The sequence below is a fragment of the Falco rusticolus genome, chromosome 10, assembly GCF_015220075.1.
Source record: "Falco rusticolus isolate bFalRus1 chromosome 10, bFalRus1.pri, whole genome shotgun sequence".
Lineage (NCBI taxonomy): Eukaryota > Metazoa > Chordata > Aves > Falconiformes > Falconidae > Falco > Falco rusticolus.
The window spans coordinates 33985722-34124572 of NC_051196.1; the positions used below are offsets into that span (position 1 = coordinate 33985722).

Consider the following 138851-nt stretch of genomic DNA (forward strand, 5'->3'; position numbering starts at 1 on the left):
GGCTGCAAAGAAAGCAGTTAGTGCCAGAAAGATCAGCCCATGGCAGAGGGGAGGGCTACGGCTCGTTTGCAGGCTGGCTCTCTCCTCTTTAGCTTCACGTGGAATGATTTACAGCTGAAACGCCTCCCGGAGAGCCGCTAACCTTTGGATAAGGTTTGGCACCGTTATCCTGCTTGGGTTAATTAGGAGTTAGGGGGAGCCCAGGAGTGACGCGGCTGCCTCCATCCACCCACCCCCCACCCCACCATCACCCCCCACTCTCTCCCCGGCGGAGCGGCGCGCTGCGGGCGGCGATGGGGAGAGCAGCAGAGGTAACTGCCCCGACCCTCCTCTCCACCTCCCCGGGGTGCGCTTTCCTCTCTTTCTCTGCCTCTTTCTTCTATCCTCCGCACCCCCCGTCCCCCTTTCTGTATGCTTTACCCCCGGTTTTAGCCGTCGGTAGAAGTTCAGGGCGTCTTTTTTTTTCCAGCAGCTGCTGCAGAAAGTCTTTTTCTCCCTTCTCTAGAAACGGGGCAGGAGCGAGCGGGGGCAGAGGGTCCCCGGGGGGTGTCTGCAGCCAGGCAGGGTGCTGCCGGGGGCAGCCCCGACCTGCGCCCCACCAGCGCGGGGGGACGCGGCGGGGGCGGGCTCAGCCCCCCGCCGTTAAAACCAGCTGTGGTATTAACCGAGTGGGCACAGAGACACCCCCGGCACCCCCCAGCTCCTCCATCCCTCGGATTCCCTGCTGTCTCTGGACCCCTCAGCATCCCCACGGCATCCCCGCGCATCCCCCGCACCCCCCGGTGTCCTACCCGCCTCGGGGTGCGCCAAGGCTCGGAGGGCAGCTGGGGCTGTGCCGGGGACGTCAGGGCGGGGGTCCCTCCGGCCAGGAGGGTCCGTTGCAGCATGCAGCAGAAGAAAAAAAAGATCCCCTGCCCGCAGAGCACACACGCACCCCCACACACACCCCGAGAAACGGTCCGAGGCCGCGGGCGGGGACGGAGGGTCCCACGGCCCACGCAGGGGACCCCCAGCTTCGGGGCACGGCTCCACGCCGGCCCCCCCAGCCGGCGCTGCTTTTCCAGCTCCCTGTGGGTTTTAGTTGGTTTTTTTTTTGGTTGGTTGGTTTGGGTTTGTGTTGGGTTTCTGGTGGGTTGGGGTTTTTTTTGTTTATTTGTTTGGGTTGGGTTTGGGTGGGGTTTTTTTGTTTTGTTTAAATTTGGCTTGTTTGTAAATTTTTTTCTTATGATTTCTCCCGAGCCCGGCACTTCCCTAACACTCTGGATGCTCAATGAGCCTCCTCCACCCTCGGCGTGATGCCGGTGTCTGGGACCCCCTGCCCCTCCCGGCACCGAGGGGTGCTGGGGAGGTGCGGCGCGGTGCCCCGGCGGAGGGGTCGGGGCAGGGGAGGGGATGTGTCAGGGCGAATTTAAGAAATATTCACGCACCAGACAGCGGTTTGGGTGAATTTTCGTTCCTTCTTCCTTGATGCCCCCTGCAGCCTCCAGAAATAGCTTTCCTTCGCGTCTTCTTTCACAATGAACTTGTCTTAGGCTTAAAAAAAAAAAAAAAGAAAAAAAACCCCAAAACAGAAATCGTTGACTTAACCCCGTCCCCCGAGGTGTCCATCGTTTTCCAGCACCGTGCAGAGGCGGCAGCGGCAGCGGCCCGGCCCCCCGCGCCCCCCGCCCGTTGGTTTGCATTGCCCCGGTGAAGCCCACCGGGCCGGCGCCCCGGGCGCACGGGTCGTGGCGAACCCCAGGCCGGCGGCTGCCCCGCTTGGCTTTCTCGACCCATTTGTGCAGTGACATGTAATAATTCCCCCGCAAAGCCAAGGACAGCCTCGCTCAGCCGCCTGCCTCCCTCGCACGGGAAAGGTTGCTAGAACACCCCCCCCCCCCCCATTTTGGGGGGCTGTCTGCTGCAGCAGCCCCCGCCGCGCCGGGAGCAGCGGCCGAGAGACCCCGTTAGGAGGAAAGCCCTCACCGGGGGTATTTTTTGTTTTGTTTTGTTTTGGGTTGGGGTTTTTTTCGCATTTCAGTCACTTTGCACCCAAATTCCTTTCGGATTCTAACAGGGGGAAAAAAAAAAATGTGTTTAAGGTTTTTTTTCTAGGAGCCGGGGGGTCATTCCCCACCTCTGCTGGGTGTCGCATCCCACCCGCAACCGCAGCCCGAGCGTTCCCTCCCCACTCACTCACAGCGATATTAGGAAATAATTCAGCACTGGCTTCTCCACCCGTCTGTAGTAAAAAAAATATTCTTTTTTTTACCTTCCAAAGCAGCAAACGAAACACAGATTTCCTCGCCACCCCCCTTTCAGGGAAAATATTTTTTTTCTTTTTCTTTTTTTTTTTTTTTTTTTTTTAATAAAACGACGATTCCAACGATTTCAAAGCAGCAGAGCGGACGTGCTCCCACACAGAGCACCCCAAAATCCCAGTGCTCCCCCTGCCACCCCGCATTGTCTGGGCCACAGCACAGGACACAGGGATGTCTTGTTGCCGTTGTTTGCTATGTTGGCTGCTCACCTGGCAAATACTTTTAATAAAGAAAAAAATAAAATCGTAAGGCTCTTTAATTACAAATAAGTTAGAAGCAAAATGAAAATACCGGCTTTTTCTTTTTTAGAAGAAAGCGGAATTGCTACATGAGGTGGTGGGGACCAAGAGGAGAAATCCCAGGCGGGCGCCCCGCTGCAGCGCGGTGGCGGAGCGGCCCCCGGGGCAGAGGCGCTGCCGCCGGCTGCGAGCCCCGGCCGGGAGCGGGGACCCCCCTTCCACGCTGGGTTGGGAGCAAACAGCTGGTGGGGGTCGTTGTCGCCCCGCTAAACCCTTGTTCCTGCGCGGGGGCTGCCGCAGGGTGCGCTGCCCCCACTGCTGTCCCCAGCCCCCGAAGGGGCCGCACGTTTCTGAGGGGAGAAAAAAGCAAAAGGAGGGGTGGGGGGTGCGAGAGGGGAAATTCCGTTAAGAGCCCCTCGACAGCCGTTTGTCCGCCTCTTCGATGGGGCTCTTTTGTTTCGCCCTGGGGAAGGGGCCGGCGGGCGGGGGTCCGCGGCGCGGGTGTGGGGCAGCGCGGGCAGCGCAGGGGCTGCGGAGCAGGGGGGGGGTCCGCGCTGCGGCGCTGCCGGCGGGGCCCGGCGGGCGGGGGTGGGGCGGGGGCGGGGGGGCTGGGCTTGGCCGGGGAGGCTGGTACCTCCCCCAGAAATGCAGCAATTCTCCCCCCTCTCCCTCTTCTCTCCGCGAGGTGGGCGCACTGCGATGGAGACGCGGCGCGCTCTGCCAGGGGCTTGCGCTGCCCGCTTGGTGACAGCCGCCGGCTGGTGACAACCCCCCATCCCCGCCCGGCTCGCCCCCCGATCCCGCCGCGGGGGCCGGCGGAGCGGCGCGGAGCAGCGCGCAGCGGACGGAGCGGGCGGCGGGGCGTGCGGGCCCGCACCTCCCCGCAGCGGTGTCATGCCCCTGGGCCCCCCGGCGCGGAGCCGCTCGCACTGCGCCGGGACGCGGAGGTAGCGGCTCGGAGCAGCCCCCCGCAGCGGCCGCTGCCCCTCGCCGGGCGCCGAGCTCCCGTCCGCCGCCCCGCCGCCCCCCCGCCCCGTCGGGTCTCTCCATCGCCGCGGGTCCCCGAGCAGCGGAGCTCCCCGGGCAGCCACCATGGCCACCCTTCTCCGCAGCAAGCTTTCCAACGTGGCCACCTCGGTGTCCAACAAGTCCCAGGCGAAGATGAGCGGCATGTTCGCGAGGATGGGCTTCCAGGCGGCCACCGACGAGGAGGCGGTGGGGTTCGCCCACTGCGACGACCTGGACATGGAGCACCGGCAGGGGCTGCAGATGGATATCCTCAAGTCCGAGGGCGGCGAGGAGGGCGGCGAGACGCCCCTGGAAGGGGACATCCACTACCAGCGGGACGGCACCGGCCCGCTGCCGCCCTCCGCCTCCAAAGAGGCGGGGGTCTGCTCCGAGCTCTCCGGGCAGGGCAAGCCCAAGATCACGGCCTGGGAGGCGGGCTGGAATGTCACCAACGCCATCCAGGTACGACTGCCGTCGTGTCGGGCACCGGGGAGCGCACCCCGCTCCCCGCCACGCGCCCACCCCGCGCCCGCTGGCCCGGCAGCCCCAGGCTGGCTGCAAACTCGCTTCGGGAAAAAGGGGGAAAAAAAGAAAGAAAAAATAGGGGGAAAAGATAGAGGGCAAAGGGGGGTGGGGGTGGGGTGGGGAAGAGAAAAAGAAAGAATTATACAAAAATGGAAAGGGAAAAAGTCCAGCCCTGGATCTCTGCTTTGCCTCCCTCCCCCAGAGTATGGCATGGAGCTGGGGGGGCCACCAGGCCCCATCCCCATCCCTCTGCACCTTCCCACAGGGCCGGGCCAGCAGGCTGCCCCAGCACATGGGTCAGGGGCGAGGGTGGACCCCGAGGGGACCCCAGGCCGGTGGTGGGCTTGTGCCGGGGTGGGCCTGGTCTGACCCCTGCGGGGGTCCCCTGGCTGTGGGGGTCTCGGTGCACTGAGAGGGGCTGCGGACAGAGAGGTTAGGGGCAAAGCCCGGGTGCTGAGACTGTGCTGGCTTGCTGTGGGTGCTCAGGGTGACATGATGTGGGTGTGCGTGAGTGTGTGGGTGTGATGGGGGGGGGGGGGTGGTACATCAGAGACGAGGGGGGGGGGAGCTGTAATTGTGTGTGACCATGACTGCGTGGTGTGACTGTGTGACCGATTGCGTGGGTGTGATGGTGTGCAAGCGAGACAGCGAGCGTGCATGTGACTGCAACTGTGCGACTGCGTGTGCCCGGGTACCGGCGCCTGCCTGGTCCCCTCTGTGAGACGAGCAACACGGTTTCCATTTTGTCTCTTTCTAGGGGATGTTTGTTCTGGGCCTGCCCTATGCCATCCTTCATGGTGGATACCTAGGACTCTTTTTAATAATTTTCGCTGCAGTGGTTTGCTGCTACACTGGGAAAATCCTTATTGCCTGTCTTTATGAAGAGAATGAGGATGGGGAGATAGTCAGGGTGAGAGACTCCTACGTGGACATAGCGAACGCGTGCTGTGCGCCCCGCTTCCCCACTCTCGGAGGCAGAATTGTGAACGTGGCTCAGATCATTGAATTGGTCATGACCTGCATCCTCTATGTGGTGGTCAGTGGGAACCTGATGTACAACAGCTTCCCCAACCTGCCCGTCTCCCAGAAGTCGTGGTCCATCATTGCCACGGCAGTGCTCCTGCCTTGTGCGTTCTTGAAGAACCTCAAGGCAGTCTCCAAGTTCAGCTTGCTCTGCACATTAGCCCACTTTGTGATCAACATCTTGGTGATCGCCTACTGCCTCTCCAGGGCACGTGACTGGGCCTGGGACAAAGTCAAGTTTTACATTGATGTAAAGAAGTTTCCCATCTCCATTGGCATCATTGTCTTCAGCTACACCTCTCAGATCTTTCTGCCTTCCTTGGAGGGGAACATGCAGAACCCCAAGGAGTTCCATTGCATGATGAACTGGACTCACATAGCAGCTTGCATCCTTAAGGGACTCTTTGCCTTGGTCGCCTATCTGACCTGGGCTGATGACACCAAGGAAGTCATTACAGACAACCTGCCACCCACCATTAGGGCAGTAGTCAACATTTTCCTCGTGGCCAAAGCCTTGCTCTCGTACCCCTTGCCGTTCTTTGCGGCTGTGGAAGTCCTGGAGCGGTCCCTTTTCCAAGATGGAAACAGGGCGTTCTTCCCCAACTGCTACGGGGGTGATGGGCGGCTCAAGTCCTGGGGACTCACCCTCAGATGTGCCCTGGTAGTTTTCACCCTGCTCATGGCTATCTATGTCCCACATTTTGCCCTCCTGATGGGTCTTACTGGGAGCCTCACAGGCGCAGGGCTCTGTTTCCTGCTCCCCAGTCTTTTCCACCTCAAACTCTTGTGGCGGAAGCTCTTATGGCACCATGTCTTCTTTGATGTCGCCATTTTCGTTATAGGTGGTATCTGCAGTGTCTCTGGGTTCATCCACTCTTTAGAAGGCCTCATAGAGGCCTTCAGAACCAATGCTGAAGACTAAGGAGGGGCCAGAGTCAGCTGCAGTAAGAGAATTGCATCAAACATCCGCATAGCCAAATAATTCTGCATCCTTTTAATGGAAAGAGTCATTATTTTCGTTACGTGCATCCAACAAATTCTACGTCATAGAATCTGAAAATTAAAGGAAATAACAAGAGATGAAAGTGTGTGCCCTGCTCTCTTTTTAAATAAGCTAAAATCTAAATATATTTTTTTGTTGTTTAGAATTTTTTGAAGGAATTATCCAGTGCCCCACCTTTATCTCCTCACTCGTTGCCTGAGGCTTGCCCCCCCACAAATGACCTGTTGGGAAACAGTTGCAGTTTTCAATACTCCTTACAGATATGCAATTCAGTGTTTCAGGAGCTGAAACACAGGTGCCGATCCTGTGGGATTGTGTTACTGCGCTCACAGAGGGAAGCAAACCAGCCGTGGGTGCTGGGAGCAAGGACCTTCAGTTTACGCTACGTGAGATGGATGTAGATGAGACCTAGATTGTATGACCAGCCCAACAAGTCCAAGCAGCGGCTGATGACCAGCAATGCCAGTTACCTGCAATGTTTACACCGTAGTCACATAGATGTCAGGACTGCTTAATTCTTCCATCCGAATTCACACCGAGGAACCGTGCTTCCCATCGGTTACAATGTTTTGCCTCTGGCTGAAATCACAGACCCGGAGTCTGCTTCTCGGTGACTTTTGTTTTGTTTTATTTTAACAATTGTTATTTCTAAATTATGGAAAGTTTTAAAAAAAAATAATATATTGTTGGATTTGACGTTGTTCAGGATACAGGAACAAAACTACGACACAATTCATTCTGTGCAATCTACCAGATCCGTGGAGCTGTTTCCAATGTACGTGTGGTGTCATTGTGGTAAATAAGATGAAAAATGTATATCAGAAAAAAAAAATAATCTATCTTTAACATATAATGTGGTACATAAATATATCGAACAATAAAGAGAAAACATAGTCGATGAGGCTGGCCTGGTTTGTGGGGGGGCTTGGAGGAGCAGGGCAGGGGCAGAGGGTTCATCCTGCCTGTGCCCACTTGTGTCAGGGGGTACCGCACATCCTCGGTGGTAACGGAGAGGCAGTGCTGGGTTGTCACCGACGGTGGGATTAAACTGTTTTCAAGAAGTAGGACACGTATTTCAAGAAGGGGCCATCCTACAGCTGGGGAAAGGGGCTGCTTTCACACCCCACCCCACCCCCTCAGTTTTGCTTTACCCCGTAGTGCTCAGACTCTGGGGTTGGATGGAATTTGCAGATGTACCCCGAGATTTTTGCTCTTGTGAAGGAGGGGGAAAAAAACCCCCAGCCTCACAAACAAGCAAATGCAGTGGAGGAGGGAAATAAACGAAATAATGGGCTGGGGGTACCCCCGATTGAACCAAACTCTGCCCTGCCCTGCCTGCTGACCCCCGCTCCGCACCCATTCCCGAAAACACCTCGATTTACAGCGATTTAAAACCCGCAACAGCTAATTCGTTGTCCGCCCGTTGCCGCCGCACAGTGGGGATGAGGATGGACGGGACCCACGGGCAGCATCCCCGCAGCCTGGGCACAGCAGAGGGGGGTCCCCGTAGGGCTCCGTTTACCCCCCAAATGGTGTCAAGCCCCGGGTGGCGGCTGGGGTCCCCCCCGCCCGGTCCGAGCTGTCCCCGACGGCAGCGGGCAGCTCCGCAATGCGGTACCGGGGTGCGGGCGGTGGCACAAGCCGGGGAACGGGGCTGCGGGCAGGACGGGGTGATGTTCCTTCCCGGGAAAACCAGCGTTTCGGGCCGTTTCGCGGGCAGCCTCCGAAAGGCAAGCGCAGGGCAGCTGGGGGGGTTATTCCGCGTGGGGACAGGGATGTGTGGCACCGTGGGGGTGTGTGGGGGCCTCGCGGTGGGGCGCCTGGCCCCCGGAGTAGCCACGTTTCCCTCCTTGCTGGCCCCCTTTCCTGGGGGTGTCCAGCTGTGTCCCATCACCATTCTCAACCTCATCCCCATCCTCATCTTTCTCATCCGCTCCTCACCCTCCGCCCCATCCCGACGCAGCTGATCCGTGATTACCCGTCCCCGGGGCTTCCCCTGCCCTCCCCGGGGGTTTCCCCCTGCCCGCCCCCGGGGCTCCCCCTGCCCTCCCCAGAGGTCCCACTGCCCGCCGCGGGGGTCTCCCCCTGCTTGCCCCCGGGGCTCCCCCCTGCTCAGAGCCCGGGGCACCCCCTGCCCTCCCCGGGGCTCCCCCTGCCCGCCCCCGGGGGTCTCCCCCTGCCCACCCCCGGGGCTCTCCCCCTGCCCACCCCCGGGGCTCCCTCTGCCCGCCCTCGGAGGTCTCCCCGGTCTCCCCCTGCCCCACTCCCGGGGCTCCCCCCTGCTCGCCCCGGCTCTCCCCCCTGCTCACAGCCCAGGGCTCCCCCTGCCCGCCCCGGGGGTCTCCCCCAGCCCGCCCCGGGGCTCCCCCCGCCCGCAGCCCGGCGGCGCAGCGCCCTCGCCCGACGGCGCGGCCCGGCGGGGTGCGGGCACCGAGCCCGGCCGGAGGGTCTGGGCGAGCCGCTCCCCCTTCACAGGCGCCGGCTGGTGCGGCTCCTGCCGGGAACGTTCCGCTCCAACTGCGGTTTCTCCCTGGGGTGCTGACAGGGGACGGGCATGGGAGAACCAGCCCATCTTCTGGTCGGAACCATCAGCAGCAGGGCTGAGCTAACCCCTCGGATCTTGGATGTGGAGAGCTGAGGAGCTCTGGCAGGTTAACATGCTCCTCTGCACATCTGTCGTTGGCATCGGCTGTGTGCGTGGTGGTTTTGGGGTGCTTGTCTCCCCGTGTTCCCCTGGGACCGCAGGGAGCGGAGGGATGCAGCCAGGACAGCTGCCATGCTGCAGCGGCTGCACAGCTTACTCGCCTCTCCTTGCGGGCAGTGGCCCGTGCGGGGCTGCTGGGCGCTCACACACTAACCTGTCCTGTGTCTTTGTGTTTTTCAGAGGTCAAAGGTTCTCCGCTTCAGGGTACATGAGGATGGAAACCATTCTATGAAGCTTTAACTTTATAGAGGTTTTCAATCTAATTCAGCGCTTTCCCCCCCCCCCCCTTGGAAACAGAAATGGCTCCGTCTTGGAGTGTATTTGGGGTTGTAAGATGAGTTGTGCCTTTTTTGTGACGGTGGGGAAATTCAGGGCAGCTGAGGGCTCCTTGCTCCTATCCCTCAGGGAGCAGAACAGTGGAGCACGAGCAGAAAGTCCCCCAGCCCCTGCAAGGGCAGCTCAACCCCTAGGTCCTGCCCAGGCACAGCCCCCCCAGGCCCCTGCGCCCCAGGGAGCAGATACCGCCCGGCTGGAGGGACTCTGCGAGGCATTTCTGCCTCCCGCGTGATGCCTGGCAGAGGCTGCGTGGGTCCCAGGGATGACAGGGCATCTCAGCGTCTGGCTCACTGTAGTTTTCAGCTGCGGTAAAGCCAGCAATTATCCAGAGAGCCCCGGCAGGCTTTGTCTCGCTGTCAGTTCTGCTCAAGCACTTTCCTCCGTGTTTCTGCTGGGTGTCGACGCACGCTCGTGGCTGACGTGCGACGAGCTTGCGAAATGAGCCTGCTCAGCAGGCCAGAGCGATAAGCTGAGGCTTTGTCCTCTAAACTTGTCCATGGCTGCAATGAGTGAGGCTGTGGGTGCAACCCTCGTGACTTGGGCTTGAAATACAGGCAGCCCCCTCCAACCTGCCGCAGCAGACATTCTGATGCTGTGCTGATGTGAGTGAAAGTGTATGTGAACGCAGTGTTGTGGGAGATGTGCAGCCTTTAACGTAGGGGATGCAGTGGAGTGAGCAAAAGAAACCCCAAAATAGCAGCAGGTTTAACTTGGACAAAGCAGGAATCTGAAAAGCCAGCATGATGGCAAAGTCTGATCTCTGTTCCAAATGCCTTTTGTCTGCAGCTTCGTAGCTTCTGGTCATGTGCTGCAGCAATCCTCTAAACCTTCTGATTCTGAAAATGAGACAAACAAAGGCCCTCTCTGCGCTAGCAGGGAATCTATTTATTTCTCCCTCTGTGTCTTTATGGTTCCTGAAGTACAATAGGGACCTCTATTTGCATTTGTTCCCTGAGACATGAGCGTGATATCAAACCTCTGTTACCCTCACACATCTGCACGGCCATGCCACCTGGTGGGACTGTGGGTGGGAGCTGGAGCAAGGTGAGGGCTGAGCCTGCTCCTCTCTGCGCGCTGCCACTGGTGCTGGAGCTCACTGCGGGGCAGGTATGGCTCTGCCGTCTCCCCACACACACGGAGCTGGAGACCTTGGCTGCAGTGGCAGCTGGCTGTCGTGGCCTCACGAACCTTGGATGCTCCAAACCACATATTCCAGACTGTTTCAGAAAACGCTTATTTTGATGGGGGCACCAGTGTTCTCCATCATCTGATTTTATACATCTTTGTACCCATCTGTGTATTCAAATCCTGCCTCAGCTCACACTTTTGCTTTCTTAATGGCCTCCTTGTGCAGTGGTCCTTTTTCTTTCTCTGCTTTGGGATTCACAGGCCTAGCTGGAACAGGCATGTGCCAATGGCAAGAGGTCAGTAGCTTGACAAACACTCAAGGAATGGTGCTGCCATTCAGGTTTTCTCAGAGCTGTGGGATCTATCAGCCAACTACATCATGGTCAACTCCCACGAGAGGGGCAGGTGCAAAAGGGCTTCTGAGGGTAAAAGGAATCTTCCTGCACAATCAGAAAATACCTCCCATGCATGAAGTTTGTATTTCAGGTGAGGAGCTTGAGGGTCCACCAGTGACTCCACCAACACACCCATCAAAGCCTTATCTGGGCACCCACACAGGGATGTGGTGATCAGTGGTGCTGGGCACCTAGGGATAGGAACAGGGAGCAAATAGGGGATGGCATGAATGGAGGGCAGTCGATTTTGGCTCCCAGAGGGCTGCTCTGGCCTCAGTTTTGATGTGCCCATGGGGTTCAGTCCTTGCCGGCTGCTCAGGTGCTTGTTGTACGTACATGTGGCCCAGGATGGAGCCAGGGGAGGGTCACACAGGAGGCAGAAGTGGGGTTGTAGGACTGTCACGCCTGCACAGTTCAAACATGTAAAAGTCCCTGGATCTGTTGCCCCGGACACAGTGCTGCCAGGGGACAAGGCTCCACATCGCCCAGCTCCTTCCTTGCTGGCAAGCTCCGCAGATTGGTGGTGGATGGGCAATGGGTTGTGTCCACATCCAGGAGGTCTTGCTGGCGTTTGGGAGGTGACCCATGCCTCACTACCTCTGCTAGGACCCAGCATGTGACCTGGCACAGCCTCCAGCGAACAAAGCACTTTGTTCTGACCCTTTGCACTTCCCTGCCGGTGAGCTGCCCTCTAATCCCCCCAAGGAGGGATTTTCCTCTCCCACCCCAGCTCCCTGTGCCTTGGTCCCCTCGGGAGCGCTGGCAGGGTAATCATTTACTTCCTGCCACAAGCTCCTCCTTCGGACTTTTCCTTCGACCTTCAGACAGAATCGTCAAAATAAAAACAACTGGAGGGACAGTGGTACATGCTGCTTCCCGCAGCTGGAGTGGGGCAGTGCCCGCCGGCTCTGCTGCCGGAGCCCAGGAGCCCAGCTCCCCACGCCTCGCGCTGTGCAGGTAATGCCGATTTGCTTTCTCTGGGATGATCACAACCTTCCCTTCTCTTAATGAGGTCCTGAACCCCTTTGGGAAAAGCAGGGGGTTTTGTGAAGGACTCGTCCCTTGCTGCCAGGGACCCGGCTGGCCCGTAGGAGAGCTGCTCCCCAGGCATCTGGCTCAGGGTCAGCAGCGAGAAGTGGAGGGGATTTGAGTTCCAGCAGTGGGTTTGTTTCCCACCTGTGGAGGAATCCAGAGAGGAGACGAACAGTTCCTTGCTCCCTCTGGAAATGCTGTACTAGGTGGAAAGGTTTCTTGCATTAACTGTGCCTTCCCCAGGAAACTTCCATCACAAGGAACTTCCATCACCCTGCTGTGTCCGCAGCCCCTCACCTCCCTGGGTTAGGTCCCATTAGGAGCAGCCACAAGTGTTTCTGACCTTGGGTAATTTCAGGAGCTGGCAGATCAGCAGAGGCAACTGGTGACCAGCCATGTGTGTGTCCATGTCCCTGAGCTACCTGCACAGGGAAAGGAGGCTTGGACTGCACTGGCCTTTTGCAGCCAGCACCAGAAGGGTGAGGTTTGCACCAGAAATTTCAGGTCATTTTGGCTGTGGTCTTCTGGGCTGTGTCTCTGCAGCCAGGCTGGCCTGGCAAAGCTCAGGGGTGCTAGCATCCCTCTAACGGGGCATCCCTGACCTCCTCGCTGGCAGGACAGGGAGGGTTGTTCCTGCTCAGTGCCAGAGCAGGGGAGCAGAGACGGGCTCAGCAGATTTCAGTGCAGAGCTGCCGCTCTTGCACAGGGGCTCACTGGTCCTGACAATGCCTGGAGCAGTGCTTGGCCCAATTTGGACTGGGCTGCCCACTGCATCCAGTACATATAGCTGTGCTGGAGAGACTATCCCCAGCTGCGCCAGCCCCAGTTGCTTCCCATGCATGTAGATAAAAAGGGGTAAAAACATATATCCCATACGGTGGAGCTGGAGTCGGCGGCTCTCAGGGATGGGATGGGGGTGGAGCAGGGCAGAGGGGAGACAAGCTTTCCTAACGAACCCAGCACTGTGCCAGCAGTGAGGGGCCTGGTTTCGGGCAGTGCAGCTCTCCAAGCCGTCTCCAAGCTGTTAAGCCCTGCTCAATCCGGCTGGGAAACTGCCTCTCTGCCCTTGTCCCTGCCAGGCTGGTCACACTTGGGGCTTGAGCCGTGGGTGGTGGCCCTGAGTGTGCACCCTATGTCAGACTGACTTGCACTGCAGGAGAAAAGAGGTGCTCATCCCCAAAAACAGCTGGTTTCTTTTAAGAAAGGCTCTAAAACATAGGCTGTAATGTATCCTGAAGTCCTGCTGGGGAGGAGAGGAAGCAGGAAAATTGCACCTTCCCCAAGGACAAGGCTGGCCAGCCAGGAGAGGAAGGGTTGCTTAGAGTCAGACTGCTTCCAGCTTTGTGCTATTTATTCAGAGACTGTGCCTACACTTAAAAAGCACTTGGAAGCAAAAAAGTCCCAGCCAACTAATTTAATGGCAATAGGAAGACCAGTCATTTATTCCTCTGCAGATATAGAGGCTTTACAAGAGACCAGTAGCATTCTGTCATGTTCGTATTTGTAGATATGGAGGCACAGAACGCTCGAGATTTGCTCAAACCCACTTTAGCTGTGCTTTGGAATAAAAACTTGCCCCCAAGTGGCCTCCTCTTGGCTTTTTTGACCAAAACTTCCCAGCACCCATGTGGGACTCCTTGGCAAAATCAAAGGCAATGCCTGAGGCAGAGCCCTGGCTTTTTAAAGCTAAAAGAAAAATGTAGAGAGAAAAAAATAATTTAAACAAACCCAGTGGTCACCAGTGGTCTATTTAGTCTTTCATGAATCCTCTTAAGATGAAGAAATAGGCTTTTATCCTATCCTATCCTATCCTATCCTATCCTATCCTATCCTATCCTATTCCTTACCCAGCAGAGATAACTGAATAGTCAAACATTTTAGGTCACCTTTCACTGCAGGTTGATGGAAACTTGCTTTGTGCTCTCTAGAGAAATATTTGTTTTAATCTTATCTGGACCCTTCCTTGCAATTACAATTGCTCAGGACTGTGTGTTTCCACTGCAGCAATACTTTTATGATTACGGTTACAGATATTGCCAGATGGGGAGATTAAAATAGTACACCTTTCCCTATAAAATAGCATATATGCATTGCATATAAAACATTTTAATAGGGAGAGACAGGGGTACTCTCTGCATGTAGAGACAACGGGCTGGACCTGTGCAAATGTGGCTTTCCCGGGGTGAGTGGCACTGGCCAGGGCTGGCTCTGCTGGCAGGGACCAGGCTCAGCTGGACCACACAGCCCTCGACCCCCTACAGGGCTTGTGCGAGTGAAGGCAGCTTTCCTCCCCCGGGAGGGAAAGGAAAATGCTTCCAAGCACTGCCAATGTCTGGAGGCTCTGAGCTGTGCGAGTGCAGCTGAAAAAAATCACCTTTTCTGGCCAGGGCTTGCTCCTACCATGAGCTGACCAAGTCCATCCCAGTCAGGAGATGTGCACAGAAGGGGTTAAATTGGCCAACAGCTGCCCATCACCTCTGCCCCCAGGTCTAGCCAGAGGTTTGCCTGGCACAGAAGTGCTCTCTGGAGGGCAGGGAAACACTGCCCCAGCACGGAAGACCAGCAACGCTGGCAGAACACAACCCTGACACCAGCAGGACTCCAGCCTCACTAAAATTTTAAATTGTGTTTAGGAGTGTGCGGGTGCTGGGCAGGGGAATGGGCCAAGGGTGTAAGAGGTGCATGGCCACACCTGCAGTGGCCACAGGGATGTGTGCCTATCTAATGTACGTGCCCTGCAAGGGCTCCCACATCCAGCAGCCCCTCCAACATGGCACTAACGTGTCCTGTCGTGGGGCAGGGGCAGTGCTGGGCAAGGGGCAGGAGCTGCTGCTGGCCATGACTGTGGGTGCACAGGGGCAGGGCAAGGGGAAACCCTCACCCCTGGCACAAGGGGAGGGCAGCCTGGGTGGGCAGCACGCTGCAGCCTGACCCTGCTCACATCTACCTGTCCCACTCATGTCCTCCATCACGGGGACAACCGCTGGCCCAGGACACCTCTCCAGGGAGATGCATGGGGGTCGCCAGGGCAAAGCCCTCGGCAGCTTCCCCAGGCACCCGCTGGCATCTGCTGTTGAACCCCCAAGTGAGGATCTGCACTATGCTGGGGACTTACTGGGGGTCTATGTGTCCCTGTGCTTCCAGGGAATGTCTCCTCCTGTGCCAGGGAGCCACTAGTGCCAGGGCAGTCACCCTGGGTACAGGGACAACGAATAGGGTCTCAGGTGCTCAAAAGCATCAAAACCCAAATCCTTTCCTGAGAGCAGAAATCTGTGAATTTTACAGTTGTAGGGTAAATTTCTTCTGCTGTACAGAAGTCAAACAGCCAACCAGTGCCACTCAGCTCTCTTCCAGTGTCCCCCCACCTGCCAGTCCCAACCCTCTTTAGAGGCGTGTCCCAAAGCAAAGCCAGGGACACTAGCATGGTGGCAGAGCACCCTAATGATCCCCGCCAGACTGAGCACTGGGTAGGTGCCACAAAGGGAGCCAGCCCCACATCCCAGAGCCATGCCTGGCTGGCAGGCAGCCAGCGCTGCGCCTGAGGGCTTGATTCTAGCCTGATTCCTGTGCCCTTCACCTTTGCAGCTGGAGAAACATCTGCACGCTCTGCTTCCCGAGGATGCCTGCTGCCCATCGCTGAGCTCTCGCCCCAGCCCTAAGGAGAAGGGACTACTTCGTCTGGCTTTTATGTACATGGCCTGGATGGAGCCCTCCTCTACCGCCCTTGGGAAGACGAAGGGTAATGCTCCCACCGACTGGCACTGTGTCATTAACCCCCTGGGGATGGCGAGGGCACGGAGGAAGCTTCCCCACAGAGGGAGGTCTCCCACCGGCTGGGCAGCTGGCAGAGGGCAGAGCCCCACTGCACACCTTCCAGGTGGGGTCCAGCCTGGCTCATGCCACAGCCAGGGCTCGCCCTTCCCAGCAAGGGCTGCACAGAGCCCGGCTCCCGTGGGACCCACAGAGGACCCAGGAGGTGGCTGTGTGCAGGGGTGATGGCAGCTTCACGCTGCACGCCTGGCCCTGAGTTACACCTGGCGCGTGCACAGCCCTGGAGTGTCAGCAGCCCTTACAGATGGAGGGGGCATGATGGGCAAAACCAACCCAACCTTCACTTTGTCCGTCGGTATCTATTGTTGTTCCTGGCTGCACTCCAGATTAGATATTTTATGCATTCTAGCTGGTAAAAACTTTTCCCTCCAGGATCCTTCTGCTTCCTCTCCTTTGAATAGAAAATGGGTTTTTAATTAAAGATGCCTTTATATGGAAAATAAAATCAAGCAGATTTTGTTGATAATACCAAGTTTTTTATTGAAAGGAACAAAAGCAGGAGATATTGATTTGAAAATGTAAATTAGCTGCTGAAAGTATTTTGAAACTTGACCATTACAATGCAAGTAGAGGCAAAACTGGAGAAAATCAAAACATAATAGGAGATATTTTTAAAAGCTGATGATGCCAATAGCTTGAGGATTTTGGCTGAGCAAAAAAATTCAGGCTTTGACCTGAGACAGAACAGTACTTCAAGCAACATGCTGCTTCCCCTCTCATCACACATGGCAATGAGCACATCAGGTGTTTCAGATCATTTCTCTGGGTGGCTGTAGTCTGGGGTTAGGGACCTGTCCCACAGCGATCAGCCCCTCTGCTCCCCCTGGGGAAGGCTGCCCAGACCTCTGCCTTTACTGCCTTGCACTTACTCCTTAGCTTGCACCGTAAGATGGCTTTTCTCCTGTTGCAGCTGCACACAGGGAGATTTTATAGGAAATTATAGTGGAAGCAAAAAGCGATTGCTTTATTTTCAGTGAAGAGAGAGCCCTTCTCCAATGTTTCCCTTTTCTCAGAGCTTAGCTTTGTTCTCTCAAATCATTGCATGCTTGCAATGCCAGGTTTTCCTGTCCATGTACGTTTATGTTTGCATTTAATACTGCTGCAAAGCACCAGTCTGGCTACCCTGGGCTGCAGTCTTCCTGGGTTAGTGGAGGACATGGGAAGGAGCAACTTCTTCTGGGTTTGACCTGAACCAAATGACAGCCATGACCTTCCTCCCCACCACAGGACAGGAGACAAATTTTCAGCTTACTAATGTGTAAAAAGTTGTTCTGAACACCTGAGATGCCTGCCAGGGTATAATTTGCTCCAACCCACCACCCAGACCGCTCCCTCCTCATCCAAAACTACCACCCCTACCTAAATTCTCACTCCTTGGGTATATCTAGCAGGTGTCTCTTCATTTTTTGCAGCTGATCAGCTTTTCCTGCTCTCTTTAAAGGGCTGTAAGTGAGCCAGCAGTGGGATGGTTACCTTGGGAGGGTGGGGGTGTTTGTGTTCACAGGCTAAATGAAGTGCTGCAGGAAGCAAAGCTATTCCCCTCTGAGATTTAGGAAAGTGCCTGGGGCTTCTGCTCTGCCAGGACAGCCAGAGGCAGAGGGGGCTGGTGTGGGGATGGGGACCGAGGGGTCTCTGTGCTCGCTGGCTGTGGGCTGCTTCCCATGCATCAGGACGCAGCCTCTGCTTGTAGAGGTGCTCCCAGGTGTGTTTAATGCTTTGTTCTCTATTTTCATGGGGTTATTTTTTGCAAAAAATGCTGCAAGCTTTTAGCCACCTGCTGTTTTCTTTCAGCCTTGCATGTAGTTTTTCCCCCAAAATCCAAAGGGTTGTTTGTAATGTGGGTTCCAGCTTGCTCAGAGCCAGGGCTGCTTGGCTGGGGCTCCTGCCTTGCTATGCAGTCTCTCTGGGGTGTAGGGAAAAGGGTCTGCAAGAGAAAATTGGGCAAAGCAGAAGCTCTGCAGAGGGTAGCTAAGAAAGCTTCCCCAAGTGAAGAAGTCTTTTAAAGTCGTTCCTAACCTCTTCCTGGATTAGCTGCATGCTATAATGTCTCAATGGGAATGAAAGTGGAGTTCAGTGCTGGCCTGGAGCTCTCTCTTGCATCTGTAGCAGAGGAAAGCTTGAGTTCCGTGGGTTTTTATTGGATTTTTTTTCCTCCTTTATTGAGGAAAAGCATGTGTTTGCAGGAATACTCCTTCCTGCCCCTCCCTATGCTCCTTCTCTGAGCTGAAACTGGGGCATCTCCCCCTTACACCCTGTGCAGCCCCTGCGAGGGACAAAAGCTGTGGGCTGCCTTAGGTGCCCCTCTCTCAACCTTGCCCCTCCAAACCCTGTGCTGCCTCCAAAACATCACCTGCTATCCCAGTGACAGCCTGCCAGGCCTCCTTGCCTCCGCATGCTGGCAACTAGCCCTTCCTAGAGCAGGAGAGGACGAGGCACTTGCTCGGAGGGGTTTGCAATCTAGGTTAGGTAGGGAATGATGCTGAGAGCGGTGACATCAGGGAAGAGGGTGGGAGGCAGCTTGCAGATGACGAGTCTATGAGGTTGCCTTTCCGTGCAAGGTATGCGTTGCATTAGTAATGTGTTTGTAGCAAATAACGCTGGGCTAGCATGGGAATGTGGGTCACCGCTGGCAGAACTGTTGAAGGAAGAAGGAGCTGCTTGTGCTGTGCTGGGAAGAAAATGTATGTTACCGAGGGATGTTTGGTGGGGGGAGATTTAGCTGTATGAACTGCTCCAACTTGTAAGTAGTAGCTTTGTGTTGGCCAAGTGGGTGCGTGCTGCCTGAGGGATGCCTCTGGCCTGCGCGTTGGGGGTGAAATGGTCTTTGGGGAGGGGGGCAGTGGTGGTGGTGATACGGTGCAGTGTGTTGTGTTCTGAGTGTGTGATAGTCACATCGTATCAGGAAACTCCTAGACTTGCTTGCTGATGCTCTCTGTGGCCCTGGCCAAGCCTAGAGCGTTCCTGCTGCCCCAGCAGGCACAAGGAGGGATGCAGCCGGGCATGTATAACCAAGGATTCCAGCGTATTTTCGTGACCTATTTCTGATTCTGTTGTTCAGCATGTGTGCACTCAGAAATCTTTGTGCTTTAGGGGGAGTAGGGTTTGTTAGTGATAAGGAAAAGCCAGTTTGACTGATCAGGAGATTTAAACCAAAAACTAACCTGGCTTTGAAGGTGGACTGAGGCTGGGCAAGGTGGCTCTGAGCCTGAATAGAAAAGGATACAGGATGAGGACGTATGTATTCTACAAATGTGTGTGGTACTTCAGTGCGATGAGAGAGACTCTTGCCTCAGAGCAAATACATTAAATGCAATAGCTTTGTTGGAAAGCACTGCCCTTGGTCAGCAGGGACTTGTTGCGTAGCTTCACTTCCAGCAAAGAAGCACTGGAGCAGAACGGGGCTGGTGGGGGGAAGCCTGAACAGGCTGTGGCCCTGGAAGAGGCGGCTGCCTAACTGCAGGCTGTGGAGACCTTGCTAAAGCAGCCTTGTCCAAGCCCCTCAGAGCAAGTCAGGGACTTGTCCTGCATCCTGCGCTGCCAGCAAATGCCTCCAGGCCAGGTGGAGGTGTGTCTGTGGCTGGCCTGTGTGCTCCAAGGTGCCCAAGCTGTGACATGTCCACCTGTGCCCGAGTTGTTATACCCCCTCCCCGAGTCTGAGATCAGAACAGTGTATGCTGCCACTGACAGACCGTGGGGCCAAACCCAAGCTTGTGGGGGTTCAGGTTTGTAGGGAACAGGCTGTGTCACCTGTTTGGAGCAGGAGCGAGGTGGTAACTGTGTGGGCTTGGTTGGGTTGCTGTGGTAAGGGGTGGGAGCCCTGGCTCCTCTATCTGCTGCTGCCATTTGCAGCCTGGGGCCTGTTACACATACCTGTGAGCTCTCACCATCCCCTGTGCCAACCTCCTCCCTTGCCCTGAGCCGTGAGTGTCGCCTGTGCCAAGGCAGCAGGGCTGACATCCCTCTGCTGTGACCGTGGTACCTGGCCAGCCTGTCTAGCAGCCTGTGGGACAGGTGCAGCCCCAAGGCAGGTGTTGGATGACCTTCAGTAGACCTCAGTGAGCCAGGGAGAGCCAGACTGTCAGGGAAATAAGGACTATGCCCAGTGGGAGGGGATGGGGATTGATCCGTCTGGGTGCTGCCTGCGTGCTGTCCCTGCCGGTGGGTGCCTGCTGGGACAGGCTCTGTACCTGCTGCAGAGCAAAGTATCGGACAAGGTCAGGGTCTCGGACCAGCCTGATGTTGTAAGCTCTCTCACTGAGTGGTTTGTGGGTTTCGCTTTAAATTTCTGTTTTTCCTTTCTTATCTGTTCGGAGACTCTGAAACCACAGCCTGTTTTTTCGGGTCCTCATCAGATACGCACCCAGATCCCAGGATCACTGGTGGAGCCTGGTTCAGTGGCTCTCCTGAGCGTGCAGGTCCCTCCACCTGGCAGATCTGAAGACCCATGCAGGAAGGGTTCTCTAAATGGGCTTGTGTTTACCTCAAAACTTGTTGTTGTCCTACAAACTCCTTGCCTGGGCTCTGGCAGTTGGTGCTGCCAATTCCTTGGTCTGTAGAAGAGCTATTCCAGGATGACAACTTGCTTGTGTCTACAAAGGCCCCCTTTTTTTTTTTTTAGGGGAAGCAGTGGAAAGTGTATGTTTTTGTGACTGTTTTAATTCTTTATTTCCCTCCAGTAGTAAAACTAGGGCAGAGCCAGGGAGTAAAACTGAGTCTTCAAATATTTTTGTTATTTACTCCTAAGCAAAACAAGGAACTCCTCCATAGACGTTGCCTTCCCAGGGTTTTCTTTTGCTCGGCCTGTGCGCTAGGGAGCAGGCTCAGGACTTTGCCTCTTTGTGAAGGGAGAGGTGGTGATGATGATGGGTGGTGGCAACTGCCTGCACAGCTGAGCATGAGGGATGCTCTGTGGTGGGAATCCCAGCTTCTGGCACTGGCTGTGTCCTTGGGCAAGTCACTTACTTGCTGCGATGTGTGTGTGCTGGCTTACCTCCTGCAGGGCCCTGAAAGGTTTCATTCATGTCCCTAATTACTCAGAGTCCTGAATGAAAGGGGCAGTGGATGTGCCAAGTGTGTGACGTATTCCAGTACAACATCGTCCTTATGAGCACACTCCTTGTCCCTCCTGGGGACCAAGGGGTGGCTCAGGGAGGCTTGACGGGGTTGCTTTAGCCTGAGTCCCCTCTGCCGTGGGAGAGAGTGTCTGTTTTGTGGCACTCATCCCCATCCTGTGAGCTATTGAGGGCTCCTGGCAGGGCTGGGAGGGGAGCTGTCCTGGTTCCTATAATTTCCTGGTTATTTTGGTACGTGGGTGGAAGTGGGAGGAGGGCAGCTGTGGAGAGAAGAGCAAGGTCAGTGAAGAACAAACGTGCCTCTGTGCACTTGAAATCATGCTGCCAGCTAATCGGCTTCGGTGCTCCAACTTTCCTTGCAGAACTCATCAAGCACGGCCGTGAGAGGATAGGACAAACCTTCAAGGCGTCCGGCTCCAGGCTCTGCTCGTAGTGAGTATGAAAACCTCCCAGTGGGATGAGAGCCCTTTAAAAGCTCAGCCTGATAACCCCCGTGCTGGCCCGGCGGTGAATGGAGCTGGCTGGCACCGGCCAGATGTGGGCAGTCCCCAGGGAGAGCTGCCAGCACCCGCTGCCTCCCAGCATCTCCTGCCATGGGCGGCTCCGGGATGGCCGGGGGTCTGTGCCTGACAGTGTGTGGGGGCGGAGAGAGGGAGCACCCGCAGGTGAGATGTGTGGGAGGCCAGTGGGAACTTCGGGCCCCCTTTTTGGAAGGGGCACAGCAGAGGGTGGCTGGGGGGATGAGAGCCTTCGGAGCCTCCCTGTGGTGTGTGAGAGCTTGGTGGGGCTGAGGGGGGAATGGAAGAAGCTCTCTGGGACTGGGAAGAAGGGAACAGAGCTGCCTCCCCCCACTCCACCTTCTGTCATCTTTTTAATCCCAACTTTTGCAAGGAGAGTGGGGGAGCCTTTAAAACCAAAGGGAGGAATCCCTGGGGTGGCAGGACCCATCCCTCCCCAGTGATGCCCAAGCAGGGTGGATCTGAACCAACAAGTGTTGATGTTCAAGTCCAGCACCTCCAGCCCCAGCAGCAGCTGTGCTGCCTGGATGAGAGCCCTGTGTGTTAATGCCTCTGCCCACAGAGTACGGGCCAGCCCCTTTCCTCTGCAACATCAACAGCCCCAAACTGCCCTGATCTGCCCTGGCCTGGGGGAATGGCCTCTGTCTGCTGCCAGCCTGGAAGGCATGTGGTGGTCAGACCCAGCTGGACTCCCCGGGCTCCCTGTGGGGACACTTGCTGGGCTGCAGCATCCCTATGCAATGGGCTGGGGGCTGCATCTGCCTGGAGAGGGGGCTGGCCATAGCCAGGAGGGCTGCAATCTTGTCTGGCCCTGATGCTGTGCTGCTGCTGGGGCTGTACTGGTCTTCACATGTTGGTGCCCTGCCTAGTTTCTGCTATTGCAAATCAAGGGCTAACTGTACCATTTAATCTGCTTGTGCTTCTTTGAATCACTTGTGCACCCATGAACGTTTTCCCCCTCCATCTGTCAGTATGCACCTGCTGTCCCCTGCCTCCCCCAGAGCATGTGCACCCCCACCCCTTGGGAGTAGCAGTGCTACCAAGGGGGTAGCTGGGGAATTCAGCTGAGGCTTGCCGTGATGGAGGAGAGCACACACTGGGGTCTGCACTGGTCCCTGCTGAGTTATGGTGTGAAGCTGTTTCTCTCTTGGATTTTGTTTTCAATACTGGCTTACTCTTCTTTTCCCAAGTGCTGAACAAGTTGCTCTTCTAATGGATCGTTCCCGGAGCCCAGACAAAAGCACCCAGGTGAGACCATGGCTCTGAGCCAGCAAGTTCTTACCTTTGGGATGGAGAGGGGCTGGTGCCTGTAGGAGAAAAAGCAAGGAGGAGATCCTGTGTTAGCCTGCTGGGAGTCTTACTGCTGCCTTGTCCCTGTGGGTGATGCTGGGAGAAGAAAAAGGAGAGCAGAGAGGCCCAACATAGCCTTTTGGAAGAGGCATAATGCTCCCGGAGTCTGGGGAGGGGAAGATAATCTTCAAGGTTGCTTCCAACCCAAACTATTCCACCATCAGTTAAAAGTTTGCCAAAGCATCCATTGTGTCTCTTGCTCATGGGTGCTTACCAATGGCTCTGTGCAAGTGATGCTGTATTGAGGAAAGGAAAGCACAACCTGCAGCGTGGTCCTTGTGACTAACATTGTTATCTTCCCTAGCCTCCAGCCACAACTGACAACATCAACCTTGGACCTTCTGCAAACCCAAAGTAAGCTCCCTGCAAAAGCCAGGTAGGGTGTGGAGCACGCATTGAAGGGATCTGGTAGGGGAATGCAGTTGGTCCCTGTGTCTCACATGGGTGGTGTCTGTGAAAGTCCCAACAATTACATTACTTGTCCTTTAATACAATGTGTATCACCGGTGCATAGTTTTCAAGACATTCAGCTAGAGCTGATCCCTGTTGTGGTAGCAATCCTCTCCTGTCCATGCCTGCAGCGCTGTGTCACAGCTCTCTTGAAAGGTAGTAAGGGAAGATCTTCCTCATCCCTGCTGGCTCCCTGACTGTCTTTCTCTGGAAATGGGGATAAACTGTTCCCTGCAAAGGTGCTGCTTGGTCCTGACAGGTGCTTTCACTTGCCACAGTGTTCAGCGGGTGGGTTGCTGAGGGACTGCTCCTCCTCTGCTGGGCGCACTGACATGTGCAGTGCGAATCCCGAGCTGGCTGGGAGCGAGGGTCACCCGTCCAGTGCCCTCTAATCGCTTTCACAAACACTTGTGTTTCCAAGAAGGAACTCAGCTTTGATGGCAGCATTGCTGTTGTGTGTGTTTCTCCCAGAAACATTAACTTGTTCCATTCTTGCTCAACAGTGCCAAGCCAACAGACTTTGACTTCCTGAAGGTTATTGGCAAAGGAAGCTTTGGAAAAGTAAGTGGGCTTGTACAGGTGGGCTGTAGCTCTTCAGAGGCAGCTTGGAAAGAGAAAGCATGCCTAGCTGCGTCCTTTGCTTGCACCTTTCCTGGGGAGTTTGGCCTCAGTGGGGCTGAGACCAGATGAAGCCTGAGATAGGGTTTTCATCATCTGTCCTTTGAGCTGTCCTGCAGTCTCTCTAAGGACAGAAGTGTAAGGTGTTTTATGTTCAGGGTGGGGATGGTAAGGAGAAGTACTTGATTCAAAATAAGTTTCAGGCTTGTTCAGCTGGCAAAAGATCTTGAGATAAATCTGTATCTTGTGAAATAGCAAGGATTCACTTTAAATGGGACTGTCCCCAAATGCTCCAAAACTATTTTCTATTGGGTGTGTAAGGGATGGATGTGGAGATGCTGTGTGCTTCTTTCCAGCAATGAGAAAGTTCTGGGAAGTAAGAGGGCTGGAGCTTGGTCTTTAAAACTTTGTACCTGACCCTGTGTAGCTGTACACTCTGTATAATCACTCACAAGAGTGTTGAGCTTCTGTGAGGAAACGCCAACCATGAGCAGAAGGTGAGACTGAAACCCATGACCAGGGCCTTCTGTTGCAGGTTCTCCTGGCCAAACGCAAGTGTGATGGGACTTTTTATGCAGTGAAAGTCTTGCATAAGAAAACTATCCTGAAGAAAAAGGAGGTATGTCTGCTCTCCTTGGCTACTTCTGTGAATAGTGGTCAGCGTGTATAAGGTATCCTGGTAATACAATCAAGGTATCTTGTGGCTGGTATTCATGTAGACATCTCACATGTTAAACATGGATTTCTCTTGCCATGGGAACATGGAGAAGAAATGAGATGAATCTGGTCAGAGAGGAGAGTGTTTCCCTTTCAGGGGCTGGAGATAACCCTCTTGGGCTCCCAGCTGCCACCCATTTTGAAAACAGCAGTGAGCCCCTACAGGAGGCTGGACTGGACCCTTGCCAGAAATGTTAACACCTTGCCTGCTTTTTGATAGCAAAACCACATCATGGCAGAACGCAACGTGCTCCTGAAAAATGTCAAGCACCCTTTCCTTGTGGGACTCCATTACTCCTTTCAGACCTCAGAGAAGCTTTACTTTGTGCTTGACTATGTAAATGGAGGGGAGGTGAGTGCACACTTACAGGCTTTATTTCAATCCTCTGTTTGGTCCTTCCCACACATGCTGCTTTTATTGCCAAAAATTGTTTCTTGTCAGAAGATAATGATGTTGAAGTATAATGCTGTTTTGACTGCTGGGAAAGACCAGCCAGGAGTGGCTGGCATGCTATCTCACCTGTAAATTGAATGAAGATCTTGCTGGCTGACCAGAGTCAGATGATTCCCAAGGCAAGGATGCTGAGAAAAGTGTGTGTTAGGGGAATCTTAAAATCCTATGGAGAATATGGGAAATACAGATGTTGGTGAGTCTTAGGGAAAACCCACTAGTGAGGCAGCTCTGGGTCCTAGTCCAGTGCTTGGGTGAGGTCATTGCAGTTTGCTAAACAACTTTCTGTCCTGTAGATGCTCACTTTTTTCAGCTGTCTTTTCCTGTGCTCTCTGAAACTGGCTGGGAGATACTGTTAACATGAATGTCTTGCCTAAAGAGATTTTATATTGGGGATCTTAGTGGGTTCAGATCTCTGCATGCCACTTGTCATGGCCATACTACCACTATAATCAGCTTGTGGGATGTAGCAATCCTAATTTTATAATAGTTCTAATAAACTTCTTTTTAGGATTTTTTTTTAACTAGATCAGCAGATAACAGTGTTCTGGGGAATGAATTCTTAAGTGAGATTGTGATGTAAGAGGAGGACAAATGAAGCAACTTCTACAAATGTGTTTAGATTGCTCAAGGTAACGTGGTTAGGGCTTATTTGGTGCTGTTCATGTGTCACTTGCTGCAAATTGGTTTGTGCTTGAGTAGCTGGCCTTCAGGCTTGCTCCAGATATCCTTCAGTTTTTTAGAGAAGAAATGATCAACCTTCTCATCTGCCTGTAGCTCTTCTTCCACTTGCAAAGGGAGCGCTGTTTCCGTGAACCCCGGGCCAGATTCTATGCTGCAGAAGTTGCTAGTGCAATTGGGTACCTGCATTCTTTAAACATCATTTACAGGTAAGGTACATCTGCTGGGGAGAGCAGGGGCATGTAGCCTGCCCAGCCAGGCTGTGTGCAGTGCTGGGGAGGGAAAGGGCTTCACCAGGGCCCTGCAAAATGTAGGACTGGAGTAGCTGAAGAACATCCTAGTCCAGACAAGACAATGTGCTGCTGGCACTTTATCCTGCAAGAGGGATACGGTCTGCACGGGACCTGATGGGCAGTAAATACTTCCAGCCTGATAGTGGGAAGGACAGAGAATGGTTAAGTGCAAATACCAAAAATAAATCTAGCTCAATAGGTAAGAAATTTTCTCAGTAACAATTTATGCATAGAAATGCAGGCTAACACCTGATCTGTATGAGCAGCCTTTCTGTGTTTGCATGTGTGTATATTGATACCCCACAGTGATGGGAACCTGCACTTTGGGAAAGTCTTGGTGAACTGGATTGGGAAGCTTTGTTAGCTCCTGTTCTTAGCTGCTGGTGTTTCCGATCTGGCTTTTCTAAATATCTGGCCAAACCTGCTCAAACAGCACTCTTTGTCTTGCAGGGACTTAAAACCTGAGAACATTCTCCTGGATTGCCAGGTATATTCACAACTCCTGCTGTCTTCTTTCTGCCTTTAAAAGCATCAAGACCACAAACAGAGGGCTATGGTCCTGCAAGCTGGGCTATAGCTCATTTCCTTGCATAGATTTTGTATGTATGCACCACTGCATTTCCATGCAGGTACTGCAAGAGGGAGTGAGCTGTTCCTCTGCAGAACTGCATGCTTGAAGCCCTCTCACCTCATTCCCAAAAGCTGGGACCTGACTTGTGGTCGGGGATCGGGGGTGCTAAAAGCAAGTCACTGCTGGTACTCTGATAGTGACTGCTGTATCAACTGGCTCTGGGACAATGCAGTGGCAAAGCACAGCAGTGCTGAATCTCTTAATTGCTATGCAGTTGTAGACAAATTAAAAAAAATCTAGACTCTTTCTCTATAGCTCCTGTACTTGTACTATAGGATGCCTAGAAGGTGAGGGAGGGGAAACAGATGAGCAGTGGGGAACTAAACACTATATGAGATGCAATGTGAAGGGAAATGCTGTCTCCTCTAGGAGCGGGCCAAGCTGAAATTTCTCCCTCTTCTTTAGGGACACATAGTATTGACAGACTTTGGACTCTGCAAAGAAGGAATGGAGCAAGAGGAGACAACTTCTACTTTTTGTGGCACTCCAGAGGTACGGCATGTGCTGGGGTTTCACTGTGATCTGGGGACTGAAAGCCTTCAGAAACTTGCAGCCCTGGATCTCAGACTTACATGGGTGCTCAGCATCTCAAAATACAGGCTTTGTGAATTAGACCGTCTCGGGCTCTTTGAGGCTGTCAGCCTAAAGCTGGAGTTCAGATAAGGCCTACCCTACCTAGGAGAGAGAATTTTACCTGTAGCAACTGATTAGTACTCTAAATTTGTTGTGCTATGAGGGGCAGGGATCCCTGTGCTTGGAAATGGCCAGTCTTGTGAAGCTGGGACTGTTCCAGGTGACTATGGAGACAACCTTGACCCTGGCAGCCCATGAGCAGGCTGTTTACCTGCTCTGATACCTTGGAGCTGCAGAACAGGGAGCCTGCTGGTACTGACATACATGGGACCTTGCTGGGCTCTTCTGTGTACTTGTTTTGCAGCTCCTGTGTAGCACGCTGTGTGGAGGAGAGCACCAGGCTCTCCTTTGGAATGTGAGCACTGCTCAGAGGGGAGGAAATGCCTTCTTTCCAATGCACCTCAGCTGGGTGTTGCTAAAACCCATCTCCAATCTGCTGCCTTGGAGGCTTTCTTCTTGCTTCTTACTGAGCTGGGGATCTTGGTAGCACTGTGGCCTTAGTAATGCAGCTGTTCTGCTGCCCTTCCTCGGACAGCTTGGAGAAGGGTCTGTATATTCCTCTTGGTATTCAAGCACAGTAGAAGTGTGCAGGAATTCCCTGGGGGTAGCCCTTTGCTTTCAGTGGGGACCTACTTATGCAACAGTACAGCATGAACCAAGCAGGAATGTTTGAGCTTTGTTTTGTGGGTTTTGGTGAGTGTCTGTTTTTTGTGTTTTTTTTGTTTCCCCTGCCCTAGACAAGGGAGCCTGACAGCACACAGAGACAATCCTGTGGGAGACCAGGCTTGATGTGCTGCTTGTTCTGCAGGCTGCTTGAGTTCTTGTGTGTTGCTCCTTAGTGGTGGTTATTGGTAGTTTTGCTGCTTTGAACAGACTTAGTGGGATGAAAAACTGCAGCTTTCTTAAAACCACAGAAGCCTTTTAGAGGTGTAACGTGTCAATGCAGGACAGGTGTGCTGGTTGAGTTGTTGTGGGTGGCAGATCCTTGTACAAGTCCTCTGTAAGAGGAGAAACTTCTGTAGCCCAGAAAAACATGTTGGGGGTTTCAGTAGGTGTCTTTCAAACCCATAGCTCTGAAGCAAGTGGAAAGTCTATAAAAGAACAGTCAAAATGCATCTGTGTGCTTCCTAATGCGTTTGCTCAGCTTGAACTACAGCCAGCTTTGCATACTTATGAGGGCAGAGCCCTTCCTTTTGTAATTTGACTCAATTATTTGCTTCTGGCTCTTCCCAGTACCTGGCTCCTGAGGTGCTAAAGAAGCAGCCATATGACAGGACAGTAGACTGGTGGTGCCTAGGAGCTGTCCTCTATGAAATGCTGTTTGGACTGGTAAGTTTGGAAGCAGTCTGGTTTGCTTTACATGGTGGAGAATTTTCAAAAGTTGTGGTGTGAGGTTGGTTGGGTGTTCACGTGGTACCTGACAGACCACTGAATCCTGAATCGGATGACCTGGTTGAGTCATACCATCGCCCTTTTGAACACAGCAATATAGCAGGTCTCCCTCATCTGCTCACTGCAGGACTCGTTTTGACCTGTGATGTGAGGTTCCTTATGGTAGCTCATGTCTTACTTGGCTGTTTCTTCTCTCTTTCAAAATAGCCTCCTTTTTACAGCCGGGATGTCTCTCAGATGTATGACAACATTCTGCACAAGCCACTCCAGATCCAAGGAAGCAAGACTGTGGCAGCTTGTGACATCCTCCAGGGACTCCTCCACAAGGACCAGAAGAGGAGGCTGGGGGCCAAGACAGACTTTGTAGGTGGCCCCCCTTACAATCAGGAGGGAGGAGGGATAGGAAACTTTTCTGTTCAGGGCCTTTCTTTCATGATAACAGCATGCCCTGTGAAAAAGCTTTGCATGCAATTTGATGTCTCTCCAATCTCCTAAAAGAGGCATATAGAGTTGACCTGAATTTCCAAAGGGAAAGGTGTGGTGACAAGTTAGGACAGCAATGCGTGATGGTTTCATGTCCCTTCAAGGGATTACTGGACTGTGACCCTCATGTATTAAAGATTTGCTACATGGCCCCTATATGAACATGCAGTAGCTCTAAGTCTTGCTCCAAACACCTAATGGTATGAAACCAGCTGGCAGGTGCTGGAAAAGGAGGGTTGGCAGAAGACTGACTCTTTCTCCCCCTGCTTTCTATGCAGCTTGAGATAAAGAACCATGTATTCTTCAGCCCAATAAACTGGGATGACTTGTACCACAAGAGGATTACTCCTCCATTCAACCCCAATGTGGTAAGTGGGTATTTCTGTTGGTATCTGGTTTACAGCGTTACAAAAGGAATGCTCTCCAGATGTCTTGTGTGGGCACTGGGCATTGCTGCAGTGCAGGTTAGGAACTGCAAACGCAGCGGTGAGAACTCTGTTGGAAGAGCAGCTGTGTTAGAATACCTGAACATAAGCAGTTGGTTGGGGTCTGCTCACTCCACGTGACCATGCGTATGCTCTTTGGCTTAGGCTGGTCCAGCTGATCTGCGACACTTTGATCCAGAGTTCACCCAAGAAGCGATCTCCGCCTCCATCACCCACACGCCTGACCTAGCAGCCAGCAGCTCCAGTGCCTCAGATGCATTTTTAGGATTTTCTTATGCACCAGCTGAAGAGGGCATCTAGGTTTTATAAAGGCTTTCAGAAGCCAGATTTTAACTAAACGGTTTTATGTTTGTTTTTCTTTTTTTTTTTTTTTTTTTTGGAAAGGATTGGTAATGTCCTTTTGCTCATGGTTTAATGAAATTGGGACTAATATACTAACTGGCTGGAATGGAACAAAGCTCTTAACTTGCTGTTTGGTGGATGTCCCTCTAAAGGACTGTTCCACTGGCAGGGAAAGTGGGACACCAATTATGATTTCCACACCACCCCCACCACTATCCCCAGCGCCCCCGAGTGTCTTGTGCTACTTGGCAGAATTCTATTCACTCTGTGGTTGTATTTATGGTTGAGGTATGTACCATCATTCACATTAACAGCCATGTCCCTGTAACTGGCCACTTTTTTTTTTTTTTTTGGTGGAGCTAACTACCCAGCTACGTCCAACTGCTTTGCCTTCCCACTAGAGAGGGAAACTCTTCACACTTCCAAGAGCAATAGCTTTTGTCCTTGAAGTGGACGGTGCCATTTAAGCTACTCATCCTGGGCTGAGAAACTATCTGGTTGTTGCTCCAAGGGCAGCTGCAGGGCTGTAAATCCCAAGCTGTGCTTGTGAGCGGATCATCTCTCTGGTCCAGGATTGGGATGCTGCTGAAGCAACAAGGAAGCTGTTACGGAAGAGCCACTGTGTGGGAGAAAAATCCTGGATAAAATGGGTGGGGAAGAGGTTGAATTGTTGGAAAATACCTTATGGCTAAACCTTGCTTGGGCTGGGGGATCCTTTCACAGCATGTGTGTGACTTGCCTGAGGCACGCCAACAGTAACGTGAGGAGCATGATGTGGAGCACGGGGCAGCAGGCAGCGGTGATGCGCAGGGCAGTGCCAGCAGGACCCGCGGCAGGGCAGGCCGGGCAGCACCGGCCCCTCGCAGTGTGAGTGTGAGGAGAGCAGCAGCGGCGCTCCACGCCCCAGCACCTGCCTGAAAATGCGTCACTGATGTACAAGTTATTTATTCTGCCTTAATTTAAATGCTGATGTATTCGTTGTATGTCACTGCCCCCTTTTTTGTCTTTTTAAAGCTGTTTTGTTGCTGCAAGGAGGAGAAAGGGGGCTAACTGCAACACGGGGATAAAGAAGGGGCTTTCTAGAAGTTGTGGTGCTCACGCTGTTGGGAAGCTTGCGCTGGAACAATGTTGGTTTGTGGTTGTTTTTTTTTATCAGACTTTTCTCTTGTACATGCTGAATCTGCTATGGTTTATATTAAAGTGCATACACCGATGTGCTTCCCTCTCTGCCCTCTGTCTAAGGGTGCGGGCGCGTGAGGAAAGCCGGGAGGTGGGTGGTGGCTTCATACGGAAAGTCACTAAAAGTTTAATTAAAACCAATACATTCCCCGCTCTAGGCCAAGGGAGGGCTGTCAGGCGGGCCCAAGGCGCAGCAGCCTGGGCCCTGAGGGGCGGTGGGGCGGGTCCCAGGCCGAGGGCCGGCCTTGCCCAGGAAGCCGAGGGGGCGGCTCCGCGGGCCGTGGCGTCCAGGCCCCGTTCCCCCACCAACCCGCCGCAGTGGTACCGTCCCGACCCCCTTCCCTCCCGGGGAATGGAGCAAACCACCGCAGCGACACCGGGGGCGGCGGCCTCCGCGCATGCGCCGCGTTGCTAGGCGGAGCGGGCCCGAGTAACGGCCGCCTCTCCGCGCTGCCCGCCCGCGCGGCGGGGACCCCCGGCCCGGGCCCGCAGCTTCGTGTCCTTCGGGGTCCCCGGCGGTAGCCCCGGGTGACCCTATGGAGAGGGGCCTGCGGAATGCCATAGTCTTCAATGCGTCCAAAGGGGAGACTTTCACTGTCGCCAGCGGCTACAAATCCCTGCGCAAAAGGCTCCGCGGTAACTGGAAGATACAGAGGTGGGGGCGGCCTTCGGGGCGGCGCTGGGCAGCGTTTTTGTGGAGCGCTGGCGTGGAGAGGAGCCGCGTTTCTGTGGCCTGAGGGGCCAGCAGGGCCAGGGCAGTGCCCATCCCCCTGTGCTCGCACTGGTGCGGCCGCACCACCAGCCCTGTGTGCAGGATCGGGCCCCTCGCTCCAGGGGGGGGCGGGGGGGGCCTGAGCGTGTCCAGGGACGGGCGGGGGCTGGGGCACAAGGCTGATGGGGGCGGCTGGGGGGGCTCAGGGGGGAGCTGATCGCTCCCTACAACCACCTGAAAGGGGCTGTGGGCAGGGGGGTCGGTCTCTGCTCCCAGGTAACAAGCGACAGGACCAGAGGAAACAGCCTCCAGTCGCTCCAGGGGAGGCTTAGACTGGATCCGAGGAAAAACTTCTTCACCAAAAGGGTGGCCAAGCACTGGCACAGGCTGCCCAGGGAGGTGGTGGAGCCCCCATCCCCCCAGCAGTGCCTGGGGACATGGGTCAGCGGTGGGCTTGGCAGTGCTGGGGTAACGGTTGGACTCAATGATCGTAAAGGTCTTTTCCAACCTAAAATGTTCTATGAATCCTTTATAGGCAGGGTCGAAGGCACACTTAGTTTTCTTGGAGCTAGTGGAGAAGAGTCTTCCCTCAGTCTGCCCTGGCTGTGTGGATCCACCTCATCTCCGAGGGGGAGGTTGGCCACCCCTGAACGGAGAGGCTAGGCTACTGCACCCTCACCCCGTGCAGCCCCCGGGATGGGGGTCGTGGCACCTGCATCTGTAGAGATGGCCTGAAATTGGTGTGTGGTCCACACTGAATAACTCAGTAGTCTTTGGGAACGTATATCTTAAGCTAAGATCTCTTTTGCATTGATTGCCCTCTGTGGATTAGCTGTAATTTCACTGTTGGATGCTATGCACCATTGTCTTCGGAGCTTCTAACCGTCTTATCAGTGGAAGAGATAAAGCATAAGTTACAAGGATGAAACTTCTTATACAGGTTTTTGAATCTTAACATGATTCAGAGCTTGGGATAAAAAGAAAACAGCCCTTGTGCATATGATGTTGCCTGTCTGTCCACTACAAAATGTGCCCAGAGAAAAAATAAGAAAAGACTGAGAGGAAGCTCATCAGCTGCAAGTTTAATAGCAGCTATGACAGTTTATAGCACTCCTGCATCTGCCATAGTACCTTGTTAGAGGGGCTACTATTTAGTGGGTTTAAATTTGTAAGGATTATTTTTGCTCAAGTTGGCAGCTTCAAACCCAGATAAAAGGATGCAATGCGATCCTTCTAATGTTGTGGTTCAGCACTATATCCAAGAATAACATATATCATTATTAATCTGTTTGTAGCTTAAAAGATGAGATCACATCTGAGAAACTTTTTGGGGTAAAATTGTGGATTACAGCAGGGCCAAGAGAAAAGTTCAGTGCTGCTGAGGTAAGAAGTCAGTAATTGTTTGCAGATTTGTTATGTTTTAAGATTTGCTTAATGTGAAATAGAAAAGAACAACATAGATGACTTTGCAATAGTACTGCTTTAAATGAAGTTACACAAATTGAAATCTGAATGCTTTTGTCATAGGATCAAGTTAATTGTAAGCAGTCAATCATTTACCTTCCTTCATCTCGGTATATCTTCTTGCAGTCTTGTGTGTAGCTTCCTTTACATGTATTTTTTTTTAATTTTTGTTATCTTCTAGTTTTTGGTTCTGAAGAAATTCCTGGAGGATGGTGGAGCCATTCTGGTGATGCTAAGAGAAGGCGGAGAGTCCCGATACGGAACAAATATTAATTTTTTGTTAGAAGAATATGGGATCATTTTCAATAATGGTAATGAGGCTCACTGGTACCTTTTATTCATCCATTTTCAGCAAAATCTAAAAAGCAGTTTCAGCCTTTGTAAATACAAGCCAAGCAGATCCCTCTCACCGAGTACCTTTTGGTCTAAGAGATTTTTTTTTCTTGAAATCTACGTGTACATAATGTGATACTGGAGCACACTAAGGGCTTTCCATGGGCAGGGTGCCTTGATAACAGCTTAGCTATCTCCATTACTTTGCTGTAGTTGTTAGTTTTGATGGTATTTACTAACAAAAATTAATTCTAGTGACATTTCTTGGTTAAAAAGCCTTTCATTTAAAACAATTTTCTATGCGTTTTAATGGATTGAATCACTTCATACTCACCCTGAATAAACAGTGGCACTTTTCTTTAGCAGACCAATAAAATGCCATTCATTAGGTTTTGTACTACAAATGTGAAAGAAACACAACAAACCATTTGTGTCTCAGTGTCCATAAAATATTTTTAGGGTCTTTGGTGGCATTTCTAGACTATGCCTTTTTTTGCATCAACAGTGTCTGATTCATCATGTGTTTGGAAGATGTATAAAGAAAATTAGAATTTGTAAAACTTGATACGTATTCTCTTAACTGGATCATCCTTTTGCCTATTCCACTTTGCAGAAGACATGGAGATGTGCTTATTTTTCGTATTTTTATTTGAACTTGCAAATATATTCCTCTTCTAAATCTGTATGTCCAAAAGGAAATGGTAGCAAAGGCTGATTTGAATTCTTTTGGGAGCCACATGCTGGCTTTGTGGTGTTAGAAGCAAGTACCCAAGGAATCCAAGAGCTAAACTCATTTTTCTTTGATACATCTAGCACACTGCTCAGCTAAGATGTAAATTTCTTTTTTTTTTTTGTTCTGTCTTCAAGATGCTGTAGTACGAAATGTGTATTACAAGTACCACCACCCAAAAGAAGCACTGATCTCTGATGGAGTTTTGAATAGGTAAATATTTGGGGTATATAAGTCTTTACAGTAAACTCGTTATAATCTATGTTGTTTTCGGTAAGTTTTGCTTTTCAACATCTTGTAGGGGAATCAGTGAAGCTGTAAGAAAAACAGTGCTTGAGACAACAGATGAAGATGGAAGTGAACATGACTCACAGTAAGTGTTTTCCTTTGAGGAAGCTGATGTGAAAATATTTAGAATAACTCAGAATTAGCAGGTTTGTAATCTAGCAGGAGTGTTTTGTGCTTGTGTTGAGGTTTTCTAATGTATTTCTTGTGTCAGTTTCTTGCCCCTCAAGGTTATATCTGGAAAGGAGAATCTCTTTAGTAGTACTTGATAACCGATGAAGGGGCAGGAGGTACAGTTCTGAAGAGAATTACTACTCTCCTGACCAGATCTCTTTTGCCCCTAGTCTGTGGATTTGAATTTTATGAAACTGTAAATATGAATAATCGCTAGATAGCGAGTGGTCTGGCTGCAGGCATGATCAGCCCTACATCTTTTAACAAGTCTTAATTCAAGATAAGATTATACAAATTATTGCAATTTTTAGTTTTCCATCCCTCTGTGCTGCAGAGGAGTGAAAAGGCATTGGGAAGAATACAGCTTTTCTGTAAATAAATATAAATGTTTGAATTCCTCCTTGCAGCTACTTTGTAGGCTAATAAATGACCACGTGGTTGATTACAAGGAAAAATGTTAAGAATATCTTACATAGTTTTGTTCCAGAATATATATTCATCTGGGAATTAAACATCCCTACCCTTCTCTCAGGTACAGCAACATGCAAACAGTAATTTTGAGTGTTCTTTGTTCTGTATTTAAGAGAAATTGTCAACCTGGAAAGACTGGTAGAAAGAGACCAAAATGTTTTAATGATCTGAATGTGCAAAAGCATGCCTCTTGGCACCACCACCAGTGCACAAATACAGTTCACAGTTTAGGCAGACAGACTGAGTTTTATAAATATGTCCAGCACACCTGATACATGCAGGTACTTAGGGAGTTTCTGTATTTCCTGCAGAACTCTCACTTTCGTGTATCCTTTTGGTGCCACCCTGAATGTGATGAAACCAGCAGTGGCTATTCTGTCAACAGGATCTGTCTGCTTCCCGCTCAACAGGCCTGTTCTTGCTTTCTATCAGCATGAGGTATGATTCTGCATGTAAAAAACCATGTGTTCTCTTCCTACCCCACACCAAAAAAAAAAAGAAAAGAAGGTGAAGAAATGGAAAATAAGAGCAGAGGATGCTATCCAGTTATCCTGTTGTGGGTGAAGCATGTGGAATTCAGGTTAAAACCTCATAAAACATGGGGTATGAAACATCAGAGGTTTGTTAAACTGGAGCTGTTTGATGTATCTTCGAAACAGCAGTATTCATGGTTACATTACGCTAGGAGTTTCACAGTTGGTGCAGGGAACGTTAGAGGCTTTCTGGTTCTGTTGAGAACTTACTGTTTCTTATGTCAGTCCTTGTGGAAGGATTAAGGAGTACTTTTAGAGAAGAATTCCAAAGATGGTTCATGAATGCATTTTCATGCATGTCTAATGTAGCTAAATCAAAATATAATAACCTACACGTTTTGCATTTCATCTTACAACTAATGGAATTACCGAACTCTTCTCTCATTAGCTGACATGGATATGTGCTATTGTGACATGTGTGCATGTCGCTGGCTTCTAGGCTTGTGTTCTGAACATTGAAGAATAGGTCCCAGAAAGTTAATAATGCATTCATTTAATTTAATTGATTTTTTACTTGATTGAAAAAGTGTTCTGCAAAAATAACCTAAGTGCAGCTATTGTTGATATTCTCTGGTGGGTTTTTTTCTTTGATTGCCAGCCAATTGTCTGTCTACTCTTATGAAATGCAGATCAGTATTTTTGATAAATCTATGAGCCTTGAAAGCATATACGCTTGAATGCTGCTATGCTCTTGTGAGCTTACCAAATGTGAAACTGCTTTTGTCACTATGTATTCCATAGTTTGCTGTTTCTTTAAATCACTTTGTAATTAGATGGCATTAACAATTGCCTCTCAAACTGTAATTTGGAAGGATATTTTGCTTTATTCTTTGTTGATAGAGTCAAGGTGGAAAGATGGCAGCGCTGGGATCTTCCCATATGTTCAGTGATCAGTATCTAGATAAAGAAGAAAACGGTAAGATCATGGTAAGTTTTGTTTGTTTGCTTTTTAAAAAAACAAAACCCACAAAACACCTTAGTGGATCTTCACAGCACTTAGTAAGCAATGCGAACTTTGAGCATACATCTTAGAGCAAGACAGCTATGAAGCAGGCTCAGTATGGAGATTCTAACCCATTAATAACATCCTGAGGAATTTGTTACAGCACAGCTAGCAAGAAGGAGTTTTAAAGATATGGTTTATTATTTATGATAGGACTCTGAAAAACTTCTACTTTTGTTCACCACTTTGTTGTTATTAACATTTAAATATTAAGTATAGCGGGTTTTTTGTTTATTAATTTTTCTTAGTTTCTTCAGCGCTTGGTTATGGCTATGATTAATAATAAACCTTTGCATATATAGCTCCTGGTACCTGGAGACTGTAATGCACTTTCAAGGCAGGGTATGTAACATTATGTGTAAGAAAGCGAGTTCCCTGCTGAGGTGTTTCTGAAAGTATGTACCTCATACAAAGATGCTCGTTGCCATGATTCATTGCTTCCATATGTAAATACAAATCAAGTTGGCATTTTCTTCATAGATATTCTTTGATTTATTACCCATTTTCCCCTTTTTTTTCATGGTATGCTACTGAATAGATTTAATATGAATGTTTAAGCATAATATAAGATTACTTGGACCCTCCTGAAGTTAATTAAGTTTTGCCCTTCTCCAGGATGTGCTTTTTCAGTGGCTCACAACATCGGATATCCATTTAAACCAGATGGATATGGAGGACCCTGAGGTAAGAGAGATCCATCACAAAGAGGAAAATAATAGCATGATCTAGCAGCACCAGTTTTTGCAAACTGTGTATTTAGCACAAAATGGTTAACAGCTAGATGGGTGCTGTTTATTTTTTCAGGGTCTCAGATTGAGTAGATAGATGGATTAGGCATGAAAAGTAATGGTATTGTAGCTCTCAGACTTAGATTGCTATTCATTATCAGATTTAATTTGTCAAAGTCTCTTTCCCCTTTGCTGATGTTTATGAGATCATTTGCTGCTCCAGTGTAATAACTTTGCCCTTCACTGAGCCCTCAGACAAGGGGAATGTGCATGAAGACAGATGTTTTGTATATGAGTAGGGATCAACCTGTGTATCAATTTTAGTTTTTTTAACTAGTGTATGCAAACGCTATTTCTATTTGGAAATATCATATGTGATAAAACTATATACTCTGTGTGCATAAAAAGAGCAACAGTCTTGCACAGTTGACTAGTAAGCAGTCTCTTAGAATTTTAAAGAATTAACAGAAATCCGGATACAACGTTCATTTGGCAAGTAGCTTTACAGCTAAGAGAATAGTTTGCAGTTTACTAATCTAATAAGCTGTACTGCAAAGGGTCATACCTGTTAAAGAGTGGCATAATTATTTCTAGATGAGATTTTAGGTGAGATTTAAACCAAAAAGAGCCTATGTAAATGGGTTGGTCTTTTTAAACCATAGGTGTGCATAGCTCTGTGTGTGTCTATTCAGATTTCAGACTATACCATGCTACCAGATACAGCTGCACTGTCTGAGCAACTGCGAGTCTGCCTGCAAGAAGGAGATGAGAACCCAAGAGACTTCACAAAGCTGTTTGATACATCCCTCTATCAGCTGGATACAACTGCCCTCCCTTCAGTTATCAAGTCAGCAGCTGTGATTTTTTTATTATTATTATTATTCATATATTCCATTCCATATTCTGCATTTTCTCTTTGTGCTTAACTGTGTCTACTTAAGAGCAGAAGGAATTGTCTGTAGGCAGCATTCTGAATACGGACCTACCGGAAGATTGATTTGTACAGTGTGACAGTGACATTTTCTCCTCTTCTTGTCTTAGCTGTAGTTTCTGGCATTGTTTTTTTCCTTTTTCATGACTACTGCTGATTCAGGGAACTGATACATTTAGTAGAACTCTCTGCAGTGATGTTGGGTACTTCCTGGAGTGATAACTGAGAGCCTGGTGGTGGTTCCACATTTGAATTGCTTGGCCTTTGCTGAAGGTGCATTTCATTCATCTTTGCATTTCCCAATAATTGTGTCTTGAGATTTATCTGCTGCTCAGTTTTACCAGTTTTGTATCACTAGCAGCTTTGTCCCTAACTCATTTGTTACCCACATCATGTATGGACATGTTGAATAGTGGCAGGCTTAACACAGATTCCATAAAACTCCCCTCTGTTGCAGACACTGTCTCTTCTTACTCTACATTTCTTGTTATTTTCACTAGATGTGAATTCATAGTGAGATCTCCCTTCTGATCCCATAATAATTTTTTTAAATACCTCGTGCTTATGGACTTGCTGAAAAACCTTTCTGAAATCCCAAGTTTGCTCTTTTTGAACTCGATCACTTTTTCTTCATGCATGTTCATCCCTTTAAAAGTTGCTTGAAGAATTAAGTGTGATTTCTTTCTTTTTTATCATATATACCCAACTATTGTTATATTCTTCTCTGTCATAATTTAACTAATTTGCTTGCTGTAGAAATCAGTTATTACTGATAATGTAGTTCTCTAGGGTCCTTCTAAAATTAGACATCCCTTTTTTTTTTTAATGCTATGCCTGTGCATAATGTTGACCCTGGTGTCTTCATAAAAAGTCATCTCTATAGCTTGCAAGTAGAAATGGATGTTATATCATTTCTTCTCTCGTACTTTGCTGTCTTCTGTGCTGCAGAGCTTATGAACAGCTGAATGTGAAACATGAACCCCTCCAACTCATTCAGCCTCAATTTGAGACTCCACTACCTGTTCTCCAGCCAGCCGTGAGTGATCCCCTTGCTAATACAGCACATGGAGAACCCTTTTGTTTCATGTAAAACCTGTGTGTCATTTCCATAGTTCTTTAAAACAAAAAATCTCCACCAAAACCAACCAACCAAAACAAAATAACAAAAAGAGAAAAGTGAGAAATGCTGTAGTAATAATTGATCACTTGGGAGTTGAATACATTGCAGCAACTGTCTTTTAGGAAAGAGCACTTATTTACACTTCTGAATTTTATCAACAGAGCTTGAGAATGTATTATCTGGCACCATAGGAACGCTGTGTGTATGGAATCCTTCAGCTGAGTGGCTGCTCCCAGCCCTGTGAGGTGCTGGTTCAGCCTTTGCTGTGGAAACAGAATGTGGTATTTCAGAAAGCAGTGGGGGTGTAAGTAACATCCTGACTGCTGCCAGGGGAGGAGCCAGTCTGTCCCACCCCTCTTACATCTCCCACAGCCTCTGGGGAGGCAGAAGGTAGAATATTGGTCTTTTACCACAAGGGCTGGCCAAAATTTTACCAGCAGAGATTTGGGCTGGCAGCAACAACATGAGCTATGGTGGTGTCAAACTTACTTTGCAAAGCAAGTATCTTTGAGTATCTTTGAGTTTTGCCATTGTGGCTCCATCCTTCTTTACCTTGGCCACTGAGGAAACGTTACTGGGATGCTTATTAGCTGCAGGGGTGCAACTGAAAGTACTTTTTCATGTGCTGCTTTTTTAAAAACACAAGTCCAACTTGTGACATAAATGATGCCTGCATGAAAAAGAAAATACTTTTACTAGATTTGATGTGAATATGTTTCCAAGGTGAGCTGTTACAGTGAGCTTAATACCTCAGCTATCTCAACCATCACCTGGATCTCACGGAGCAAAACTGAAAACAAACTGTAAATGCAGTATGTCTAGTTGTGATGCTAGGTGATAGTTTTGGCATACTTGTGACTAAACTCTTTTGGAATATTCAGTTATTTTTACAAAATCTAAGTGGAATTTTTAAAAAGGTATACCTTTGTACTGTGGGCTGTGGAGTTGCATTTGACTTTATAAAAGGTTTCTTTAAGTCCGATCTAAGTCCAAAGCTATCATCTTAAAGATCTGTAAAGTGTAAGAAAAATACGTGGTGATAAACCATGCTAATTCTTCTCTTCAAGGTTTTTCCACCTGCTTTCAGAGAATTGCCTCCTCCCCCTCTGGAGCTGTTTGACTTGGATGAAACTTTTTCCTCTGAGAAAGCTCGTCTTGCAGAGATCACAAATAAATGTAAGTGGAGCAGACTGATTGTTCACACATTTATATATAAAGTCCCAGTTTTTGGAGGAAAATTTTATTATATTTAGTGTTAAAAAATGGACTTCATTTATGAAAATCCACTGCTGTCGCCCTAGGCCAAGAAACTGGAAGGCCTTGGAAACTGATAACATGACATTATGTACCGTGAAATTTTGTTTTGTTTGTTAACGTGACATTTTATTATGTTTTTACCTGTTGTTTCCTATATCGTGCATAAGTTGCTTTATGCACTCTTGATTGATTTCGCATCTTTTTGTGCTTTGAAGTTAAGTTGTTAAGATTATTCTAAACACACTTCAAGTCTAAACAAGATGAGAAAGTACAAGCTGCAGGAATATGTCATGGTTAGTCCACTGAACTTAGTTACAGGAGTCCCAGAATGCCAACAACAAATGGAGATTAAAGTTTTTGCCCAGCTGATATGGATATGTGTGATGTTCAACTGCCTTCTTCCCTGGGATGCTTGTTTAGGTACTGATGATGACCTGGAGTTTTACGTACGAAAATGCGGCGATATCCTAGGAGTAACAAGTAAACTCCCAAAGGAGAAGCAAGATGCCAAACATATCCTGGAGCACATCTTCTTCCAAGTGGTTGAATTTAAGAAACTGAATCAGGTATTTGTAATAAGAGAATTACAGGTGATTAGTTTGGTTTTATCAGCACTGAGGCTGATGTGTCTTTGTAGCAGCGACAGTTGTCACAGACAAGAGGTACAGTGATAAGTTAAGACATTTGTTGTACATTAAGTTAGACCAGTGAAGTGTGATCCAGACCACCTATGACTGTTAATCTCTATAGAATGTGTAGTGCTCCATTTACTGTCTCATTATTTTAATTGGGGGGACTAATGTGTGCAAGTGTGGTTTTGGTAATTTCAGCTAAACAGAGTTCATTAATGGTGCACTGAGTAAAAGCAGCGTGCCCTCTTGAATGTTCACAGTGCTCACTGGTGCTACAATGTAGATGTGAAACCAGCATTGTTACCCGCAAGCAGTACTGTGCTGTAATAATTCTTCATAGTAAATTTGATATTTCAGAATCTGTTTGGAGCATTTTGGCAGATGAATTGATTCTGCTAATGAGTATTGTCTGTTTCTGAAATAGTGTAGTTAAGACAAAAATTGGACATTTTTACCCTATTGCTAAAATCCTTTTTTTTTTTTTTTTTTTCCCTTTCCCCGCCCCCTCCTCCCCTTGCCTAAGGAACATGATACTGACACAAGTGAAGTTGGATTCCAGAATGGTAACTGAGACCTGGCTATTCTCAGTTCGAGACAGATGTTTTAATAAAAACATACTTTTCCATTTTTTTCAACCTCTGTGTTCAGTATATTGATTGGGACTGTCTCAGTAGTTCACTGAATGTTTGGATCATTTACATGTCATTTTGGATAATTAATGCCTTTTGAGGAAGCGCTTGTATTTTGCAAGCACTTTCCAATAATTTCCTATTTTTCTACTTTTTTATTGAAACTGTAATTCTTTTTATATATGGAAAAAAAACTTGTACTAAGAAAATGTGGTTTGGGTCCTTCTTTCTGGCTCTAGTATTTATTTTCTTGTAGTAAAGCTTATTGTGGGTTCTCCTGGTGCATACATAGTCCTTAATTGCACTGTGGGAAAGATTGTTACTTTGGTTTGTGAACTGTGGAAAATAAAATACAGCTATAAATGCAGGAGCTGCTGAAAATACGCTAGTCTGTCACCCCGAGGCAGCCTCCTTTGGTCTCTCTGCCAAAGTGAACCAAGCAGAGGTGGGTTTGTTACTGTAGAAGGAAAACATTTCTTCCAAGGGAGTGGAAGAATTGAAATTAAGCAATAATGGCATTGTTGCAGAAAGCTGCCTCATGTAAGACTGGAAATACATAATTTTGAAAAGAAGGGACAGCATTTGGACGAAAAAGACTTTAAGCTTTAATGGATCATTATTAAGAAAATGTGATACTGTGCAGAAACTCAGGAATAGTTTTACTTACAGTTATTTGATATCTAGCCCATTCCCAGCGATAGTGAGCCAGGTGTTGCACAAGAATGGAAATCCAAGTGAATTTCATTGACCGTGAAATGTTGAAGCTCAATACACAGCAAAACCAAGGATATGAGTGGTGAGAAGAGATTTGTCGATACCATGAACACCACGTGTCTTATTTGCAAGGACATTTTTTATATCAACACTGATATTGCACTTTAAATACGTTTTTTGGATATCAGTCTGACATTCACAACTGTTAAAACAAATTCTTCCTCCACTCAAGGCTTCTATGCAGCCTTTATGACGCCTATGCTCTGTCCTGCTCTGCCATGTTTTTTAACACCAAATCTGCTTTTTGCAAAAGATCTGATTTACTTTCTTCCCACAAAAAATGTTTTCATTTTAATGTTGCTTCATGTTTCGCCTGTCAGCTTGGCACAGGTTTTTCTAACGGAGGTGCCCCAAAGTGCCTGTGAAGTTACTGACCAGTTGAGATGTGCTAAAATCATGCTAGCAGAAATGGTTGTATCTCTTCTTGCACTGCAGACGTTCTTTTTTCACAGCAGCATGTTTGAAATTTTTCATTTCTTCCTCTTTCATTTATTTTTATTTAAGGATGTGGTTGTGTTTGTCACACAGAGTACTTTGTATGTTCCAGCTACAGGTTTACACAATAAGCTTAATCTTTCCTCTGCAGTATCAATACCGAGCAGTCAACCAGCACAGACGCGGCTGAACCAAACAACCCCGTGGTCCTCTTGCTAGTTACAGATCTGGTTTGTACTGTTTTGTGGTGTTTATACTTAAAACTGTAAACACTTTCTGTTTCCAGGCCCTTTTTCTGAGTTTTGTCACCTGTTGCTGATGTTGTAACATGCTTTAGAAAAAAAGTCATCTGAGCAGCCCAAGAGTACAAGCAGCTCCCTGTTTGAGGTGCCTCTCTGACAACTGAAGAACATTTTTTGCTGAATGGATGGGTTTTTTTGCCCAGCTCTGGTGTGAAACACACATGGAGGCTCGTATCTTTCAAGGCTGTCCCCTCACCCTCTGGAAGTATTTAAACTGTTGTTTTGTAAACAGAAGTGCTTGTTTTGGTTGTGGGAATATGATACACATATAGTTTATGGCTGATTGACAGAATTTTGAAGCAGTATGAGTGGTTGAGGGCTTTCAAGAAGTGAGGCTAGCCCACCGCAAGGTTAGGCACGCAGCTACCGTGGAGTTTATATATTCATGAAATTACTGCTGTGCTTCACAAAAGTTGGTTCCAGGCAACCCTTGCTGCTTTCTTTTATTGTCTCTATTCTCACGCAACATGACTGCTCACCCCTTAATCTGTCCCTAAAAGGCGAGGAGTGTGCGTTGCTTTGTCAGCGATGCTCTGGAAGGTGGTTTTGGCCGGCAATTCTCCCTGATTTTGCGAGGGCTGTAGGCGGTGATGGGAGAGGAGGAAGAGCGAGTGCCGGTGGGAGGTGGGACGCTCTCACGGAGCCGTGCCGGGGGGGCGGCGGCTGGGGGGCTCGTCCCTCTCCCCCGGCGCGGGGGCCAGGCTGCGGCCGTGGCGGCCCTGCGCGCCCAGCTCGCGGCGGGGCAGGCCCGGTGAGGGCGCGGAGCCGCCCCGCCGCCCCGGCTGTGTTTCTCCCTGCGTGCCAGAAGAGGGATCCCCAGCCCCGGCCGCCGCCTCCCTGCCCGCGCTCCCCGTGGGCAGCGGCGGGCCCCGACAGCCTCCACCGCCATGGCCCGGCGGCGAGGGCCGGGGCCGCGCTCCGCCGCCACTCCTCCACCGGCGCCTCCCCGGGCCCCTCTGCCAGGTAACGGGGGCGGGTGGGGCCGCGCACCCGGGAGCGGGGCCGGGCCGGCGGCTGCCGCGGGGCTCCCCGCCCGGCCATCTTGCGGCGGCGGCTCGCCCCTCCTCAGCCGGCCGCGGCGGGTGGAGCGGGGCGGCGGGGCGCCGTGGGCCGCCGGGGGCTCTCTCCGCGGGCGGGGAAGGCGCCGGCCGCCCGCGGCGGGGTGTTGCCGGCAGCTGCGGCCTCGGCCCGGGCCCCGCGCCCGCGGAGCCGAGCCGCAGGCCGGGCAGGGCGCAGCCGAGCCTGCACATGGAGCGCCACGCGTACCTTTATTGCGTTACTACAAAAATACGGTGCTGGGGGAAGGGGCGGCCATCGCCAGCCTGGGCTGCCCCGCAGCAGTTGGCAGGGTCAGGGTGGGAGGCTGAGCCTTTCGGCGGGTGATGCCAGCGGCCCCGGGCAGGGCAGGGGGCCCCAGCAGCGGTGCCGCAGCATGGCTGGCAGCCCCGCCGCGCCGAGCCAGGCCTCACGGAGCCTGGTGCAGACACCCAGGGGTGGGCTCAGGGTCACCCGGCTGGGTGTCCAGGGTGGCAGGCCTGTGCAGCAGCGCAGGGTGCTGCTTCAAGGCACCAGGCCAAGCCAGAGGAGCTACTACAGAGGTCTCCAGGGCTGGCATGTCCTGTAACCGTAACTCCTCGGTGCTTGCATCAAGGGACAGGCTGGTATCCAGCGGGGCTTTTATTGCTGAGATCTCCCATCCGGGTGCTGGTATCTTCCCAAGGGTTGAGAGGTCACCAGCAAGGTCGGTGCTCTTGGAGAGCAGGCTCTCCAGCTCTTTGGGGTGCTCCTTCTTGCATGGTGTGGAGGTGTTACGTGACACCATATCCATCAGGCAGCCGGCTCTGCTGGGGTGCTCACAGGGCAAACCAGACAGGTCAAAGGCAGCCAGGTCACGGTGGTTCTTGCAGAAGCAGACAAGACTGGAGTCAGAGATGCCCTGGGTCAGGTTGTGCAGGTTGGTCTTCACACAGCTATTCGGAGATTCTGACTGCTTGACAGCACACAGAGAGCTGCTTTTTGTTGCGTTCTCCAAGTCCATGAGAAGCTCCCAGGTGTCTGAGTCCACATAGTAAGTGTGGACAGGAGAAGAATGGGAATGGCTGGAGGCCCCAGCTATAAATCCCTTTTCTAGGATATCCTTTATGATTGGGATGCTGGTACTGTCCCTCTTGGTAGACATGGTGCAGAATTCCACCACTGTCAGGCCTATGGAAACCAGAACACCCCTGTCAGAATAAACATGTTTCTGTTTATTACTGTTCACTAGCAAATTGTGCACCTAAAGTAGCAAGACTGCTCTCTGCAAAATCCTGGCTTAGTCTTACTTGGGAGAATGAAGAGCTGAGCAGGATCTAGGACAAGTAGGTGAGCATCCAGCCTGTCATTATCTTCTAGAGCACCACTGTACCACAGGCAGTTCATTGCTTGGAGGTCATCATGGAGTCTCTCTATAGCTGTATTTATTCAGCCTCAGCCTGTATACCACTACTCTTAACTTTGTATGGGGTATAGAGAGTCTCAGTAAACCTTTCCAGCAGTTAGTGGTACTAAGATAGTGCTTGTTTTCCCTAGAGATGAGACACTTTATCTTCATTCCTCAAGTCAGAGGACTATTAACCCCAGTTAGAGTTGAGTTCCTTTGAGGATAAACCTGATCTGGTTAGGATAGGAGAGACTGAGAAACAGCTCTCATCTTATGTTTAGTTCCACACATGGTAACCTCCACCTGCAGACCTGTGGTGTCCTGCAGCCCTCACAGGGCGCCAGAGAAGGTCCCTGGGGACAGGCCCCCCAGCAGGTTGCATATGACACACCGTGGCCTTCTCCTCCATGGGCAGGAGCTTCCTTCGTGCTCCCCTTCTAGCTGGGAGGGAAGCTCTCACCACTAGCTCAGTCAGCAGCTGCCTTCCAGCCACCCCCACAGGGAAAGGAGAACTGCTGTGACCTAAAACCATTTTTAGAGCAAATACATTACAAGTAGAGAAAAAAAAAAACCTCCTGAATTTACTGCAATAGAGGACTATATGGTCAGTTTAAAACAAAAGTCTTCTTTAAGAGACTAAATTACCTTTTCCTTAAACACAATTTAAGCATATTGGTATGTGAGAAATATGAAGTACATGTTAAGAGAATAGACTAAGAAACATTCTTTACCTTTAGCTTCTATAGAAACTCTCTTTAGAAGTCCCACTGGTTTTTTTTTTTTGCCAGTGATGCTTGTAGCAGTTTTATAGTTCTGGTAATTCATTAACAAGCTAATTTCCTATTTAAGCTAGTTTGGGAGGGGGAGGGGCTTTTGTTTGCTTCTTTTTAAGCACGGGGCAGTGATTGTGGGCTGTGGCTAGCTGCTGAAGGCCAGGGGGGGTTCTGTGGGGGCTTGGCTGTTAGGACCCTGTCAGCAGGTAGCCTGGAGAGCACAGGGGTCTTTGCAGGGGCTGTGCTCCCCTAATGCAGGAGGAAGGGGACGCGTGGAGCCTTCCTGCCTGGAGCCCCTCAGGTGGGGTCCCCACAAGGTAGCATCTTGCTTAAGTTTTTGTCTTGCCTGCTCTAAAACAGGCCAGGAACATCTGTGGGCATAGGTGGAACACAGATGTGTGGGCACCAGCAGGTGCGCGTGCTTTGTGTGCACAGGCAGCATGCACCGTGAAAACAGCAGCACTGCAGGATGGTGTGTGCAGAGTCCCAGTGTGTCTGGGACTGGCTGTCACCGGGGTAGATGCTCCTGCTGCTTTTTCGGACCCGCTTTCCGTGCGCGTTGTGACAGTGCTGCTGCCCGGACGCAGGGAAGAGCTGAGCTTTTCCATGGCAGCCACCTCTGGTGGGAAGCGTGGGAGCTGCGCGCAGCCCCGGGACCCCGGAGTGCACCCCTGGCGTGAGGTGCTGCTAAAGCAACGCGGGGAAGGTGCTTCATTTTAATTTGCTTTTTTTTGCCCATTTGGATGGGAGGCAGCTGCTGGGGGTCCTGTGGCTTGTGACCATTGCTGTGCCTTGCAGGAGCAAGCCCGCTTTCTAGAGCTAAGCCAAGCTGTGCGCCCCAGACCCGCCCGGAGCCGCGTTCCCGGGGGGCTGCAGCGTGAGGGGGACCCGGGGTGGGACCCTCCTGCCCTGCGCCCAGGGCTGCCCGCTGCGGCTCACTTTGGGGGTCTCGGTGTGGAGGGGGGGGGGCCGATGGGAGCTTGGGGCAAAGGTGGGGTTCGGTGGGGCGGGGGCTCGGGGCGGAGGGGGGCTCGGTGTGGGGGGAGGGGGTGGGGGCCGGGGCCGCCCCCGGGGACGGGGCGGGCGGGCGCCCTCCCGCGCGCGCCTCTTTGTGCAGGCGGGAGGCGGCAGCGCGCATGCGCGGCCCGGCCCCGCGCGGGAGGGGGGCGCCGTTGGCGCGAGATAGGAAAGTGCCGCCGCTGCCGCCCGGGCCGGGCCCGCCATGACGCGCCGCAGCCGCGGGTGAGTGCGGCCCCCCCCGCCGGGGCTGCGTGTGCCGGCCCCGCGCCTTCCCGGCGGGCTGCTGGGGGGGGGGGGTGGCGGCTCCGGGCTCCGCTTCGCCCCTCGCCACCCCCCGGATGGCCCGTTCCCGCTCTCCGGCTGCGCTGCGGGCAGGGCCGCGGCCCCGGGCTGCGCGGGCCCCGCGCCGAGGGCTCCTCTTGCTCCCACCCGGGAGCCGGGCCAGGGGCTGGCTCTGCCTGCTCGGGGCAGGGGGGTGACAGGGCGGGCCGGGGGGGTGATGGCAGAGCCCTTCGGCTGCTCCTCGCATCCCTTTTTTGTGCTCCAGCAATCCGGGAGGCTGGTGCGCTGTAAGGAGGGGAAATGGTTCCAGTCCGTAGGTGCAAAGTGCTCCCAGAGGGGCAGAAGGGAGCAGCAGTCGAGACGCTCCTTCCCCTCCTCTGGGTAACATCAAAATTGCTGGCACGGGCCATGAGCCCGAAGCTGAGGGACCACTCAGACCTGGGGACCAGTCAGACCTGGGGTGGCTGAGTTAACGTCTGTGAGGTGTTGGGGCTTGGTGCTGGAAGAGAGGAGATCTGGAGCTCTGCTCTGCATGCTTGAAGTTGCTCCCTTTGCTGTGTTTTTGTCAGAGGTGGAAATTATAATCTTAATTTACTCATTTCTAGTGAGGACCAGGATGAGCTGCATTACCAGGATACCGACCTGGATGTGCCAGAGCAGCGGGATGGCAGGTGCAAAGTCAAGTGGACGCAAGAAGAGGTGAGTGAGAGCCCAGCACTGGCTGAGAGCAGATGCTTTGGTGTAGGCATCTGGCACGGCACTAGGGGCTTGGGTACCTTTACCTCAGTCCTCACCTGCTGGCCATGACACCACCTCCTGCTGCCTTGCTATGGAGAAGACCATGTGTCTGGTTTTCCTGATGTGAGCTGGGGCCTTGATGAGGCTGGGAGGTTCAGGGGATTTTGAAGTGGAGCATGGACAGCGACAGCTCCAGCCACTTTAGTTTAAGGATGTGAGCCCTGAGCGAGGCATCTGCTGCCTGCAGTGCTCTTCTGAGCAAAGAGGGGTTCCAGAGGATGGGTGAGGCCTCTAGCTAGCTGAATTGTGCAGTGGAAACATCCTTCCTTTTCTTTATCAAAAGCAGGGAGCTAGGCTGTTGGGATTGTAGCTTGATCATCCTGGTGGAGAGCCTAAAGTTAGTTGGGGTATTCTCTTCTGTCCTCCCAGTTCCTCAGTCATCTTTGTTCTGTGTGAAAACTACAAGATGTCCTGTCTCCCTTGGGATCTGAACACCAAGTAAGGTTGTCTTTGTGCAAGGATGAAAGCCTTGGGCTCATGTTGGGCAGGGAACTGCTTCATGCCTCTGTTTGCCCAGCCAGAGCACGCAGGCAGGGACACCTATAGCAAGCTTTTTGTGAGCTGTAAGAGTAGGCACACCTGGGCTATAGCAGGGTTCAAGAAAGCTGCTGTAGAGCCCTGTAGCACTGAAACACAGCAGACCACCAGGCCAGTGCTGATGCACTTAAACCAGTCACCTCTCTTGGCTGGGCAGAATCAGTGGCTGAGCTGGGAGATGGACTGTCTGGTCGAGGTGTACTGGGGCTGCATAAGCAGGTAGCCTTGGCCACAGGGTTTGAACCAGACTATACTAGAACAGAGCTGAGCTCTTGTTTTGTACTCTCTGTATGAGCTTGTCCTATTACAGAGCCCAGAACCAGGTGTTCTGTTCCAGTGGAGCTCCAGGTACTGGAGCACTGCTGAAGGGCTGTGTGAGCTACTTTCCTCCCCTGAACACAGAATGCCCAAAAAATCTTCTTGATAGTTCAAAGTATCTAGCTTGTTCTCTTGATGCTGTCAACCCAGGGGTGCCTGTGCTGTGTGTTGCCTCAGTGTATGTGAAAGTGGATGTCTTTGTTCTTTGCAGGATGAGCAGCTGAAGATGTTAGTAAGGCATTACGGGCAGAATGACTGGAAGTTCCTGGCCAGTCACTTTCCTGTAAGTGACCCCTTGCCCACTTGGGAATCATAGTGTTTGCATGTTGCTTCTTGTGCTCATTGCGCTGGTTCTCTGTGTTTGTGCAGCACCTTGCACAGTGGGAATCTGTTCTGTGACTGCAGCTTCAGGCTGTAAAATGGTGCTCCTTCAGGGCAGGGAGACATCCTTCTTGTATAGAGGACTTTCAAGGGTGAGTCTGTTGGAGCTGGGGTGAGAAATGGAGGTTCCTGTCCTGTGCTTGGTACCCTCGTCATAGTATGTGTTGTCCGTGTGCTTCTGCAGGTTTTCCGTGGGCCAGCCTTTGTGTGTGGGGACTGCCCTTGCTATAGGGGCTTTTGGAGGCTCTGGTCTAACACGTGGCTATTCTCATTCCTTCTTCCTAGAACCGCAGCGATCAGCAGTGTCAGTACCGGTGGCTGAGAGTGTTGAATCCAGACTTGGTTAAGGGCCCTTGGACCAAAGAGGAGGACCAAAAAGTAAGTTGGGGCTGAGAGTCTGAGTCTTGGACTGTGACTGTCTGTAGAGAGCATGGAAGTGTCAGACCCTTGGGTCTGTTGTCAGCTGTGGGTAATTCTTTCCAGTGGTAGACGGCCACGAGAGTGGCACTCTGACCTGTCCTGAGCAGCCTGATGCAGCCGTGGTTGTGAAGTGCAGCAGCAGGTCTAGGCCTCTTCAGCTGAACAGCTTCTCCCTTTCACACAGTACTGCTACAGAAGGCTGCCAAGGGAGAGAGCAGAAAAGGGAATTAATTCATCTGCCTGCTGGCAGATCTCTACATGACCTGGCTGTGTTTGACCTAAGAGAAAATAAACCTGTCATTTCCTGTGCCACAATAGACAGACTGAAGTGGATGTCTGAGGTCAGCTAGGTGAATCACGACTTCTGTGAGCCTCTTTCTCTGCTGATTCCAGAGTGAGCTTAGAGGAGCCAGCTCAGACACTCATCTTGACGTGCTTAAAAGCTGGAATTCGTTGCAGCTTTTATCAAGGTTTTCTGCTGCAAAAAGTCCTAGTTCTTCAGAATCTCTGTAACACTTCTGCTCCCCCACTTCTTTCTCTTTTGGTCCCATTACAGGCTGTTAACAGTTGACTTTTTGCCTTCCATCTATGTTATATCAAGCATGTCCTAAAGAAGCTTTTCATTATGCCCTTTTGCTTTCCTACAGCAGAGCAGTTGCTGCCTGCTTTCCCCTTCCCTTTGAATGACCTGATGCTGCCAGCCTACCCATCCTGGCCAGGCTGAGCTCCAGCTTTTTCTTCCTGGCACTGCATGTTGCTTTGCCCAGCAAGTGCTCCAGCTGCTTGGCCTGTGCCTCAGTTTGATGTCTTTGGTCCATTTGGGCTTGGTAGTCAAGTTTCTGCAGCAGGGACATTTGTTAAGGGCCAAGAGCACCGAGCATCACCTATGTACCCACATGTTTCAACTGGCCAGGGTAGAAATGCTCTTTGAGAACCCTTTAGCCTCCTCTCTTAAGATTTTGGAGCACTGGACATTGTGTGCAGTGGATTGTTCTTGTCCTGACTGTGGTGTGGACATAACACAGGCTCAGAACAGAAGCATTTGCCTTGAGCCTCAAACAGAAGTGACAAAGCCCTGGGTGAAAGGGAATTGGCAGAGTGGGTGGCTCTTGAGTGAATATGGCTTGTTTCTGCTGTGGTGCTCTCTCTGTGTGTCCTGGTGCTAGCAGGGCATGGAGCTGCAGCCCTGGCTTAGTCTTGGTGTGACACCCTGTTAAAGGGAGGCTGTGCCCAGTGGGCAGACCAGTGCAGAGCTAATGGGGACTGGTCTCATGTGGTTAGGTCCTCGGTAGGAGGGCGGGCAGAGAGAAGCCTTGGAGCATGTGGCACTTGGCCCTTGTTCAGAAATGGGCATGTGTTTCTCAATCTGGACCCGTCTGCCCCTGGTGCACCTGCCAGTCTCCACCCCATCTTCTGTGAGCACCCATCAGCATTCACAGGTGTCACGTGGCAAAATGTCTGTGTGGAAACAGCCTCTTTCAGAAATTCAGCTTGCTCTTGCAAGTGTTGGTACGCCTGATTGTCAGTGCTGGATCCCTCCAGCTTTTTCTCCTAATGAGCCTTTTTCTATCTGCCCTTACCTGGTCCCAAGACGGGTGAAGAGCAAAGCCTGAAGATAACTGTATTGACCTTCCCCTTCTTTATTCCATTTCCTTATTTCACTCCTGCTCTCTTCAAAGGTAATTGAACTGGTTAAAAAATACGGCACCAAACAATGGACCCTGATAGCCAAGCACCTGAAAGGGCGGTTAGGGAAGCAGTGCCGGGAACGCTGGCATAACCATCTGAACCCTGAGGTGAAGAAGTCGTCGTGGACAGAGGAGGAGGATCGCATCATTTTTGAGGCCCACAAGGTCCTGGGGAATCGTTGGGCAGAGATTGCCAAGCTGCTGCCTGGGAGGTAGGACCTCTTTGCTCACTGGTGCCTTCACTTCTGGGTGGCCCATGGAAATCCATGTGTTGTGCTCACAGGATGGGACTGGAGGCTGTGTAGGAGCTGTTAGCTGTGCTTTGGAGCTGCTGTAAATGGTCATTTCTGTTTCTTTCTGCTTTCTCTGCAGGACTGACAATGCCGTGAAGAATCACTGGAACTCCACCATCAAGCGGAAGGTGGACACAGGAGGCTTCCTTAATGAAACTAAGGAGTCCAAGTCACTGTACTTGCTTGTGGAGGTGGATGACAAGGAGAGCCAAAGTCAGACTAGAGCTGAGAGCCAGGTACTGCATCGGCACATTTGCAGCAGGTAGTTGGGTCAGTCCCCTGTTCTGCTACTGCGTATCAGAGCTGTTCATCCACCCTTCTGCTGCCTCTCATGCTGCCTTTGCCACAGCCTGGTGTCTACATAGCCAGTCTGTGCCTCCCCCCAGCCTTCTGAGGCTGACTCTTGAGAGATCTCTCCCTCCAGGAGCTAGAGGTTTAATGTGAGCTCCAGTGCGCTATCCAGGTGGGGGGCAGCAGTCTGCTTGTGGTGTTATCTTGCCAGTCCCAGCATCAGGTCTGTCTTGGAAACTGAAGGGTTTTTTTGCTCTTGTGCTGTTGCTGGTGGGAGGAGGAGGCTGCTCCAGACCGTGTGGGGGGGCATGGTGAAGAGGTATTGCGTTCCTTTCATCTAAAAAAGGAAGCAGGGCAAGTACAGCCTATTATTTTTTTCATGAAGAAAGCATGTAGTTGTCAAAGGCAAGCTCTTGGAAAGTGGGGAATGCAGAATTAGTGCTACCTGCTCAGCCCTTGTTCAACTTTCTCCTGGGATATTAAGTGAAATCTCCAGTTAAGCATTCCTGTGCTTGTTATGTTGCATGGATTTCTTTCTGTTCAGATGGTGTCTGGGACAGAGCAGTGAGGGAGAACAGGGATGTGAAACAAACTGAATGGCAGGTAGGAGAGCAGGCAGAGCTGAATGTGTCCAGGGACTCTTGCTCTTTGTCTCCAGGACTTGACATTGTTCCCTGGGTTTCTACTAATGGCTGGACTTTCTTTGTTGTATGCACAAAGAATGTCCTGCCGAACTGGCCAGTTGATATCTCTGAAATAAAAGAAGAGGATGTCAGTGACGAGGAGGTTACGGGTGTACAGGAGCTACCCTCAGAGCTGCCAGCTGCTGAACTGGCAGAGCATAACGCTGAGGGTACTCCGGATGTTGCGGTGCCTGAGGATGCCTCGCTCGTTACATCACCATACAAATGGGTCGTCGAAGCTGCCAACTATTTGTACCTGACATCTGGGCCAGCCTTCAATGAAGCTCTGGACATGATTGAATCCGTAAGTAAAAAACCCTTGATCCTCCAGGTAATGTAGGGAGACTGACCCCCACCCTTTTCCCTTGAGTGAACTTACTGTGTCCCCTTGCTCATCACCATGGGTATCCTGAGGAAGGCTGGGTCTGTCGCTGACTTGTGGCTTCCCACAGTCTCTTCCAGGGCTGGATTAGGCCTTTACAGCTCTGCCAGTATTACTCTGGGCTTGCAGATTCCCCGAGGTGGTTGTCCTTGTGCATAGGCTCTGCGGGTGTGGGAGGTTGTAGATGCTGGCAAACCTGATCTCACACCTTCCTTTATCAGCCACCCTGGCCCCGGCTCTCTCCTTTTTGTAACTATTGAGGCCCATGCTCATGAGCTTTCCTTTCCCTCCTGTTACAGGGTGGGATAGGATAGGACAGACCGGGAATAGGCCAGGCCCACTTGTAGTATGCAGGACAGACCCCTTCACACTGGGATAAATACTGCTATTTGCTTTCAGTGGCGGTAGCTTCACTGGAACTAGTAATTTTGGGCCAGTCAAGTAGCACTGACATCCCCAGGGTGATGGAGGCACACCAGGGTAGGAGGCTGACTAGAATCGACAGAACCATTTGCTACCAGTAGAGGGAAATGTCTTGGCAACCCCTAGCCTGACTCAGAAGCTTATGAGCGGATTATCTGTGAATGATCCACTTTGTATGTGTATAGGAGAACAGAGAGTCTGTGCCCAAGGCTCAACGGCCCATCCACGGGTCCTTAGCGGCCTGCTTGTATGGTGCTTTGTGTATTGGTGGGGTTGAGCTGTGAAGCAGCTGATCTCTGAACTGGTCTAGTTATGTTTAATCTGCTTTCAGCAGTGTGTGGTACAGCAGAGCCCTGTGTCCGGCTGTATCGATGTGCCCAAGACTGGTTTGGTGTTGGGTGACATTTGCTTCATTCAGTCCCCAGACCTACGCCCAGCTGCTTGTTTTGTCCCTGCTGTGTGGGGTGCAGCTGTTTGTGCAGCTGTGCTGTGAGCTGAACTGGGAAACCACCCTTGCGTAAATAGAAAAATCTGCCCTATGTGCAGGCAGCAGCTTTCAGCTGGTTAGGTTCCCTGGTCTGGTTCTCCACTGTGCTGGCAGCAGAGGAGAGGAGGGTTTGAGCTGTTCTTTAGCCAGGCTCCTTGCAGAAGCAGGTGCAATCACACCCCAACTTACTTCACCTCCCAGTTCATATCTGCATCTGCACCAGTTGGCTACTCAACTTTCCTTCCTGAGCTGCTTCTGATGGTTTCCCTTGTGTGCAGGACCCAGATGGGTGGTGTGATCTGACCCAGTTTGACCTGCCTGAGGAACCTTCTGCCGGCAGCAGCAGCAGCAGCAACAGCCCGGTGAGGCAAACCCCCAGCAAGGCAACACAATCCCTGCCCAACGTGACGGAGTACCGCCTGGATGGCCACACCATCTCTGACCTAAGCAAGAGCAGCAAAGGAGAGCTCATCCCCATCTCTCCGCACGCAGAGGTCAGCTTTGGCACGCCACCCTCAGTGCTGAAAAGGCAGAAGAAGAGGAAGATCTCCCTTTCCCCTGTCACAGAGAATGCCACGAGCACCAGCCTTTCCTTCCTTGACTCCTGCAACAGCATGACGCCCAAGAGCACTCCTGTCAAGACACTGCCCTTCTCTCCATCTCAGGTATGGAGCAGTGACAGAGCCCAGTCTGTGCACCTCTGCTTGGGCTGGGTTGTGAGCTAATAAGCATGTTAGTGCTCTGTCTACTTGCCTTAATGCTATGTAATCCCATGAGCTCTGCCAGCTTTGTGGTTTTCCTCCCTTGAATGAGGTGGTGCCAGTGTTCAAGGTGTGTGTCTTTGCTAACAAGGTGCAGAGCTGGGTTCTGGCCCTGCTGTTCTGCAGTGCTGCCCTTCCTGTGTCTGCCTGTGGGAGTGCTTGTAGTGTCAGGGGAGCCCAGCTATGCTATGTGATGGGGTGGGCACTTGCCCACTATGAGGAAGGAGCACCACTGTGCAGATCTACTTGCCTGTGTGCTGCAGGATTGCTGGAGAGCATAATGCTTCTGTCACCGAGGAAATGCTGACCCAGCTGTGGGTAGCAGAGTGGCAATAGTGAAAAGGGGCTTTCCCTGTTTGTTTCCAGTGAAGTTGAGCAGGCAGGCTTGGCAGCACACGCCTTCTGCGGATCTCTGAGGTGCTTGTGCTTAGGAAAATTGTCCTGAACTTGTCTTTGTTGCAAAAGGGATTTGGGATCTTTCAAGCCTTGTGACTCCTGAAGTGTTCACACACATGTGCACAAATGATCTCTAGCGTACATCATCTGGGAGCGCTGTGGTGGTCAAACCTGCTGGTGTCTCGTATATTGCTGTGGAGCTCTGTCTGTAAAACAGAGTAAAGACTGCTATGTTGCTGTGCTTTCCATCACAGTTCCACAGCTGCTCTGTTCAGACCCTGCCTACCCATGCCTTCCAGGCTTTTATTTCTGCTGTTTCTGCAGCCTGGGGTGGCCCATGGGAGTGCGCCACAGGACAGTCTGACACTCAGGTTCAGGCAGACCTCAAATACAAGGCCAGCAAGAACTGGGAAATCAGAGCAGGACCTGAAATGTGCAGCTCTGCAGATTGTAAAATGCTGGAAGGCCTGGAGTAAATTTGCAAAGGCAAAAGGGATGTCCTGCCTCTCGTGTTGAGCTTCGACCATTAGTGAATATAACACAGATGGGCTTTTCTTTCCTGATAGGTTTTTGGGTACAAACTTTGTTCCTTATGGGAGTAAAGTTGTCACTAGCTGTTGTGAGGAAAAATCCTAGCAGAGATGGGACGGTTTGTTGTTTTCTCACAGTTCAGGCTGAAGACAGCTCAATACAAAATCTGCTAACTTGTATGCTGCTGTGTTACATGGACTTCCCTCACATTTGCCATTGTGAGTTTGGAATAAACCTTTGGGCTAGGATTATCTCTCCTTTACCATTTTGCTTGGCCCTATCTGGACCAGTGCAAGGAGAGACTTCTCTGTCCCACTCTGTAGCTGCCTGTAGTCATATTAGCTTATCCCTATGGGAAGTGAATAATGTTTATAGGTATGAGGCACCTTCTGGCAACTTTCACATGTGTGTCCATGTACAGGACTGCATGATTCTGTAAGTCATCCTGGTTTATACTGGGACAGATCCCTCTGGTGCTGCTTGGTATGGGAGGATTGTCTCTACCTCAGGTTTTCTCCTCATATTTAGGAAAAAGCAGTGACTTACGACACTGTGCTGAGATGCTTGAGACTGAAGTGTCTTTTCTTTCTTTGCTGTGCAGTTCTTAAACTTTTGGACCAAACAGGATACACTAGAACTGGAGAACCCGTCTCTGACCTCCACGCCTGTGTGCAGTCAGAAGGTGATTGTCACCACTCCTCTGCACAGGGACAAAACCCCTCTGCTCCAGAAGAGCTCGGCGTAAGTCTTTTCTTCCTTCTCCCCTGAGCAGTGTCCTTTTCTGCACAGGAGTCCGGTCCATTTCAGTCATACCTCCCCCAGTACCAGTACTGGCACTAGTGAGAGGCAGGGCAGGCTGGGGCTTTCCTTAAATCAGTTTCCTTCCAAAGACAGCTCCTCCATGAGCTGCAGGGAACAAGTGTCCAGGCTGACTGGGGCTGCAGCCAAGTGACCACTATTGTGCTCACCTGCTGGGTGGGCTTTGCCTTCTGTGCACATCTTTGTCTGGGAAACATTGCTGTGCTGTGAGCCCTGTGCCAGCAGGGCAGGGATTTGACTTCTTCCACAAGAGCTATTCGGATCCATCCCTTTAGCTCTGCACCCTCTGCTTTGCCTGACCCCAGTGATTACCCAAGGCGCTGTACCAGGCAGGCGAGCGGGGATGCTCTGCACAGGGAGTGTTTTGCTGGCAGACTGAAGCAGCACAGTGTAAGGGGGTGCTGGCTGTGTTAGCAAAACTGCTCTGTTGTCAGCCTAGCCCAGAGCAGCTTCTCTGTCCGGGTGGTGTGAGCTGGCTTGGCTGCTCGAAGTGCATTTGCACCCAGGACTTCTGCTGGTCCAGCTGTGACTGTCACAAGCCCAGGCTGGGCCTGAGCAGATCTGCCAGCAGAAGCATTGCAGAGCTGGCCCCTGCAGAGCTGCATGTGGCCTGCGTCAGGGTGCTGTGCTGCTTTCTGACAAGGGTGCTTGTAGCTGGCAGGGTAGAGCAGCATAGCTGGCACATGGGAAAGGTATCCCCACTAAAGGCTCCTCCGTGCCTGTTTGCCCTGCTTGCACCCCAGGAATAGTCCAGCCAGGAGGTGCTTCTGCTTGCTGCCATGTGAGACTCTGCAGGTGGCTCATGCTATGAGAGGGCTTTGGAAGGACAGGGGTTACGTTGTGTGTGTTACAGCGTGTATGATCCTTGGTCTTTCCTGCTCTCTGCTTCCAGGTTTGTCACACCAGATCAGAAGTATGTGGTGGACAACACACCTCACACTCCCACGCCCTTTAAAAATGCTCTGGAAAAGTATGGACCAATTAGGCCTCTGGTAATTATTGGGCAGGTCTGCCACTTGCCTGTGGCAGAAGCATAATGAATGCAAATGGGACAAGGGGTGGGTTGCAGCAGAGTTGTCAGCCAACTGTTATCTGTACCATAACAAAGTACAGTTTGATAATGCCAGGCTGGGAATGAGGAGGATTGAAGGGGACCTTGTCGTGATGAACATGTCATGATAGGTAGCCACAGGACTTCTAGCTCCTCTGTAAACCAGAGGCTAAAAGTGCCAAAACCTGCCTTTGAATTGGGTTGTAGTGCTTGGCTACTGGTGACCTTGAGGAAGAGCAAGAAATCTACCTAGATCCTGAAGAACTGGGTCTCTTAATGTGCGTGTTGTGGGAATGGTGGCTTCCAGTATCCCAGGCCTTCTGTGCATACCGGTCTCTTGGTGGCACATTTGGGGTTCAGCTGGTAAGATTCTCTTAGGCCTGGAGATCCTGTAAATCTGTCAGGCTAGCAGAAATCTTGTCTTATCTTTTGCAGCTGGGAGGTAAATAAGTTGTCTTTGTGTGTGGGCTGCCCTGATGCCATTATCCCTTAAGAGAGAATCTCATGAGCCTGCACAGCATACAGATTCTGACTGTCTTGTGCTCTCTCTACCTTTTCACACCAGCCCCAGACTCCTCACCTGGAAGAAGACCTGAAAGAGGTACTTCGAAGTGAAGCTGGCATCGAACTTATCATAGAGGATGATGTGAAACCTGAGAAACAGAAGAGGAAACAAGGGGTGAGCTATTTTTGCATCTAGTACCTGCTGCTGAGCTACCCTGTGCTGTTAAGGGGTGTTCTGGTTTTGATCACCCTACTGTTGATGCAAAAAAGTTTTTTGGCCTATGGCTGCTGTCTTTTAATCAGCAAGAGGTGCTTGAGGTTAAGGCCTGCTTAAAATACTGCCAGCTGTGTCCTGGCTCATGCTGAATGCAGGACATGCTAGGAGGTGCTGTGTCCCTAACCTACAGGAGAGACCCATGGCACACTTGGAGCATCTATGGCAAGTTGGGCTCCCAGAAGCCTGTGGGCTGGCATGTAAAGTCTGTTGGCTCAGTTCTGTGGTGGCCTTCCTTTCCTACTGAAGGGGGCTTCCTCTTCTAAACTGGTGGCTCTTGGAGCCAGGAGGAGAGCACTAGAAGCTGCTGTGCCTTGTGGTGGGGAAGGCTGTAGCATGCCTTCTTCCTGAGGTGCTGGTGCAATACAGACCTGGGGTGATGTGGTTTGGTGTGCACCCTGGGGTCTTTAAGATGGCACTTCACTGGCTTGATTCATGATGATACTTGTTTTTCTCTGTCCCCCAGTTGCGCAGAAGTCCAATCAAGAAGGTCCGGAAGTCTCTGGCACTGGATATTGTGGATGAAGATACGACACAGAATATGCCTGCCTTCCCCAAGACTGTCTGTTTCAAAAGAGCCCAGGTGAGGGGTACTGTGTGCGGAGCAGGGGTAGAGCTGCCTTCTGCTCTGAAGAAACCCTGTGCAAGCAGCGGTGGGAGCTTTGCCACCTGCAGCTGCCTTTGAACAGGACATGTGAATGTGGTTGAAGGGCTGGATTTGTAGCTGGCCTTTTGGTCAGGCCAAGTATCAGTACTGTTAGGGCAAAACAGCTTGTTTCCTTATGCTTTTCTTTTCCTACTTTACAGCCTGTGAATTTCCTGTCAAGATCCTTGAATCTTTCCTCCTCCAGCAGGAAGAACGACAGCGGTTTACTCAACAGAGCCTTTGTGCAAGTGCAGCCAGAGAAAATGTCCTACAGGAAAATGCCAAGCCATTTCAGACCACCAGCACCAGTAAGTCCTGCAGCCACTGCTCTCCCATTTAGGAGGTTAGCTGGTAGTGCAGTCCTTGTCCCTCCTTGGGAGGAGGAGTGAGGGGATGAAGCTGTGTGCGCTCCTGCATAGGCATACATACACTGTCAGGGCTGTCTTTGTACAAAGGTTTGGAGATGCTGATCCAGCAGTGTCACACTGCAGCTTCTTTCTGTCTCTTGGAAAACCTCCCTTTCTGCTGGGCTGTAATGCTCTCTTTAAAATCTTCGCATTTCAAAAAAATGGTATATTTACAGGCAGAGTGTGTTAGTAGAGGAGGTACCCTTGCTTTGTTAGGCAGTGTGGCCTAGAGGGGGGGATTTGGACCATGATTTTGCAGGCATTTGCTTGGGCTGAGTCATGGGAGCTCTCGTAGCTTGAATGAGGATGGAAATAAATGCTTTCCTCAGTGGGGGGTGAAACTGCAGCTGGTGGGGGTAGCTACTCTTCCCAGGAAGAGCCCAGATGCAGCGTTGTCTTCGCTGAGCAGCCTTGGCTCAGTCTTCATGAAACATTGCAGCAAGGGGGGTTGCATCTGTCCCTGGATTAGAGTTGTCTGTTGTGAAAGCTCTTGCTTCTGACAAATAAGTACTCCTTAGCCAGAGTAATTCCTTCCCCTTCTCAAAATAAACCCTACTTAAGCACTTCCATTTCTCCTCTTGTCCTAGACAGGGTCGTATTGCTCTGAGAGCTAATAGATCCATATAAATAAAGCTTTAGGAGTGAGTTGAAGGTGACAGTAAGACAGCTTGGGTGGTGACAGAGTACAGGTGCGCAATGAAATCCCATTGCCCAAAGACAGCAGAGCTGTCTGTGGTGTTGCTGGGCTCTTGGGATTTATTGTGCTGGACTGCTGTTTCTAGCAGTGACAGTTATTTATTAAGGAGCTCACCTAGCTGTGGGCTGAACCTAAATCAGCCCCAAAGCCGTGCTGTGGCTGCGTGGGACGTTGTTACTGTAAGCAAAAGCTGAAGCTCGAGCTGTGGTTCTTTACAGTGCGTGTAAGTGGGTATTTCCCGCTCAAGACACTACGTATCTCTTGGCTGCATTTCAGAGGATTCACAGGGGTTTTCCTTAAGTGCAAAAACACCTTGTGGGTGCTCTTTCTGTGCATGGTGACTGAACCACACCTGACTTTCAGCTCTTCCTGTGTGCTGTGGGGCCCTGCTGAAACTGAAGGCACCAGGTTGCTGTTAAGGATGGTCTTTGGCCAGTCTAGACGTGGGGTGGAGCAGCTCAGGAATTAAACTGGATGGGAATAAACTCCAGAGCTATTCCTGAATCTCTTTCATCCCTCTAGAGCACAAGGAGCCTTAGTGGATTTGTGCTTTGGGGTTTTTGCCTCGAGCCAAGTAAGGGAAAGCCCTGGGAGGGCATGTGGGTCATCCTGAAATGGGGCACTCACCTGGGATACTGCTGAGTGTAATCCCTCTTTGCTAGAAAAGATTCTCAGCTGTGATGAGTAACTGGTGGTGTGCAAGTTCCTCCTGATTGCAAGATGGGTGCTCCAAAGTCTGAAATTTTATTTCCCTTGGGTCGCAGATAGTTGTTAGTTTTATTTATTTTTGCAGTCTTTTAAAATTGCATGTTGACATTGTGTTTGTCCTCCAGTTAACTGTGTTGTGTGTGTACTTTCTTTTCCCTCTGTAGATGACCAGGGCTTGGAAAGTGGTAGCCTGTGGTGGAACCCGAGACCAACTCTTCATGCAGGAGAAAGCTCGACAGTTTTTGGGCCTGTTGAAACAGAGTCACACATCAAGGACCTTAATCTTATCATGAAGGATTGTTCTGCTTGTTTATTTTATTTTTTTAATTTTTTTATAAGTGCAGGGGAGGGAGAACCACAGGAAAAAATATCCTCTGCCAGGCCTTAGTGTGTGGAAGTGGATTTTTTTTCCCTTTTCTTCCCAGGTAGATCTATATTGTAATAAATTGGGCTAACTGCTGGCTAATGTGTGGAATGCAAGCTTTGGGATCATTATGGAAAGGCAAATGAGGGAGGGGCGGAGAGTTAACAGCAAGACCTCTCTCTGAAAGACCTGAGTTCTGCAAAAGTAGAAGCGTGTAGCCGTGTTCCACCTCAGAGCAGCATGTGCAGCATGCAGTGGAGACTGGCTTTGCAGCCTGCCTGGATTTCATGTTGGCTGCTCTGGTACCTCAGGAATGGCTTTTTTGAAAGTTCCTGCATGTCTTGTGTCTCCAGGTTTTCCCTGGGGGGTGGAGTGGCCCCCCTTCACTCTAGGAGGAGGGATGGTGTTGCACACTCATGGGAAATGTGCTTTGGGGGGTGACCTGTGTCAGCGCTGGCCCCTTGCTCCCTGTGGGGCTGTTCTATACTGCTGTGCCGCAGAAGGGGAGCAGCAGGTGCTCTCCCCAGGACTGTGCTCCCTTTTCAAATAAACAATGGTGCTAACATCACCCTCTCACTCAGACTCTGACTCTGCCCAGGGCCTCAATGCTTGGAGGGAGGCAGTGCCGTGCTGGGGTTGGCGATGCCCCAAAGCACTGGTTTTCATGTGGGATCTCTTCTTTCCTGGAAAGTTGCTGGATTCCTGTTAGCCTCTCAGCATGGGGAGAAGGGACTGTTTCGCTTCAACCCTTAACAGTTTCATCAGCTGTTTAGAAATTATTTTGGCTACTTCATGGGAAAGTGCCAGTGTCTTTGAGCTTAGTGTGGCTGGGATCTCTGCAAAGCTGCAGGAGTGGATGGATGTGGAGAGCAGTGGGCTGGAGAAGAGCACCAGGAGTGTGTGATGTAGCAGAACCTCTTCTGCTCTTCCTTTGGAGGCCAAAGCTGCATCTGTGTAGCTGTTCTGCTGCAGTAACAGTAGTAGGGTGTCCTGTTTTGATGTAGCCAAGGATGAAATGTAGCAATTGTAGCCCTGTGTTAACTCGCAGCAACTGGAAAGGTGCTGAGAAAACTGAAGAGCAACTTGCCAGTTAGACCAGTGCATGAACAGCTCTTTGGTGAGCTGTCTGGGGCTAGGCTGGGCTGTCCTTTGCAAGCCACCAAAGCCACCATGGCAGATCTGCCTCTGGCTGGGGGTGGCTGCACAGCAAAGATGTGGGGAGAGGGTTCTGTTCACTCCCATGCTTCTCAACAGGGTCACTGTCCCCAGTCCCATTGCAGGGTGGAAGAACAGAACAGGGCCGTATAAATCTCATTTCAGGTTGTGACTTAACGTTGGCAATAGAGTCAAAAAAGCCTTACTGACAAATTTGTTAATAAAACCTTGGATCCTGGGAAATGAGGGAGTTTTATGAGTTTTAGAAACCCAGCTCATTTTTCATTTCTACAGGCTCAGGGCCAAAGCAAATCTATGAAATATTTTTTATTTCTCAGTACTGCAATGTTTGCTTTGGAAAGATGGCTGGGCCCGCTTGTCTGAAGGCCTGGCTTTAGCTGCTTCCATTCTGTTGTTATTTTAAGGGAAATTGTCATAAACCCATCCCTCTCCGCTCGGGCTTTAGTGGGCTTGGCTATTCCCGCGCCAGGTGCCTTTAAAACAGCCCAAGCAGAGACCTGCATTTCCTTCCCAGAGCTGGGTGAGCTGGAGCCCAGGGAGGCAGGGTCTGACGGAGGGTAGGTCCGTGCGTGAGCCTGGCACCTGTGTTTGGGGGCTGCCCCGAAGTTAAAGGGTTATGGGGCTGAGAAGCATTAACTGCTGCTCTGATGCTGTAAATCCAGGCAGGGCTGGGTGTCCTGCATGGCACAGTGCTTATTAAGAAAGATTGAGGGGCAGCAAAATACCGAGGAAAATGAGCAAGGCCTAGCATAGTTAATGAGTAAAAAGGCAATTGGCTTTTAATTGGAAAATGTTCCTTCTGGTGTGGATGTTACCAGCTCAGCCCAGTTTGCCTGTCTCAGGGCTCGGGAATAGGCAGTGCTCTGCAGGTGGAGAGAAAAGGCCCTGCTTCCTTCATTTTTCTGTTGATTCGGGTGCTCTGCTTTATTTCCAATAAAAATCTCGTAGAGGTTGGGCTTCAGGCTGGCGGTGGAGCCCCTGGACTAGAAGCCCCAGGAAGGAGTTTTGCTGGAGACCCCTCTCAGTCTGGGGCTCCATGTCCCTGGCTGTTGTCCCTTAGAAGCCTCTGCAGTAACTCAGCCTTCTCAGGCTGCACAACCCTCACGCACAAAGAGAAACCTGGAAATTTAATCTAGCTTTAAATGAAAGAGCAGGATGAAAGAGTCCCAGGAGCCTCTGCCGTGTGGGAGAGGAATGCCTTTCTGTGGCCCAGCTTGCTGGAAAGCTGCAGAAACCCTGGGTTGCTGCTTTATTTTAAACTTTGTATTTGCTTTTGGTATTTTGCATTCCTCAACAGAGCAGATGGCCCTTTGTTTGAACCCAGACACACACACACACACACACAAAAAAAAGATTGATTTATATCAGGGATGGGAGGGAAAGAGCAAAGCTGGAGCTCCTGGGTCATGGTGGTGCCCTGACTGCAAGCAGGATATTGCTTCCAGTTGGGACAGGCCTTGGAAAAGCTGGGGAGAGCAAAAATATTGGGGTAAGGAGGAAAAAAAGAGAGGAACGCTAGGGTTTTTTATTGGCAAGCTTCTTTTAGGATGGGGCTGGGTGACATAAAGCAGTGCTGAGCTCACACAGCTCTATGGCCGGCCAGCAGCGTGGGAGCTGCTGTGTGTCCCTCAAAGGGCTCTGGGCTGCTGGGCTTGTTCCTGCTGGTTGGAGGGATTTCACAGCCTTTTTATCTTGTTTTCACAGCTAAATCTGCTAAAGCGCTGTGCAAACAGCAGGTTGCTCGCAGAGGGCTTTTTGGCATGGCACCCACGGGGAGAGCTGTCCCTGCGTGCAGCCGTGGAGGGATGCGAACAGCAAATCAAGTAGTTTTTCCAATTTTGGGTATTTCCTGTAGTTAAAGGAAAGAAAAGAAAAAGGAAATTGAAGTACCCTTGTACCAGCCCTGGTAAAGTGAGGGCTTTGCCTGCTCCCGCGCCGAGGCTTTCTGCAGCTGCGGCTGGGTTGGCCGGGGTGGCACTGCCAAGTCCCGCAGCTGCGGCAGGAGCTGCTGACCTGGGTGCAACTGCTGGCGTAACACAGACTGGCCCCCTGACCTCGCTAACGTGCGGTACACTGTGCTGTGATGGCATGGAGTGAAATAAATTGCAGTGTGAAACGGTGAATAATTGCTTAGCAGTGCTATGAAGGTTTGAGCTGTAGCGTAACCTGCCACTGCCTGGTGTTGCCACAGAAGCACGGCAAGGCTGCAGCGTGCATGGAGGGTGTCTGGCAGGTTTGCCCTCCGGAGCAGCGGTGTGATCCCGCGTTACAGCAGGGCTGTTGGCTGCACCAGGAGCATTCAGCTCCGCTTAGGAGCTGTCCCCGCTCCCTGGTGTGCAGGCGTGCTGCTCCGTCCCTACTCCCCTGCCTTCCCGCACAGGGCAGCGGGGTCGCATGAGCTGTGCATCCACTGGGGCTGTGGGTGTGCTGTGTTGGGGTAACAAAAAAAAAAAAAAAAAAAAAAATCCCACTGGTGGCTAAATTTGAGTTGGTTACACCTCGAAGTTTGATGAGCTTTATTGCAGCTTGGTGCAGGAGAGGAGGCTGCCTTAGATTCTGTGTTGGACCCTGTGATGGGTGCGAGGGCGTGCTGAGGTCGGAGTGGGTGTCTGGGGCTTCTGTTTTGCCAAAAAGTGCTTTGACCTTGGGGATTACTCAAAGCAGCAAAGTGCTGCCTCTCTTGCCTTTGCTTATAGTATTTATTGAGCAGTTGCTAAGCAATAACCTTGTAAAATTTCCCATGTGCTTCTTTTGACACTCTAACCTGTGTGTTTAGAGGTTTAGGAAATTAAAAGGACAATTTTAGCCTGGTAGATACATGCCAAGGATTAGCTGAGTAGCTCCTGGATTTTGCAAGAGATGGAGACAGCTTGTGTTAAGAGCTGGCTGCAGCTGGACAGGAAACTAATTGTGCTTTAGAAACTTAAAATCCTTCCCTGCTTCTGGAGTGAGGAAACTGCAATTCTTCGTCTCCACCAGTAGAGAAGAATAAAAGACTAAAATATGGTACAAGGTCAGGGAAAACATTTTGCTGTGAAAACCAAGGGGTTCAGAGTGAGGAAATGAATGTTTCCATTTGGAAAATGTTAGAGGTTTCAGGGAGTTAAAACCCCCATTGTGAAGACTCAGCAGAAAGCCTGGGGGAGAAGCGCAGGCTCGTCTCCCCTTGCCACGGGCAGCGTCTGGCTTGTACGTGCAGAGCTGGCAGTGGTCAAAGCCATCACCTGGATCATACGTGACCTAATAGCTTGTGAAAGGCAAAATTAATACTTTATAGGGGTTTTGATTCGTAAATGCATTAGGATTTTCTTTTTCTTTTCAAAATACTAAACAAATAGGAATTGCACTCCTAATTCCCCTGGGGTTTTTTTGTTCAGTTTTGGAAATCTCACCCAAAGCTTCAGCTTTGAGTGAGGTAGCCAGCCCAGGAGAAGGGATGCCTGGCATCACTGTTGTTACGTAATGCTTTGTAAGGTGCAATTTTCTTTTGTCGGCCAGGGGCCCTGAGCTGCTGAAAGCACTGGAGTCTGTGCATTGGGGAAGGGAAAGCCCATTGCCTGGAAGTGCTTTGGGCAAAGACCCAGGGCAGTGTCTCGCTTTGGATGGGCAGATGCTCCAGCACTTCGTGCTGATGTTCACCATCACGCTGTAGGCGAGCAAAGCCGCTCCCTGCCCGCTGCTTTCCACTTCGCTACAGCAGCCAGAGCTCAAGTGCAAAGTCTGGTGCATAAAACTGTGTTTTTACCATCCTGTGTTTGCAAAGCTGTCACAGCGGCGGTGCTGGCGCAAGTGTCTAGGGATGGTGCTGCCAAGTGCCTCCATCCAGGGAGATTGCTGGTCTAAAAACTCCGCTATCAAATTAGAATCTGCAGCCCTGTAAAAATACAGCCCGTTATCTCTAATTGTGCAGCAGGCAACAGGTGCCAAAACTGGTGTCAGATCTGCTCAAAAGGACTAGATAAGGAGGAAAAAAAATTAATAATAATTTTAGATTGAATTCCACAGATGTACTCATCTATTCCCAGGGTTAGTGTAAATCGAGGTTTGAATAAAGCCAAACCAGCCCAGTTAATGTCTAAATCTGCCATTTCTCAGGCCCTGCAGAAGCAGACAAACACAAAATCGATACTTGCTCTAACTGTTGCTAAGTTTTCTTTACAGATTAATTTCTGCCTAACAATCCCCGCAGCTGCGGCTCTGCAGAGACCTCCCTGCCCTGGGGCCGCATCCCGCCCCACGCTCCCCCCGGCTTGGTGATGCTGGGCTGCCGTGGCAGGGGGAAGGTGTGAAAAGCCAGCCTTACCCCAGGGCTGGGGCTGCTGGGCTGCAGCTTGAATCCTTCCTGCAAAACCAGCCCTGCCCGCCGCCGGGGCAGCGCACAGCATCCTTCCCTCCAGGGAAGAAAATGTTTCCCCCTGCCCCGATGCCCGGCATCCTGCGATACGTACCGCGCGGTGGAAACGCAGCCGGATTGATGCCCGGGTTTACACGCCGGACCCGTGTTGAGCCAGATCATTTTATCCCGCATGTAGAGTGCTGCCTGGTCTGAAGGCTTGTTCTCGGCTCCTGCCGCTAAGGGGGAGTGTTGCCCCGCCGCAGCGCGGCCGTGGGACCGGAGGACCAGCCGCTCCGTCCTCCAGGAGCCGGGGGTGGGCAGCAGGGAAGGGCTGGCCACAGCATCACCCAGGGGAGGGCAAGTCCCCTCCTGTTTGACAAGTAGGGAGCTGACCCAAATTTCAGACCTGTCTTGAACAATAAGGGCAAATGTCATCCTACCCTTGCAGCCTGATGGGTTTGATAACGTGGGGTGAGGGAGGCTGGTTGATCACGATGCACTTCAAAGCCCGAGGGGGATGGATGCTGATGAAGAGCTGGGAAGGCACGGTGAGGATGCAGGTGGGTGGATGAACTTTTGGTGGTCTGGTGAAACGACCTTTCCTGCTGCAGGAACGAGAGGATCAAGAAGAGAAAAAAATGCTCCAAAGCCTGCTCTGGAAGTGGTCCCTCCCCACCTGCAGAAGAGCTAAAAATGGGGCTCAGTGGCTCCTTAGGGTAGGGTAGTTCAGGATCTCTGCTTGTAGGCACTGGTCTGATGCTCATGTCATAAGTTACGTGCTCAAGTTGACCTCAAGGTTTTTCCCCTGCCCTGTGGGACACACTGTATATGTATGTGCAGTTCAACCCTTTTTCTCATTAGGACCCCAGTCCCTTTGCCTATGAAATGCATATGATCCTAGTCATCTAGTTTAGGTTTTTTACCTTTCCCTGCAAAGGGTTTTTGGATCTACAGATGCCAAACATGCTTGTTTATGGCTTGCTGAGGTTAGAACTGAGAGTTTTCTTTGAAAATATGCTCTGTTTTCAGTTTCTTATTTCATTTCAAATGTCATCCTTTCTCTCTTATTCTAGGGACACCCAGGGATTTTATTCACAGAATTGGAATGAGCTGCAAAAGGGATAAAGATCATTCATGGGAACCTTGAAAGAATTGTCTGAGCTCTATGAAATGAAGGTTAAAAATAAAACAGGTAGGTGAAGCACAGGCTCCACCATGAACATCTTATAAATACCCGTCCGTGAAACTGAAAGCTCATCCCACCGTGCTGGGCGGCTGCATGGGAAGGAGCTGCCGTATCCATCTCACCAGTGGGTAAATGGGAGCACAGCCTGAGGGCAGGAAAATACAGCAGGTTAGAAAATCTGCCAGCTCTTTGTGAAACATGTTTCTGTTGCTTCCTCCCCGTGTAAACTGGACAGGCGAGCTCTGCCAGGGGTTGTTTCAAAGCTGACATGTAAGCAGTGGCATTGGCAGAAACCTCCAGCTCCTGGGGAAGGTGAAGTGAGGAGGAGGAGGGAGAAAGGGCCATAATCCCATTCTGCCTTCAAGCACAGCCTCCTGGTGCTTCCAGTGTTGGTGTAAAATGAAGGGCTATGATGATTGCTGCTGCTCTGCATGAATAGGAGACCTCATCAACCTTGGTTGGGTTTCTGTGTTGGGTTTTGCCCTGGGGTTGCTGGTGTTCAGGGGTCAGCTGGCTGCATCTGGCTTGCTTTTGGGTCTGAGCACCCAGAGGCTTCTTAACGGTTGTGATTTGGGGAGCAGACCTGGCAGGGCTCTGGCTTGCCTCCCCCTTCATGCCACCTGGGGACCCACTGGCCAAAGACTTGGGTCTGGTTGCTTCCAGCCCTCGTCCTGTGTCTGGGCTGGCATTTATGGCTTGTTTGTGCCATCACAGCAATGATACTCTTACAAAGCACTTTCCTCCAGGCTGGTATGACCAGTACTTTGCAGGTCAAACCCAGCCAGATCCCACCTTTCTCACCCTTCTTCACCCAACCCCCCCTCTGGCACCGGGAGCAGCAGTGACTGCTCAGGAGGGGTCCTCAGCCTTGGTCCTGTCCCTGAGGCCCTATTTAAGAAGCTGCTCCAGCTGTGTTTGCCTTGAGCTTAACCCAAAGAAAGGGTTTTGTGGAAGGTGTGAGGTTGCTTGGCAAGGGCCCGCACCCGTTTTTGCACAAGGATTTTGCCTTGCAGCTTGGCAAAAGAGTCCTATAGCCCAGCACCTCTTGTTGCACAGCAGGGAGCTCCTCCAGCCCCAGAGATCTTGGTTCTTGGAGCTCAGTGGCTGCCCCAGCTGGTCTGCTGAAGGCCTGGGGCTCTCCATGCCCACTCTGCCTCTCCCACGCTGTAAAAGAGTGGCTGAATCATGTTCATTCTGCTGTGGAAACCAGTCTCCCTCTGCCACGCACGCACATCCACTCATCTCTGCAAAAAATGTCAGGACCTGCAGTTCAGCGCAGACATGATGCGTCTGAGTGGGAGGATAGCGGCAGCTCCTGTGCGTTTGCCCTAGATAGGCAGGAGAGGCAGCCGGAGATCAGGACGTTCCCTAAGCACAGGTCTGGGAGCTGGGATAACCCCAGGCAGATCTTCAAAGTGCAGTTGCTGGCTGTAGGTGGGGGAGATGCCCAGTCCCTGTGGCTCCAGTCACGGAGCAGCATCATGCAGGTGACAAGGGGCTGATCTGACCCGAAAAGGCTTTGGTTGGCTTCAGCAGCCCTTCGGCTGCTGTGCTGGGGTGTGGGGCTTGGGGCAGCCACTGCAATGGAGCTGCACGTGGTGCTGGGCAGCAGCTTGGGCTGGTACGAGCCAGGGTGGTGGCACCTCGCTGCGGGAGGTAGAAGACCAGGGATGGTGCTGTGGCCAAGGGTGCTGCACTGTGCTGGGACCTGCTGGGCTTTGCAGGGCCCCGCTTTGGCTGGTGGCAGCAGGATGAGCTCCCTGAAGAGGCTTCATATCTGTGGATGACTTTTGAGCCCCTCTGTCTTGCCCACCCAGCTTGGTCATGTCTGGTTCTTGGCTGTGCAGTGATTTGGTAATGCTGTGGTGTGTCCGGAGAGGAGTCACCAAGGCAATCTCTCTAGGGACTACCTCTGATTTTCTCAAACCCCTGTGAGTGCATCCCACAGAGCCTTTCTGGAGGCCCAGTGAACTCACGAGCAGCTTTGTGTCGGTGCCTTCCTCTGCGTTACCCAGACAGTGTGAGCTATGTTACATGTGGGTACCATACATCCTCTGCCAAAAGCTCTTTTATGTTGACGAACCTTATTTAAGTGTCAGGCCATTATGTACAAGCACAGCAGTTGTGACAACATGCCAGATCGGCTGAGCTTCCCTGTGAGCTGGTTCTGTGCCTGCGGGGCAGATGCCTGCCTTCGGCCCCCCCTCCCTTTTCCTGGCTCACATCAGTCAACCCCGGACCTGCTGAGCATCCCCAGCTTTGCGTGTCTCTGCCACGTGCCTCTGATCGGTCCATTCTTCGGGGCTTTCTGAGACCAGGGCTGTGCTCTGGCCATGGTGTGCTGTGGGAAACCTTCCTTTGCCCAGGTAGATTTATCTGTTACACGTGGCTGGTGGGTCTGAAAGGTGATCAGCTGCACTAATATTATTTACTGCCTCTCAGACGAAGTAGGTCACCAATCCATCTTGGATTCATTTTGTGTGATGCACAGGAAAAGGCAGTGAGATCCTATATCTTCCCCGTCCTCCTCCTCCCCACCTACAGGCGACAGGAGGGAGGGCTGTGAAATCCCAAGGAGAAAGGCCTGATCTGGTGCGATGCTGGCTCTTGGCCTGCCCCAGCAGAGGCTGTGACCTGAGAGAGGGTGGCTTGTGCCAGGGCGGCAGGCTAGCTGGCTCCCCACGTGCTGGTTTTGGTTTGCCTTGAGATGTTGGGCTGCAAATGTCAATGGCCCAGGAGATGCTCTCTGGGTGCTCTGTGCCAATCATCACTGAGAAATTTGCCCTAGTTTTGTGTCAGGCAGGGATTCGTGCACCGTATTTGTGTTAGAAAAAGCATGCTTAAGCATAAAATGTTTGTGTTATTCCTTCTGTTGCTTTTTCTGAGTAAGTGACATCGAGAGGTATCTTTTAAGATGAAGTGAAGGAAGAAGAACTCTTTCTGCTTGATAAAAAGCCGTACTATGTCTGTTGTGGGTGTTTTGGAGTATTCTGTGGCTGTCTGGAGACCTGCTGAGTCTCCTTTTATCAGGAACAAGCCAGGATGTGATACAAAACTTTCACCATCTCTCTCCCTTATTTTACTTAAGACTCTAGTTGAGAGTTTTAGTGGTGCCCATCTATCTGGCTTTGGGCTGGCTGCTTTCTCTTCCTGCCCCTGGGGCCACATCCCTGGAACAAGGGTGGTGCCAGGGCATCAGAATGACTTTGGGAGACGGAGATGACCAGGAGCCAGGTCAGGGTGGGAATCTGGTGAGAACACAGCAGAATAACTCCATAAGGACAAAGAGCTGCAACTCTGCATTAGCCAGCAAAAGCAAGGAAAGCAAAGCTGCTGTTTCTAAAGATAAGTCCTCCTCCTGAAAAAAAAAAAAAAAAAAAAAAAAAAAAAAGCCATTTTGGGTGTTGCTGATAAGGAATCAACTAAATTCCTCCTTTCTCTGTCCCCATCTCTGCAAGAGATCGTTCAGCTATTCAGCTAAGGCTTAGCACATGGGGCTTTTGAAAGCGTCTTGGTGCAAGTGCTTGGAAAATGCTATCATGTAAATCCGTAATAGCTCTGTTAGGAAACACGCCCCAGGCGTTGCACATCAGCTCTTGATGTCGCAGAGGATATGTCTGGTAATGCTTCGTATCACCCAAGCCATAAATAATGTGAATCAAACACAACATTAGCCTGCCTGGGCTCACAGGCAGCCTTAGGCCACGGGCCAAAAAGTGGTCCAGTGTGCCTGGGTGGGCTCCAGCGAGGACTGGGGCTGTGTGACAGAGCCTGGTGTTCCTACAGGCAGGAGACCCTCCCTGAGGAGCTTTACTAGGACATCTGCGGGCTGCTTGTCCTGCTCTCCATCGGCAATTCGCTCTTGGGTGGTGGGAGAGGCAAAGCAAAGTGGAAAGGGATCAGTGCATCTTTTTCTCAGAAAGAAGTAACCCAGTTTCTGGAAGCAAACCTGGGTTAAGCAGTTGAGTGCCATCAGGAGGTGCGAGTAAACCCTGCTTAGCCTGAGCTTTTGCTGGCAGCATCGAGGTTAAAGGGGGAGGTCTGTTAGATCTTCCGCCGATGTCTTCCCCTGTTCTGCTGATAAAATATGGAACTGGGAAATTTTGAAAGAGCGGCTGTGCTTACTGAAATGCTTTTACATCACTTAGTGCTTGCTTCTGCCCACACACACTTCTGAATAATCATAAGTTTCTTCTATAATTATGTTTATTACACACTTGCTGTGGTGACACACTATCCCGCGCTGTGGATGAGACTGTAGCCAAGCTGAAATCCTGCTCCGGGCGAGCAGCTGATTCCCGAGGTGCTGGTGGACCGTGGGAGGGAAATCCTTCGGTAGTCTTTCTGTCAGGCTCCCCCGCCTGAGAAGGCATCACGGCAGGTTGCACAGAAATTAATAACATCATCATCTATCCTGTGTATTTTGGTAACAGCAAGCTAATTAATAATGATGGGTCAACTGTTTTTAGGCTTTTAGGATTAGCACCAGGTTTCGAGGAGGATCACGTGCATGTCTGAGCTGCAATGCGCAGCCGTAGGCAGTAAGTTGCGATAAATGATATATGGCCCACATCTTAAAGTTGTTTTGTTTTTTAAAAGAGGCTACAGACTTAATTCTTTTCCTCTACCTGCCCCAACTTATTAAATCCCTCTTATTTAGGATGAAAAAAAAAAAAAAAAAAAAGACTTTTGTTTCATCGGGTAAATGATAGCTTTTGGGTGAGATGGCCCAGCCCCCTGAAGTTCACATTATTTTATGAATTGCTTCCTTGATGTGTTTCAGGAATGAATTGGCAGCTGAGGTGCTGGTGACACCTCATGTCCCAGCAGATCCACAGAGGGCTGCTGAGGCTCGGAGGTCAGTGGAATCCCATGTGTGAGCTGTGGTACAGGAAACCCATGATGTCCTGTTTTGCAGAGGCAGCTGTGATACCCTCGTGGGCACTGGCCCACCTTGGGCTCTTGCTGCTGTCAAGGTTGTACCTGAAGGCTGTTTTGCAGTGACCTCACTGCAGGGCTGGAGGAAGGGAAGGTTCTCAAAGCCTTGCATTCCCTACAAACTTAGGGTAAGACCATACAGTTCCAAATAATAGTAGCACCCCTCAGTTTGCTTTTCAGCCCAGGGTCCCAGCCCTGTAGCAGCCATGGAGAAGACAGCTGGAGTATCTGCCATGGCAGAGGCCGAGAGAAGGACCTGCAGAGTCAGGCCTGGAGAGCCCCTTGGTCTCAGGTGGCCTCCTTGCAGGCAACTGATGGAGCAGGACTGGCTTTAAATGTGTTGTCCTTTCTGAAGGTGGTTGGATGTGGGGACAAATCATCTGGATGAGTTGGCTGGGAGTCTGCATCTAATTACTGAACCAGGGTGTACATGTCTTCCTCCTGTCTCGTAGCACACAGCAAGATGCTTGCTGTAAGTGCTGGGCTCTGCAGATGGTGTTTGTGTAAGGGTAGAACACCTTGTGGCTGGCACAGCGCCTTCCTAACCTGTCTGATGCTTACACCAGCCTGACCTGGTCTGACGCCAGTGCTAATGCTGCGATGAACAGGAGATTGGATGAGACACCTCCAGCCTGGCTTACCTGATCATTTCCCAACACTGCAAAGTTTTGCCAACCTACGTTGGGCATGGGTAATTGCTCTCATCCTGCTGCCTGAGCTGACACGGCTAATGCAATGCAAGCCACTGCTCCGTTGGTGGGCTGTGGGTGGAGGTCAAGGAGTCTCCTCACATTGCTGCAATTGAAGCCACTTGTCATAACAGAAAGATGGTGACATCCCGCTTCCCTCTGTGTAGCTGTGTCATGAAGCCTTTCCTACCCCCTTCATCTCCTGGTCACTGTCATCACCTTTTCCTTTCCCCCTATCCTTCCCAGCTGCTTCTTTCTTTTCCTGTGAATACTGTTAACCTCAGCAGCATAAGGATAATCCTTCAGACAGGAGCTCAGCCAGCTCGACCTCTCTGAGAAAGCTCCTTCCTGCATCCCCAGCAAAGACTGGCTGCCTGTCTTGTACCACAGCTTACCTGCACCTTCAGGGAAGACCCCAGAGCAGCAGGCGATGCATGGCGAGGGGTGCAGTGAGCACGGGCAGCCTGCCTGCCTGCTGGGAGCGAGCCAGCCACGTTGCATGGTGTGCTGGATACCAATAGGGTAATCAGCACATAAGCTGCTAATTAAAATATAAGTATACTGCTCTGAGAAGGTGCTTGTGCAATGGACCTTGAAATGCACTGTTTGCATAGTTGATGAGAGGCAGTTAATGCTCTACAGCAACTCTGCGTGGCACATGTGGAAGCCCACGGGGCTGCCCTGCTGCTGCTGGCTCCCCGACCTGGTGCTCCTTGTGCAGCCCCGGAGGAAGCCCTGGGCTCCTACCTGGCTTCTTCCCAGCAGCCGCAGCCCTTGTGGCAGAGTAGGGGTAAGGTCTTGGTTCGCATCCTACTGAAACGGTGTCTAAAGGTGCTGGTTGTGGTGCCTGGGGAGGGAGGAGAGGGGTGACTGGCTCGGGGGGCAGTGGCCGGGCTGTGAGCTGGTGGTGGCAGGGGGTGGCCGGGGGGCTCAGCCTCTCATGCTCCTTGGCGATGCCCCTCCTGCGGTACCAAGCTGGCTGTTTGCTTGCCCCCGTCTGCATGCCGGAGGTCTGGGGGGCTTCGATTTAATCACTGTTTGCCAAAGTGCTTTGAGATCGTTGGAGGAAAGATGTAGTCTTCGATGATCTGTGTAATGAGCCAGACCCCAATTCACTCTTCTCTCGTTCTTGTCTGTCCATGAGGTCTGAGCAGATTCAACATTTACTCAGGTGGCAAAGTCAAACATGGTCAGTACACCTGTTAAACAGACTGGCACACAAATTATAAGAGGAATTTTCTATTGTAGTTCACCCTTAATGAGCATGGAAAATTAAACAGAGCAGACAGGAGTTAGGTGGCTCTCTGTTTTACAGAGACTGTTCCCAAGGAAGTTTCTTACCACCTGTGCTGGGCAGGGGGTGCCCTGCAAGCCACAGCAGTTGCTTTGCCTCCAGATGCATAAACATCCAGCATTTTCCACTGATCTTTCTCCCACCGCCCAAGCAGTTGTGCCTGAGCAAAGTGCCACATTCCCCCAAGCTTTGATCCTGCAGCAAAGTCTGAGTGGCAGAAGATGCTGGTGCAGGGCTGAGCGTGGCAGCAGGAGCCCAGGGTGCTGCTGGAGCTCAGTGGGACTTTTGGGCCAGGGCTGGCCTGGAGCTGAGGAAAGCCCCCAGTGCTGGCACAGGGTTTTTTTGTCAGCTGCTTAATGGAGTCGTTATCACGTCAGCTGTAGGAGGTGGAGAAATGCTATGGTATGAGGGAACATGAGGTGTGTGGGAGCCTGGACCCCTGTTCTTCAGCTCTAGCTATGGAGCAACACACCAGCCCTCTGTAATGGGGCAGAAAATCGAGCTCAGGGAAAACCCTGGGGGGAGGCAAACTTGAATTTCTGGAAAACATCATTTTCTCATCCAGGCACTGGCATGGGGTCTCTGCTGGGGCAGGCAGGGATATCTGCTGCAGGGAAAGCAGCATTCCTGATGGGCTGGGCAGGGAGCGAGGCATGCCCAGGGGTCCCCAGCTCAGAGGGGGTCCCTTTGCATCAATTGCCTTTCCTAGCCTGGCTTCCTGCAAAAAGCAGCATGGCATGTGGGAAGAGGCTCTTTGGCTTTGTTTTTATTTGCTGAGGAAGGGATCTTCCAGCTGCTGCATACTTAATGGTTTCCTAGGGCCATTCATTAACCTGACAAGTCGACCAGTGAACCCAGAGCAATGATTCTTGCTCTTGCCAGGACGTCTCTTTTTACCCCAATAAACTTTCCCACCTCTTCTCACTCAGCTGATGAATCTGCCCTGAGATGCAGAGAAGGGTATCTCCAAAACGATGAATCCACGTCAAAAGATTTGTGAGCAGCCAGCCAAACAATTCCAGCCACAGAAAGACATAAGAAAGAACATCATTCCCGAAAGCACTGCATTATTGATTAAGCATTTGTGATCCATAAAACATAGTAACAACGTGGGGCTGGCTGCAGAATGAATTCTACCAAAAAGGTCTTTTTTTTACTGTCTCTGATCCTCAAGGACAAGGGTAAAGTAAGTTTAGTACCAAGCAGGAATTCATTTGTATAATAATGGTTTTTGATGACTCGCAAAGGTTATTTTATGATTAGCCATCTAATTATAAAATGGCCAACAATTTCATCTTATCCAAATCTACATCAGCTAAATTATGAAATGCCCTTGTTTTATGCAAATTCTGGAAATATTGCTTCCCTAACCTCCCAACCCTGCTGTCTGTCAGTAAGGCTTGTATAGAGCATAAATTTTAGGGCAGTGCCAGAGCCTGATGCAACTGCAAATCAAACGTGGCAAATTAATTCCGCAGGAGTAGCCAGCGGGTGGTGAACGACGGCGGAGATGCGAGCACGGGGCAGATGCGGGTGCCTAACCCTGTGGTGTGGCTCGAGCTGGGCTGCCCCATCCAGGGAGGTGCTGGGGCTGGCAGCGGGAGGTAGGAGAAACGCATGCTTCTAGGGAAGGGTTTGTTGGTCATCTGAAAGACTGTAGATGTGAGATGTCCTCACGCTGAGGCTGTGCAGGTGCTGGAGGAGAGCTGCCCCATGTCGGTTCTGCTGCGCGCTCCATCCTTCCTTGCCCTTCGAACCTCCTGGTTCATCTCTGCTTTAATTTCTCTTGGTAAGCTGGGGTCAAGAATATTTTTCTTTGTTTCTTTTGCATTGCGGGTAGGTGGCTCTGAGGAGCATTGCTGAAACGTCCTGCAGCAACGGGCTGTGAAGAAGGGCAAGAATTCCTCCTGTTCTTGTCCCCTCCCAGCACTGCAGGGGAAACTGAGGCGTGGGTCCAGGCGTGTTAGTGGCAGAGATCAGGCTGGGCAGGGGGCAAAACCCATCAAACTTTGTTCCTTGTTCTCCAGCTGTGATCCACAGCTGGCTGAGAGCTCTGGGGACAGCAAACTTTATGGCTTGGTTACATTGTCATTCCTTAGATGTGAGATATACTTAAAAAAAATTCTTGCCCTGCAGACAGTACAACTTTAAGGCACGATCAACACAGGTATTAAAATTGACTGCTGAAGCTTTTGTAACCCCAGAGGTATTTTGGAATTGGATGCCAGCAGCACAAAGGCGATGTGAGGGCACCGTGCCTGTGACCCTTCGATTTGTACCCACCAAGAGCACAGCCCATCCCACCTGTCAGTGTGAAGAAATCACAGTGTGGCCCCGTGGTTTGTTATTTTGAGGGCTTGGACTCTAAGCACATGGAAGGAGAGTGCTTTGAAATATTTGTGTATGATGGAAACTGCATGGATGGGTACGGGGCAACTTGCATGACTTCAGGTCCTGGCAGGTGCGGTGTCCGGCAGCGTGAGCGGTTTGCTGCCCTTAGAGGGGTGGGCACATTAAGACTTGGATGTAGATGGGCATGGGACTGTTCAGAGCTGCTGCAGAAACCCTGTGTGTGTCTATTTATGGCTTCTTTGCTTGGAATTCCGAGATGCTCGTTCCTCGTGCCTGAACTTTTTTGGGGAAAAAAATAGTCCCATTTCACAACTGATGGGGCAAAAGAAATTGTTGCTTCAGCCAATTAGTTACAGTTCTTTAAAATGGAACATCTTTGGCTACTCCTGGGAGAGGGCTTTCCTTCCAAAGAGCGCAACTTACTCATGGCAGTGGGGAAGGCAATACTGAAAGAAAGTAGTCCAAGGCTGGTGATTCTTGCAGAATGGAATGGAAAAAACCCACATGTTTTCCATTCACCAAATCAGGTGTTGGGTGTTTTTGCTGCTTTTTGTATTCCCATTAAAACAAGCCTTTAATGATGGGCTTGTGCCTGTATCCCTGGGACCGGTCGGCTCTGGGTGAGCTCCTGAGGAGGAGCTGGTGAGAGCAGAGGAGGTGCAGTGGGAATTAGGAGCTGCCCTGGGAGACCCTGGAGGGTTTTCAAAGGCTTTGGGATGGTCCCTGTGAGAGCAGCTCATGGCCCTGGCAGGGCTGCTGGCGGAGGCAGGGGTCTGCCACGGCAGGGATGGGGGTCTTAGTGCTGGAGGGAGGGAGAGCAGCAAAGGAGAAGAAATGCCAGAAAAGGGGGAAGGAAAAGAGGATTGTAAAGATTAGGTCCAATTAGATACGTGCACTTAAAACATCAGATCCTATTAAACACTCCTGGTTTAAAACCAGGCCCTATTATGTGGTTGCAGCTTCCAGACAAAGTCCTGTTAAGTGAAGCTGCTTTGAAATCCAGAGCCTCAGACAGAGCCATTATGAAGATCAGGCCCTATTAAATATATTCAGTTTGAAGATTAGGCCTGGTAAAACACAGGCAGTTGAAATCTGGTCTCCAATTATGCAAAGGCAGTTGGGGAACCAGAGCTGGAGGGGAAGAAGGGGAACCTGTGGAGCAGCTCCGTGTATCTGCAGTTCCTCACTGGTGGGACCAAGCCCCTGGCCAGCCATGGGCAGGGTGCTCGTGGCCCTGCCTGCACGTGGCAAGTTACCCCAAATTGATGCTTCAGCGTGAAGGAAGCTAGGGTGGTCTCCAGGCTGGTGGAGACCAGAGGCTGGGGGCTTCAGGAGAGGTTGTGAGGTGATGCTTACTGGTGGGGACAAGTTTGGGGGGTTGGTCTCTTCCCCCAGATAACAAGTAACAGGACAAGAGGAAACAGCCTCAAGTTGCTCCAGAGGAGGTTTAGGTCGGATATGAGGACAAAATTTTTCATTGAAAGGGTGGTCAAGCACTGGAACAGGCTGCCCAGGGAGGTGGTGGGTCACCATCCCTGGAGGTGTTTAAAAAATGTGCAGATGTGGTGCCTGGGGACATGGGTCAGGGGTGGGCTTGGCAGTGCTAGGTTAATGGTGGGACTTGATGATCTCAAGGGTCTTTTCTAACCTGAATAGTTCTATGACTTGGGGAATGTTGCCGACTGGATCAGGGGCTTGAGAAATTGGGGCAATAAAAGGGTACCCTGCATCCCCCTCAGTTTTCTCTGACTTTGAGATGTGTCAGTGGGCTGTAACTACCGAACTCTTTGGACCTGGATAGGACCAAGGGCTGTGCCATGGGTGGGACAGTTGTATACATGGTGGGTAAGTCCTGGATGGCCCCAAGGTGTTTGAGTATCGAACAAGCTGTGGATTACAAGGAAATGTGGGTGCTCACCTGTCTTCTAAGACCCAAAGATCCGTGCATGGCTTGGCTTGGGGTCTGTGGTTTGGGTGTTTGAGACCCCCACTCTGAGCACCAGCCTCCCTTTCTGCTGGCCACGATGGTGCATGGGGCGGACCGGCTGGCCTGGGGCCCAGCAATGTATTTACTGTGGGACTGCCCCGTTCCCCTCTTGATTTCTTGTGTGGGCTCCATGGCTGCTCACCTTATTAATGGGTATGGTTAAGAAATACGTCTCAGTGATGGCTTGGGGGAGACAATGGGGACAGTGGTGGTGTCTGGTCCAAACCCGCTGCCCCAAGGCAGCACTCCCTTCTCTGGGGCCCTGACCCTCTGCATGAATAGCCCAGAGCTGCTGAGCAATGGCTGGAGGAGACTTGCTAATGCTTTTCCCGCAAAATAACATCTACCATCCCTCCTCATCCTGCTTCTCCACATCTTCATTGCAGCACTGTTCCTGCTCTGCTTTCATGGTGTGTGATGCACTAAAGTGTGAAAAGCGAGAAGGGTGTGCTGGGACAGGGTGAATTTTCTTCCTAGTAGCCGGGATGGGCTGCGTTCTGGATTTGTGCTGAAACCCCCCTTGATGACCCAGGGGTGTTTCGCTACCACTCGGCAGCGCTCGCACAGGGCCAAGGGCTTTGCTGCTCCTCGCCCACCCCACAGCCAGCAGGCTGGGGGCACAAGGAGCTGGGAGGGGGCACGGCCGGGACAGCTGACCCCCACTGAGCCCAGGGACATCCCAGACCGTGTGGCATCACGCTCAGCACGTAGACTGGGGGAAGGCGGAGGAAGGGGGGGACGCTCGGAGTGATGCCGTCGGCCCCCCGGCCCCCGTTACGATGGAGCCCGGCTGTCCCGGGGGTGGCTGAGCCCCGGGCTGCGGTGGGAGCGGGGAATGAACGCCTTGCTGTGCCCCGCTTGCCTGTGCGGCTTTTGCTGCAGCTGTTAAACTGCCTTTAGCTCAGCCCGTCAGCTGTCTCACTTCCACCCTTCCCACCCTCTCCCCCATCCCACCCTGCCAGGGGGGAGCTTTAGAGGCTCAGTCGGCAGCTGGGGTTAAACTACAACACAGGGTCATTTTCTACTCAGTCCCCACATCATAAAGGTCAGTGAGGAGCCCCTGAGTTGTTCTTGCAAACATTACTGGCATCATTGCGACTTGTTTCCAGGGGATTTATTTGGTGCTGCTTTTGGTCCTGAGCCTCAGTAGCATCAGAGAGGTTTTAATTAGTGCTGGGTGCTTTTATCTTTGATGGAGCAAAGGGATTTTGCCATTTGGATTTTTAGCATATGAAATATTAACTTAAATATATATATTTAATTTTTGTATTAAATATTATATAGCAGCACAGTATTAATATTAAAACTTTAATACAATGTAAATGTCAGAATGAGTTGTAGTGATAAAACCCAAATGAAATGTATTTACCTCTCTGTTTCACTTAAAATAGCAGAAGATTTTCAACTCAAAACAGATATTTTTTTTCTTTTCTTTTTGACAGAACTGCTGTTTCTTTGTTCTACAAGATACCATTCCATTAGAAATTGGTTTGGTTTTGTTTTGTTTTTTTTTTTAACCAATTCTAATTTGCAGGACTTGAAGACCCAGGCCTTTAATGAGCACTGAGGCTAACATCTGTGGTCGTAGATGAGAGTGCTGTCAACTCTCATATCTTCTCACCCTGATCTTTCCTCTCCTACTTGTTCCTCTCCCTCCCCTGTTTTGCTCCTAGGAAGGAGAGACGTGTACCTGGCCCTGGCTGATGCTCTCTTTGCAGCAGGTGGGTACCCACAAGTGTGAGTGGGTAGATGGCAGCTCCCTGGTGGCTGGGTAATGCTCAGACAGGCTGGAGAAAACAAGCAGCCCCTTTTTCTGTAGCCTTTGCTGGGCTCAGGTGGCATGCACACAGCCCAGGGTGTTGCTCGAAAGCCACGGTGAGGATGAATTTGCTGTGTGCACGCTCGAAGAATTTGCCTGGTGCACATGGTGTGCATGGTGGGGAGGTGGGGACACCAGCCCTGGGCGCGCAGGGAGGCGTGAGAGGATGCTTCAGCCCTTGCAGCGAGACTTTGGAGCAGGGATGGTGCCCTGCCCTGTCTCCTCGTGCTGTCTGGCCCTGCTCGCTTGGCTCCGTGGCAGGAGAGGGAGGAAAGAGCCCCCTTCCAATGCCCAGCTGCCTGCACTGCTCCTGCCACCTCGGCTGAACCTTTAGACCGCGAGGGAAGTGGGGGTAAACTGCAAATGAAATCCTGTGAGGCTGTGGGGGAAGGTGGAGGGGATCAGGGACTGGGGGTCCCCGCTCTGCCAGCTGTGCTGTCATGGTCCGGGCGAGCAGGGTGCTGAGGGGCTGTGGAAATGCCCAAGCTGCTTGGGGTGGGCCCATGGTGCCCAACCTTCCCCCCCCCCCCCGCCCCCATAGCTCTGCTGTATTACTGCGGCAAGCTGCAGTGGAGAGGTGCTTGGGGACCTGTCCTGCTGGCCCTATCCTCATCCTGGCTCTACTTTTGATGTCCCAGGCAGCTGTGGCAGAGGAGCCCTGTCCCATGGGAAAGGCCGCCCAGACAGGCTCCCCCTGCCTGGAGCGTGAGCTGGAGCCGCGGTGGGTGAGCGCCAGGGCTGTGCTGATGGGGCAAGCGCGGAGCGTCTTGGAGCAATACTTATGTACACAGGGCTTCCTTTTTCTCTCATCTTTTTATCTACATCCTTTTTTGAAGAAGCAGCTGATGAGAGCCCACCACTCACATCAAACCTCTATCAAGTGCATTAAAGGAAATGGTTTTGGCTTTACGGCTTGCTTTGAAGGAAGCAGTGGCAAAATGAGCTAGGAAGGCAGGACAGGCACCGCAGCTAGTGCAGCTGCATTTCCAGTGTCAGAAATTTGTTCTCTGGAGTAATTAAGATGCAGGTGTTTGAAAAGTCTGCATGAGGCTGCATCGTTAAGGTGCATTTTGGCTTAGCTTCTTGGCTTCTGCTGCACCCCAGGGATAGCTGCAAACTGCCCCGAATCACCTCTTCCACTCGAAACAAGTTACAGGCTTTTGGGATGGTAGGGGCAAAGGTAGAGGCGCAGAATAATTTCAAAACTTAGATCTGGACAGACCTTCTGTTTTAAATTCCTTCTCCTTATTGAATGCAATAAATCAGATGTGATGGCTTCCTGCACCAGGAACAAGATCATGAATAAGATTATGTCCCAGGGTGGTGAGACAGCTGAGCAGGGTGATGCACAGAGGTGTTGCAGACAGGCTGAGGGTGGTGTGTTGGATGCTGAAGTGGAAGGTTAGCTGGGCTCTCCCACATTCTAGGGAATTGCTTCCTCTGTATCGGTGGGTTTGGGACCAGCATTTAATAATGGGATAGATTGCACATCATGATTGCAAATATCTTAAACAGGGAGATGTGGAAAAAATTTCATATTTTCCTGTGTGTGAGCTATAAATCGTAGCCCTTGTGTCTAAACATGTGAAGATTAATAAAACCAAATAAAAAATGAATTCTGTTCAGCAGAGATGGTCGCTGACAGTGCACCAGCCAGCTCCTCGGGGTGGGACTGTGCTGCTTCGTGTGTGGGGTCCCTGACCTCATGGCCCTGAGGTGCATTTGCAGATGTAGCAAATAATTAGCGTGTGTTCCCCTCCCATCCGCCTGCCAGGAAGGAGCCAGCACCCGGTGGGGCTCCCCGGTTGTTCTTGTTGGTCCCTTCCAGTGGGCACATGTGCAAACTGAGTGAGCAAATGGGCAGTTTTAGGACAGATCAACAGAAGGACCTTCTGCTGCAGGGGGTCATTAACCGCAGATTTCCCATCCTACTGAGGGAAAGCAAAGCTGTGCATAGATTCTTTAGACAAGTGTGGAGTCATTTTACAGCCAGTAAACTTCAAGCTTTCTAGATGTTATGTCCTCAACTGTTTTGGTGGTCATAGCTCATCTCTTGGGTGCAAAGTTGCCCACCAAGGAGGGACTCGGTGGTCTGGTGACCATGCACACAGCCTCTGGAGCACACCGGGTTCTGCAGCCCTTTGCGGCACCTGTTGTTGCTTATTTCCAATTTTTCAAATAATTTTTTCCAACTATACGACATCAAATCCCGTGTGTCTTTCTGGGAGGCTCTTCGGTGCAAACGTAGGTAGTGGGAAGGAGACTGCAGGTATGTCCTGTGGGACATGGGTGGAAACCAGGGGGTGGGATCTCAGGCACAGAGGCAGGGCCCTGGAGCACGCAGCACTTTTGTTTTTGTAGCATCTCTTCACTGTAAAAGCATAGCAGTAATACATGTAAGGCTGAAACACGTTGTTAAGTTCAAGGAGCTTTCATTCACAGCCATGGCTCCCTGGACAGTGGAAGCAAATGCTCCTCATGGGCAAAGGGATGATGCTGCATCCAGCATGGCACCCACTCCATGGGGATTGGCGTGCGGTGGCTGTATTTCATCATCTCGGAAATGTGGGGGAATATAAAAATCTAAGTGATAGCTGGAGTTTGATTTTTATGTTGGTTTTTTTTTAACAGGTGGAAGGAGAGCATTGTATTTCTTACCACTAGCCACAGAAGGGCTGAAACTAAACTGAACCAAGAAGCTGAATCTGGTTGCCACAAGCTGGGAAGACCTGGTGAGGAGGCACGGTCAGTGGGAGGGGAGGGATGGCATGCCGGCTGCCCCAGGAGGGCACCAGGGACTGGCCCTGACTCCCCTTGCCGCAGACACAAGGGGTCTGTGTGCCAGACCCTGGCTCCCTGGGACGCGCTGTGCTGCTCGGCGCGATGCTGGGTGGTACCTCACCCCGCTGCAGACCAAGCGTGGGGACTGGATGCTGCGCAGCCCCGTGGGTCTGGGCTAATGTGCCCTGCTGAGCAGCAGCCTGGCTGAAACTACTAACTAGCCAAACTGCTATTTCCTTTATGGATAGTCTTTTTTTTTTTTTTTTTTTTTTAGTTCTTTTTTTTCCTTCTCTAGAGCTAACACAGGCAGTCTCCAGATGGCCCTGTGCAATGTGGGCAGAAGCGAGGGCCAAGCACCGAAGTACAGATGGGCAGGAACATTAGGATTGCCTCCAGTTTTGTACTTCGGTAGCTTTGGGGACTGCTGAGACCATCTCTGTGGCCACGGCTGCTATTTCTCTCCCAACCCGAGCAGGCACAGGCCATTCAGGACAAACCTGTACCTTCAGGAGTGCTGGTTTGCTGAGCTGATGAGAAATCCGCCTTTAAATTGGAGGCATTTGTAAGCGTGGCTTGCTGGATTTGTAGGGAAACGCTATTGAGCTGCTGTGCTATTGATTTAGATATTTACCTGGGGTTTGCAGCCTCACTCCTCTTCCTTTCTGTTTGCTCTGGGGCTATGCTGGCTCTATTGACAGAAGCCACTTCCCCGTTGCCCCGGGAAGGGGAGCTGGGTAGCACTGGCAGGCTGCAGCGTGATCCCCTGCCGGGCTCAGAACTTCAGGACAAAGCTCATTCATGGAGCTTGGTGCAGCACAGCACTGTCCCAGCAAAGAAATTTATTTTCCTCCTTTCAGGCTCAATTTTCCGCTGTGGTGATCCGTAGGAGACAGAGTGCGCCCGCTGAAACCTCTCTGAAGTATCACCTGGCAGTCATACACAGAGAAAGCAGGGATTTGAAGGAGGTGGCAATTTTTTAAAGAAACTTCCACACTTCCCCTCTTTGCTGGGTGATGGCATCTCTCAGGACTTCATGAAGAGAAGGTGTCGTGAATGCTGATGACCTGAAAGATGCCACCACCAAGAAATTCCTTCCTCCAGACGCTGCTTCAGCATCTCTTGCTGGGCAGTAATCTCCCCAGCCCTCACCTCTTGCCCGGCACAAAGAGCTGGTGAAGCCGCTGAGCTGCTCAGGGCACTAAGCTGCATGGACAGACTTAATTCTGCTGGCTGCAAAACCCACGGCAGCTGTGGCAGCGTGTGACTGCTGACTGTGGCGAGCCCCTGTCCTCTGCCCTGTCCTCCCAGACAGGGCTGGCTTGTCACCGTGCTGCCCCCGAGCCTCGGGGGACGGGGTGCTTCACCCAGCGCCGCAGCTCCTGGGGTCTCCCCAGGCTCCCAGCCCCATCGTGGGCTGCCCCGTGCCTCCAGCGCCATGGCCAGGCTCTGCTGGGCAGCAGTTTAACCTGTGGATGGTGCATACAAAAGTCTCTCCTGATTTTCCGGAGGTGCTTCCCAGCCTGTTGGGAGCAGGGCAGATGGGATGGGATGCAGCGGGACTCAGGTCACTGGTCTGTTCCCAGCTCAGCTTTGGGGTTCCTGGATCTGTCTCAGCTCCTTGAGAGCAGTGGGACTTGTTCAGGTAGAGAAGGAGCATTTGGGGCACAGGGGGGAGAAACTGATTTTTCCCTTTTGTGAGAAAAAAGTAAATCCTCAGTGCTGGTGTGAAATGGCATAGAAAAGGAGTTGTCTGGGTTACAGGGACAGAAATACCAATTACATTAAAATGGGGTAAAATCAGGAAGGCTTTACCAGGGCCACGCGCTAACAAAACTTGCAGCTACAGGCTGTGTATGAAAGGGCTTGATTTGAATCCACAGAAACATTTTGGCTATAATAATCCTGCAGTATGCAGGCAAAACTCCTGTGGGGTCCAGTGAGAGCCTTGCTCGGGGCCTGGAGGATTTACCTCATCGGTCTTTTGAAAACGTTGAAGAGTTTAAAGCCACCAGCTGACTTAGCCGGGGGAAAATGATGTGTGGCAGCAATGCCGATGCCTGTGTGTCACGGCGAGAGCCAGCACACAGCATCCCTGCAGAGGCACCAAGCTTTTCTTTTTGTCCTTTCCCATTCACGGTACAGCGAGAGGAAAGGGATGAAAGCAAGAACCTATAAAGTTTCTCTCGCTACATTCTGTCAGCTCTTTTTTTTTTTTTTTTCCCTCCTTTATTTCCTTTGCACTTGGCTGGGCTGTAAAGTCCTCTCTGTTCCCGGCTGCCCTCTGCCCTCGGTGCTCAGCAAAGATGCCAAATGGCCAGCGCGGGGTCACTGGCGGAGCATTCCCGGGACGTGCTGCGCTTTGTTAGTGGTGACCCTGCCACGTGGCCCTCCCCGCAGGCCGTGCTGCTCGCTGTGTCTGCACGGGCACCGGAGCGACGTGGGAGGCGAAGCTTTTCTGCAGTGCTGGGTACCGAAGTGTCCGCAGTGTGACTGTGCTGTGCTAAGGAGACAACAAGCCGGACCAGCACCTTGAGGGTCTGGGCTCCCAAAGCATTGCAGGGGGATACAGGCACACGGGGGCTTTTGGATACCAGTTAGTGCTGCAAAAAGTGGTCACTGGGGACAACAAGCGGTTGTCGCTACCCTTGTTCTGGGTCGGTGGGAGGTGGCAGGCTTTGATTTTGTGCCGCTCTCTGCTGGGACTGTTTGACCCTGGGGCTGCCACAGCATGGAGCTGCCCCTGCCCCTGGCTGCGCTGTGGGATATGCCCTGGGCACCACGCTGACAGCAAGATGGAAACTTGGAAAAAAAAAATTTGCTAACCTATTTCTGTTTCCTGGCTGCTGCAATTATTTTTGGGCCCCATCGCGTTCCCGCATGACCTGAGTTTTACCACTCGAGGTAATTAGATTGATGAAAACCCTTCTGCAAAAGGTTGTTTAAACCCAAAATTAAGTGGAATGAGAACTGTTGAAGAACAGCAATCTCTGATTTTCAGGATCTCCACTTTCCAATGCGTGATGGGAAGAAGAGCCGGCCCCTGTGTGCTGTGACCCTGCGGGTGCAATGGGCTCCTCACCAAAGCGTGTCTCTGCTTAGAAAATGGCACCTTTGGGAAAGCTGGAGGCAAAAGGGCATCCTGATGTGTGAGGAGCCTCCGGGGACTTGTTGGAAAATCAGTTATGAGAAGCACGCACCAGGCAGCTCAAAACACTGGGGCAGGACCAGCTGCCGAGGAAGATGTGCCTTCTGCCACACATGCCAGCAGCTTCAAGGGAAGGATGGGAAAGAATGGTGACTGTTGATAAAAGGGGAATTCTTCATGTGCTCAGACAACACTTGGGCTATGTCCTGAAGGATAAACCTCAGTAACTCCTATGGCATTTTTTCTCTTGTGTTTCAGGTGGCCGTGGCTTTTCTTGCCATCAATCTGAACATCCGATCAGCGCAAGCCCTGCACCACTGAAACCTCAGAGACAATTTGCAGCAGCAAAACCAGAGGTTAATGGTATGTTATGGGAAAGTGGTCAGTTTTAAATTCACTGCTGTCTGATCTTGCTCTATATCCTCTTGTCTTTGTGCTGCTGCAAATAACCAGCCACTGGCTGCTCATTGCAACAGAGTCTGGCTTTCACCTGATTATTAACTTTTTTTTTTGATCTATTTTGGGGTTCTTTTCACTTCCTGGTAATTGATGCTGGGTTGCTGGGGGAAAACCATCTGTGTGACTGGGGAGATTTAGAGTCAGTAACAGAAGGGATGTTATCAGAGTCTGGTACTTTAGAAGGCTATGGTAATCCAAAGCTGATTACAGCTGGGCTGGTGCAGCGGGAAATTTGGGACATATTGGACACCGACACTTTCCAGCAGCATCAAGCAGCATGGGGCCGTCTGTGCGTGTCGGGGCCAGGAGGGCTCTCTGTGCATGCACAGAGTGAGACAGTGACCCTTTTCCTTTGAGATCATGGCTGCTGGTCTCAGCCAAAAGAGATGGGGGGAAAAAAAGCTAGGAAAAAAAAAAAGACAAGGAGGTGGAAAGCACTGGACTTGCTCGCTGGGCTGTGGTGGGTACGTGGCCGTAAGGGTGAACATGTCCCCAGCAAGCGCTCGTGCTCCCCTGCCATAGCACAGTCCCTGTCCAGGGCTGCTCCCCATGGGCACAGGTCAGTGCCATGCAGCCTTCCCAAGTGTCTGGATTTATGTCCTTGGGCTTGGCCACACTTTTGTGTTGCCCCTGATGAGTAATACAGCCTGTGCAAATCAAGCACATAAATTCCAGGTGTCAGAGGGAGCGATGATGTATCCCCACTGGGGCAGAGAGACGTCTCGCTTCTGTCGTGCTTTATTAACAAATATTAGGCATTTATTCAGTTCCATAAATAAATGCCAAGGGGAGTTGCATTGGTGCTGTCCTCGGCAGAAGGGTTTGGGTCAGCACTGGGGCCACTGGACAGAAGTGGGCTGTGACTGTGGGATGCTTTTTGTCCGTGGGGAAACCATTCACGCATGAAGCAATGCGCTGTGCCCAGCCCCATGCTGTGGTCCAACCATGCGAGGATGCTGTAGCCCAGTTTGACCATGGCAAACAGGATGAACCCAGTGCAGAGATGGGAAAGTTTCCCTCGGGTGCTCGCTGGGCACTTTTCTCCCCCGCAGGAGCCTTTTTGAGTGCTCCGTGCTGGCTGCTGCATCTGCACGGGGGAGATCGTGCAACACGTGAACCTTTGCGGGAGATTACAAGCTCTGCAAATTGCAGTGTGGCTCCTTCCCTTTATGCTGGGAGGGATCGGCACGGTGCCAAGGGGGGCTGTAGCAGAGGACAGCTAATCAGTGCTGCTGGTGCTTTTGTGAGCAGACAAGGGCTTGCAGCGTGCACGTGCTGCCCCGTGTCACTGCCACGACGCGGGGGTGTATCGCGGGAAAGGCAGTGATGGGGCCAGCGTACAAGTGGGTTGTAAAAGACAGCAAAGACCCCTGAGACACTCCTATCCCAGCCTGCGCTCATCTAGCTGTTGTTTGGGGTGTTTATTTTTTTTAATCTGGATTTGGCTCCCATTCAAACCCCCATGTGACGGGGTGCGCCCCCGCTCAGCGCTGGCTGCGGCACCCGGCTTTGGCAGCTCTGTAGGATGGCACGCGAGGCCATGCTCAGGCTGCCCTGGATCAAACCACTATTGATTGCCACTTTGATTCCCGCTGCTTTATTTACTTGCTCAGTAATAATTTGCTTAATAAAACCCTGCTATGGTAATTACTGAGTCCCCACACCTTTTGATTTCCAATTGCATTCCCAGGCCCAAAGCCACCAGAGTTTCTGCATTTCCCCTGAAGAACAGTCTAGGGTTTCTATCGTGTAATTTGGGGTTGTATGGGCTGACCCATTGCTACTTCATTGATAGGTACCAGTAGCAGGTGCTATTTTGGGATGCCTGGGTGGTTTGAAGAGCCCATTGGCATTGGTGTGTGCAGGGAGACCTTGTCCTGGGAAACATTTGCATGCAAACCCCAGAGGTAGAAAAGTGGCAGCAATTCCCGGTGACGCTAATACCCCAGCTGGGAGCATGGGCATAAAACCTCAGCAAAACCCATGATGCCCTCATGTGCCTGTGTGGGCACAGGTCTTAGCCCACTGCTTGTGTAAACACCACTTGATTTATGCAGCAATGTTCCACGTGAGGAAGGCATCATCCTTCTCATTAGTGCAGCACCCAGCACGGTGGGGCCCTGGCTGTGGGCTAAGCTGGCAACGGAAATGTGAAACTAATATTAATAAAAGGAAGCAGAAGTGGAGCTTGCCAGATGCAGCCCGCTGGGGGTTGTCAGGAAATGACACACTGCGTGCAGGCTCTGTGCAAGATTAGAAAGTGTTTGGAATTGTCCCCCTGAGTCTTTACCCAGGAATGGACAGTATGCCAAATACAGTTAGTTAATCATTGCCAAATAGGGCAGGGTTTCCAGGGATGGAAGGCAATTTTATTCTTTCATTATGCAGGCTACTTGCTCTTAAATATGTTGAAGATAAATTGTATATTTTTTTTTAATATAAAAAAAAGCAGCAAACAAAAGTGAATGCAAAGGTTTGTACCACAGAGATGCTTTCGGGGACCCTCACTGCTCCTGGGGGGATGGAGGCAGGGGCCATGGGGCTGTGCTGGAGGCTCCTCTGGGCTTGGTGATGGCGCAGGGTTTGTTCCCAGTTTTGGAGCTGGTGTCACCCTTCCCAGCTGCAGCTGGGTTTCGTGCCAGCTTGTCCCAGCCTTGGCTATAAACCCCAGGGGTGGCTGTAGCCATCTCGGGGGTGATTGCCAGGCTGGGGGAGCTGGTTTGGTCCCATGGGCAGACTTGTCACACTGAAATAAGGGCACCAGCCATAAAGGTGTGCGAGCACAAGACAGGAGCTGATGGTGTCCACTGGGCAGGGTGGCACAGCCTGGACCCCACCAACGGGAGAGATGTGGTATTTGCTAGTCTCTCATTTTCTCATTTGGTATTTTTCCTGAACTTTCTATCAGTGAAAAAAAAAACAACCACCAGCTCCTGTTAGCCGTTCCGTCTAATTTGGATGACAAACGAAATGTGAACTATTCCTCTGGCCTGAGGCGGTGTTTAGCCAGCTCTATTAACCGCTGCATGCCTATTACATAGCCGGGCTGCTGGTGAGTGGGGAGGGCGTCAGCTACGCCGGATCCCGCGCTGGTGGTGTGGGGCCGTGGGTGCCCGTGCCAGGCAGGGATGAGGGGTTCGATGCTGCCAGGCTGTGGCGTGCCTCCCTGATGCTCGGCCCTTGGGGCAGCGGCCAGCAGGGCTGGTGTGTCCGCATCGCTGGGGCAAGAACAGCCTCCCCTCTGGGGTGGCGGTCCCTGAGGTGCCGGTGCCACACGGCCTCCGGGCACTGGGTGAACCCCGGGCTGGGGTGCTTGGGTGCTTTTGGCTGGTTTGCAGCTCTAAGATGGCAGACCCCAACGCGCATGGCTCGGGAGCAGGACAGCTCTGAATATATCTTTTTCACTCCCTTGGGTTATTTTTGTTTTAGAATTCTGTAATAATGGATGTTCAGTTTCGGCAACGAGGTGCTGATTACAGAAATAATCGATGCCATTGAGAGAAAAGAGCCTGTCTGTGCCAGGTTCTTCCCTGCTTTCCTCCTGCGGGAGCCATGGCTGGGGTCCCTGGCCCCCAGGGGAGAGCTGAGAGGGGACACCAGGGCAGAAGGGATGCTCAGCCCCATGGGCTGGGGGAAAATGTTCTCCTGGATGCCTTCTTCCTTCTCTCCATCCCTGTCACACCGGTGTGAAATGCCCTGTATAAGAAGGCAGCAGCACAGTGCACACCCTGGCAGGGTCCTTGGCTTCAAGAGAAGCCCTGTTCTGCTCTCAGTTATTCTAGTAACGCTTTGCTCTCTCTAAATCCCATTTTGTGCTTATTTCTACATCCCTTGAGTCAGGCAGCAAGAATCTGCCTTAAACCCTGGAGCGATGTGAGATCTGTGGAGCTCAGGGATGCACCATGGACCAAAGGCGTGAGGAGAGGGAAAATTCCCAGTCCTGCTTGGCCAGCTACGGAGGATAAAATGCTCCAGTTTGGGTGGGAATGTGGTGCATAATGGTGCCTGGTCCCTGAGCAGCCCCATCCTGTTTCCGCCCTGAGGCATCCATGCCCCCAGCATCCTCCTCCTCCCCTGCAGGGATGGGGATGCGCTTTTCCCACCATGGGGTTAAACGCTGGGGAAGACTTTACAAGGAGACCCAGAGGTGTGGGGTGCTACAGGGACTTTAACCACTGGCAGCTATCAGAAAGGAGGGTCACAGCTGCAAAGACTGGAGGGTGGTGGGGGGTCACCACGGGCCCCTCTGTAGAGCAGGAGGGTCTTGGTCCCTTGCAGCCTCCCTCCCCTGTGGGACTGAACGCTGCTTCAGCCAGGGGGATTACTTATCTGATGGAAGATAAAGCCCCCAAGGTCACCCTGGCTGAAAGGCTGCTTACACTCCCTCCCAGGAAATAATCAGAACATTTTTGATAACGTTTTGCCTGACCTTGTGGATAAAAATGTGCGGAGAGGCAGAGTGGGGATGGGGCTGCTCAGGGCCGGAATGTGGCAATGGAGCATCTCTCCAGAGTGTCTGTCTGGGATCCTGTGGGGGTAAAGAAGGGTTAATGGCCTGTCCCACAATATGCCTTTGTAGGTATTTGAAGACCGGTGTGATTTCCTACTATGTTTGCTGGGCAGCTTGAAGGAGTGTATTTTATATCTATATATTTGTCTGTATGAGTACATATTTGTTCATATTTCTTAATATTTTGCCATAAGCTGCCTAAAGGACAGTGTGGCATTATTTAAGCTTTATTTAAAGGACAAGTCAGGGGAGATTTCTGGGAAATTTGGGCTATTCCCCACGCAGCGAGGGAGGAGAATAGTTAATTCCCTCCTTTCCAGCACAAATTAGCAAATGTGTGTTGCCTGAGCAGGAGGGAATAAGTTTGGTTGGGAAACTTGTATAATGTAGGAAGCAGGTCTTCTCCCAGAGACAGCCATCCTCGCTGCCCTGATTTCTTGGAGGTGCCTGTGTCACTACATCTGGGTCCCTTGCTGGGATGTACCCCTGAAGCAGCTTCCCAAAATGCCTGGGAAAAAGCAAATTTAAACCTGTGGCCACGCTTGTAGTTGGTGTTGTGTTGGGAGGGCTCCCCAGAGAGAGAAGCAGTAGTGGGTGCTTAAAAAATGAGTAGAGGAGGGTTAAAAACTACGTGTGGCTTGCAAGGTGCCTTTGCCCTTTCCTGTAAGAGGGAAAGAAGAGGACGGGCACCTTCTGGTCTCCCCTGCTGCCTCCTGCCAGCACTGCAGTAAGGATGGGCAGAGCTGGGGCGAGGGGGGCCCTGGCTGCTCCTGTGGGAGGGGGGCTGGGGCTGGGGTGGCAGTGGGGAGCACTGATTGAGGTTAAATCCCCACTTAGGAATGGGTTGCTACCAATCCCATGGTGTCCTGAAGGGGAAGATCTGTGCAAGTTATGTGAAAGCCTCTTGGTTTTAAACCCCATCCCGTGCACTTTGGGAAGGTCTGATGGGATTTTAGCTCTTGGAACTGGCGTTATTGCTTCCAGCGAGGAAGAGTCACTGAAATGCACATTTTCAAAGAGATTTTGGGAAGGGTCATAATGTCATTGAAAGAAAGATGAATGTTTGGTTTGGATGAGGGCTCATAAATTGGCTGGGGGATGGGTGCTTCTACTGGGAAATACGGATGTGGGTAAGACATTCGCACAATCTTCTATTTGCAGAGTTATCAAAGCTTCCAGAAATGTTGCTTTTAGGACTTGCAGTATGTATTTAACTCTTCCTTCAGCAAACGTTTCTGGCTTTTGTTCTTATTTGCTAAATAGTTGGCATGCTTGGGAAGCTCGAAGAAAAGGGGTGGACTTGCTGCATGTCCTGTTGCTCAGGTCCCCGTTCTGGTCCTGGTAAGACCCTGTTTGCTCTCCTGACTTCCAGCTCTGATTTTTTTTCAAGGTTTTTCTTGTCCCTGAAGAAAACACATGGACGTAAGGTTTCAGGAGAAAAAAAACCCTCAGATTTTCTTTTTTTATTGCCCCTGTCATAAACGGTGAGTGTCCTCTGTGTGGTCCCACCACCCCCTTGACACGGCAGCAGCTGCTTGGTTACTTGCAGGACAGAGTGTGAGAATTAGCTTTAAATACCGGTTGGAAGCAACCCGGGATCTATGGTTAACTCATAATTCTGCACAACCAAGGGTTCAGGGAAACAGCAGAAGCAACGGGGTTCTCCAAGCTGCCCAAACAGTGGGCAGTTTTGGGGCAGGATGGCAATGGCAAGGCTTTGCATTCCTACACGTCCCTGGGGAGGAGGGAGCAAGGTCTAGTGCCCTGGACTCACACAGAGAAAATAAATCCTCTAGCCACAGGGAGATAAAGATGAGGAAAATCAATCCAGAGAATTTATAATGAATAGTAAATAAGCTAACATGGGCTAGCTGTCTACGTAGGTATACAGCTTCATCAAGAGGTGCTGGTGACATCCTGATAATGGCTTGCATTTAATAACAGGATTTAACACCCCCGTAAAGGGAGCAGGCAGTCATCTGTTGTCAGGACTGTGAGGTAGTTTTCTTGTATTACACTTTCACAAATTGCTTGTGAAATAAGGGCAGGCAGTGGTGGAGTGGGACGCCGTCCCTTCCTGCTCCCTGGCTGCCACGGATGTGCGGAGGGCAAGTGGCTTCGCCTGGCTGTGGCAGGTGTTGGGGGCCAAAATCCCTCTCTGACCTCGTGGTGGGGCATTGCCCTGACCCAAAAGCAATGTGTTGGATGGTGTGGCTGGGGCTCCGGGGCAGGCTCTGGCCGTGAAGCAGAGCCTCGCTGGGGCTGCGCTGTGCACCCTCGAGGTGACGGTGCTGCTCTCGTGGGGATGCTCTCGGACGCGTTCCCAGGCTGCACAGCCACAGACCCCTGCCCAGCCGGAGCGGTGCTGGCTGGGCGCTCAGCTCGGCAGCACAGCCCATCTCCCGTGATTCCAGGTTTCCCACCGCATGGCAGCCCCGCCGTGCCCCAGGATGCTATTGCAGATGGCTCTGCTTCCCTGGAAACTCTGCATGCTCTGGATGTGCAGACATCCTCTGGAGCCCGGTGGCAGGCGGGCTGTCAGTGGGGGGGCACAGCTCGCACCCCCTCCCCAAATCCCGGCTCAGCAGCCGGCAGGCTCCCGGGGCAGAGGGGAGGAGAGCTGCATGGCAAGGCTGTTCACAGGCTGTATCAAAGGGTCTGTTGATATCATGGTAACCACAGGGGTGAAACTTGATTAGCTGGGGTTGTGATCAATAATTAATGATGGTTATTTATTATTTGTTAAGTGCCGACACTGTGTTCGCTTCCAGATCCCCCAGTGGATGTATAGCCTTCTTCGGCGTCCCTGAGTTGTATTTTTATACTGCTTGTAGGTCACAAAAGATTTCACAGAAAGAATATTTTAAAGAAGTGTGATACTTTGTACAGAGAGAACAGAAACATCCCACTGCTGTAAAATTTGCTGTAACTAGGGAGAAAATTTCTCTTCTTTTTCCTAGTAGTTTGATTTCAGGACAGCTCTTGGACAGTTCAGGATGGCATAATCCATGGGTCAGAAGTCGGTAAAGGAGTAGTGCAAGTTCATTTCTGCAGCTTCCTTGCTTCACATGAAGCCGGAGCTGTGCTGAGTGCATCAGAGCAAAGAGAAGTGAGATGTAATGCAGCTGGATTTTAAAAAGATTTGAATAATTTAGTTGGCTGGGTCACAGGCAGAACGTGCTACTTGTGGTACCTCTGAAGTTGTGTTAATGCCTGAGGGCTGCGATTCACCCCGGGGCAGGAGGTGGGGGAAGGTCCTTGGCTTTCCTTTGGCTGTGCAGAGGGATACTGGTACGTGTGGTCCCTACTGGCAGCCTGCAGTGGGTGTGGGTGGGGGGAGAGGTGCCACCGAGGGGGGTTCAGCTCTCAGGAGAGAGAGGTCTGTGCCTTCAGTGTGACTCTGTACAATGGCAAGGGATTAAAAAAAAAGAGGGCAACAAGATGGGGCAGAGAGACCAGGTGGTGGTGACAGCAGGACAAAATACTTAATGGTTCAGGAACTGAAGTAGATGCAATAATTTGCATGCCCACCTGAAAACCCAGCTGCCTCTGGGCACCCTGCACTGGTGGGAACAGCTTATGGTGGGCAGGGAGGGAGCGGCTCTGGGTGCCCCTCACGAAAGCGACCTCCACCACGCCCAGCACCATCACCTCCCTCCTCAAGCATCGGGGGAAACCCATGCTGGGGAAGAAGCAAATCAGCTGGGATTTGCCATTCAGGACTTTATAGACCCCTTCCTAGAGGTACCCTTTAGGCATCTAGACTAAGGACCCCCTTTAGAGACCCCTTCCCAGAGATCCCTCAGCTGCCCTGGGGGATGACAGCTTGCTGGTAGCAGAAGAGACAGGGAAGTGCCTGTGGGGACTGGGGACCTGGGGACCTCACCAGTGGAGCTTCCATCCTCTACTTGAATGTACTGGCTCATGTTTTATTTTAATGAACTTAGCAGCCTTTTAAAGCTAATTATATTTCTCGCTCTATTACTCCAAGAGATTACAGAACCTCTACTAATTTCTGACCTAGATGTAACTCCAGCCAAATGCCCCCAGCAAAGCAAGGCCCGTGCCCCCCAGTGCCCACGGGAGCTCCCTGCATGATGTGCAGGGCAGGGGGTGCCCCCGCAGAGCCCGGCAGCCCTCGCTGCCATGTGTATATATGGGTTATCTGGGTTAGAACCTGCCACCCATGCTCCCCGGAGCACTGCCCAGGCTCGCTGCCACCGTCCCCTCGTAGCAGCCCGTCTGCTCTGTAGCTGCCTCGTAAATCCCTCCCGTCCCTCGTGCCCCCGTTAATGCTGCTGTGCTTTAGCTCTTGTCCTTTCACTCTGGGCTTCACAGTGTTGGCATAAAGTGGCGGGCGCTCAAGTATGGATGGTGCCTGATGGATGTAGCCACGTGGCTTTGGAACAGATGAGCGTTTTGTGTCGGTGATATTTGTTGCTCTCTGATGGCAACAAATCAAAATTTTAAGCAAACTAGATACTATATGGCCCTATGGTTATCTTGCTGGTCCTGGTGACTTGGACAAATCACTTCAGCTTTGTGTTTGTGTGGTTTTGTTTCTTGTTGGTTTTGTTGTTGTTGTGGTTTTTTTTTTTGTTGTTTTTGTTTTTTTTTTTGAGAGAGAAACCCTTGTTACCATCCTGTCCCAGCCTTGTGTCGCATGGAGTGGCGGAGTTAATCTCCTCTTGCTATAGAGAGAGAAGATGGGATGTAAGGAGCTTTATTTGGTATGGAAACACTCTCTAGTTAATCCCTGTTTAGATGCAACAAGAAAGAGCATGAAGGGTTAATGAACCCTCCCCAGAGAGATTAGTCTGGAATTTTTAAGGCTTCTTTAGTCTTGCAACATTTATTGAAGGTTCTTTTTTTGTTTTATCGTTGTAATGCTCCATTCAAAGAAATCCCTTCTGGAGAATTCTTTCAATTTGGTCTCCAGCACAGAAATAAACTGGCTTATCTGAGATCTTTTAATATCATATTCGGTGCTTTTAATAAATGTGAATTTCATCAGTGCCTTTTTTTCTTTTTCTTTTTTTTTTCTTTTTTTTTTTTAACTGGCAAGATAATTTAATATTAACACATCACACCTTATCACCCAATAACACTTAGTCCCTGTAATCTTATGACAGGCTAATTTCTGTAGCAACATCCCCTGTGTCAAATCTGCTCCATTCCATTACTACCCCAGCTGCTCATGAAGCCTAAGTTGGTAATGAATATTCTGGCTCCTAAGCTTTTTATCTAAGGATTATGAAATGAATTTGGAGTTTAGCTTGAGGGAGTTACAGCTTCATTTTGCCTAGTGCAGTGCGTTCGTATCGTTGGAATAAATCGTAGGGGTTTTTTATGCTAAAAATGTAAGATGGAGAGCCAAAAATATATATATGTGCAAAATCCCCTGGATGGGCTGGGGTATTAAGTGCAGGATTTGAGAAAAAGGGTTAATTGAAAAGAAAGATGGGGAGATGGGGAGAAGCCGATGCCTGGCTCCTGGGGAGAGCGGCGGGGTTGGTGCTCTCGCACTTTGCAGGGTCTCTCCCATGGGCAGTGTTGATGGGGATGAGGTGGCGGTTTGAGCTGGGGGAAGGAGAGCGTTGGTCTTCGCTCTTTTAGGTGGGTCATGTGCCAAGGCAGCCATGGTGGGGACTGCGTCCTGTCCCCATTGCACGGTGTGTCGTGCTTCTCCCTCCTGCCATTCTTGACTGCGGTGCTAACAGCTTTCACTTAATTTAATATGTGCAGCTCAGAAGGCTGAAGATGAGGTGAGCTCATTTGGCATAATTATTGGATGTGTCAGGAATGTGAAATCCAAGGCAGCGTAACTGTCCTGGAGCCATCACACCTCCGACAGCCTGTCGGCTGTTGATGCTGCAAGGATGGGAAATGCACCTGCTTCCTCAAGCAGAAAATAGACTGTTAAAAAAAATCAGTGAAGGCTAAACCGCTATCGTGTTTTTTATGTTTAGCATATGCTCCCCATCCCTGCTCCACTGCCCCTTCCGCGCAGCTCCTCACTCGGCTCCCGCAGGCCCCTTGCCGTGGTGCCGGGGTGGGTGATGCCACCCGGGGCGGGTCGCGGCGATGGGGGGCTGTGAAACGGGGGCAAGCTGCAATGGGAGCCTCTCCCCCGTGCCCGCCTGAACACAGCTCTGATCACACGCTCGTGGAGGAGCTGTTGGTGCTCTTGCTGATGCGCAAAACTCTTCCTGGGGTGGGAGAGAGGGTAAAGCAATGTGCCACACCTAGGCTGTGTGCTCGAGTCAGGGACTGGGGCATCCTGGGCTGTCCCCATCCCCTCCTGCCTGTCATGGGCAGCTGAAAGCCAGTTGTTCCAGGGAATCTGCAGCTACTGCTCCATAGCTATTGTACAAAGCTGCTAAAATGTGGCTGTTGTGAGCAAAGGTGGGTGCCTGTTTCATTTTTGTCTGATTTCTACCTGGGTCACTTTGCTACTCCCCACTTCCTCTTCTGAAAATCCCACCCTCTCAGTGAATCTCCCATCCCTGCCTCCCCGGCACATACTCTGGTGTGGTCAGACAAGTCCCTAGCCCAAGGCCTGAGGGGGACAGCTTTGGTGGGCTCAGTGGTGCCTTTTCAAAGCTTCAGAGCAGACTTTTCCAACATCTCTCTGCCGGAGATGCCACCAAAAAGGAAATAAGTAGGCAGCCTTGGGATGCCCATGTCAGACAGCAGTGGGTTTCGGCAGGAGGCAATGGGGGGGGGTGCCTACCCCAGTTACACTGGGGAAGCGGGAGGGTGTTACCTGGCTCAGTCCTGCCCATCCACACTGCAGTGCCAAAACTCACCCGCTGCCAGCCTCTCCCTTCCTCAATGAATGCCGAATAATAAATTTGACGAAAAATAATTACCTTGCCATAAATTGGGTATTAGCATATGAATTAGAGTTTAACATATGAAAGGGCTTTTGATGCCGCATAACATTAATATAGAAAATGACCGTAACAGAATAACAAATTACACTTTAAAAGTCAGCTCCATTGAGCCCGGCTGGCATCTCGACAGTGGCACAAGGATGCCTGAGCTGGCGGGAGGGGGAGGCTGGGAACACGGGGCATCACTGCTGCCCCCCTGGAGCAGGCTGGCCCCAGTATTCGGTGCTGCACTGTGCCAGCCTCGAGCTTCGGGGCTGCCTTTGCCCTGTTATGGTGGAGCTAGAGGCAATTTGTGCAGGTAATCCCCTCCCATTTATTTTCTGGCACTTGCTTCTCATTTATTTGGGCAAGTGGTGGTTTATTTTTGGTCCATGACTTTTGTCCAGGGTGATCTTTTTTTACCTGGGGCTTTTTTCCGCTGGAGTTTTAAATATCCTGGCCAGGCTGGCTTTCAGCTGCATCATATCCAGGACTGAGAGGACTTAAGACAGCTGTTGAGGCGTGTTGTGATACTGTTAAAAACAACCTGTGGAAATAAATTATTATTCACAAGCAAAAAGTTTTCTAGGACAGAGTTCAGCTGGTAAAGGCAGGCCAATTATTTTCTGAGGGGATGCGGGGTCAGGGGGAGAATACCAAGCTCTTACTAGAATATGAGAAGTATGAATGCAATTAAACGCGGTTTGGGCAACAGCAGCTCAGTGAGCTGCCACTCATGGTGCTGAGCTGCCACGTGGGCTCTGTGCGTGCTCTTGGACCAACCCAGCTGCAAAAAACAAGGTCTTGGCTTAAGTTGCCTTCCCTAAAGTTTAAAGTCAATACATTTTCCCTTGTATTTGGAGCAAGAGAAATCAACTGACGAAGAGCAGCCCACTGAAATGCCACAATGTGTTTGCATGCCGTCAGGCATCCCACCCAATGCAGAAGGTCTCGGAAAATATGAGTTGGAAAGCTTGAAGATTCTTTTTCCAGTCAAATAACCGGAAAAACGCCACAGCACAGCTCTGCAGGGAGGAGCGCAGGGTGGTGGTAGGCAGCAGCACCTCTGAGCTACACATTCCCTACGGGCAGTTTTGCTTTGCCACCAGAACAGTGTCTGTACGGCGGGGAGGACCATGGCTTGCGTGGTTTCTGTAGGAGAGCAGGAGGTTGTCTAGCCAGCAGCGTACAGCCACACTTTAGAGGTAGAAGTTGGAGATACTGGTATTTTCCTGCACCTCTGGCAGAAGAGCAGGGCTGGTTCTGTGCCCTGCACACAGTGGGGGGCCGTGAGGCTGGATGTGGTGCTGGTGCTTTCACCCTGACTTGTGAACTGGCTGTGCAGCTGCGGGAATCACAGGCGAGCAGTGCCGGTCTGGGCTGCGTGTCCGTGATGAAATCCTGCGGGTGGCTTGGGGCAGCGTGGGCAGCAAGAGCTGCCACTAACAGGCAGGAGAGGCAAAGCCGGGGAGGGTTGCAGGGGTCTTGGAGAGCAGGACTAGGGTTCGAAGCGGTGGGGGAGTTAGCTGCATCTGCAGATGCATGGCTAGCGGTTTTTCTCCCCCGACCGCCACTTTTCTCCAGAGCCAGACAGTGCTTGAGTCGATGCTGTGCTCCCAGTCTCAGGGAGTGAGAGATCTTGTAGAACAGCATCATGTGGGTGGGGGCGCATGGTAGAGAGGGGACTGCAAAGCCCCCAGACCCAACCTTTTGCCTTCAAAACTTTGCTTCCTTGCTGTAATCCTGCAATGTGTGATTGAGCTCTCCACTGCCTTTGGTTCTGTTCCAGATTCCTCAAGAAGCCCCCAAGATGTTTACCATTTCCAGGGAAATCCCTGCATTTCTTAATCCCTGCAAGGTTCTCTGCCACACTGTCACCTCCCGTGCAGATGTCAATCCCTTTCCAGCACTGGGAACTCTGTCTTTGCAATGTGCAGAGCCCTCCACGCTGGCCTGGGTCCGGTCCCAATCACGAGAAGTGCATGGCTGTCCATCTTCTGTCTCTGGTTTGATTTTTTGTCTTTTTTCTTTTTTGTCTGTGAGCAGACAACACTCAGGTTGTACGTATGCCTAAGATAGTAACATGATTATACCTTCCCAGCTGCTGTCCATAAATGCTCTTGCCATGAGTGCCAATTAAAATAAATGCAGATTATTGGGAATTTAAAGGACAAATAGATCACTTTTTGTCTAAATATCAGCCTGGATGCTGGGGCCATTAAGGCGTTTTGCATTAGTGCCTGCATTTATGACCTGTATCAGTTCCTTTTAGCAGGGAAAGAGCCTCAGCCTTGTTACAGGAGCAGGCAGGCAATCATGGTCCAGGGTTTTTTCTGGGCTGGCTGCTGCAGCCAAGGGGGACTGAGGGATTTTGCTGCCCTGAGCAGTGAGCTTGCTTTGGATGGAAGGGCAGAGAGGGCTGCCTGCTCTGATGGCTCAGCAAGCAAACACTAATCTAAAGAGCTTGCTCTAAATTCACAGCCAGGCAGAGCAAGTCAAATAGAGACAACCACGCTCTGCCCTGAGGGTTAACTACTTGCTGCTGAAATACTAATTGCAGTGAATTGTGTCCCTCGATTATAGCAAAGAGGGTTTGCTTCCTGCGAGGGTGCAGGGGGAGGGAGGGAGAAGCCCTGATCCTCTCAAAGGAGCTTTCTGCTAATCAGCTGAGAGGTGGGAGGGTTTGGGAGACTGATAATGAGAGGTGAGCATCCTTCACCAGCCTGTAACTGGTATGTCCCTGGTCATCCAAAGCACCCCTTTGCCTTGGGTGCTCATGGGTCCCTAGCTGGCCCAGGCTGCCTGCTGTCAGGGTGGGCTGAGGTGTCCATGGCCATCGCAGGCGGCTTCTCCTGGGGTCTTGCGTAACCGCCTTGGCCACGTTGCCTGTGGTGAAAATCACCATCACTTGGGGTCACTTGGTGCCTTTTTGAGGGTCTGGATTTCCAGTGAGACCCTGTGTCCTGCCGGAGCTGTGGTAGCATCATCCAATGGGCTGGGTTCAAACTTCCCTTTCCTTCCTTCAGGCAACTATTTTAATTAATACTGTGATATTACTAATAAAAAGAGGGATTTCACACTCTCACCAGCTTTGGGAATCTATTGTTCAGGCTGTTTACCTCCCTTTTTTGTTCTGAGGAATGATTAATTGTCTCCTTGGACAAGGTTGTCCTCTAAATTATACTAAATTGGTAGTAATTTATGTAATATTTCTCACTTCATACAGTAGCAATCTGCTGTTTACAGATCCTTCTGCCAGACACTGCTTTTGGGGATGCTCAGCTCCGTGGCTGAGCAGTCCTGGAGGACGAGAGCCACCCCCAAACCACAGCTCTGCACCCCAAGGTGGTTGGGATCCCAGGACCTGGCCTTTGCTGTCCCCTTGTTGTTCTCCAGTGTGTTTGGTTCCCTGGCACGTCTTGGGGAGCTTCTATTTCTGGCATCTCTATTTTATTGGCAAGGAAGAAGGAGCAGGTATCTCTTACACGTTTTCTTTTTCCTGCCTGCCTCTGCCCTATTTTCCTAAACTCAGAAGTTACCCGTAGCAGAGTTACAAGGCACTGCGTAAGCGCTGCATCTCTGAGATACCTCCTGTACTGCCTGGTTTAAATACTGCAGCAATTAATTTTTTCAGACTTTTTAACCAACCTTCTGGTTCACTTATTTCATGGATGTGTTGGGTGAAAGATTAAAAAAAATGGTAAATTAAAACATAACGAAATTTTTGTCCGAAGAAGAGCAATGAAGCTGGTGAAGGGTCTGGAGCCCAAGTCCTATGAGGAGCAGCTGAGGCACCTGGGGGGGCTCAGCCTGGGGAGGAGAGGGCTCAGGGGGTACCTTATTGCTCTCTATGACCACCTGAAAGGGGCTTGGGGCGGGGGTGTGTGTGTGTGTCAGTCTCTGCTCCCAGGTAACAAGCGACAGGACCAGAGGAAACAGCCTCCAGTTGCTCCAGGGGAGGCTTGGACTGGATCCGAGGAAAAACTTCTTCACCAAAAGGGTGGCCAAGCACTGGCACAGGCTGCCCAGGGAGGTGGTGGAGCCCCCATCCCTGGAGGTGTTTGAAAGATGTGTAGCTGTGGCACTCAGGGACATGGGTTAGTGGTGGGCTTGGCAGTGCTGGGTTAACTGCTGAACTTGATGATCTTAAAGGTCTTTTCCAACCCGAAAGATTCTGTGATTCTATAGAACTTTATAGAACTATGGTTCTATAAAGCATCACCTAGAATTCTCTAGCCCAGTCTCCCACTTGAAGAAGGACTGTCACCACTACTACCACATCTGGGCAGATGTTGCTCTGTGTGGCCAAATCCTGGAAACCTCCAAGGGTAGAGACATCACCGGCTCTGGTGACCCGTCCCAGAGCTACACCAGTCTCCCACAGGACCTTTTTTCCCTAGATTTTAGCCCGACATTATATTTTATATATCGATATTTACAGTCTGCCACTACAGTGAAGAATCATCTTTGAAACTGCCCTCTGGGCAGCTGTAGGCAGCTATCAGGAGCAAGAAGCCCCGTGCATGGTACATCCATGTGGGAGGGAGAGCCCAGGAATTGTGCAGCCTGTGCTGTGCCGGGGGACAGGGACAAGGTCTCGCCCTTGACCACCCCAGCAGGTTTCTCTCACTAGGAATGAGCAGTAGAACCTTGAAGCAGTGTGGGCCTTCAGCACTGACATGGGCCTTTTTCCTGCTGGCCATTTGTCTTTTTTGCAGTTCTCAGCTGAAGTTTCAAGTTATTATAGTAATTTTATCCCAGCTTTATGTCTCCTCTCTGAAAACAAAAGAAAACACTCTTTTATTTTTCACCTCTTCAGGTGGAAGTTTTAGTTCCATCTTCTTGTTAAAAGATAATGAAAATTTTCATGTCCTTGTTCAGTCTGTTCAGTTTGGGGGATGACAGTCTTTTTGTTATTATAATGCCAGCATTTTATTTTTAGTCCGAGTTTGTTTCTTTTTTCTTGCCAGTAAGTATTGAAGCTGGGTATTCTGGTATGGAAGAATTCAGAATATATTTTTTCTTGATTAGCTACAGGGGCATATCTCTAAGCAAAAATCTTTCCATTTGGGAAAATGGGACCAGTGCAGGTGAGCTGGAGAAAATACTAGGGTGACAGCTAAATTTTTCCATAGCAGTCCTGCTCACTCTTAAAAGTTCTGATCTTAAACCTGGGATTCACAGACCATCACACTCATCTGCTATAAACCTTCGCAGTGTGAGGAAAGAGCGTTGGCTGTGTTGCAGACAGCCTTCCTAGCAGAGGCCAGTAGCATTTTGGCATGTGTTTTTACAGGAACACCTACACAATCCCCCCAGGGGCTTAAGTTAGGCTTAGAGCAGAAGAAAAAAGATATTTTCTGCCTTTTTTCACTTTTTTTTTTGTTTGGCCAAACACTCCCTCTGGAGGATAAGGGATATTCTCCTTTGCTGCTTTGCTGTTAGGGGTTTTGTCTTCAGTTCAGACTTACTCATCTAAATGGACAGGGTATGTGTTTTTGACCAAATACAGGTGTTAGATTAAACCAGTGTTGCAATTAAAAAAAATATCTTTATTCTCTGCAAGAATTTTCAATACTCTGCAGTTATGTATCTCGTGAGCATTGCAGCACCTTGTGTTCAAGGGACACAACTAAGCATGTGAACTGTCGGACTTGTCTGTCCACGCAGGAGTTTCCCGGAAACCTCCTCATCTGATGGCAGAGGGGTTGTTTGTGTTTCCTGGTCCTCCCTGGGCTGGGCAGGGACTCCTGGCTGAGTGATGGAGTTGTGCTGACCATGTCAGCCATGCAGGTGTGGTTGGGTGGCAAGATGGTAAAGCTGGCTGGAGTTTGAGAGTAATGCTGAAACCCTGGGTTTTGCGATCACCGCCTCTTGCCTCCTTTTGAAGTTACAGGTCATCTGCAAGACCTAACATGTGACAAGTACCAGTGCCCCAGGGTTCTGGAGCCACTGGCTAGCAACACAGCCTTTTCCTAATACACCCTTACCCTGTCCCATGCCATCAAACCTCAATACCTTCCCTCCTCTCCAGCCCACTAGGGATTTATTCCCCTTTTTAAGCACACAGAAATGGTGCAGAGAAGGAGCTTTGCCATGAGCCTTTGGATGATGAAGGCGTCGGGGCTCCATGTGCTGTAGGCACCAGCTCACCCTTGTTGAGGAGATGCTGGCGAAGCGGGGGTGCCCCATTGCTGCAGATGGCAGCCCGCCCCCCCGAGGTGATCTCCAGCTTAGGCTCCAGGATGAAGCTGCTCTGCTATTTCTTTTTTTCCTTTTATTTCTTTTTTCCTTGTCATTGGAGGCATTTCTGCATTTGGGGAGTGTCACAGGCCTTCTGGCTCTGTCACTTCAAAGCTTGTCGCCCTTAATGGTATTTCTCTCCAGCCAGTTCCCACCCGCTTCTCCCACTGCAGTGCACCCCCCCTCCCTCCTGCACCCGCCGCCTTAATTCTTTATGGACAAAAGCTGACTTTAGCACAAGTTTCCTTTGATCAAAGGGAGCCTTATCCAGTCCCAGAGACAAGTGCATCCCAGGGAGATGGCAGAAATTAGGTCAGCTCTGTGGTGCTCGGCATCGGGCAGACGGGGCTGCCTCCCGCCTCCCCTGCCCGTGGGGGGCTGCCGGCCACCCTGCTCCTGCCTGTGGGGAGCCCTGGGTGCAAGGCTCTACTTGCAGGCAGTTGGGGTCCCCCCCAGCCCGGGGGAGCAGCCTGTCTTTGACCCAGCAGCCTCCTGCATCCTCCAGTGCTGAGCACAGCCAGCAGCTCATTCCCTCTTATCTCAGGGTGACCCGAGCCATCTTGGGGCAAATATCTTCATTCAGGGGGGCACTGGTCTCTGCGATGCTGTCAGGATGGGGTTCATCAGGCTGTCAGCAATGAGCATGCTGGGCTTTAGGAGTTTTTTTAAAAACTGAATGAATCCCCTTGCCACTCATGGCAGCAAAGCCCAAGCCCCTTTACCAGCTATGCCACTATAACGGTTATCTACAAGGTGGGACCAAATCTCACTGGGTGTGGGATGCAAAACGCACCACTACTGGGAAAAGACTTCCATCTTTGAGGTGACTGGTTGCTTTTTTGGGTGCCTGGTAGCCTGGGTGCCCAGAAAGCCAGCAGGCAGTGGGGAGGGATGGGGGATGGGACCCGCAACTCAGCTCAGTTTGAAGGACAGGATTACCCCCAGCCCCACAGCAGCATTCAGCTCAGCCCCCTGACCTTTTGTACAGCTCATTAACAACAAATGCTGAAGAGAAGGAGGGCAGAGCCATTACAGAGCAATTTATATGTAAATGCCTAAAGTACCAAATAAAAGCAAGCCTACTGGCATTCATTAGAAAAAAAACATTATTGAATTTTCTTGTGTGTGTCTGTGTTTGTTTTTTTTCTTTTCATCTTGGCAAGACAAAGCACTCTGTCAAACCACCTATTTGGCTTCTCGATTCTCCAGTTGCATCCTTGCTGCATCCAGGCACAGGTAAGGGCCAGGTTTTCCCCTGCCCAGATGGGGTGGGGGGTGAGACAGGGAGGCTCTGGGATCCCCCACAACCCCTGGAGAAGGACATTCCACATCTGCTGCCCGCCTGGATCACCAGGGCTGTGGTGCAGACCTCCCTTCCCCTTGGAAAGACAATCCAGAGCCTCCATCCTGGAGGGATTTCTAACCAAAGTGAGTTTACCTTCAGCTAAAACGTGAATTTTCTCTGCTGTGAGGTTTTAGCTCTCAGCTAAGGGCTGCTTCTGCCAGCAGCAATAGAAACAAGGTAAAACACATGTATAAATTCTTAATCAAACTGTTATCTATAATGGCCTCAAGTAGTACAGCTGGTGGCACTGCTGCTGGAGGGGGTGTGCTGCTGTCTTTGCATATTTGAAGAACAAGTGGATTTTCCTTCCCAGCGCTGTATTGTCTCTTGTCAAGCTGAGACCACGCACAGGTGAATTTGGTGGTCCCAGGGTGCAGCTGAAGGCCTGGGGAATCACCTGCTTGTGTTGCAAGCCTGGATGCAGTTTGATTTGAGGCAGAAAAGCTCAGGTAAGACTTCTGTTTCTGGATTGGAATGCAAAGTGGAAGAGCTGCCTACACCTCTAAGCAGGTCTTTTTACACCAGCAACCATGTCAAAATCCCAGATCCTTCTCCTGCCCCCGCATCCTTCCATCCTGGCTCCTTTGCAAAGCTGCCGGAGTCTGTGAAAACCTTCTCTGCATCAGCTCTGCACCCATCGGCAGCAACCAGAGCTGTTTTCATGGGCATACGAGCCAGCAGCAGAGGCCCAGGGAGGCTTGGTGGCCTCCCACTCGCTGGTTTGGAGCAGGCTGGCTGTGCAGCCCTGCCCGTGCATCTCCCAGGCTGCCTTAAGCGTGGTACCTGGTTTCTGTTGGTTGGTGTTGTGGGGTAACTGCAACATCACCCTATGCTTGGCATTCTGGGTGACCTTATGCAAATGAATGTAAATACAACAAGACCTACCCCATTGACATACCGATGGGATCGGCTGCTGTGTCAGGTGTTAACTCAAACCAATTTCTATCACACTTCTCGACACAGTGTCTGGAGATTTCCAAGATAGACTTTCAGCAGCTGTGCAAGGGAAAGCTATTCAAATGGGAGAGAGGGAAAAAAGGAAAATAATCAATATTACAACATCACTATCAAATATGTAGGAGCCCATGTTCTGGAAAAGATGTGTTCGTTATCTCTCAGACCATTATGGCTGTATCAAACACAAGAGCTCATGTAGGGATGCTTGTGCCCATGGCCAGCAGCACAGCACATACCCAAAGCAGGTGCAATGAGCTAATGTGTCTTTGGCCTTAGCCTTCCCTCTCCTCCAAACAGCCATTTTACAGGGTTTTTTTGTAGTTTATATCGTACTTAGAATTAATTCTCAGCCTTGTGATGGGGCAAAGAAATATTCGCCTTTTCTTCTCTGCATTAGTGAGGAGCCGAACTGTTGGCAGCTCCCGCAGAGGATGGGTTTGCAATGAGCACATCTCGCCACACAGGTTTTGTCGGCTGCAGCTGCGTGGCCAACCTTGGCCAAACTTTCGGCTGTGTCTGATGCCACCAGCATGGTGACACCTGGCATCGCTGTCACAGCAAACCCTCGCTGGAGCTCCACTTTTGAGCCTGTGCTCTAGTCTGCAGGCAGCTGAGCGTGCTGAGAGCTGCAGCAAAGCAGAATCACCACCAGGAGCTTCAGTTTGCTTACAGAGATCTCCATCTGTGGGGAAAAGTAGTGATGGGTAAGTTAAAAAAGGTTAAAAATTGCTGTCCAGGTGTGCAGAGCCAGGAGGTCTCGCTGGAGCAGGTAAGGAGGGTGCTATGGCCCCAGCGTGAGCAGGAGTCAGAGCAGTGCACAGACCTGGCATGTTAATGAGCAATTTAACAAGGAGCCACCTCGGCTGGCAGCTGTTGGCTGCCTGAAGGGACAGAAAACCTCACCCTGGTGGTTGTATCATGCGTTTTGCTGCTTCCCTGTGTGCTTTGGGACCTCCACAGGGGAGCAGAGGAATGTCTGCCAGCTCTAGCAGGAATTGCTCTAGATACTTGGCTGTCTCTTTGTTTATCCAAACTGTCTAGCTGGGTGGGCTGGGGCCCTAATCAGTAGTTCATGATTGGACTAATGGAGAAAAAGACCCAGCTGGCAGATTTCCCAGTGAGTTGGGCAGCCTATTCCTTGTGTATCTGCGCTGACCCTCAGAAATCAACTGAAACAAAATCACAAGAGCTCAAAGAATCTGTCTCAGAGATGGTGTTCAGGGTAAAAGACTAAAATAATGTTGCTTAATCATGACATGCAAGAAGTCAATAAAGAATAACACAGCATAGTTCTGACGTGGTGAATTCATACCTGACTGCCAGGCTCCACTTTTATTATGTCCATAATAAGACGGTGCTGCCACTGTTTTTTGTGGCCATTAGTCCAGGGGAAGCGTTGCCTCATCCCTGCTGGACACGTGCTTTCTGGTCCTATAACCCTGGCTGCACAGAGTATTCATTTAAGCGGAGGGACTGCTCGCACCCTGCTGCCTGCTCCTGTTGGCTCCAGAGGCATGCAGTGACCTCCTGCAGCATCGTCCCCTCCATCATCCCACCGGTGCAGGAGGGTTGAGGTCTGGCAGGACTCCCAGGGCCCCCCAGTTCCCAGGAGACAATAGGAGAGGACAAGCCCCCAGGATGTACTTTCCACAGCCCATGGCCAGGAATTCTGAAGCAGGTCTTGTCTCTTGTGTGGTACCTCCTGGGGCAGAACAATTAATCAATCCCCAGCTGCTATTTGCCTGGGAATTAGCTGTTTCCTGAGGATTAACCTAATTGTCTAATTATTTGTTATATCACCTCTCCTCCCGCTTCTCATTCATTGTTTTATTTGTAAAATATCTTTAGTCTCTTTTATTTGAAAGCATTCAGGAGACTTGTTTTGGGTTTGGTGGTTTGTTTGGGTTTTTTTGCATACATTTCTTTTCTGAAGAGTCCTTGCTGATACAAACATCTCCTCAGCCTCCCTGGGAGCAAGGACTGGGGGGTCTGGCCTTTAGAGTGTGAAATTTCCCCCCCTGCCCACAGGGAAGTCCTCTAATCTGCTTTTGTTCTTGTGTTCACCCTGTCTGACTGGCTCCTGAGACAGTATTACACTGCAAAAGGGATGTGTGTCTAGAGAACATGCTCTAGACAACTCCTTGACAGGAGTTTTAGGGTTAGGGCATAAATGTGATTTTGCTCCTTCAGTAGGTGTTTAACTACTTGAGTTTGTCCTTGCCCCTAAAGAATCCACCTGCATTAGCAGAATCTGCTCTTGCCTCCCAGAAGCAATTGCCTGTTGACACCTTGGTCTTTGTTCACAAGGCACAAATGGTCACCCCCCAGAAAAGCAAACAAAACGAGGAGATCACCCACAGAGCAGCCTGTGTGACTGGGAGCGGGGATGTTTGGAAGTGCAGGGATGGATTCTCCATCCCCCATTCCAGCTGCCTTTGCAGAGGAACTTAGAGGCCCTTTAAAAGAAGTAGCCGAATTACTGACTCCTCTACAGGACCCTCACACCCTGGGCCTTACTAGCTGGTGTAAGATCCAGCCAGTTAACTTCAGCCAGCTCTTACCAGCTGGTGTAAGCTCCAGCTGGCTTTTACATCCTTCACCTGCGGTGATGTGCGGACAGCTGGTCTAAATTGTGATCTGGGGCTGAAATACTCCTGGTTGTGTCCAGAGTTAAAAGAGAGTTAAAATATGCTTTCTTTGGTGCAAAAGGAGTGCTCGCTCTTTTCTCTCCACTTGGGTATTGGAGCTAGAAGCCAACGTCGGGGGGGGGGACAGTCTGGCAAAGCTGCCACCGTCACTCAGGCAGGGAGCGGCTGAATCGCTGCAGATAATGGTCCTCTATTGATTTTGACTTGTTTTTACAATCATTTGAGAATTTTCACTAAGCAGAATGAGAAAATCTTCTGATCCCCCAGAGGGTTCTCTTGTTCCTCTCGTGCTCTCAAGGAAATAACAACAACAAATAAACAAAAAAAAAACAAAGCAGAAAAATTAAGCCCATGAGTAAACCGTAAATAATGGGGTAGAGCTGGCTGAGAGTGCTTTGATGTTCAAATGCATCAGTTACTTGATTCGGTTCTTTTCCTTATAATTTTCCTGTATGCACTTTCCCAACTTTTCATAGGCAGGATTTCAGTAAGAGGCACGGCTCCACGACAGTTCGTGGGCATTCCCAGCCCTGCACGGAGGAGCACGAGCTGGGCTGGGCATGGGGGTTTTGTTTCTTGGCTGGGTGCTTATGTCCAGAGGCTTTTGGGGATCTGCTTTGGGGGTCATTCCTCTGGGTCAAGTCTGTCTGATAAAGTCTTTGCGATGTTTTGATGAGTTCCCAAAATGTGTGTGCGTGTGTGTGTGTGTGCATTGGCTCACTGTGTATGTCTGTGCTGGACCTGGGTGTCAGGACCGCTGGAGGCTGGAGTTTGTGCCCATGGGGCGGTTGTCTCTGGGGCTTCTTGCAGATTGGAGGTGACCCTGACAAGTTTCCCGTGGCAGGGAGAAGGGGTGCGCACGTGTGTGTGCACCGTGCATGCTTGGGGACTGGGGTCTGCACATCTCATCCGAGCGCAGCGTTTGTAATAGAAGCCAACTCCAAGTGCTAGCAGCGCCGTTCTGCTGCTCAGAGGTGTTTGTTGGCTCATGCAACTGAAAAGATTATGACATTCAAAAGAAATAATTTATAAACAGCAGATGTTTCATAAACTATGATTAAAAACCCCCAACAACCACAACACCAGCCCACCCAGTATGTGCTTGTACCTCAACTTGGAAAAAAGTATCTAGATAGAACAGCTGCTGAGAGCACCAAGGGAGGTCGGCTCCGGAGCAGCGCTGAGATACACATGATGCCGAATGCCTAATAAGAAATCTTGAAGTGATACAAAAAGGGCATCTGAGGGAAATTAAACTCATACATTTTTTATAAGAAATGGGGGGAAGAATGATATGAAGTGGGGAAATGTAAAGTGGGGAATGGGGAAGGAAGAGGGAAAAACAATCATGAGGGTGCAGCAGAGCTGAGCCACACTGTTAAACGCTTTGACAGCGAGCTGTGAGCGAAGCTGGAGTGCAGCTGGCAGGCGGCGATGTGACCCTGTGCCCTGCCTTCCTGAGCCTGGCTGGGGTGAGAGCAGGACTGCTGCTGGGGACATGCGTCCTGACCAGGGAAAGAAACAGCAGGGGCTGACACTGCCGTGTACCTCTTCCCAGAAAGCCTTTTTGATACAACTGTAAAAAATTCATTTCAACATCAAAGCGCATTTTAATTTGGGCTTTCAGTTTGATTGATTTCATTTCTTCTGTGTCTGCTAAATAACGACACAAGCATTTTCAGAAAATGCCCTTCTGATACTCTCTAACTGCTTGGGTTTGGACTGTAATCAGCCCTCCTCCTCCTTCTCCTCTCGGTCCCTGCAGCCCCTGCCCAGGCGGTGGCTGCAGCCAGGAGAAGGTGGACATCTCCCTCCTTCTTGTGCTCCTGCCAGGCTGGGCAGCTGGGGCAGAGAATTTGTCTGGGGTGCAGAGCTGCTGGCTGAAAGCCTCCCTCCAGCTGTGGCCACATCTGCCACGTACCCCATGGACCGACTGCAGGTCATTGCATCTCGCTCCACTCCTGCCACCCTACCAGTGCCTACCACTCTGCAGCTGTATCCTGGTAGGAGCAGCTCCTTCCTTACAGCCTTTCCTCCACAAATCCACAGATCTGTATTTCTCCAATTTTAGTCCCTTTCACCTACAATCAGAAGACTTCTCCCACAGCCCCAGCCTTTAGTGGCCATCAGCCTCCCTGGTATGATTACATAGGTCTCTCTAAAGCATCACAGGGATGTAACTCATCTGAAGGACCCAGTCAGTTCTTTCCCAGCTGGCTATTAATTATTGTGTTTGCCCAAGAAATCCCTTGGCAGAGATCCACATCTCTTGACCAGCTTTTAGCAACCTCCGGAATAGCCTCCAGTGATGTAGTTTCCCACTCACTTCCATGCATGCTTATCTGTTCACCATCTGAGTAAAGATTTGGATGAAGCAGATGAATATCTGGTATTACCGGCCAAAAACTGCTGAGCAATGCAAAATAAATGGGGAGTATAGAAACATGGAGTGAAGGAGGAGGTCTCAGGAAGCATCTGGCCAGCCCCTCCTCAGGGAGGCTGGATCACGTAGCCCTGGCTGGCAGGAATCTGTGCCCACCGTGCAAGGGAGCTGACACAATTTGGTAGGTGCCAGCCCAGAAACCTTAGCTGGGATCTCCATCTCTCGCTGGCTAAAGATGGAGCTTTCATGGCTCCAGTGTTTGTGATTGCCACGTTCATGCCCTCCACATTGCACTGACTGCCAGAGGAGACAGGTCACAGCACAGTGACCGGGTACCTGGCACATTAAATCTGGAATTCCAGTTTGGGCATCCTGGAAGAAGGAGGCCATGTTCTGGTTTAATAATAGCTTGGTCTCCCCGGAGACCATCACATGTAGACAAGCTTCAAAAAAGGCTCATAAAGGACCTTAGAAATCCCCCTGATTTTCAGTCCCCCTCCTCTTCACACATCCCAGGTCCATCACGGTTGAGTTTCTTAGGCAGAGCAGGCTGTGCATTTGCAGGTGGTTTATTTTGTCCTCTGCATTTGCAGGTGGTTTATTTTGTCCTGGAAAGACATACATACAGAAAGAGAATTCACACAAACCTGGTGCTGCCTCATTCCCTGAGTCAGGGCTGAGGGCTCATGTTCATGTTCAGCGTTGCTCATTTGTTCCCATTTCCATGAATGAATTGCTTTTTAAAGGGTCTCCTTGGAGAGGTGCTGTGCATTAGAGAGAGCTCATTCAGATAGGATTAGTGCTGTCACCATTACCTGCATTATCTCAGAGTTTCCAGCTCACACCACTTTTGTGGATGTAAATTTTTCCTGTATTGAGGAAGACAGAGGCCCAGCCTGAAGATGCCTGTCAGATATGTCTGAGTGAGCACAGAAGGCATCCCTGCCCACACACAATGCCCACATGCAGGCTGTGCATTGCAGAGTTGCTGCAGGAGCTGGACCAGCCACCCCAGAAGTGACCTTCTCTGGCAGGTCTCCCTCTCGATGGGACCTGTCTTGTGGCCCTAAGAAAATTTTAAGATTTTCTTTATAGATTGAGGGATCTGAAAGGTCAGCCATCCCTGGACTTTTCCACCAATAAGAGATTCATTTGGGGATGGTTACCTGTCAGAGCAAAGATCCACCTACCCCAGCACCCTCACCTCCACAAGTGGCCAAGGGAATGGGCTGAATTTAGGGAAAAGAGCATCTGCACTTCCCCAGCCCGCAGCCACTCGCCTTGCCTGCAGCTCCTGAGGGGCTATGTTTAATAATGTTGATGGACTTTTTTCCCCATGAATTTGTCTAATTGCTTTTTGTATTTCTGGATATCCATTTGCTGGTCTCAGCCAAGGAAAGGTTAATGAATTAGAGCCCTTAAAAGCGCCTGAAGGGTTTGAAAAGAAACAGTTCTCTAAACACAAAGCCTCATGTTCTCATACTGTCATTAAGAGCTGCAGGATCCTTTGGAGGGTGGTTGGTGGAAGTGCGGGGACCCCAGCCCGAACTCCCTCCTGACCTGTTTCCCAACCCCGAGAAATTGGAGTGGTTTCTATGAGTCTGCTTGAAACCTGCTGTTCCCATTAAAGCTATTTTGTTCTGTGCTCAGAGGGTTTTGTTTCCCTTTATTTATTTATTTTCTGTTCCAGGAGGAGGGAGAGTTTGGACTGTTTTTATTTCAAATGTGCAGCTTGAAAAACAACAGCTGCTTATTATGGATGTTTCATGGGGCCCAGAAAGCAAAGGAGAGAAAAGATGTAAAGAAGCAAAGTTTGGCACAAGTGGGAATGATCAGCATGAATACAAACCGGCCAGAGGAGAGGGGTCCATGGGAAAGGGGGTTCAGCAGCGTGCCACTGTGGGCAGAGCCCTGCGGAGTGGCATGAATGACCATGGTGAAGGGGCGATGAGGGTCCTCACGCTGCCCCCTCCCCCGCCATGCTGGGCCAGCTGTGCTGATGGGGCACTTAGAGATTTGCTGGGGGCTGAGGCCGCTGCCAGTGCCAGGGATGCTCTGCTGGAGCCCTCGCCCCCCTCACACCACCCATGGGTCTGTGCTCTCTCCTGACTGGGTTGGGAGAGAACATTTGGGTTTGGGAGAAGCGGGGCTTTGCATCTGCCCATGCATGGGCACGGAGAGCAATTGCTCCAACAATGCACGGGCAGCAGAGGGACTAAAAATGTGCCCAGGGACCATCCCCTCCGCTTGTGGCGTGTTGCATTTAAAAGCAGCCCTGGCCCATGGCTCCTGGCTGGGAAAAGCTGGTGGCTGCGGGTTGACAGCACTGGCTGGGGAGCAATGTGCTCCTGTCCATGCGGGACTCTGTGGACAGCCTTGCAAAGATTACACTGATAATTTCTCAACTCCTAACCCTGGAATTTGGGTGTGTAATTAGGGCAAGTAGGCTGTAATTAACCACAGGGGTTGAGCACACCAACTCTCAAAGTATAAGAAGAGCTTAATGGTCTCCCGGAGCCTTCCACAGTGGTGGCTGTGGTACCTTGGCTCCTGGGAGAGGGCATGGGTGTAAAACTGCATCTTGTCTATGTAGCTGTGGGGGATCTCTGTAAAATCACCTTTAAATGCTTTTTACAGAGAGGGTCAAAGACGGGACAGGTGAGGTTATGCACTACATGGTGGGTGCCCTGTGCTGGTCTGTAAAGTCCCAGCATCAGTGTTACTGGGGTAGGGTCAGGCCCCTAGCACCAAGAAGAAAAGCTCTCCTGGAGGTCTGCATGCCTCTCCAGGACCCAATCACCCTGACCAGCCTCACCTGGGACCTGATCCCACCCACATACCCACCTCCAGCCCTTAGCCCGGGGCTGTGTTTAAGCTCAGGCTCTTAGCCTGTTCCCTTCCTTTGGGTGGGCCGTGTGGGTGCTGTACCCTGCCTTGCTCCTGGGCCCTGGCTTCAGGGCTGCCCTTGGACCTTCTTCATTGCTGCAGATCTGCATGATGACAATCGCTGCCCCAAAACTGGCTCTCCTTGCCCTGATACTGAGCCCCTTTTGGTGAGGTTGCTGTCCCCCTGGGCTCCTTGGCTCATCTTCCTCTGCAGAGCAGCCCCCTCTTACCGCTTCATAGCACTTTTTTCCCAGGTAAGTCAGCTTTTGTTCTATTTTATTTTTGTGTAACCTTTTTTATTAATGGAAGAGCAGATATGAAGATGCAGTGCAGTTTTTCTCTGAAATTGTGTCATCTACTGCTGGGACAGATGAGCAACCACCCCCAGCAGTAAAAATGTCCATGCAGATCTTGGGGAGGGGGCAGGTGTGGGGGTTTGCGCAGGGGGGTTTGTTGCAATGTCCGTGTGTTACTGCCACAACACTGGCAGCTGCCTGTGCCCTTAGGGCCATTTCCAGGTGAGCAATGCTTGCTGATGCTGTGCAGATCCTGCTGCGTGGGAGGCAGAAGTTGCCCAGAGTAAAGAAAGTTTTTTGCTCAGCTTTTCCCCCATATTTTCTTCTGGCTGTTCGCAACCTCTGAAGGCAGAGGGGCTGGCTGTGCCAGGCTGCTGCAGGATTTAGGAGCTGATTTTAAGGGCTCAGAGCAAGATCCCCCTCTGTTCCCAGCAGCTGGCAGAGTTTTAAAGCACCAGAGGCTGCCTGTGATACATTCTGCAGCACAGCTACTGATGGGGGGCACTGAGGGATGGGTACAACTAGGGAAAAGAGCTGAGCACGGAGTGAGAAAATAAAGATGAACTGAGGGGAGGGAAGGAGAACTGGAAGCAGCTGGCAGAGGGCTGTAATAAAGTGACAAGAAGCTAACACTTCAGCAGCTGCTTGGTGCACTGGGTAACCCAACACATTTAATGAGACGCTGCCTGCTGCTAACTGAATGGGTTGGTTTCTTTAAATAAATATTATAATAATATGTGGGAGACTGCTCTGACAGGGTGCTCGGTCCCCCCAGCTTTCCTTTTTTGTCTGACAGTGCTTTATTGAACTTGCCCTTTTTTTACGTGCTGCGGACACTTCTGTGAGCAGCTGCACTCCAAGGCGAGCGTGGGAGGCTCAGGCTGGATGGTGGTGTCTGCTTCCCCAGTGATGCTGGGAGCACTGGTCCTGCCTGCTCTGGTGGAGATGCCCTATGGCCTAAAGCGGGGAGGTTTGGGCAGGCTGCTTGGACACATCTCAGCCAGGTTAGGTATGCTGGGCAGGGACCCTGCGCAGACATTTGGGCTGCTGCACCTCTGTGAGCCCCTCTCTCCTGGCTAGAGCCATGGGTGTCCCTCCACTGGCTGGTCTCAGGTGCACATAGCCTTGAACAATACCCACAGCTGCTTGTATCAGCTTCAAGCTGACTCTGAAATTGACTTTAATTCCCTCTCTCCCGTGCTGGCCTGGTAATCGGTTACCAAATCTGGCTGCTGCTCTGGCTGCTTTCTTTGCTGGCTGAGCACCTGGGAGGCTGCTCTTGCCAGCCTGGAGAGGGTCTGGGCTTGGACAGGGTGAAATGAAGGTTTGGTGGGCAGGGCTGTGGGTGTTTGCAATCAAACCCAGTGGGGCTGAGTGTGCAACAAGGCTAATACTGCTCTAACGCATGTTTCAACCTTTAGCTGAGGTGCTTTTTGGTGAAATCTGCTGTGTTTTTATGGCTGTACCAAGGTGCTGACTAGTCCTTGCAACCATCCTTGAGACTGGCTAAAGCAGCTGTGCTTAGTGGCAGGGCAAATTCCGTCCTGCAAGACGCAGCAGATTGGCAGATTCCCTCTGCATCTCTGGAACAGCCCAGAGCTCTCAAGGAATGTGAAGAATTGGGAACAGTGGCCAGGTGATTGAAACCAAAGGAAAAGGTTAAAAGTCCCAGCTGCACAGCTTTGATAACAGGAGCACTGAGCACTTTGCTGCAGTGTAAGTGTAAGATCATTCCAGACTTTATTGCTCCTCCAGGCCTTGTTGCAGCTGATATCCTCCTGCTGTGCTCTCTCACCAGCTGAAAAACCAACTGCAAAAGGGGTGAGAAGAGCTGGGAGACCAGTAATGGGCTAGTTGGAGCTCCTCTGCTTCAGGTCAGCAGCTGCTTTACTGTGAAGCAGCTCAGCTTTACTGTCTGCAATTCTTTCCATGCAACGTGCTTGTTTTTAACGTGTTTTTCCAATAGTTTCCCTCTAGCCTTTGTGGTCAGATGCTCACTGGTTTTGCTTCCCTGAGCAAGGTCAGTGGCAATCCTCCTGTTTCTGCTTTCCACACAAAAAATTAGCACTCCAGGAAAATAATACAGGTTTCTGCTGTCAGAGAATGGTTGGCAAGCTGACTCATTCACAGGTTGCAAATGCGCTGTGGATTGGCCTCTGAGACCTGGGCAGGCACCATAAACTGTTCCTCCTTCATCTAAAATCCAGATAAATGCTTATGGCTTCACCCATAATTTCACTAAGTGTGGATGAAAGCTTGTGTTACACTCATTTCTGCACTGGAAAAGGACTTCTATGAGGAGATGTCCAGGGTGTGGGCCGTGATGTTAAGAAGTTGTTGGGGCTGAGCACTGCTTTGCCAGGGAGATTCCTGCTCCCCATTGCTTGTTGGTGGCTGTGGAAGCCCCGTGACACTGAAAGAGGCGGCAACAGAGAAATGTTGCTTGCTCGAGGTTGCCACAAGTGAGCACCGAGGTGCCAACAGACTGCCCCTGGTGCAGCAGGGGTGGAGGGCTGCTTCTGCCCAAGCTGCACCTGGGGAGAGGCAGAGCCACCACCTAAGCCAAACACGAGCACTTCCAAACTGCAGCTGCTGGCCTCCAGCACGTCTCTGGGATGTGAGCAGGAGTCGTGTTGGTCCAATTCTTGCTGGGGGAGCGGCTGTGGTATGGGCCACCAGTGGCCTCACCGGTGTGGTGGCCATGCTGTCTTCCATCCCCCACAACCCCCTCATCTGTTTTACCCACAGCTTTGAAAAGCGCCAGAGCAGCCTTAAAATAGATGGTAAAAGAGAAAAAGTGCAAAAATGATTCAAGCCATTTCTGCATAGTTTGCTCTATTTTTAGTCACAATTTGATAAATGAATTTAGGTCAAAAAATGAGGGGGAGGGGGAGAGTTTGAACTTTTTCTTTTGTACAAAATTCAAGAAAATTTTGGAAAACTGGAGCAGCTCAGGAAAGGACTAAGTAGCTGCCAAACACAAAGCTTGTTTCTGCCTGAAGAGCAGGGTCCTTGCTTGGTGGACAGGGGAAATTAACTTTGTTTTGGTAAATGTTGCTACTTTGTTGCATAGCAAGCTGGGGTGAATTAATTTTGTTTTGGTAAATGTTGCTACTTTGTTGCAACAATTAATTAAATGTTACCTGAAGGCCTGTGCCCTGGTGCAAGGGCAGGTTCCCAGGTTCCTGTGCCTGCTCGGGCGGAGGGCTGGGGTGAGCAGCCCTGCCCAGTCACCCTCGGCCCCCCAGAAGGGCACCCAGATGATTTTAGATTTTAGTATAACGAGGTGCTGGGGGTTGGCTTTAAGGGCTGCGGACACCTCACTACATTGCCTAATGGGGGAATTTGTTTTTTGGTGCATTTCTTTGAAAATTAGCAGGACTGAAGCACTGGGTTTGTTGACTCTTTGGAGGAAGTGAGAGCAGAGACATCAATTTACTCCATGATTATTAGTTTTTTTTTCTGGACCAGTTTGCTCTTGCCAAAGCTGGGAGCTGCCCTCTGTTTTCACACCCTAGTTGCAGTTTTCTTCCGCTGAAGCTCTCTCTGAGCATCAGTGCTGGGTGTCCCAGGAGACTGGGCTCCAGAGCTGGGGCTGGGAGAAGGAAGCGCTGACAGTGTCTGAGGAGCAAGAACCCCTCTGCCACAGGGAGCTGTGGAAATCCCTCCTCGAGCCTTTCCTTCCAGGCAGACAAGGAAGTAGTTTCTACCAGCAATACCTTAATTTGCAGAGTTAAAAAATGCAGCTGAAACGTTGACCTCCTCTTCAGCCTGTGGACACAGTGTTCGGTAAAGTAGTTTGACCAAAGGCACCGATTGCTCCTGAAAAATTATCTCGGGCTTGCTCAGCACCGCAGGAGTGTACAGACTGGGCAGGACAGTCCTCTGACACAGGGGAGAGAGAGACCGCTAGATGGATCTCAGCGAGCCTGGCTTAATTCTGCTAAACTTTTACTATAATCAACTGTTTGATGCCTCTGATGAGATACTATGGGTTCTGTATCTATCGTGACAGAGAGATCTTTTTAAGGAGAAGATGCCGATTTGTGTGTTTCTGGCTCTTCTGCAGAGGTCAGGAGCTAAAATTGCTCCTGGACAAATGGATCCCCTGAGCGGTTGGGCTGGGAGGGTTGCTCAATCCAAGCAGCTATTCAATGGTTAAGGGAGAAGAGCAGCCTTCCCAGTACGCAGAAGTGTTATGTTCCTTATTATAGCTGCTATAGAAGTTATAATTTAACCTGCACTTAGAGGAAAAAAAAAAGCTCCCTAGAGTGGAACTAGACTTGATATCTTTTTTTCAACGTATTATTACTTGGAGTATGTGGCAGCTGTTTGCTGCAGTGTTTGAAACACCCAGCAGAGTTAAACGAGAGATGTGCCAAGGGATACCCAGGGCAGAGAAGCACTGAAGTCTCACCTCGGACCCTGCTTAGCAGAAAGGCTGCTGGGAGGGTTGAACGTTGTAAGACTTAAGAGGCTGGTACGGTCTTCCCTTCTGCAGAGCACCTCAGGGTGCACCAAACCTGTGAGATGGTTGATGATGTAGAAAAAAATCACCTGGTGGATACAGATACAAAATCTAGTTTATTCTTCTATCATATGTTTCTGCTCCATGGGAAGTGTTTGAGGACTGGGTTGGGGGAATTAAATACATAGAGGTGGGTGAGAAGGTGAATTGCTTTGAAATGGGATGTAGACTTGACCTAGTCTCAGCAATAGCCTCAGCTGGGTTTAGATGAGGTTTTTCACCAGGTTTTCTTGATCTCGGGATCCTTTGAAAGCGAAAGGGAAGCAGTAGTAATGTAATAAGGAGAGCAGTTGTATGAGTGACATGCATGTTTTGATAGAGGACGCCTGAGGATGGATGTCCTTGTTAGTGCACTCGCAGGCATTCCCGTGTCAGCCCTTCAGAAGGCAGATCGCTGTGCTGGGTTGGATGGGTCCCTTTGCTGCAGCACCTGAACCCCATGCAAATCCCTGCAAAGAAAAATCTGCTGAAGTAACTTCCTTGTAGTGCTGTCAAGTACCTTCAGGACACTTGCTCACTCCTCTGCTAGCCTTCAGGCATATGCAAATGTAATTAATATGTTCTAAATTAATCTTCAGCACACAGGGGAGCAAAAAGATGCAACCTTCTCTGACTTTCTCCCAGTCCCCATCCATCCTAATGATGGTGTGGAGTAATATGACTGCAAGAAAGAGCATTAAATATCCACCTGCACCATTCTGAAGGTGTGCTGCAGCTCTCAGCACGGCAGGCTAGTCACGGTACCTGCTGCTCTTGGACTCACCAGTGTGAGCAGGGGAAGACTCCCTGCTCTGCCCAGGCTTCAGCAAATGTCCCTACTGCATCACCAAGGAAGCTCAGGTGCCCCCCAGCCCTCTCCTTGCTGGGCTTCCTCAGGTGGCACTTGCTGAGGGACTACAAAAGAGCTCAGTGCCCTGGTTAGCCATGCTCCAGCTGGGGAAGTGCATTGCACACCAGGTAACCACAGGACAGAATAATCCTAATTAAAAATAAAAAAAAGGAAAAGTATTTGAGGGCCGATTCAATCCTTTTCCAGCCTGACTTGCTGCCTATATGTTGTAGTTTAACACAGGCTGGCAACCAACCCCGCACGGCTGCTCACCCTCCCTGGTGGGATGGGGGAGAGGGTGGGAAGGGTGGAAGTGAGACAGCTGACGGGCTGAGCTAAAGGCAGTTTAACAGCTGCAGCAAAAGCCGCACAGGCAAGCGGGGCACAGCAAGGCGTTCATTCCCCGCTCCCACCGCAGCCCGGGGCTCAGCCACCCCCGGGACAGCCGGGCTCCATCGTAACGGGGGCCGGGGGGCCGACGGCATCACTCCGAGCGTCCCCCCCTTCCTCCGCCTTCCCCCAGTCTACGTGCTGAGCGTGATGCCACACGGTCTGGGATGTCCCTGGGCTCAGTGGGGGTCAGCTGTCCCGGCCGTGCCCCCTCCCAGCTCCTTGTGCCCCCAGCCTGCTGGCTGTGGGGTGGGCGAGGAGCAGCAAAGCCCTTGGCCCTGTGCGAGCGCTGCCGAGTGGTAGCGAAACACCCCTGGGTCATCAAGGGGGGTTTCAGCACAAATCCAGAACACAGCCCATCCCGGCTACTAGGAAGACAATTCACCCTGTCCCAGCCAAAGCCAGCACGCTGTCCCTGCTGGCACTACAGCTCTTGGGTGGTCACAGAGACCATGTCCAGCCTGGCCCGAGCTCTGCTCGCTGCTCCATCCTGCTTGCCGCATTGTGTCCCCGAGCTGTGGCACAGTTGTGTCCCAAGGTGCGGGGTGGCTCTGGGAATGCAGCACCATCAACTTTGGTGGGAACCTTCAAAAGCAGCAGGTTTTTGTGTTACTTCTGTCTTATTTGTGCCTGGCCATTTAAAAATATTTATGGATTAGCGGGAGTTATGCCAACTTGCTTGTGTGTGCAAATCACGTGTTTAATTATGCATTAACCTACATTAACAGCTTTTTATCTAGAAACCTCAAAGCAATTGGTGAGGGGAGGAGGTGCATTGCCGTGATGGTGTGGGAGGTGTGGAACATCACTGCGGGGGTGCGGGTGCCTGTTCCCACACCACGTGGAGGGCTGTCAGGGATGGCTGTGGCCTGTTCCCACGTGGCTGGGTGAACCTGCCTTCCTCTGTGTGTGTGCAACAACCTGGCTCTGGCTTGCACAGAGACCTGCCTGCACAGCCCAAGGGGAAGCCAGGCCCTTCCTTGCTAATCCCTGGCTTTGAATACTTACTCCTGCTCCCTACCCAAAGCACTGTTTCTGGTGAAAGGCATATACACATGACAGTGCTTGTGTGTCTGCATTTGAAAATTTGGTCTCTAATGCATCTTTCCAGTGTTTTCTATAGATACACTCACATAATATCAGAAGTTTCATTTGCTTATAGGTTTTTTGTTAGCCATTGGTGGCTGGCAAGTGGTCTACAGAGTTCAATTTTGCTGTTAATGATTGCACGTGCTTGAGTTGTGATGGAAAAAAGTGGCTTGACTTTTCTTTTTTTAGAATCAGCTAAAGCAAGATTAATGGAAAATCAATGTGTGTGCTGTAAATTCTGTTTAGTTAATACACAATATTTTAAAAGTACAAAATAATAGAAAAGCAGGTAGGGTAAAAAGACAGTAATTGATGGATCGCCTTTGATTTTTGCAGAGAGAATAATTGTGTGTGTAACTCTGAGATGAGGCACTTAGCAAGCTGACATCATGTTCTGCAACTCTTCCATCCATTTAGTCATTAAAATCACTGTTTTCAATGCACCTGGAAAGCTGCACCAGAGAACAGTGAAGCACATTTATTATCAAGTCTCACAGGTATGTTGTACATGAGGAGCAGCTGAGAAGGCTGCAAATGTGACTTGTAAAATGCTAACCTTGTGTTTTGTTGGATGCGGACACTTTCTCATGTGCTTTGTATGCTGGCTCTTTCCCGTCACCACCGGCAAGTGTCTTCTAGGCGATGGGACTTGATTTCTCTTAATGAGTAGGAATTGTGCTACCCTTGACATCATTTTTGCGATGAATGTCTGGTGAGAAATGGTTTGCTAGCTGCTGACTGTGTTCCCAACTCATTAAATCTCATGGGAGTGAACACTCCCGATGCTTAGTACTTTGTCAAATGTAACCTACGAGGGAGTGCCTGCCTGTCACAGCAAAGCTCAGCAAAAACCTGCCCTGCGGTGGCGAACAAGATGGTCCCTTGTGTCAGGCTGCCTATGGAGAGACAGAGCATCTCTGATCTTCCTAGCTTGTAGTCTAAGTAAGTGATTGGACGAAGTGCAGGATGTAGAGATGATGTGGGGTGGTGGTTTTTGCCTGTGGTCTCAGGACTGGAGAGGCAGGGACAAAAGCAAAGGCTCCCCAGTTGCAGCCCTATCTTCTCGAGGGGGAGGTTGGGTCGAGAAGGATCCATCAAGTCAGGAGCCATCCTGAGATGGACAACAAAGCTACCTCCAGGGATGGTATGTTGTCATCCTTAACTGCTGCATGCTTTGACACCCTGCAGGGGTAAGTGGCTGTTGGAGGGACTTCAACTTTGGCTTTTCTTTTACAGCTGTCCTAGTGACAAGGTAGTGTTTTGCAGAGCAGGAAATCTTTGAGTCAATCACATCACCAGCCTAGCCCAGGGAAGCACAGGCATAGTGCAGGTTTGCTATGTAATGAATATTTAAATTTGAGGCTGAAGTTTCCCCTCGAGGCCCAATTTAATCTCCAAGAGTTAGTGTACAAAATATCATATTCTGTGATGGGTGGGGAATAGTTATGACAGCCTGCAGAGCAAGGAAGTCTATCAAGGAAAGATGTAGTACTTAATTTTCATTACTCAAATGGGTTACCAGTCCTTCTGGGCAATAGTCTCATTAGCTTGACACATGAACATCTCTCAAGAGGCAGTGCTGCTGATCATTCCTGAGGTGGCTTATGGGATGAGCTCTCGACCAAAACCTTCTCCATGGGAGGAGAAGTTGGCTGGTGGCAGTGTAAAGGTGAGATTCCTCCATGCTGTTGTATAACCCGCCACTGGCTCTGAGAGCCCTGCTCAGACCCGTGAAAGTATCCAGCATATCGAGTACTTGTAAGCAACTGGTGGCAGTTGTGAAGGCTAGGAAGACTTCTCAAAGCCACAGATGACGGGTCAGGGCCTGATTCAGATTGCTGTATGGGAGCCAGGTTCCTAGGAGACTCCGTGGAGATGGGAAGCACTTTTTCTGAACAACCGAGTAGCCGATCCTAATGGTCTGATCCTGTTGTACTCTCAAATCCAGGCACTGGTTCTCATCTGTATTTCCCTGTAGGCACCAGGTGGCAAATAGATGCCACAGTGCTGGCTTGCACCCATGTAGCGGGAGTGTGGGATGAAGCCTAGCTAAAAATTGGGCACCAAGGAGCCACTTCTAGGAAAAAAATCAGGATACTCTGAAATTTTCAGGCGTGAAAGCAAGTGCTATGCAGGCATAGCTACTCCTGGAAAGGCTGGTCTTTTCACTTAAGATTGATTACTCTGCCTCAGCATGTGTTATTAAACATAAAAAATACAAGGATGCAAGGGAATAAACTCTGGTATAAAAACCCAAAGATTTATACTTGAGCTTTTCCACCCAGCTCCTGTATTTGTTTTACTGCTTACTTAAGGGGCTCAATTATGCCTTGGAGGAGGAGGGAGGCAGAGGGTGGGAAAGAAACCTGTCACCTAAATGACAAGGCACAGTGCTTTGGTGAGGTGTAATGCCTCCTGGCTGCTGGTGGAAAGGAAGAGGGGCTGGTTGGGATGACAGTAATTGGGCAGTGCTATTTCAGCAATAGCACTCTTAGTGCGTGTGTGGCAGGTGAAAGTCTAGGTCTGAGGATGGGTGGGATGCAAATGCTCTTGCTGCTTGGATGTTCTGCTGTTCCAAAAAGACCTCAGCCTCCTGCCTGCCTGCCTCCCCCCACCAAACCTCAAAGAACAAACATTAGCAGTTCTTAGTGGAAAAGAAAGAAGAATAAGACTCTCTTGGGGATTTTGTGTGATTTTTTTTTTTTTTTATTAAAAGTAGAAAATTTGAACTTTAATGCAATTCAATAGGCAATAGGATCTGAGTTATGTATGTCTTCTGGATTCAGTATGTTCCTTGCTGCCTTAAAATTGTTCTGGGTTCTCCCAGAAGTCTGGAGGGAAAGGCAGAGTGCTCTTTTTCCATCACAAAATAATCCCACACGCGGTACCTCAGTCTCAGGGGTGTCTGTGTGGGGCGCCAGCAGGAACCAGGAGTTGCATAGAGAGCAGTGGCTGCTTGTGATGGGCAGGTTTGGGAGGAAGCAGGGAAGTTGTGGGGCTTTGGGAGGCATTTGTGCTGCTGCCATTATCCCGGCTGCTCTGCTGGCACCTCAAATAAGCATTTTGCCAGAAAAGTGGCATTTTCTAGAGATGGAATTGCAGTGAGTAGAGGGTGTCCTGATGGGTCTGTTAGCCCTGGTGCACAGTGAGGATCCTGGACTTTTGCTGCTGATGGGTGCTTTGTTCTGGGGAGGAAGCCTGGGGGTTTTCCCCAATATGACCTGAGAACATGCCCTGCTGCTGTCCCCTGTCACCCAGAGATGGATGACTCTTTTCTTACTTTCCCTTCCTCCTCTCCAAGAAGCACTAGTGAAGCTCCGCTCAAGCAGTGCCTGGGATCCTCAAATATGATATGGGATTGGGACCCGTTCCCATCCTCAGGGCACAGCTCATTGCCAAGGATTTCAGGTGTGAAGTCTCTAGTGGCACAGCTGTGCTAGGCTAGAAACATAAACAATGCAAGTAGTATGGTCAGCCTTAATTGATGAGATCTAGAAAAAACAAACAAGTGGCCAAGCTAAAAAAGTTTTTGTTATTGTTAGTCCTAGCAGCAGCTGGGCTTTGTTCCATACCCTCCAGATCTCCACCTCTTTCATCCAGCAGTAATTTTCCTGGGGTTATAAAGGCGGCTGTTCTTACTCTATACAAATACACTTCTGTCTTTCAAACTTTCACTTTTAAAAGTATATTTAATGGGAAAAGCACACTGAGTAATTTATTGCAGCTGTTTCTGTCCTGTTACCAGGGAGATACTGAAAGAAGCGCAAGTCTGGCATTGCAAGAAGGTGGGAAGGCTGGGAAGAATTGAAATGGGAGATGGAGAAGAACAGGCAGAGGGAGCACAAGAAGCCCCTTCTGTGTGGGTGTATAGACATCGATGTGTCCATAACGTGTCTGTGTGCATACATTTGTATACACATGTGTGTACATACGAGTACAAATCTGTATATATGACGGACCAGCTCAGAGTTCATTATTACTGTTATTGGCAGGAACTTTTTGTTCCTCTGCCTGAATATATATATAAAAAAATCTATATTGTTTCATGCCATGTTGTACAAGATGCCAGCACACAGGTTAATGAAAAAAAATGCATGAATTTGGATAGATATATAAAGGTCCCTTGGGTGTTCAGTCATGAATCTTTGTAGCTGGAAGGCAGAGCAGACAGAAATAGGCCTGATAGAACCAACTGTTTTACATACAAATGAATGCTTGACTTTTGTTTAGTTGACAATATTATTATTTTGAATCAAAGGAGAATATTAAATGAATTCTATTACACTGTCTCCATTAGGAATGATCCTTGATCTCTGCGTTGGCTGTCGTGCTGGCTTTGGGCTCTATGCAGGGTTGTATAAAGCGAGGGGGGGTGTGCACGTATGTGTGGTGTTTCATGTAATGGGGCAAGTGTCACTGAAATGCACTGGATTCTGTTCAGAAATGTGCCTTCGCTGTAAAGCTCCACTGGGAGGCAGGAAAAAAAAAAAAATTGGCTTGTGATGGTCCCATACTTGTAATTAAGGGCTCTGTACAATGGACTTCTACAGAACCAACAGCAGCAAACTTATTTCTTTTAAAATATAAATTCTTTCTTCTTTCTCATTCCAGGCAATGTGGTGCTGGTGTATGCAGCGCTGGGATCCACACTTGCCTTTACCTGTGGGACATGCACGGGCAGCAAATGCCTTCCCCTTCCTCTGCCTGGCAGCAGGAGGGGGTGTGCAATGGTGTGCTAGCCCTGAAACACCTCTCTGGTGCTTTTCCCACTGCAAATGGAGATGGAGGCCACTGGCTTCCTGAGCCTACTGATGGGACAGCCTCGTGCTGCAGCCTGCTCGGTGTCAGACCTGCAGAGAGGCCTTGCAAGGAAGAGGCTCTGTGTGCCGTCAATCCCTAGAGTGAAAGAAAGGTAATGTGGGATTTCCCAGCACTACTGGCCAGGTCCTTGTAATTGCTGAGCATTATTAAAAGCATAGGTAAAACAGATTCTTGTTTTTTCTGGTTGTCCACTGGCTGCAAACATATCAAAAAAAGACTGCCTGCATTTTACTATACAGTAGGCTGTTTGTGGAGTGGATGTGCAAAGGGCAAGCAAAGAGACAAGCCTTTCCAATGACTTGCCAAGAAAAGGAGAGAAGTGTTGGTGTGATGGCTTTATAGAGCTTGCTCTTTAAACCATTTGTGTGTCTTTGCATAAGTAACATTAAAATTCCTCTAAATGCTCCGGAGCTTTTTTTGGTAGCCCGCTGAAAACTGTTATTGGTATTTTTTTAATTGCAGGGAACAGCATCTCTTTCTGAGAGCTGGGGTTGATCATTGCTGGACCCACTCTTTTGCTGGTGAGAGGTCTCAGCACAGCTTGGCTCTTTGGAAGCTATTTAGCAGAGTGGCTCTAAGATCATTTCTCAGTGCCTGAATATGTGATTTCCTCACTGGTTGTGTCTTCATGCCCACAAAATCCACAGTAGGTAGGAAAGTGTAATTACATGCACTTTACAGACAGTGTATGGGGGTGAAGAAAAATTAAATGATTTGGTGAAGGTTGCACAGATGATCTGCAGCAATCCAAACAGCTGAGACCAGCTCCTGCAGCCAGGACCCTGCTCCCATTCATGGGCCACTCTCTGTCTGTAGCAGTTTGTGCAATTTCAGTTTTCCACCTTCTCTCTTTGGATAGAGCAGGTGGTGCCGTGGTACCAAAAGGTGCCTCTGCAAGGGTTTAAGCAGTCTGGGGGGAGGTTTAAACCAAAGAAGTTGTTGGATGTGTGAATTGGGTGCTGAGGGTGCTGTCATGTAGAGAGGACTGTGGTCACCCTTCCAAGTTATTCCTTTCTAGGTGGGTAAAATAGAAAAATAATCTGGGATACCCAAGACTCCTCAAATCCTTTCTTTTTGCACCAGCTTGCTTTTTTTTTTTTTTTTTTTTGGCTGCTGTGGTGTGCTGACTTCACTGCTGGCTCCAGCTACGTGCAGTTGTTCTTGCTGAGCTGATGCTGGAAGGCAGATGAGTTATGCAGGAGATGCCCTCCCTGGTGCATTTGTATTTTCTAACACTGCCAGACACTGTCCTGCCTTCCATTCCGCAAGCTTAGTTCCAGGCTGTTTCTTACCTCTGGGTGCACAAAGCAAAGCCCAGCTCAGTTTGCTTCTGATCTTTGGGGTCATCTTTGCTGTTGGCTCACCTAAGCCATGGAAATATTGTAGCTATTGAAATCTATATGAAGGGAAGTTTAATTTTAAAACAAAGCCTTCAAAGAGTCAGAGACAGTCAGCTCAGAGGATCGTGCTTCTAAAAAAAATAAAATTAGCATTTGAAAGCAAATCTCCCTGATTCTATATTAATCTGGAAAATTAAGATAAAAAAATAATTATCGAGCACCGTAGTATTTTTATTCTCTTAGAGCTGGGAAGCTAAAGTAAAAAAGTGGAGCATGCTCCAGAATCTAAAAATCCTGACACTTTAAAATTTTTATCTGTGTTCTCTCTCCGTTGTTGGAGCGAGCTGATCTGCTGTGGGAGGTGAGGGGGGCTCCCAGCCACCCCGCTCCTGTGCAGCGGCTGAGCAGGGCCCTTCCTGGGCTGCTGCCCTGCTGGTAAACCATGGGAGGTTTGGGGATGTGGAGGAGAGGGGTGGTGGTGAAGTGTGGGGTCTTCCTTGGTGTGTGGGGAGGTACCATCTGCCAATGCGGCTGTGAACCACGGATGTGAACCAAAGATGCTCCAGGCTGGATGGTTTCCCTGCACAGATCAGCTTTGCATCAGGGTGAGGAGTTATAGGCTGGTGATAAGAGCTGGAAGGAGGAGAGGGCAGGAGGGAAAGGCTTCTGACAAACATGCATATCCTTGAACTACAAATGAAATAACAAGGAATAATGTGCGCCCTTTGCCTCTGTTGCTGGATCCTCTTACTGCCTCTATGCCGCAGTGAGATTTGTTGCAAAGCCAAAATTTCCTTTGAAGAATTGTATTTAGAAGGATTCTGACCAGTGTGGGGGTGGTGGCTATCTGGCCCCACAGACTGAGCCGGGCAGAGCAGTGCTGATCTGCTCCAGGGCCAGCTGCTGCTGCTCTACAACAAAGCACAGGCTGGGTAATCATGGCAGTGAGCAGCAGATAAATGTCTTGGAAATTATTTTTGGAGTGAATTATAATTAAAAATAACCGCAGGACAGAGTGAGCACAGACTACAGAGGGAAGATGCAGATGCATGTGTAAGTCTCTTTTTCTGTTCTGTTTTCAAATAGTGCTGAACTGGAAATGTTCAGGCAGCTGAGGGCGTTATCTGTTGGCTGGTGGGAGCTGGCACTGCCCGGTGGGCCTCGTGGAGGGGAAGATGCCCTCCCGCACAGATAGCGAGGGTCTCCATAGCGGTCATGTTAAGAACGTCTTTGGCATCCAGCTCCTACCTCCATCATGATCAGCCCAAATTATTTCCCAGCCTTCATGAGATCTGGTATGGGCAGCTACAAAGGGCAAAGCGCCTCAGGCTGCCCAGCTCTTTGCCTTGCTGTTGAAAGTAGCTGAGGACCACTGGGTTTGCAGTCACTTGCTGTGGATGCCCCATCACCAGATTATAAACTTTTGTGCCATTGCAGCAGAGAGTAATTGGTATCCCGTACCCTCTTCCTTCAGGTCTGCTGCACCACGGACCTTCACGCCTCTGGACGTTACTCTGCTAGCTTCTCAGGATGCTGTATCTGAAACTCATGTTTCTCTGCTGCTGGAAACGTTGCAGAACAGCTTTGTTCAGCATGTTGTAAAGGTCTAGTCTAATAGCTGATATTGTGTTCCTTGTTTAATTTGTTAGCCATGAATAAGAAAAAAACTAACAGTGGACAACACCAGCTCTGTGGCTGTTTGCTAATGTGGGAAATAATTATTCACATGACTTATGTTCACAGCTCCAAAAACAAAGGGAAAGAAGGAAAAGCCCTGTGAGCTTTGCAGAAGCAGTTAGAAATTTGCACCGAGGGCTGTTAGGGAGCTTTGGCTCCTTTCCTGGGAAATGCTTCTGCGAGTCCTAATCAGCGTAAGCTCCCCTACAATGTGCCGTGCAGCTAACTGCAACTTAACTTATTCCCCTTTTATTTGCGTTTAATGTGCTGTGGCTGAATAGAGATGCCAGTCTGTGTAATGAACGCAACTGCAATCTGTTTATAAAGCAAATAAGAGGAATATTTTTCTTGTATAATGCCCTGTAGCCTGGTGAAAGCTTCATTGAGCGGGGTGCTCAGGGACTTGGTATTTTGGCTCTGTATCTTCCATGGATGCTATTTCTGTGTCTGTCGTGACCCTGGCAAGGTTTCAAGTCCTGGGTTTCTTGCAGATTTCTCGCAGCAAATTTCCTTCGGTGCCTAAATACCAGCTCCTGGGCATGCTGAGAGAAGTCTGAATGCTGCTGGTGCAGAGCAGCTGGCAATTAAGACATCGGCATCTGTGAAAGGGCTGTTGTCACTCCGCATATTGGCTGATATGAAGTATTTGTTGGCGTTACTGATTTAAGCTTTTCTGTATCACCTACTCCCTGCCACTCACTTTGTTTTTGTGGTTTAAAAAAAGCAAACGCCCACAAAACTAACAAAAATGCCAGCTCACTGACACCCTTTGCTGGTGTCCAGCCCCGAGGGAGGGGTGAGCTGTGGCTGGTGTGGGAAGCAGGAGGGGATGGGGACAAGTGTGTCAGGCTTGCCCCTAACAGTGGGGTGTTAGGAAGCCAGTTTTAGCCCAGGACTCTCATGTAGAGGGAGCTTCAACATCAAAGTTTGGGCTTTAGCCCAAATTTAGCATGTAAATATTATCCTTTTGCTTTTGATCTCAAGCTGAAGTGACTGAAAATTCTTCCTTTGTGTGCTACAGAGGTTCCAGGTCTGTTCCTTACCCCATGCTACAGGAGAGCTGCCTTACGCTGTGCTTCCCATCACTGTGTGAGCGGGGCCAGGAGCAGAGACCAAAATGCTGCTGCAGCTGCCCTGGGCACGTGTGTAGGTTATTTGCACATGGGCCATATGGAGGAGGCAAACATACCTGTCTCTTGCTGCCAAAGGGGTTAAATGCTGCTGATGCACATCATGTATGTGTGAGGGAGTGGGGAAACAGGTCTGGGAGCCGTGGCCCCGGGGAGCATTGCTGAAATGACTCTGCATGTGGAAACCTTGTGCTTGGATGCATGGGGGCTGCTGTACTGGTGTTACCAAAATGTAGCAGTGGTTCAGATACGCAGTTGGTTAATGGCAGGTGTCCTTTGAGGGAGCAGCAATCAAAGCCTGTATTTGGCACTCAGATGCAAGGGAGATCTTGCTGTCTTGCCTAGAAACAGTGAGAAGTGATCCTCCAAACTTCCCAAAGGTTAGTGCTTCTTGTAATGAATGTTTTCTTCAAAAACTGGCCTCAGTTGCAGGGGGACTCTTCTCTATATGTCCCCAGGATGAATCCTTCACCACCTGGAGGAACCTGTAAATTGTGATTTGGTGACACTTGTACAAAACAGTCTCGATATCTATGTGAGACTTGCAATAGATGGGGCTTGTGCTGTGAGTTCGCTGGGTGTTCCTATGGTATGGAGCAGGGTGGGACCTCAGGTGCAGCTCATCCTTTGCTGAAGGGTCAGAACCTGTTCATCGATGACTTTGCTGCCGATGTGGGATAGTTGGGAATGCTGTCCTTGCTCCAAAGGCAGTGGATGTGGGCATGTTCAGAAGATGGTGCTCCACGATTCATGATTTAATCTTCGAAGGGGAGGGAAAAACCCATAAAGGCAGGAAAAAAACCCATGCTTTTCTCTGGCAGCTACTATTTTGCTTTGGAGATGGGAACCTGAGTGAACTCCCTTGTGAAAACCCAGCGGGGAGTACCCCCTCCTCAGCCTTTGGGGAGGCAGATGGAGACCTGGAGCTCTGCTCTGGGCTGGGCTGCCACAGGCGTCAGTGGCATCAGCTGGTGGTGGGGATGGGAGCCAGGAGCCAGCATTGCCCAGCTGCCTGAAGGGGCTGTGGCACTTCCAGCCGATGCTCTCTAAAACTGTGCGTGTGATGTGAGTGTTAAACAGCACGGCTAGAGCCCGTGAGGTGTTGGCATCTGTGAGATGTAGACTGAGCAGAGATTATAATGTGTATTAAGTGAAACTCTTGCTCTATCTAACAGGCTGGTATAAACATTGTTAGTTTGCTGCTTCCTTTAGTGTAATCCTCATAAAAAAACAAAAACAAAAAACCCCTGCTGTTCTTCCAACAGGACTGGGGGTTTCCTTGTTTTCATTTCTTTATCCTGAGGCTTCTTACATCTCGCCTCTCATCTGCACAGAATGGAGTGGTAAATACTTGAGCTGAGAAAACAACAAGTTTGGAACACCCACTTATTGATGCTTTCTGCCTTGTCCGCCCAAGATAGGCGGTCTCCGAGGCTGGGGGCAGGAGGTGAGTTCCCTGTGTGATGGATTAAAATAAGACAGCATCTTTGAAGATAAATTCCTCCTCTTGTTGCTCACTTCTTCACTTCCAAACAGCACTTTGTTTCTTCATGGGGGGTATTATTTCTGTTTTTCCTATCCTAAGGAGGACTCCTACTTCTTTTCTATAGTCAAGCTTGGCCTCTACAACAGCCACGGACACTTCTCCACCCACCATGAGTTGCTCCTGTGTCCAGCAGGGCCAAGCTGCAGCTGGTGGGAGAACAGGAGGGGAAATCCTTCACATATGTTTGAAGGTTAGAAATATCAAGAGTGGGGAAGGTCATCTGAGGCCCCCAACACCAGAAGGACACGGACCTGTTGGAGTGAGTCCAGAGGAGGCCATGAAGATGCTCAGAGGGCTGGGGCACCTCTGCTGTGGAGACAGGGTGAGAGAGTTGGGGTGGCTCAGCCCGGAGAAGGGAAGGCTCTGGGGAGACCTTAGAGCGGCTCCCAGTGCCTAGCGGGGCTGGCAAGGAAGCTGGAGAGGGGCTTTTTACAAGGGCCTGTAGTGCCAGGACAAGGGGGTGGCTTTAAGCTGAAAGAGGGGAGATTAGGTTACGTGTCCGGAAGAAATTCCTCACTGTGAGCGTAGCGAGGCACTGGACCAGTTTGCCCAGAGCAGCTGCGGTGCCCCGTCCCTGGCAGTGCCCAAGGCCAGGCTGGACGGGGCTTGGAGCAGCCTGGGCTGGTGGCAGGTGTCCCTGCCCATGGCGGGGGTTGGAACTAGGTGATCTCTAAGGTCCCTTCCAACCCACGCCAGTCTATGATTCTAATAGGTTATGAAAAACTGATGTCCCTCATGTGGGGGCTGGCCTACGCTGCCCACCAAATGACTCCATACCTCCTGGTCAATGCTTTGAAGATGTGCCCTGTGTTTTGAGTTGTTTTTCAGTTGTTTCTTTCCTACCTGTGTGAATCTATTTGGGTGACTTCATCCTCCCTGCACCATGTAGCATCCCTTCGAGGTGGTGCTGGGGATGGATGCATTGTCTTTGTACCATCAATAAGGTGATGTGTCTGAAGCACGACCACCAGAATGCAGAGCCCCAGTGTCCCCTAATGTTCAGCGGAACATGCTTTTCACAAGGGAGTTCAGCACTACTGAGCTCTGGTGAGAAGAGAGCATCATGCAAGCTGTGTCGGTGGTACTGGAGCTTTTCCCTTATCTGAGCACAAAGCCCAAAAGGTTCCTCTTGCTGGTGTGGGTACAGGTGCTAAAGAAGCTGTAGGGGAGGGGACACTAAACTCATCACAAATTGATTTTTCTCTCTAGGCGAAATTGGTCCCCAAGCTAGGTGACATTAACAGTGGTGCATCACCACAGGGGGCTGCCAAAACTGCAGAATGGTGTGGTTTTTGTCTGTGTGGTGTGGTTTTTGTCTGTGTGGGTACATGGGTGTTCTATAGATATAATCACAAAAACCGGAAAGAGCACAGACTAGAAGCCTTCTCCCCCACGTCTGTGTATTTGGCATCTTCTGCCTGCTCATACTGTGACTCGCAAATGCTGTCCCCTCCGTTATGCATCTCATATTTTTCATGCTTTTCCCAACATAAGCTGTTTTCCCATTTAGAAGAAATTGTTGCTCTCCACATCTCAGGTACCAGATTGCACTTGTGAGGAAGGATGTGCACGGACAGGATCACCAGCAAACTGAAGTTATAAGGGCCCTTTGAGGGTCCGAGTGGTCCCAGGCTGCTCTGGACCTGGAGTGGGCACGCTGTGGCTGTTCGCCTTGTAGGCTCTTCCTGAGCTCCCTGCCGCCTCTGCTTTAGGTGGTGCTACAGAGAAGGACACTAATAAGTAATTACTTATGTCCAAATCAATTTGCTGTCCTGTCTGCTTAATTTTCTCTTTAAAGACAGTATCAGCATTGATTCCTGCAGTCACCTGTCACATTGCCAGGACTGTGCGCAGTCAGGCACTTTCTATGGCTTCTGGAACAAGGTCTGAAGGAATCTTCCTGCAGTGACACTTGTTGGCTGCTTTTTTGTTGAAAATTTAGTTGAAATATCTTGATGTGAGTGGAAATTATTTTTCTGATTGATCTCAATGATCTGGCAAAAAGGCAATCAGGATTTAACACTGTTGCTTAAAGGTCACAACAGGCTGGTGTAATAACAGCAGCAGTGTGCAGAGTAGGGCTTGCTGTCTGAACGGGCTGTCTGTTGATTTCCACCACTCCGGAAAAGGCTGCAATAACATACCAACAAGTGTTGTTTTTTTGGAGGAAAGCAAAGCTCTTGCTCCTTGCCGTGCCTGGGAGCTGCTGTGATTTCTTTTGTTCAGCTTTTGAAGCACACCTGGTCCTCAGCATCCACCCCCTCCTCATCTTTGCACCCCTGTGGGCTGCAGGAGAAACAAAGCGTGCAGAGATCAAGGCAGCGTTGCGCTCTGCAGGATGAGGGACCAAACCTTTACATTTTGTATGTTAAAATTTCAGGAGCTTTTGCACCCGTGTGAGCTCTCCAGGCCTAGGTGTGGCCCCAGCTGATGTGGTGGATGAACATTCACTGTGTCCAGCTGTGGGCATTAATTTTTGTTCCCTAGGAAACCCTGATTTACGTTCTGCCTGCAAAAGAATCTTTATAGGTGATGTGGCAGATAAAAATAAATGACTTTAATCAGATTTTTTTTATAAAGTAGAAAATTAAGTGTGAAATTCTAACCATTTATATTGGGGTCTTGATTTAATATGTTTAAATAACTTCTATTAAATTAAAATGCTGAAGCAATGTGTTTACTGCTGAAGTTTTCCGATGTGTCAAACTGCTGAAAGGATCAATGTAACCTGGCTGAACACCTGCAGTGAGCCTTGCTAGAGGGCTGCCTTGGCTTTAAAAGCAGGTGTTCTCAGGAGCTGGAGGAAGAACAATTATTTTTTTTATAGCAGTTTTATCCAATAATAAAGCTCAAAAATTCATTCAAATATGGTAAAAACAAAATAAAAAACCAGTCCAGGAAAGTGGTTTTCCTTCTGCAACCTCAGAATAAAAATCAGGTGCTAGAAGATGACATCTATTAGCTCTAACATCTCAAAGGTTTTCGCCCCAGTTACTGGAAACAATCAGTTCAATTTTATTGACCGCATATAATACTACTTTTGTGTAATAAATCAGATTTAAATGCAAAACATGTCTTAATAAAAATATTTTTAGTACCTAGCACACATGAAGAACTTGTAATTGGTAGGAAGCTATTTGAAATGCTGATTTGTACATTTTCATTCAGTTCTAGTTGCTCAAATATGGTTTGATACAAGTGAAAAATAAACTATCATTTAGTAAATAGTAAAAGTATTACAGCATTATTTAATACTGCTAAAAAATTGGAAAAATGCAGACTCTGAATGGATGCAGGTATCTGTATTTGCTTAAGCGTGTACAGATGAAGCAGTGAATTGAATGGAAAGGCTAAATTTAATTGCAGCTCATGTTTTAATGATTTCCCACCAATGAGAATGAACCTTTCTGCTCAAGAGTGACTCAAAAGTACAGACAGAAATAGGATTGAGACCAGGGATGCTTGCTGAATCAAAACACTTTTATGTAAATCAACCCATCCCTGCTAGGGAGGGAATCAAAAGAGCTCTCTGTTAGCGGTGCGAACCAAGGGCTCTGCATGGTGCCTCTCTGTGGGTTGGCAGGGGATGGACCTCGGGGATGCTGCTGGGGTCCCTGGTGCCGAGAGCTGGAATGGCCATGTTTTCTCCAGTTCTAAGACAAAAAAGAAAGGTTTCTAGCCTTTCTGTGGGCAAACAGTGAAAAATAGCAACTAATCAAATGGGGCATGATAGATTGCTGTTAAAGGAATAAAAGCCTGCCCGCACTGATAATAAACATTGCAGCTGTGTCCAAAATTGCTCCCCAGGGCAGCTCATTCAAACTTCAGTTGCGTAGGAAAAATAACTGTGCCCGGCAGAGCCAGTCCATTCAGTAATACAAAAAACAAAACAACCCACCACAGGGAAAAGCCAGCGTGGAAGAGTGGCACTGGTGCCTCTTGTGGCTTTTGTCAGTGATGTGCTGTCACTGGGACAGGACTGTCCAGCTGGGTTTAAGCCTCAGCCACTCTACCTGGCTTCAGCCTTGCTCCTTCATCACGTCATTCTTCTGTCTGTTGTGATCTCCAGGTTATGTTTGACCAGAAGTTTCTATGTAGGTACATGACTGGAAGGAGGGAAGGAGCCAAGAGCTGGTCTAGCACTTTTTCTGTGGTTCTTGCCTTTAGTGTGGTTTGGGGACGCCCTCACTGATTCTGCTTCTGGCTCCACGTATCGCTGAGGCTTCCCAGCTGGTGTCTGTGTGCCTCAGCTGCCCATGTCTAAATCTGGTACGGCGCTGATCAGGCTTGCTGGAGGACTGGGAGGCCAAAGGTGCTTAGGGTGAGAGGGGATGCCTTAGGTTTTGTAGTGCTCCATCCAGTTTTACCTGCTCCAGGTATAGCTATAGGGAATGGTTGCTCTTAAAGGAGGAAAATTCCTTCCTCTGTCCTTTCCTCAATTAGAGGAAGCACCTGCAGCTCTTTTGGAGACCTCTCTTCAGTGTCAAGGGGAAAGAACCAGGTTGATATCTGCCCTCCCATCTTCTCTCATTCCCATGGAAAAGGAGCTGGGGTCCTTTGGTCCTTGTCCTCCAAAACACCAAGAAGTGCAAAATTGATCTTGCTGTCACCCACCTCCCCTCCCTTTTCAGGAATTGCTCTGGAGGCTCCTCCTTCTGCCTTAGCAGCTTAACTCTAGTAAAATCATATCCCAAAAACATGGTTCTCATGAAATGCTATGCTTAATAAAATGTGTTGCACGTCAATAATTTAGGTACTTGTGACAACACAAAACTCTGTTAAAAATATTGCAGGCTTGGGCTGTTGTTCTTGATAATTAAAAATGGATATAATAGCAAAGTATGGTAGGCGTTAACTTTATTTCAGATTTTTCTTGTATTTAAACCAAGGACCATCAATTTTAAAATACCATAAAAAGTATGGCAAGATTGTACTATTTTAACTGTATCTGATATATTGTCCCATCTATTTAAATTATTAATATGTAACGCAGCCAACAGGAGTCTAAATTCTACCCAGCACAAGCTCTAGGCAATCGCTGTAAGAGGAGCTTGGTAAGCTATGGGGGATGGAGATAAACCTCAGCAGCTGAGTAATCCTTCTCTGGACTCAAGTCTCCTCTGCCTCTCTCCATATGGAGCCATTTACACCTGCACTAAGTGGGGATAAAATGCTACCGATCTGAATTTTTCACTACCTTGCCCTCGAGGTTGCATTTTACATCTGGTTTGCGTTTGCAGAGCCCGATTGCAGCCTTATCTCTGCGCTGTAGCCTGGGCATTACAGCAGGGAAGTCAGGGCAGTGGTTTGGGATTTGTGGCAGGGTGGCTGAGAGCAGGAACCACCGTGTTCTTTAGCATGGGAAGAGAAAATGAACTGCACCTGCCTGGAATTAATGACTTGCTGAATGCAAAGCTGGTAGTAGCTCAGATGGGATGGAAAGGTTGGGAAGAGAAGTATAAATTAAATGGAAGAACATAGAGATATGGGCTAAAACCATAGACTTGCTATCAGACTTTGGGTCACACAGATGATGGAAAGCTGGAG

General features: G+C 50.4%; 4 protein-coding genes and 1 long non-coding RNA gene across 10 annotated transcripts in view; all 5 read left to right on the forward strand.

Annotated features, from left to right (window-relative positions):
• SLC32A1 (solute carrier family 32 member 1) overlaps positions 1-6997 on the forward strand; it is a 7769-nt gene extending 772 nt beyond the window's left edge. The window contains exons 1-3 of the mRNA XM_037403307.1: positions 1-311; positions 3225-4009; positions 4830-6997. The exon at positions 1-311 is cut by the window's left edge and continues 772 nt beyond it. Of these exons, the coding sequence (XP_037259204.1) occupies positions 3632-4009; positions 4830-6017 (1566 nt within the window). The 5' untranslated portion in view covers positions 1-311; positions 3225-3631 and the 3' untranslated portion in view covers positions 6018-6997. The remainder of the gene's footprint in view (positions 312-3224; positions 4010-4829) is intronic.
• A 4345-nt stretch (positions 6998-11342) lies between these two features.
• Positions 11343-30818, forward strand: SGK2 (serum/glucocorticoid regulated kinase 2). Of its 2 annotated transcripts, XM_037402422.1 has the most exons (15): positions 11343-11618; positions 15279-15432; positions 20959-21028; positions 22305-22362; positions 22769-22818; positions 23418-23475; positions 24068-24151; positions 24470-24601; positions 25478-25590; positions 26125-26161; positions 26711-26797; positions 28172-28267; positions 28538-28693; positions 29092-29181; positions 29404-30818. In XM_037402422.1, exons 2-15 carry the CDS (start codon positions 15381-15383, stop codon positions 29557-29559), a joined length of 1239 nt encoding a protein of 412 aa, XP_037258319.1. In that variant the 5' UTR covers positions 11343-11618; positions 15279-15380; the 3' UTR covers positions 29560-30818. The 2 variants fall into 2 exon arrangements, with proteins under 2 accessions (XP_037258319.1, XP_037258320.1); XM_037402423.1 differs by lacking the exons at positions 11343-11618; positions 15279-15432; positions 20959-21028 and adding an exon at positions 21067-21261.
• Positions 30819-31186: 368 nt separating this feature from the next.
• Positions 31187-41788, forward strand: IFT52 (intraflagellar transport 52). Of its 3 annotated transcripts, XM_037402315.1 has the most exons (13): positions 31187-31435; positions 32788-32875; positions 33138-33267; positions 34157-34232; positions 34321-34392; positions 35261-35387; positions 36323-36409; positions 37101-37169; positions 37906-38060; positions 39093-39180; positions 40332-40440; positions 40942-41087; positions 41677-41788. In XM_037402315.1, exons 1-13 carry the CDS (start codon positions 31317-31319, stop codon positions 41722-41724), a joined length of 1314 nt encoding a protein of 437 aa, XP_037258212.1. In that variant the 5' UTR covers positions 31187-31316; the 3' UTR covers positions 41725-41788. The 3 variants fall into 3 exon arrangements, with proteins under 3 accessions (XP_037258212.1, XP_037258213.1, XP_037258214.1); XM_037402316.1 differs by lacking the exon at positions 32788-32875 and having other exon boundaries at positions 31327-31435; XM_037402317.1 differs by lacking the exons at positions 31187-31435; positions 32788-32875; positions 33138-33267; positions 35261-35387 and having other exon boundaries at positions 34217-34232.
• Positions 41789-44098: 2310 nt separating this feature from the next.
• MYBL2 (MYB proto-oncogene like 2) lies at positions 44099-62217 on the forward strand. 3 transcript variants are annotated; one of them, XM_037402314.1, is made up of 14 exons: positions 44099-44256; positions 48396-48489; positions 49655-49726; positions 50110-50202; positions 51924-52144; positions 52305-52461; positions 53237-53503; positions 54770-55156; positions 56781-56920; positions 57891-57990; positions 58615-58728; positions 59294-59410; positions 59635-59781; positions 61450-62217. In XM_037402314.1, exons 3-14 carry the CDS (start codon positions 49670-49672, stop codon positions 61576-61578), a joined length of 1929 nt encoding a protein of 642 aa, XP_037258211.1. In that variant the 5' UTR covers positions 44099-44256; positions 48396-48489; positions 49655-49669; the 3' UTR covers positions 61579-62217. The 3 variants fall into 3 exon arrangements, with proteins under 3 accessions (XP_037258211.1, XP_037258208.1, XP_037258210.1); XM_037402311.1 differs by lacking the exon at positions 44099-44256 and adding an exon at positions 46726-46805; XM_037402313.1 differs by lacking the exon at positions 44099-44256 and adding an exon at positions 47632-47730.
• A 12169-nt stretch (positions 62218-74386) lies between these two features.
• On the forward strand, positions 74387-113330 carry LOC119155078. Its single transcript, XR_005106599.1, has 4 exons — positions 74387-74764; positions 87611-87715; positions 106603-106675; positions 107098-113330. It is a non-coding gene; the product is annotated as an uncharacterized LOC119155078 (long non-coding RNA).
• The last annotated feature ends 25521 nt before the right edge of the window (positions 113331-138851 follow it).

Bases quoted from the DNA above. Each gene is read 5' to 3' on its own strand.
- SGK2 (XM_037402422.1), top strand. From the start codon at position 15,381: ATGTACATGGCCTGGATGGAGCCCTCCTCTACCGCCCTTGGGAAGACG. The intron at 21,029-22,304 runs GTGAGTATGAAA...TCTTTTCCCAAG, and splicing joins GGCTCCAGGCTCTGCTCGTA to TGCTGAACAAGTTGCTCTTC. The intron at 23,476-24,067 runs GTAAGTGGGCTT...CTTCTGTTGCAG, and splicing joins GCAAAGGAAGCTTTGGAAAA to GTTCTCCTGGCCAAACGCAA.
- IFT52 (XM_037402315.1), top strand. From the start codon at position 31,317: ATGGAGAGGGGCCTGCGGAATGCCATAGTCTTCAATGCGTCCAAAGGG. The intron at 31,436-32,787 runs GTGGGGGCGGCC...ATCTGTTTGTAG, and splicing joins GGTAACTGGAAGATACAGAG to CTTAAAAGATGAGATCACAT. The intron at 39,181-40,331 runs GTGAGTGATCCC...CTTCTCTTCAAG, and splicing joins TACCTGTTCTCCAGCCAGCC to GTTTTTCCACCTGCTTTCAG.
- MYBL2 (XM_037402311.1), top strand. From the start codon at position 46,741: ATGCAGGAGGAAGGGGACGCGTGGAGCCTTCCTGCCTGGAGCCCCTCA. The intron at 46,806-48,395 runs GTAGCATCTTGC...ACTCATTTCTAG, and splicing joins TCAGGTGGGGTCCCCACAAG to TGAGGACCAGGATGAGCTGC. The intron at 52,462-53,236 runs GTACTGCATCGG...GTATGCACAAAG, and splicing joins AGACTAGAGCTGAGAGCCAG to AATGTCCTGCCGAACTGGCC.